General features: G+C 40.5%; 1 protein-coding gene across 2 annotated transcripts; it reads left to right on the plus strand.

Moving 5' to 3' along the window:
- The first annotated feature begins 1,711 nt into the window (after nt 1-1,711).
- LOC137131807 (homeobox protein Meis1-like) lies at nt 1,712-70,821 on the plus strand. 2 transcript variants are annotated; one of them, XR_010915040.1, is made up of 11 exons: nt 1,712-2,438; nt 4,110-4,330; nt 5,410-5,551; nt 5,858-5,908; nt 6,486-6,536; nt 7,801-7,947; nt 16,864-16,975; nt 37,406-37,551; nt 55,682-55,758; nt 68,286-69,847; nt 70,724-70,821. XR_010915040.1 is itself a non-coding variant. In XM_067513590.1 (10 exons), exons 1-10 carry the CDS (start codon nt 2,427-2,429, stop codon nt 68,506-68,508), a joined length of 1,182 nt encoding a protein of 393 aa, XP_067369691.1. In that variant the 5' UTR covers nt 1,712-2,426; the 3' UTR covers nt 68,509-69,848. The 2 variants fall into 2 exon arrangements, 1 of the variants encoding a protein (XP_067369691.1); XM_067513590.1 differs by lacking the exon at nt 70,724-70,821 and having other exon boundaries at nt 68,286-69,848.
- Nucleotides 70,822-144,179: the final 73,358 nt, after the last annotated feature.

The following is a 144,179-nucleotide window of genomic DNA, read 5'->3' on the forward strand; positions in this document are numbered from 1 at the left end:
CACTTCATGAACATAATCAGCGGATTATGTGGTTCTTGTACACGCTTTCTGTTCATGTGGGAAAAAAAAAACAGTTGGCTAAACTTTGAGTTGGTCATTGTGTGGAAAACAACCCCCAAAATAAACCCCAATCTAGAGGAATTTCTTGGAATCCCTTATGCGCGTTCAAACTAATCACATCTATATAACTTATTCCGTTTTATAGAGTAATATCTCAGTTAATGCAGCGTTTGAGGTAGTTTAACATATTTTTTAAATTAAAAAAACTCAATGGCACCTCTTTATGTCTCGGTGCGGAATCAAATACAATGAAAACGTCGTACTTTCAAACTCTTTTATTAATTTATATCCACACATTACTCAGATCGTTACTTTTATTTTTATAAACTTGTCCAATCTAAGTTTCCCTTTTTATAAATTACACCTCATAAATATTTGACCAAACTTTCACAATTTCTCCTCTGCAAACCGAGTGAACGCTGAAGTGAGAGACTCATTTAAAGTGGAATTAATATCATCTCGGAGAGAAAGTTAATCTGAGTCTTAATCTCCAAGTCTTAATGAGTGCGCAGTAGGACTGTGTTTTAAGTAGTAATACATGTTAAAAAATGGTGTGTGTGTAAGAGTGGGTGAGATCTTGGTCAAATATTCGGTGTTTGGTGGACCTACAGCCTGCAGAAGCTGTCGGGAAACACGGAGTACGTGTTTTCTATTCGCGGACGACGTTTTGTTTTGCGCCTCAGAGCAAATGTGGCCTAAACCCTGATCAATCAGCCCCGGATCGATCAAGTGGGGAGCCAATAGGGGGCTCCTATGTCTGTGCCTTTCTGCCATTGGACAGTCCGGGCAGAGTGGAGCGAGCCATTCAGCGCAGCTGTGGGGGGAGAGGGACGGACGACATGTGAACTGTTATTTAGAAATGAGGGATGCTTTGAAAATGCTTGAATGACTTATTTCAGGACTTAGTATTCGTGCCACGATCCGTGCCAATTTGCAAACTAATGAACTACACTGCTTTTACGTAGAAAGTAACCGACTCTTGACATTAAATAAGTTGGAAAAAAAGTTGCATATGTCGTCGTATTTATGTGGAGTTTACTCTTTGCAGTCCTTTTACGCCCTGTATTTCCAATATTCAGTGCAGACTGATGCAGCTGTGGAAAGCAAATAGGCTGCATCAAAGTTAATAATGAGCTGCAAGAGGCCCCAAACCTGCAGGACTGGATGTTTGGCTACAACGTACAATGTGGGTTTTCGTGCAGACATGATGTTGACAGTCGTCCAGAAACCAGACTTTTTAAATGAACTAGTTTTAGACATCATCAGGTTAAATCTTGTCTGACCTTTAATCTACAGCTCAGAGCAGATATGCTCTTCATACCAAACCTGACAATATCCCACGTTAAAGTTGAAAACCGGTTCAATACGTCGTCGGTAAACTATTTACAAGCAGAGAAGTTGCTGAAGGCGTCATCCTTGGCACTGAGACGTTTCACTGTTTTACAAACGTGTCCAAACTGAAGAATAAAGTCAGTTTATGAAGATGAGGCATGCAGTGGGAATCATTGGATATTCTCGGTTTATCCCTGTGTTGTTTCAGCTCGCAGTGCGGCTGGATGGGCTCGCAGGGTCCTCCCACCCCCCTTCTCTCCGCACGACTTGCTGCAGCCCGGTGCGTTGTGTAAGACGCGACCTGTTATGGCCACCACTACTTCCGGGTTTCAGCAGTCTGGTCCAGATCCTCCGCTCCTCCTCAGCTCAACACACACATCCATTGTACACAAACGGGCAGGCGGCTCACGCATACACGCGCACTCACACATACACACACACACACACGTATGCGCACACATGCACAGCATCGATCGTGGCTCCTTTAAGAAAGCCTAAGCCAGAATTATCACCCCACCTCCTCTTGATCTCCACTAGACGCTTTTGCATAAGAAAATCAAGCCGGGAGCCGAGAGTGATCAAAGAAAACGAGAGGAGAGCTGCTTCATTTTTTAACTGTGATTGTGACCATTAACATTTAGGTGGTGCCGATCCCGTGGAGACGCGCGTCGGACCATCATTCATCCGGTACTTTTGACAAGCCCTCGCGTTTTGACTGACAGGCGGAGTGGCAAAAAGCCATGAGAGTCGCCAGTTTTGTTTGAGGGACTATTTTATTTTCACCCTGGTTTTGGAAAAGGAGTCTGGCGCCGCTGCCCTGAGGACAGCCGAGGACCTAGTCGCAGCGCCTGGGCTAAACTTGTGCAGAAAGCGGGGTCTGGCTCCACCGTTCCGTGGGGGGAAAAAAGGCATACGGGATTTTGGCTGACACATCTTCCCATTTTACTTGGATTTTCTTTCTTCATTTCGTCTCCACCCTGGCCTCAGAGGAGATTTATCTAAACTGAAAGGACGACCAGGGAGTGAGGAGGGTTATGGCGCAACGGGTACGTAGGGCTATCCCCCTTGAAAAAAAGTTTCTCTAAGTCTTACCGTGCTTGAATGCAATCCTGCACTGTAACGTGGCTTAATGACACACATACCCGCACGGACACACATTCGCCGCCAAAGTTTCTGCCGTCTTCCTGACACATGGAGACACTATTTCATGTTTGGCGTCTTTTGGCACGGTATTACGCACAGCCGCTCTCGTTTGCTCCAAGAAGCCGGCCACTGAGGGACATTAGAAGCGTGATCATATCTCGCATCGGCTATGTTTTTTAGATTAGTTATGACAGGCCAGTTACTGGAAGCGAAATGGGGGAGGGCATAGAGGCAAAACAAATATCCACATTTCTCTTCAGACTGTTCCGTCAAGACATTCACTGGAGCATTTATGAGTAAAACAAAAATCCGAATTTCATCACAGTTCATCATACGTCGACTTTTCACTGTAAAGTGTGCTAAAACACCTATTAGTATAATGCAAGTGAGACCGTTTTTAGTAATGAGCTGGTGGCAAACGCTTTGATTCATACACTTAGGACTGCTTCAGAACAGCGGCTGGATCTTCACTCGGACAGTAACCAGTGTTAAAGCAGAGATGTTAAGAGACATAGCGGACAGATTTAGCTGCTCAGTTTGGCACAGGAGCTGCACCACGCTGGGGTTTGAAATGCTCAGCTACAACTGATAATGCTTTTTTTACTCTTCCCCCAGCACTTGTATGACAGTTTTAGAGAGAACAAAAAAATAATTCAGGCACATTTTTGAAAATCTGTTAAAGAGTCAAATAAACGTTTCATATCAGCTTTGAATCAACGTTTGTGCGTTTTAACTAACTAGTGTGTCCAATAACTGCCAAACCCCCATGTGAAGACAGGACTATATTATTTAACTCAGTACTGAAATGAAAAGTTTGCACATCCAGCTCCAACACGCATTCACTCGCTTTTAGTTGCTTGCACCAGTCGCTGTGTGGTTGGGATGCGTAAAAAGATGCTGCACAGTTATGAGCCTTTAAAATTAGAGAACACAAGTTAAGACGTTAGTTACTGTACAGTGTGTCCACTGGACACCGGGTACTGGCTGTTACAACCCCATTACTGCCTGGTTACTAGTATCTAAAATAAAAACTCGAGTCGAGTTGCTGTAGATTTACATTTTTTAATTCCAAGTAATTTTGAGGACATTGAATAATTAATATGCATTATTCCTCTGAACTACAAGAGGCAACATGAATAAGTGGAGTACAAGAACTATTGTTTGACCTTAGAAAAAATGCAGCAGTTTTCCTATGGTAAACAGTTTCCTGTTAAACGAGTTACTTCAGTCTTTAAAACGTAGAACATCCAAAACGATAAACGTTAAATAACTTGGTGGAATTTATTTCTCTTGTTCTGCAGGTTTTACAAGTGTCAGTAACGTGAGGGGGGGAAAGGAAGAAAAGCGGGGCAGCTTAGTGTGTGTGCATCAGGAAATCACTTTTAATTGGGAAAAATGTTTTGGAATATATAAGAACTAATTTTACTCTTAGTCTTAAAAACAAAGACCAAAGTTCAAGCTTCGCTTTAACAACTTCTGTCACATTTTCCTGACTTACAGAAAACTTATAAGTAGAGTCTGATATATTCTTATGCGTGTGTTTTCACTGTGGACCGCGTGTTTGTTGTGTGCAGTACGAAGACTTGCCCCACTACGCCATGGACGGGGTGGGCATCCCGACCACCATGTACGGAGACCCGCACGGCGCCCGGTCCATGCAGGCGGTGCACCTCAACCACGGGCCCCAGCTGCACTCTCACCAGTACCCGCACACCGCCCACACCAACACTATGCCTCCCAGCATGGGCTCCTCCGTTAACGACGCTCTCAAGAGAGATAAAGACGCTATATATGGGTAGGTGCAAGCCTCCGGTCCGCGGGGAAACTCACTCTGTTGCGAGCAGGCGTGTATCCAGGCCCGGAGGGGCCAGCCGGGGTGGGCTAGTGTGTGTGAAGACAGCTCCATAACAGGAAAAACACCGACTTAGTGCTTAGGACAGCTGTGTGTCCAGTTGAAGTCTTTCGGCAAAACACTGGCGCTCAAAGTGCTGCACGGGCGCTCAGAGAGAAAGGGGCTGCACGGATTTTTGTTGTTCCTTTGTTTGGCACAGTTTGGAATATTATGCTTCTAAAATCGGTCCTGATCAGCACATGTTTCTGCTGGGGCAGCTATTGAACGCACAGTGCAGGACCACAAAGAAATATAGTTATGAAGGCCACCTCACGCATACCCTGCTGTTTAATATTTCACTGAAAAATGTTTTGTGAAGCATAAGAATAATTATGAAACAGTCACATTTAATTAGAACATGTTTTTTTTTAATTAAACTTAAAAAAACTTTAATCTTTAATTCTAAACTAAATAATTATCCTCTCTTTCCTTTAACATCACAGACTTCAGCAAACTAAAAATATAATACATTTAAGGTTTATTCCAAATATATATGTAATTTATTAATTTACAGAAATTATTAAAAAAAAAGAACTTGTCACTATTTGTTCCCGGTGGACTTTAAGGCCATATTGGCACAACTTTAGGAGGCATATTTACCCCAAAGCATTACCAGGCTGCACACATTCACTAATTCCCTGAATATTAAATAATACATAATAGGTACGCACATTCATACGCCTTCAGCTTCACAGTTTTTTTCCCAAACGCACACGTCTGTCCGAACGGAGACCTGTGCAAGAAATTGTTTGACTGACTCTAAAGCTTTTATGCTATTAGGCGCGCCTAGATTTAATCACAGAAGTCTGCCCGCTGTTTGCAGCCTTTCTCCGAGCCTGTGCATAATATAATAGAATGGGCTGCAGCAGCAGTCCCCATGGGCGAGTTGTGGAAGAGTAGCTGGCTGGCTAAATGTAGCCCGCAGTAGTCCTGACCCCGGCGCTCTTCTCTCTGGTGACATTTGCTATTGTGTGTGTTTCCAGGCACCCCCTATTCCCTTTGCTTGCACTGATTTTTGAGAAATGTGAATTAGCGACTTGCACCCCCAGAGAGCCCGGGGTGGCGGGAGGAGACGTCTGTTCATCGGAATCTTTCAATGAAGACATAGCAGTGTTTGCAAAACAGGTCAGCAGAGTTTGACTTAATTTTTTTTATTTTGTTTTTAAGATCTGCATGCTTGGACTGGTGGGGCTCTTCTTACCTGTGTGCACAACGTGTGCAGGTCTCACCTTTGTGCGTAAAATTAAATCTGATTTGAAAGAAACTAAATGGTCCTTCACCAGTTTGACAAAGTGCAAAATGTATTTAGTGTTTGCAAAGTGGAAATGAATATTGCATTATTAAAATCATGGACGTTATAACTATTACTACATTACTAAACTTTAAAGTAGTTTGTAATCATGTATTTTATGAAAATGTTTTTGCTTTTAGATCCGTGCAGAAAAGCCTTTATTTTCATCGAATCCAGAATTGGACAATCTGGTAAGAAACAGATTTTATTTCCCTTAATCTTTCTCGCAGAGTTTTGAATGCACCAGCTGTTGTTTGCATGTATCTCGGCGGGCTGTACATATGTGTCAGAGAGCCATGTGGTGCTGAAATTTTAAAGCATGATTGGAGGTGATGTTCCTCTTTTTGGGCTGTTTGATATTATGATTGCCCCCGGTTGTATCTTTAGATGAAGGGCCGCTGTTAGACAGCTGTCACAAACCTTTGAACTCTGCCTGGAAACTTATTCTATTCATGCTTTTCACTTTGCACAGTCTGCTACGCGGAGTGTGATATGAGAGTAAGGTTTTCCTCACGACTAGTTGGTGCCTAATAGATCTCTGACTCTGAGGCTTATTGCAGCGCCAGCCTGCGTTCTCTGTGCCTGCTCTCCATATTGCAATAACATCCAAGTTTAATATCAGTTCCACATAAAATCCATTCATATGAATATTTTCCAGCTCTGCAGTTACTTGTATTGAGGAAAAACGTTGCAGTTTAATATCCAGAGATGTGAACAGTTCATTTTTTAATTTTTATTATTATTATTATTATTTTTTTAATTTTTCAGATGATTCAAGCCATTCAAGTTTTACGATTTCATCTTCTGGAGCTGGAGAAGGTAATATTCCGTCGCCATTTCTGTCCAGTGTGCCACTTCAGAACTATGGGTTGTATTTGCATAAATGTATTTTTGCTAGTCGGTTATAATTAGCGTCAAAATCAATCATGGGGCCGTTTCTCTTCCGCGTTTAATCACGACGCAAGCTGTTACAACTGGAACGGATATCTCTGTGCCCAAATCTCCCCGCATGTTTTAATGAAGTTTAATGCTGGCAGAAATTGCATGCAAGGTGAAACATATAGGCGAACTTTGCGGGTTTTAGAACTGATTCTTTGTGGAGGGCAAAAGGCCCCAGGCAGCCATCTGTGGATAGAGGGACTAGTGGGTGTAAAACTCTGATTTGTCACCGTATGAGATGGATTACAGTAGCATGTACAGTCAACTTTAATCTGAACTTTAACATTATGAAACGTGATCAAAGCTGTTCAAAGTTTTATCTGTGCGCATGCACTGTCTTCCTGCAGTCTGCAGGGCATGTCAATAAAAGATGTATATCGTGTAGCTCTTCAACAAACTCGGTAAAATAAGTTGAACATGGATTCTATATTTTCAGCCCATGCATTTTGCAGGATGCGCCGCATTGGCAGTGATAATGTAATAAGTAGGCACAATTAAACAGTTTACCTTAACTGTCAGTCAAGCGGGTCACTCTCCTCTAATGGCCACTACCCGGGGCACCGATGATGAATTTAACACGGGTGTTGAGTGCGTTGTAGCCCCTGAGCCCTCTTGTCACTGTCAATTTTCAACGATATCTCTATTTTGCTCGATGAAAAAAATAAAGTTACTAACACATGAACACATGGAGCGCACTGCCAACACGGCGCCGCATGGCACGGGAACAGGACACACCTTAGCCCCAAGGAGTCCAAACTAGTGATCAGATTTTAGCTTTTTTTGTGATTTTACCACCACGATTAAGTAATATGTAAACTTGTTTAGAAGCAAAATGCATAACTAAATTTTTGGTTACATTTAATAATTTATGATAAGGCCAAGGCAATAAGTTGTCATAGTGATCACTCTTTTGTTTAGTCTTTTAAAATATTTTAGATGCAACAACTGCGCTGTGATCTTCAAACTGCTCAAATTGCCTAAATATTCTTCGGGGCTCTTTTGCATTTCAAAGGCTGTCGTGAATGTGTGTGTGTGTGAGAGAGAAAGAGTGTTGGGGAGTTGTTGTGGTTGCACATGTCACTGTTTTGTGTTGATGTCCCTTTTGGGTGACTGTGTGTGACGCCTCTGCCTCCTCTCTGTGTAGGTACACGAGCTGTGTGATAATTTCTGTCACCGGTACATCAGCTGCTTGAAAGGCAAGATGCCCATCGACTTGGTCATAGACGACAGGGAGGGCGGGTCCAAATCAGACAGCGAGGAAATCACAAGATCGTCGGTGGCCCTTGATCAGGTACGTTTCTCTCTCTCAATTTCTTTCTCCCTTTGTGTGTGTGTGTGTGTGTGTGTGTGTGTGTCTACGTGCGTGCTCGCTCTCTCCCTCTCCCTGCTGGCTATTCAGCTATTCTGGGTCACTACTCTGCTGCGCTGTTATTTGCATATGATTAGGGCCGTTTTACATTCCATCCATCGGAATGAAAAAATTCTGAATAATGCTGCTATTATTGGCCCATTAAGACTTGAACCCGGAACCGACCTGGGAAGATTAGCTCGAAAAAGCATCGCCACAAACTTGACCTGTTTCATGTCGATTTTAATTTAGTGCCTCTCCTAATTTTTCTCTCCTGTCTGTGTCTTTTTGAACCAAAACGAAACGCTATCAACTCCTCTCTGCTGTGTAGCTCTGGAGAGAGCAGGAGCAGCAGCAGCAGCAGCAGCAGGAGGATGGGCTGCAGACTGGGTCTAGATGCCTTGGTTTTCTCAACTGTAGAGTTCACGGTTCATTACGCGTCTTGTCAGTATTTTTCCTTAGACATGAGTGCACATTGCTTATGGAGAGCCATCCACTCCTCCTCCTTTATTTTGCTCAGAGCGCACAGGTTCAGCGCCAATAAGGTGGCTTATTTTCGAAAGCTCGAAGCAGCGGGTATTAAAGGTAGATTAGGGAGTGTTTCCTTTTGTGCAGATATCAGAGATAACCACAGCCTTCATTATGTGCTCCACTGACTGTTGGCACTCCGGGGACATTGTACTGTGCGCACAGGCATGACCCTAATGGTCCATACACCGCCGCTAAATAACGATAACGGCAACCGATGATTAGAATTATGCAGATTTGCGTTTTCGGCGATTAATAGCTGGAGTCATATGTGGAGGAGACAGTTCCAGGCTATAAGACAACGTTTCAATAAGTTAAACTTTGCGGAGTTTAAGGATTATGTTATAGGAGTAGTGACAATATATACCGATGAGAGCGAAAAAACAATCAAGTGTCCAAATTAAAGGGATTAGTTGGATAGTCCGACATAAAAATTAATGAAGCGGTAAGGCTAAATAATTCAAATCCGCGGACTTCCATATGGTTGAGTGGCTGGTGTGAGTACAGAGGGACAGCCACCGCCTTTTATGTTCGGGGCTGAATGGCAGGACCAGGAGCGGGCTGGGGCCCGACTGGGAAGACCCCCACCCCGCCGGCGCTGCGCATGCACTCTGCTATCCCAGGCCCATGTGTCTGATTATGGAAATGAGAAAGATCACGCGGAAGATAATAGTTCATTTAATCCAGAAACAGAATTAAATAACACAGACGCCACTTGTGCATTTAAGTGTCTCTTTGAATCGCCTGTTGTATTCTCTAGGGGATTCAGCTGTCAAAAGTTTTTTTTTTTTTATACATAGGTCAGGGTGTGGAGTGGTATATAGATATGGAAATAGGGTGCGTTAAAACCCTTGGGTTTCTAGGTATATGAAGAAAATTATGTTGTGCTTGGGGCACTGATGCAAATCTTTAATTGACTGTAAGATGAAGTGGCCTATTTTAATGATTGTCGCCCCTTACCTTTAGTTAATTCAGGGGATTTTTTTACAAGTTTATGTTTATTCTGATAGAATACTATAAATGACCCACAGGCTCAAGTTGCTTTAAAATACAGGCAAAAGTTTTTGACAGAAGTGTAATATTGAGGGATGAGCTGACGTTCCAGTAGGATAACATAGACTCTCCACAGCAAGCAGGCTGTGTATAAATGGGCATATCCAAACAGGTTGAGGGTGCATGCTTCTCACTGCTGAATACTTATATTGTCAATCTAATGGCCCTGCACTCCATGACTTACATGCAGCTGAATATATATAGTTTTTGAATTTTGTGGGCTATTTCTGTGTGACATCTTATCTAAAGTTGTTAGGCAGTGACATCCCTAACGAATCTGCATTGTGTGTGCATTATCTCTTTCCATATGTATTTTTAATATATGCCCTCGGGCATAAAGTTGAAGTGGACTGGAAAAAAATGCTGGAAATTTGCACAAAAGAACAATGTTAACAAGACGGAGAAAGCAGGCTCATTTATTCATAAACCAATTTATTCTAGTAAGGCGACTGTAGCAAAGGAGAAAAAAATACTTTGAATTTATTAAACTCAACAATCCAACAATGCTGACTTTCTTGCTGCATTATACATCCTTGCGTCATACCAGTAATTGTCTGACTATTCTTTACATTGTTTTGTCAGCCTGCGTATGCAGGCGAGCATGGAGGGATGCAGAGCGCCCCTTTCAAACGCAAGCATAACATAGCTGAAAGGTGAAAAAGTCAGAAAGGCTCTGCACTGGCTTGTGAATGCAGCTCAGCCAGTTTGTGCTCCCCCTCCCGTGTTTCTGTGAGTTTTTCTGTGTTGCTGTGGTGTGTGCGTGTGCAAATGTGCATGCATCAGTCCACAAGTGGATGCAGATATGTGTGTATGTCTGCGTGTGTCTGTGTATGTTGCTTGTGTGTGTTCAGGCTGGCCTGATAAATGCAGCACCCCCTCAGGTGCTATGTGAGTGGAGTGACTGGTAAGCACCAGTTGGACTTTCTTAACCCTTCCTCTGCCGCTCCCTGGAGAGTTTCCCACCATGTTTGCCTCAGTTGTTCATTTGAGAAGCACTTTTCAGTTGCTCCATCAGACGTACGCATCCTGATTTTCTCAGCTGCAAATAAGTATTAATGAAATGCAGCTACTCCCAGTGAATTTTTCTGAGAAAGGGTTGTGTCCACACTCAATGGGGCTGCAACTGTCTGCGTCCTCTAGTTGTGGAGGAGCAGTCCCTCTCCCTATTTGCTGGGCACACACCCCATCCTAAAGAAGCAGGAGGTATTTCCACGCTGCTGTACGTCATTTGCACATTTGCTTTAATTGCACAGAGCGCATGGGGAGGGGGTGCAGCAATTTGCTAATGAACTCCAAGGGCCCGGGCTCTCCGCTGTAGAGCAGAACACTACTAATAGTGCTGAGGACTCACTCCAAGTCTCAAGAGCTCCTCTACTTGATTGAGCCATGCAGGCTGAAGTGGGGCTGGAAATAATTGAAATTTCCCTTAAAACTATTCTCCACCTGACTTTTTGTGGATGCGATGGTCTTAACTCATTATGAATGCTGAGCAGTTGATCTGTGGGATTTATTCAGTGGAGAGGTGTTTTTGTATTAGAGGGACTTTATCAAATTGTCATTCTCAAAACATTAGTTTGCAGTTGAAGTCATGGAAAAAGAATGTGATACAACTTACATTGTGAAATAACATCTATACATTAGGGCCCTGTAACTGTTCTTATGTTCTGTGCTATCTTTCTTAAACAAACCCAGCTTGTGTTAGCTTAGTGTTGTGGTCACTGTGTAGGAATTTACTCTTGATAGTGCTATCGCGGTATCTTTTCCCAACAATTGGCACTGTTATACCATACAAGTGCTGGTTTCCAGGTCAGTGAGACCCAGCAGTGTTAGTTTAGGTAACCCCGGCGGTCAAAGAGTGAGCCCTAAACCCCCACTCACCTACCCGACCCCTTTTCTAACTCAATGGAAACCATGACCGTTGGGGTCAGCCACTATTTTTCCTAATCAGAACACCGCTATCGCTAATCTATCCGCTTCTCAGTGAAGTATGGATCCAGTTACACCCGACTTGACAGGCACACACTTTTTTTCTTACTTTTTTTCATTCCTTCTACTTCCTACAGTGGCTTGCTGCTGTTCCTAATACAAACTTTTGAATCATCATGGTGTTTGTTGGTAATAGCAGCTTTTGTAGTTGAATAGAGGAGAGGTTTGACCCCCACTCACCCCCTCCCTTCTCGACACCCCCTCCTCCCTCCCCTCATCTGAACTCCCCCCTTTTTTTTTCCATTGACGAGTGAATGCGGGGCGGCTGTTAAGGATTCAACAAGTGATACAAAGAGGCGACCACGTGACTTGTGTGTTCCTTAGCCTCTTCATTATTGTGGTGGAATAGCAAGTAGGGGTGATTCTGATTAAGCAAATCAAGGCCAGAGTGACTTCAAAGTATATGAACACCAAGAGCTTCTTGTATGGCTTTATATATATTTTCTGTGGATGTCTACAGTGCATTTGATTTTTGTTTTTTTACACTGAGTTCTGGATTTTTTTTTCGTTTAATTATTAGTTGTTCTTAAATCATACATTATTTCTGCGAACTAGCATTTAGTGAAGCCGCACTGTGTCCCAGAGAGCCCTAAGATCCCAGTTGCAAATAAAGTTCTTGGCTAGTGTCTCATGTTACTTATGATGGGCGGCCATGTCTGTCCCCGAGGCCTGTTGTGGTTTCTTTGGCTAAGTAAACAATAACCTGGCTTAACACTTGTGTACATAGCTAATGGAAAGTTCCTCTCCCCTTAACCCCCTGTGAGCCCCCGACAATGGCCACCGTCACAAACAGCCTGTCTCCAAGGAGTCCACAGAGATCCTCCCAGCGCAGCGGGTGCAAGAAAAGCTAGGCTAGGCTAACGAAGAAACCACATTAAAACATGTCATTGAGAAATTACGCCTGTCTTTTCATTCACAACTGTAAAAAGGAATATGCTTTGTTTGGGGTTACATCGTGCGGAGGGGAGAGCACTCGAGTTAATGTTTTTGTTTGGGCTTCAGCTCACAGAGAGTAAACAAGAAGTCTGTAGCGAGAGCTGAAGTGGAAGAGGCCACAGAGAAAGAAAATGAGTTTGTCTGTTTCCACGAGTGTCATCTAAATGGACTTTGAAAGCTCTGTTAATTATCTTAAACATGTAATTATCCTTGGTTGTCTCTGTGAGGTTAACCCACCAGTTTGATAAAGCCGACTGAAGAGTACCTGACGGCTCTTCAAAGTAGCATACTTTACTTACTCAAGAGACCAACTCCAGTTTTCTCTCTCACCCCCTTCAGCAATTAAAAGGTTATTTCTTCCTCTTTCTTTGTCTATTGTGAAGAGTTAAGGAAGAAGGGGTGTGTAGAACAGAATAGGAGTTAGGGGAGGGGTCTTTTGCTCTCTATCCTTTTTTTTTGTTCTCTCCTTTTTTTTTGTTCACCATGCATACCATTGTCAGCCTTTCTTTTCATTTTGGACACACTAATATTCCAGCGAGGGGAGGAGAGGGGTGGAGAGAGCAGAGGTGGTTCGCCAAGCACTCACCCGGCCGGTTATCAGACAGGCAGATCCTGCTTTATCTGCTCACAGTGGAATGCAACGTAAACAAGAGTTTACAATAACTGGCCTTTCAGCCCCCTTTGACTAACAGCTTCCCCACCAGAATTCAGCTGAGAGGGAAAATGTGTCCGGAGTTATTGCAGGCCATCTCGCTGCTGCAACACATGGCATTCTCCCAGATTTCAACTTGAGGAAACAGCACCGCTTCAAAGGTCAAAAATGGTGTTAACGAAAACAACCACAGAGAACAGATGCACCAAAGCATTCTGGGGGATGGAGTAGCCCAACTGTCATCTTTGATTCAGATGTACCTCCACTGAAGAATGTATGTGTGTGGGGTTATTTGGATATTTATGTCTGTGCCATTAGGTATGCACATCTGATTATTCCTGCACGCTTGCTGGCACTGAGTGAAAAGTAAATTTCCACCTCACAAAAGATACTTCAGAGAGAGGGGAAAAAGTGAAGCTGGGGGTCCAAAGCACAACAACCTTAACCATTTTCTTTATTATTGCAAATGAATTGGCAAGGCAACATTTCTTGCATGAGCGCTTGTATGATATGGGGGCCTGGCACAGTCAGAAAGGGAAGCCCCCTCCTTGCATCTTATACACGACACAATGAAAATGCATTGGATTGGAATGCCTCGCTGATCATAGTGGAATCAGAATTTCCAGCAAGGAAAATCTTTTCATGGTGAATTAGAGTGGTGGAGAGAAGAAAAATGGTAATGAAAAAAGAAAAGGGGGGGTATGCATGGCTCACAAACAGGGTTCCCTCAGCCTGGTGCAGCAGATTTAAGAACTTTAGCTAAAGCTAGACAGAATAGAATGTGGAAAATTGAATTTACTAAACAATTAAGCATTGAATTAATCTACATCCTGCACAGGAGAGAGTGCAAGAATGAGAGAGGGAGAGAGATGGCGTAAGAGAGTGAGACTATGGCGGCTCATTAGGGGACAGAATAAATCAAGTGTGTAGCCGTGTATGCAGAGGGACAGCTTCCTCTTTCTCTTTTCCTCCAGGTTTGCGTTTATGCATCTGTTCAGTTTATAATTTACATATCCGACTTCTTGAAAGTGGACTTCTGTGTTGTGTTTTGTATTCTTGTTGGCACAAGGTGTGTGTATTTTTTTTGGCCATTGTATGACTTGTGGTCAAGGGGTGTGCTTTTGTTAAATGGGCACTATGAGTATGGTTGTTCAGTGATGTGTTTGCATATGGTAGTTTAAAAGTTTTTGTTTGCATGGGTGTGTGTGTGTATGTGTGCACAAGCCAAGGGAGCGAAAAAGCATCTTAATCTGTTTGTGCATGGGTGTGCATGCACGCTCCAAAACCTGTGTGTACCTGTATGTGTGTGGGTTTTGTGATCTATCAGCCGTGTGTGTATTAATTGCGTGTTAGATCAGTGCTGGGCCTGTTCGGTCCAAGGGCGGCCTGTGATTATAAATAAACTCCCTATCCCTGTGGAGATGCCACCGGGCTCGCTCTCAGCCCCGCCCCCTTTCCCATGGGGCCTCAGCGGCCACCTCCCAGAAGGCTAAACGCTCTTTTGTTCAATTATAGCTAATATGGTAGTTTGCCATTTCCCCCTCCATTTTTTAATTATATTTTCAAGTTGAATTTGTTACAAAATTAAAACAAAATTGGGGAAAAAAACTCTTCCAATTGTGCACTGAGGCCCAAGTTTTTTTTTTAAATACTTGTAGTACGACATCCCCAGAGTGCCGTGCTATTCTTTTTCACAGAGCTCTGAATAAACAAGTTCTGCTCATTTTTTAAAAGCTGCACTTTTGGAAGAGCTGGATAAGCCACTGTTAACTGTTTGCCTGCTGAGCATGTGGTCCGGATTACTTCACTTCTGATGTTCTCTGGAGTTACTCGGTCATGCACGGGTGTTTCATTTTTCAGTGCTCTACAGTCAGCAAAAAAGAATTTGTAAGAGGTGGAAAACAAGATCCTCTTGGTGTCTTATCACTGTAAAAATCAACATTTATCTACTCCATCACCATCCTAGTCATGCCTTTGTGTAGAGCAGAGTTTACTCTTTATTGTAAAGCCTCAAAGCCTAATTTGGAAAACAACGATTATATCGTCCATGTCAGCAGTGGATTATAATTTCATAGCCCAGGAACATCAAATGAGCTCTAATAAACCCCAAATGTGTTGAATTTGCTGACTTGTATGTTCTTTTCTGTTATTTTACTCCCTCTTCATTTTGTTTTAAACAAACCCTGGGTCATGAATCATGTCTCCTTTTTATTATAATGCTAAACTCAGCTCAAAATCCTCCTCATAGAGCTAATGCTGCTCGTAGTATACCAATTGAAACCAGTTATTCCCCAGTGGGTTTTTCTCCTCTCCCTCCTCTCTTCCTCAGTGTTGGTTTCTATCACTCATTTCGTCACGTAGCCCTAAAAGCGTGATGCAAACACCACATTGCCCCTTGATATCTCCTTCATTTGATTTGTCAGACCAAAGATAGGCTCACGCTGGCAGTAGAGAAGGTTCGAGCAAGTGTTTGTGTTTTTTGTTGCTTGTGTGTGATAGCTAGCTTTGTGTGATAAGACATTACATTCCATTTTCTTCTGTTTTGAAGTCTCTTTTCTCTCCTGTCCTCATCTGCTAATGTTGCTTTTCAGAGGCACTGAGAGATAAGAGGTAACATCTGTTTTAGTTTCAATAATATGTCGCAGCTTTGTATAGTGTGTGATTGGAGAGTGTTTTTTTTTAAGACAGTAATGCAGTGTGTTTACTGTATATGTGCATGAATATAGGCACTAAATATGTGCCTATCTTAATTTATATTTTTGTGTGTGCGTGTGTGGGCTTCTCTTTTGTATTTTTTTGTGAAAAGTACTTGATGTGTGTTTTTCCTTTATTCTCCTGTCTGGACCATTTGCTTCCTACCACACGGTGTGCAGCTGACAGTCATCTGGTCTAACACTGTCCACTATTTCACCCTCTCACGGGCACACACACACGCAAACTGTACTATATATAAACCCAGGTTTCTTGAGTCTAGTCAGCTACTTGTGTTTGATCACACAGAGCAAGAGGTTTAACATCAGGACAGTAATTGTTTTATAAACGTAAGGACAAAGGAATGGCCTCACAATCTGTGGTAATACTTCAACTTTTTTAAAAATTTGTTTGTTGGTCTTCAGTTTTGATGACACCTTACAATGTGTGTTTGAGAACAGAGCAGTTTTAGCAGGTTTCATTTTGTCTCAGCTTTGCAGAAGAAATTTCAATCTACATTACAAAACGGAGGATTTATACTTATGTAGCAATACTTTGAATTATTTACCTCTTTGTCCCCCTCTCTCTGGTCTGCTTAGATGACATCACTCCCTGGCGCTTGCTGCGGCCTATCTTAAGTTGTAGCTGTTTTGTATTTTCATCTGCTAGTGGTTTGAGCCAAATGGAGGCAGCAGTGGATTGCATGCCTCAGAAAGCTGGGAACTAATTCAACATGTTTGCTTGCTATTCATCGGGGCCTTTCTCTTCATCGAGACACAATAATCCTCATTTCATAAGACTGTTGTAGGGGTTCAGACACACTGTGGGACTGCGCAGATGAATATTGTTTACAGTGTGAGATTGTGGTTTTGTACATTGTGTGTGGGTTGCCTTTCATACAATGTACTGTATAGGTGGACATTTTTTTGCCAACAAGATAACTAAATTTGTAAAATCCACAAAAAGCTGAAACTGGATTAACTGACTGACCTCCTGTCCTCTCCCTCTTTTAGACATCCTGGAACAGAGACCATGACGACACAGCATCCACACGCTCGGGAGGAACACCAGGACCATCCAGCGGTGGACACACATCACACAGTGGAGACAACAGCAGCGAACAGGGTAGGATGTCTGCATCTTTTCTTTTTTTTTTACAACCAATTAGACCATATGAAGGTGAGGACAGGGACACAGTGTAAATGTAGTCCAAGTGGATTGTGGATTATTCTTCAGCTTTGGTGTCTGAGGAATTTGGTGCCCATTTTCATGTTTGAGGGATTAAATGCAATTTGCACTTTAGTTTTCTAGACAGTCATATTAACTAAATCTGCAAAATGTAAATTTTATTATAATTTTACTAGATATTCTAATGAACTGATTATGTGTTTTGCCTTAGATGTAAAGGTTGACCATACTGTACATCTCTGCTGAGGCTTGGTGTGTGTGTGTGTGTGTGTGTGTGTGTGTGTGTGTGTGTGTGTGTGTTAAACAAGAAGCAGCAGTGGGAGAATGGGTTGTTGGTGGTGGGGCAACACTACAAACAAACTGTAGGCAAAAAAGCAACTTCATATATTATTGAAGGCGATGTCAAGGCGAGCAGTTTGAGGGGTTGCCAGTGCCAGGAGGCAGAGTCTGGGTGGGAGCAAAGAGTGCCGCCATGGCTTCCACTCCAACAAGCAGCCATTTAAACAGTCAACACACACTCTCTCTGTCTCTCTTCTGTCTCACACTGAGTCTCATGCTCTCTCTTTCTGTCTTTCAAACACATTCTTTTTCTCTCTCACATACTGGTTTTCCTTCTTTCTCACTCTTCAATAATGCTCAGCAGAGGAGCTGAGGGACTGAGAGGTGAGACATGAGTTGAGATAAAAATAAAAGACATAGACAGATGGTATGGAAAAGGAGAGCAGACTGACAAAAAAAGTGGCATTACAGTGAAACAAGGGAAGACAAAGCAATGTTGTCTGTGTTCACGCTTCTGATTGGTCGCTTTAATGAGTGTGCTCTGTGCCGAGTTTGGGCTCCTGCTTCTGTGACCTTTGCCCTCTATTGACCAAACTGACACTTCATTTTTCACATCTTTCCAATTATAGGGCCACTCCATATGTTGGCCCAGCTCCTTTCACTGCCTCTGTCTCTTTTTCATCATCATCAGCTCTCTCTCTCTCCATCTCTTCATATCATCTCTCTGCACGTGTGTGTGTGTGTGCAATGAATAAGATGCTTTGATTCATGCATGTAGGTATGGGGGTATCTGCAGATCTTCGAACATGTTAGCTAAATGAAGTGAGTTTAAAACAGTAAAAAAACATGTATTTACCTAAAATTTGTCTTTAACATCTCCAATTTGATTTCTCAAGCTGATAGTTGTTGCATCATTATTTTACGTACAAAACGTCAGCATCTGTAAACACATTTATTGAAATGTTATTGATTTTCCCCCAATGTTATAATTTCACTATAAAGTTGCACAACCTTTCATTATGAGCTTTTGTTCCCACACATTATAGCTGTTATGGCTGAATGAGCAAATCCAAAATGTGGTGGAAAGCTTTCCTTGAGGAGTGGAGGCCCCTCTAGCTCTACCTGCATATTATTATTACAATGAAGTAAGACTTAACCATTACACTGATTTAATGTTCAGGTGTCCACATACTTTTGGCCATGTAATGTGTATTTTATATAATTTCTTTTAATGCAGGGTTTTAAATTTGTATTTAAATCCAAGTAGCATTAAACAGCTCTGTCAGTGTCTTTCTGAAGTCTGCAGATACATTGCTTTGTATATGTGGGTACACACTTACAAACAGTGGAAAGCATCAGAATGCAGTGAAAACAGTAAATACCGGGGGACATCTTGGACTGGTTTCAGGTTTATATGGGTTAACAGCTATCGCTGCCACGTCATATTGGCTCTGGCAAATTGTGTCAGTCACTTGGTAATCCCAGTAAGCTGGTTATTTATCTGTTTGGCATTTTGCTCACTCTCTCCAGACAGTTTCACCCCACTGTCTCTCCTCCCTCTCTATCTCTCTTTCTCTTTCATCTTCACCTCATCCTCTCTTCTCCAGTTATCCCTTGTCTCCCACCTACTCTCAATTCTCTCTCTTTCATTTTGCTTTCAGTCAGTTACTTTCTTCTCGTGTATCCTGGTGTTTTTCTCTCTCTCCTCCCCCTTTTTTCCACCATGCCTCCCACTCGTTCTAAAAAACTACCTTTGTTTATCCTCCTTCCTTGCTTTCTCTCACCTCTTTGTTCCCTACATGCTCTCCTTCTTCATTGTCTCTCTTCCATTTTTCACATCTCTACTTCTCCTGCTTTTTATCGTCATTTTTTGTATCTCTTTTCCACTTGTTTCATCCGACTCTTTTATTTCCACTTTTCCTTTAATCTCCCTTACTCTTTGTTTTCACTTCCTCCCCTTACGTCCCCTTCTTTGTTTCTTTCTTATACCACTTTCCTTATTTCCTTTTCTTTGCCTTTCTCTGTTATTTCTAATCTTATTTTCCCAGACCTCTTCCCCATTCCTACCTTTTACAGATTGCTTTCTCACTGACCTTTCATTCCCCCCCATTTTCCTTATTTTTTTCCTCTTCTGCCTATAGAGCTCCACACCTAACGGCCATCTTTCTGTCCATCCATCCTTCGATCTACAGTACCTCCTTCACTTATTCTCGCCTGTCTGTTTTTCTACACCACCTCTTGCACTCAATCTTTTTTACATTCCTCCCCATTTCAGTTGTATAGCTAACTCCAAATTTTCCCCCTTCACCCTCTCCCTCTAGCATAGCGAAACAGCTCTGAGTGAGGATGCTGGATGGTCAAGTGTCCTTAACTAGTGAACTCAATTCTCCTCTCTCTCTCTCAGCCTTTTTTCTGAGGCTATTCCTGACACAAACACATGCTCTTCTCTGCCCTCTTCTCTGAACAGTTCACTGCCCACTAGTATAAAAATTCACATGTCTACCTGTAAACATAGCATTCACACTCTTAAGAGGTGTAGGAATCGCAAGGAGGCCTTCATATTACGTAATATCAGATGTCTCTTTGTTGTGGAGCTCGACTGCAAGAGAAGACATGCTTTCCAAAGCAAAGTAATCGATGTCATATTTAATGATAACTTTTGGACTTTTTACTCATCAGCAGATGTTTTGCAGTGCTTTGTCAGGGTCCCAGTGACAATGTGAGCCATTAAAAAAAGATTACTTTTTTTATTTTTGCATGTGGTAACAGTGCTCACATGCTGAGCTTAGTTTATGGTGTTTATGCTTTGACCACAATGCCGATGGTATTTTTTAGCACTGAATTCCATTGGCAGTTGCAAAAATATGAAGGGAGGATCACATTTGCTTCACACATGTCATTAAAATCAGTCCTGGGTGTCTCCTCTCTCCCCAAAGAGCAGACAAAGAAGAAAGCCTCTTATTTTTCTCCTCCCTTTCTCTAGGATATCTTTGTAAACATCCAGCAAGCTTCGACATGGAGAGTCGGAGAACGGCCCTGTAGTTAATTAGTCCCGCTCTATTAGCCCATCTGTTTGCTAGCTAGTTCCTACCAACAAGTCCCATTGTTTAATACCCAGAAGTCCTTTGGTGAAGCCTCGTTGTAGCTGTTGTGCATTGGATCGTGTTTTTGTGTGAAGAGCAGTGCTCAAAAGGCAGAGGAAAAGCTAACAGATCATATAAGTCTGCGTTGGGGTGCGGTGTCCCTCACGGACATGAGCGGGCCTTCTCTTATTCTCCCACTATAAAGTACTTCTCTTTGCCTGTGTGAATTTGTAAGGACACCCCTTGGCTTCTCCGAGGGCCTGGCGAGTGAGGGAAACAGAATAACATTCAGGCAATGAATCGGGCAACTGCACCAATGTGGATGTGAGTCGAGCGTGTGTGTTTGCTATGTTTTGGAAAGCTACAGGGTTCCTGTCTCTCCCTGTCAGAAACATCCAGGGAGTGAGGCGATGACTGATGATATTAGATATGTATCACCAATTACCCCAGACCATGTGTAAAGAGTACAGTGTGCTGTGCCAAGGCAAATAGCTCCCCGTAAGGCTATGTGTTAGTGTCTGCATAAATTTCTAGTGTCTGAGTAGTGGCCTGAGATTTCGGGTTGGTTAGTCAGATTTCTAGCTCTGAGGGATTTTTTTTTCTGTTGGTGTAATTGGACAAAGGCTCAACATGAAATTTATGCTGATATTTGCTTGACCTAAGCTGTGCATATGTGTATGTCCAACATATGTATTCAATTTTTGCTGCATGTGAGGCACATGTTCCCGCCCGTACTGTGAAATTCCTGCATATTTATTTCTACTTGATGATTATAGTGATTGAATAGTTGAGTGAATTATTGAGCCCTGTTATTGCTAGAAGGAAAAGATAGGTGACACTGAAATGACAAGAGAAGGAAACATTTGCACAAATAGTTGCTAGTTAGTATCCCAGCTGGGATCATCATGGTGGAGGATGTGGCTTCTTCTTCAGGATGTGGCTCTAAAAAGATTTGGGTAGTCAGCTATCCTGGTTTCCTGGGTGTATTTGAATATGATTTTCTGACACAGCTTCAGACCATTCATTCACTATCAGTGTCCATTAACTTCAAATGGCTGTGAATCCCCATCGATCGGGCTGGAATATTCCTCTCGTTGTCCTCCATCCATTCATCCACACATCTACACTCCGACCTCTGTGCCCTCAAACAAGGTCAGGCCACAGAGAAGCTGTTGCTTTCTGTTGTCTCATTGGCCACTCTCCAGGGCCAAGGCGGACAAACAGGGACATGGACAGGGTTGCCAGGCAATCAGCAGCTAGATTGGGCTCGTCCAATCGGACTGCTTCACGTGGCCCCCTCAAAGTCACCGATTAATTGGTCTGATTGTCCAGTAGACTGGAAGAGAGAACTGTGTGTGTCTGTGTGGTATGTGTATTCCCTTCTCTGAGTTGCTTTCCTCTCTCACTGTTAAAATCTGTTACCATAATGAGTTAAAAGACTCATTATTGAGACAATTAGCACCACATGTAAGTACAGTATAGCTCGAACTGATCTTCTGCTTTGTCATTAGCAAAGTGTACTGGTCACAGTGGCACACAGTGACAATTCTGAGGATAGAAATGTAACAGGTTTCGACAGTGGTGTATTCTTTCATGGGGTGCACTCCCAGATAATTGGTAATCATAGAGTAACCAAAAACTAGTACAAAACAACAGTAAGAGATGTTCAAAAGCATTGATTTATAGACATATAAAAAGTATAAACATTTTTCAACAGACCTTAAAATTGCATAGATCTGCAAACAGAAATACAGAACATTAGAGGAGTACTTGTTATTATTTTACATTTTTTGTTGAGGTTGTGTAGATGTTCTCTAGACATTACTGTGAAAGATCCTTGGTCCTGTAATTGTCTTATTGGTGTCCAGCGTTCCCGGTAATCTGTTTATATGTGAGGCTCTGTGGGTAGATAAAAGGCATGTGGCTCCCTTGATTAGTCTGCAGTCTGTATTACTGGAGGTGTGTGTGTAAGTACAGTAGCTGGCAGACACAAACACGATTCTCGCTTTGATTTCCTCAGCCTGAACATGGAGAGAAAAAGAGAGAGGAGGGAGAAGTGGGGGGGGGGACAAAACATCAAAATGAGGGAGTACGATAAAGAGGAAGGGAGCAAATCTCTCCGTGAATGCTGTGAAAGCATTTTGATGCTGACTGGAGCCATGTGTATAAAACAGCACCTTGCAGAGCAGCTATCCCTTATGAGGGCGACTGAGTGTTGTTTGGGAGCCTTTAAAGGAACATGCACTGCTGCCAGCAAAAAGCAGAAATGTCTCATGCCAATTCAGAGGTGAAAGAGTTGTGGCCAGGTCACTTTCAGCTTGCTCCCTTTGGAGTTAAAGTGTGTTTAAGCATGTGTCCATGCATTTACAAAAACAGTTTAATACCTGCAGGGTCACAAGAGCGTAAACCTAACATTCTGTTCACATGCTGCATGCTCAGTACCGGATTGGCATAATTACATCTCAAAAAAGCCTGAGAAGTTCTTCAACAACTCGGCATTGGTGGTAGCAGTGTTTATTCAGTCTCAACTGGATTTACTGCATCTCAAACATTATTATCTGTCGTTACCTGGGAAAAGAGATGTTTGGGCTTTCAGTGTCCAATCACGACCTCCCTATTTATGACATCGCTGTACCGCACAGCCAACACGTTAACCAACATGTAGTGACTTGCCTCACAGAAAATGATAGTCCTTGATGACTTTTTATTGCCTCATGGGCAATAGGCAAACTCAGAGTGGCCTGAGTTTGCCCCTCTTAAAAAAAGAAAAAAAAAGAGGAAATTGTATCAGGTTCCCACAGTAAGGGGCCAGTTTACTTTTAGGATTAAGGCTGGTGTCTCGTGGCCACTGGGGTCGTGTGGTAGCTAGAGTCAGAAACAAAGTAAACAAAGTGACTTACACACCCTACACCCTCTTCTCTGCCTCCTTTCACACATGAACAGTTCTTCTGCTTTATCTAACTTTGATGTTTTATTGGCTCAGTGAACATCTCATCTGTGAGAATGTAATAGTCATAAAACTGTTTGATAAGGTGACAGAGGCTATTTGACTGTTTGACTATGGGATTTATGTGCTGTGTGGTGCTGAGTTTGTTTACATATCATCATAATGTGAGGTTCACATTTGTACATATTGTCTTGGTGTCTTTATTGTCTCTCATAGCTTCTGTTTCTATTTTCTCATTATTTTTCTCTCACTACATCGTTTTTTTTTTACTTTCTCTAATGAATGCCTTCCCATTTTGAATGTTTCCCCTGCTCTCTCTGTTACTTTAAATTTCCCCTGAATTCATTCACTCGGTCTCTCTCTATCTGTTGGTTACATGTGCGCATGTTTGCATGACCAAAGAAATGCAAAGTCTATCTCAGACCATTACAATATGCCTTGTGTGCACAATTTACATGAAATCCATATTCATTCATGACATGCGTGGACAGAAAATAGCTTCTCCATCCTTCCTTCCCCTGTTTCTCTTTTGCCTTCATTTGGCCTTTGTGCTGGCTTAGGATTTGCTATGTTCAGAAAGTCTTTCAAGTGAAAACACTGCAATCGTTTTTGTATTGTATATCGTACACAGCTGCCTGTTTTGCAGTTTGTTATTTTATTTTTTTTACCTATAAATCCACTTGAATCATACCATGAAGTTTGGTTTTGCTCCAAAACAGTACAACAGGCACTCAAATGAAAAGAGAAAAAAAAGGGTTTTACTTCATTTGCTCCAGTGAGGGAATGCAAGCGGGAGGGAAATGTATCTTTAGCTCCCATGTTATAATTGTGGCACACTAATGATGTAGACACATTCTCGCTGTCTGTTTACAGGAAGCGCTCTTCTTTAATTTGCGACTGGCGTGAATGCCAAATGCCTATATCTAATTACTGGTGTTTGCTAAAAGATACTATTTACACACACTTTTTGCCTTGTAGAGGTCTCTTGTGTGTCGGGGTGGAGAGATTATGAAAAGAAAACTTAGGTGTGTAAATGAGGTAATGCTTTTTTATTTTTTCCCAATTTTATTTTCAAAATTTTGCTATGTCTAGTAAACAAATACGAGAAAAATATTTCATTATCACTCAGTACTGTTAAATGAAAGATCTTGTTTGAAATGTGTTAACCAAGGAATTCAATCAGGTTTATTTTGGTATGAAGCACCATAATTAGCACCATTGTTGTGTACTCATGTCCTAAAAAAAGATGCTACTTTTGTCAAATTACTAGATATCTTCTTTTGGAACAAAATTCTGTAGCCTTGATTTTCAAATGTAAACACGTTGAAATGTAGTAATGCACTTGTCATGTAAATGAACAGGATAAAAAGTTGAGCATACCCATCTGGTGTGTGTGTGTGTGTGTGTGTGTGTGTGTGTGTGTGTGTGTGTGTGTGTGTGTGTGTGTGTGTGTGTGTGTGTGTGTGTGTGTGTGTGTGTGTGTGTGTGTGTGTGTGTGTACGCGCGTGTGTGTGTGGAAGGTTCTCTGTTCTTGCCATGGGAAATGGCAAAATGGTGACAAAGTTGGAATTTGTCACCATTTGTGCTCTTCTGTATTCAATTGAGCTCCAAATTGCCTGAAATCACAATGGGGCCCACATGTACAACACACACACTTGAGTACTGCAGACAGAAATTGCCCTGGTTCCTAATCGTGGCCAGTACAGGTTCATAGGGAATCTGACAGTGAAATCACAGCGGCTCATCACTGACGTGTCACAAAGCATTACATCTGGCTGATAAAACAACCTCAAACTCTCTCCTCTCTTTCTGTCTTATTTCTGTCGCTGCTGCTTGTGCCTCCCTCCGCCTCTTCGTCTCTTGAAGAGGAGCTGAGCTCAGGGCCCAGGAGGCCTCTGATCAGATAGATGTTAACTTCACAGGGAAAACAGTGATAGCACGCTGGAGAATTCAGACAATCGCTGCTGCCAGTGGATGACAGGAGTGAAGGACAATGTGAGCTTTTTCCTTCAGTTTACAGTATGTGGCTACAAAACACACCTTTTAAAAAAGGTAATATATTTAGATGGCTATGAAGGGGGTGTACTCTAGTTTGGCCGTTAAATGATATGTTGTAGGAATGTGAGTTATAAGAGAAGGAATAGGGGAGAGCAAAGAGACAGGGTATTAGCACTTAGTTTAGAAGAGAAGCATTGTTTAGCCCCTTGCCACACACAAGAACACACACACACAAATAGGCAACTCTCTCTGACACACACACAGAACACCAATGTTTATTTAAGCTTTTGATAAAGAGATTAGCCCCATCATCCTATGCTCTTAAGCTAGCCAAGGGGGTCCGTGTTTAGGAAATCCTGGCTTTCCTGACACATGGGCTTGTAGTAGAACCTGGCTCAAACAACACTTATATGATATTAATACAATTCCCAATGGTCAAATTAACAGGATTCGCTGGTGAAACGAGGCTCCCTTTGTATTTAAAAAGGTGAAAGGGGAAGAAATTAAGGTAGACATAAAGTTAAGGGTGGCAGAGAAAAAAAGATGGAAACAAAATGAGGTGGAAAAGCAGAGCAATTGTGCCAGCTGGGCTTTTTTCTTTATTATTATTAGCCCTATCACAGTGGTTGGAGTCCAGCTTAAAGCTACAAACAGTGAAGTGCTAATTTTAGCTTCCAAAGAGGATAAGGATAAATAGCTTGCTGCCATATGGTCCCCTGCTGATTATATTGTATCAGTAATATTTTCACCCCACCCCCATCCCCACTCCAAACATACACACATTTACACGTAAACACAGTCACATATGTGTTGCTTCGGCATTTGTGATGCAGGGAGATGGCTTTATCTCAACATGTAATGATGCAAGCTGTTGTTTTATAACTATATATATTAGATACATTTAAATGTTACATAATCAAAGTCTTTAAAAATGTTTATTACCCCTATGGAAGTTACACAAATTATTTGCCTGTAGTTTTCAGGCAATTGTTGTTGCAGCAATGGTGTCCTCAATCAGTGGTCTATTTTTATTCACTATAGCTTCCAGCTGCAAGATAACATTTGGCCTCTTCTGTAATCTCCTGCAACTTGGTTTATATTCTCACTTGTAAATGTGAGCCCTGTAGAAGAATAAAAATGAGTTTCTCGCTCTCGCTCGCCATCAACACACATGCACATGTTCACATGTAAATGCAACACACACTCACCACAGCCACTCTCTATTATTCCCTCTCTCTCTACCTCCCTCAAATTGAAATAATTCAATTTATGGACACAGTTCCAGACCTCCCTGGCTAAGACCATTATGCATGGAGCCCCCCTTTTCTAACAAAAGAATGGGAGAATTTACCAGCCGGCTCGCCAAACGACACCCACACAAAGCCAATTTCATGCGAGGAAAACACCAGCAGAAGCACAATTTTTGGTCAAAACCTTCATCCCAGAGGATTTTTGTGTTATTAAAAATGGGTTGATGCTACTTTAATTTTTATTATTTTATAACCTTGCAACTTCCTCTGCTTCTAACATTCAAACCTGACTTTGGCACACAGGTGTTCCCCTATCTAAACATAGGAGCAAATATTGTCAGATCTGTATCATCTAGCTGCAGATCCTTGTAGCAAAAATGATGTCAATTTAAAACAATTTATGGTGCTGTAGCAATGCTGAACATCTATTTCCCTGTGGGTAATGTCTGTAAAAAAGCTGAGGAATACCATGGTTGATGTGTTGAGTTGTGATCCGAGGTAACCTGGGATGCAGCAACTTGGAGGTGGAGTATGTTAACTGGGCCAAAGCTTGACCCAAGGCTGACCCAGACCAAACATGCTGCCCCCTGAGGCCCCCTTCCTTTGGTCCTTTTGTCATGGATACCTGCTTTAGGGATTCAACTGAAAGATAAAGACCTCAGCAGGTTTAGAGAAACAGTGAGGAGAGGTCGAGGTTGCAAATAAACATGCAGGTAAACACAAGAGCAGCAGGGTGGGCTGAGAGCATTATGGGCATTTACTTTGTGTGTTTGCCGAGTAACTAAAAGCATGCCACTTGCGGCGCACACACGTGTGAACGCGCACATTTGGATGTAACCCGATCGTGCATTCTCGCTCCGAGCCAGTGAAACTCTAAGAGATGAGCAGGGACTTGGCTGAGATTCTCAATAGTGATAACCTTTGGAGTAAAGGCCTGAGTGGCAGTGTTAAACACACACACAAACACACACACACACTGCTTTTATATATTGTACACACTAGCTCCCATGGGCTGTCCAAGGTCTTTGTTCCACTGAGATTCTCCTGAGCAGCAAAGAGGTCATTCTCTTACAGGAAGTCACCCCCAGAGAGACCTGTCTCTTTCAAAAACTGACTTGAGGGGGACTTGGTGGTGAGAGCAACGGCGACCATGGGGGGCATATCACTCCCATCCACATGCGTTCCATGCTCAACAGGAAGTAGGCCTGCTGTAAATTTACTTCCTCTTCCTCTGCCCCGTCCCAAAAACCTTATCAGGGCTGTTGCGCATGGAGAGGCTGATAGGACTACAAATCCCCCACATCCCCACTACACCACATCCTGTGCCTATCGAGGACACATTGACAAGCAGGGGAGGAAGTGGAGATACGGCATTATTTTGGACGAGAAACTTTAAAAGTGAATTTTATATATCAGCTTGTGAAGCAAAGTAGTTGTCACAACAGAGGTGTGTGCATATCTTGAATAAGGAGCAATACATTCAATGCCCTTTTAATGATTTACTTATGTGGAAAGCAGAAAATCGCCTCAAAATGTAAATGCAACAACTCAACAAACAAAAATATAAGAGTAGGTTGTTGCTCAGATAATGACATCCTGTTTTTCTATCCACCCCTTCAGTAATCAGAGCTTATGGGTGCAGACTATATTATACTCCCTCATACTACTAAACCCTTCTGTTAAAAAAAACACTCACTCGGAGCTAATGCGCTATTATTAGCTTGTGCCACCACAGGGTTAGCGTGCCAGTATTATCTAACTACATACTGCAGTTTGGCTGGCGCTGATAGGTAAGCATGAGTGGGAAATCCTTTTGTATTATAAGTGTTTATCAGAGGCTGTGTCATGCAGATAGTCACCATGTGGAAAAATGCACAAATGGGTGAAAGTTATACATGTTTGCTCTTTAAAATAAGCTGGAAGTTTGGTTAATGGAACCACACCCCAAACATGAAGAGATGATTACAGACAGAACAAACTGATTGTTGGTACTGAAATGATACACTTCCACTTTATTTCAGTTAATTAAACTGTTGGTTTTGATAGGTTGGAAAAAAACAGTAAAACAAATGCTGCAACATGTAATTTCACTAAATGTAGCCTATTGTAAAAGATGCAAAGATCATGTGAAAGGATGTATTTTCAGTAAATTCATGTTGGCTAAAAATGATACCTTCATACTTAGGGCTCTTTGAAGTCACGAATTATCTTCGTGTTAGGAAAGATGTGTTTACAGTGAGCTTGAGTTTACTGACAAAGGATACTGTATTTTGATGGCTTCTATAAGTACATCTAGTTTTCATCTAGTTACAAATATATATATTTGTGGTATATTTATATATATTTTACTCAACTTTAGTCCACATCAGTGTTTAAATAGGATGTTTTTTCCTTTAGGTTCCCTCTTTTTTTTTTTTTTGTCTGTCATCTGCACTGAAGGACTTTGGGACACCCTTCAGCACATCAGCTGGCTTTTGGAAAAGACCGCCGTGCCATTGTGCTGTTAAGTGCTCTTAGCTTTTGTTATAGTCCTTGTCCTCTCTACCATCCCCTCCCCCCTCTTCTTCCATAGTCCATTTGAGCCCCCCCCCTCCCCCAAACACACACACACACACACACACACACACACACACACACACTTCAGTGTTAGTTATGCGGCAAGTTTAACTGAAGCTCGATGAGTCGAAGGTGGCAAAATCTATCTGAGAACCAGTGAAACATTTGAGAGAGTGAGAAAGAGGCTGAAAAGTCACAATTTCAAGAATCTTACCATTTTTTGTGTGTGGGTTTGTGTGTAAGGACTTCCCTTCACTGAGGCAATGAATCTGTGGGCCCCCCTCACAAGTACTCCCATTTGAACTGAGTCTGGCCTTCTATCTTCAGGTTAAAAAAAGAAAACTGTAACACAAAGGCAAGAGGGGAAAAATCAATAGTTACACAGCAAAAGTGCTCAACATGAAAGGCTGAATTCATCGCCCTACACTTTCATTTTAGCTTGTACCATCAGTCTCTTTTCTCCTTCCTTCTTTCTCTCACGACTGATTTGGAAGTGGGAATAAAAGGCAGTCGCTGTGTGTGTGTGTGTGTGTGTCTGTGTGTGTTTCTGTGTGTGAAGACATACTGGAGTTGAATGTCGTGTCGGTGCCCTGTGCTTGAGGCAGTTTCCAGCGTGTCAGGCAGCCTGTGGTGATGACCCTTTACGGGAAAATGGCACAGAGAGAGCAGTCACATTTACACTGACATTTTTGCCATCACCTATGGCTATGTCAACAGGCCTGCCCCCCCCTTCACACACACACACACACACACACACACACACACACACACACACACACACACACACACACACACACACACACACACACACACACACACACACACACGCACAAACACAGCCAACAGGGAATGGGCCTAACACACAAATACACAGAAAGAATTTAACAGCCTGATATTTCATATGTTGTAAGAGATTAATCATGACGTCTTCAAAATGTGAGAAACATTCAGCACAGCTTCCCAAATTTCAGTGTGATGTCTTCAGATTGCTTTCTAATTGTCAGACATGAAAATGTAGCAACTTTACAACCACATAAAAGAAAATTTAAGTAGTTTGAGAAACATTTGTCATTAGTATACATTACCTGTCTAACTATTGCATAGGCAATATGCAATGATATATTACCTTCACATGTTTAAACACGCATGAATGCCTTCAATATGAATATAATATAATATAATATAATATAACGGTGCCCTTAAAACCCTCTGATAAAAGCCATGGAAACCCAATCAACCTGGGGCTTTGACACTTTTAATGAACTTTTAATGTAATAACTGGCCTGTGTTTGTTTTTGTTTGTTTTTTTAATTCAAACTGTTGTTAGTTAAACATATTCCCTGTGTCTGACTTCCTGCTCTCCTCCTCATCAGATCACCACAAATGAGATAATTGCTCCAAACTTGGCTCAGATTCTCAAAACAAGTAGTCTCCAGTGTCCTTTAATTACAAATAACCATTGTAAATGACTCATTTACTGTCATTATTGAATCTGTCAGCGCTGATCCACAAAACTGTCATCATTCAAAGTAACTGGCTTTGTTACTGCAAAGCACTTGTTATTTACTGTAATTACTTCAATAGAATTGTCTTTGATTACAGGAAGTAATTACTTAGCTCTCCCCGATTGTTTACCTGGCAAGCCCTGCGTTTTTCTTTTTCTTTTGTAATAATGACAACTTTCTAATGTAAAGTTGTCATAATGTATTTATTCATTATTCTGTAGCCAGTGAATGTTCAACAGATATTTGTCAGTGCTTCAGACTGATATAATCCAAAAGACTGGAATGGAGTTTTAAGAAAGATAAAAAAAAAATAAAAACTTGGAGCGTCTCACAGGCTAAAGCAGGAAGGGAAGTCTAGACTAGTCGTATTGTTTTGTCGACAGCGCATGTCATTATCTGCAGAATAGTTGAGGGTATTTCTCGCTGCCGCTCCTTCTCTTTAGGAAAAAAAAGGAAGCCGAGCAGCACTGGTCACAGAGAATGTGTTGTATTGAAGTAAATGTTTGCGTGTTGGTTTAAAATATATGGGTGTATCATTATTGGAATGTTGCCTCATGGAAGAACCTGGGAATAGGGTCACGGGAGTGTGTTCGTGTGTATTTGTTTTCAGTGCACTAAAGTGAGAGATACTTTTGAAAATGTGCCCACACTAGGGGCTTGGATTGCAAGGAATTCTTGCGTTTTCAGAATATTTGGAAGTAGGAGGGGCTTCAGAGCCATGCAAAAAGGAACCCCCCACTGCCTGCAAACCCTGTTAACTCCCCCTCCCCAAGTCTTGAGCTTATGAATGGCCTGAATACAATAAATGCCACTTTTTTCTTTTCTCCCACCCTCTTGTGAGCCTTTGTTTACCCCTCTGAGGATTTCTGGGAATGTAATGTATGTGTATGTGTGCAAGAGTCTGTGTGTGTTTGAGAGACAGTTAGCGAGAAGAAGAGCACTTCAGAGAATGTCCATCAGGATGTGTGTGTGTTTGCTGTATCATGTTTGGAGTGAATTTCTCGCCTCACCAATATAGGATGTGTGCGTCCCATGTGGACAGGGAAAGCAGGCCCCTAAGGCCTGGGCCTTGCCTCGGCAGCCAACCCAAAGTCATGTGAGCTTTCTGGGGTGTGAAACTCTAGGAGTGGCCCACAAGGGATCAGCTCCAGGTCACTCACACTCGCAGTGAAAGACACATTTGCTCTCTATTGCCACAAATGGCCCTTAGTCATAAACTCAAAAGGCCTATCTTCACCACTTTTCTCTCTCAGTCCATCCACGGCCTATAAAACATCTTACAGTATAGTTCAAGAAACGTTTGGCCATATGTGGATGATTTCTCTAACAGGATCCGATTCATGACATCTGGCATAAAGCTAGTACTCATAACCCCTATTCTTCGGTTGAACTATTAAGTAAAAAATATTATTAGAAAGCAAAATGTCATAATTCTGTGGCATTGTGCTGGAAGCAACATGTCTGACAAAATCGCAATTCACAGTCGACTGATTGTTGAATCTGTGGCTGTTAATTTTCCAGGCAGCAGAAAAATGGCTGACACCTCAGAAATGGTACGTGTGCCCATGCAGAGGGGGCAGGTGGTACCAATCTCTGTCTTATGCTGAGAGATGGTTTATAATCAGATCATAACAGATTAGCCTAGATACTGCTTGATAATGTCAGGGTATGCCTTGAGACAGATGTAGAGAAGTGATAAAGACAGGAGAGGGAGATGAAGGTGTCATTAGTACTCACTAGTTGAAAACCTAGATTGAACACATCCAAAGTGAAGATTTTGAGCAGCCCAGATCACCTTACAATTTAACCATGTTTAATCAGTGAAATATCATTTGCCTCTTTCTGTTTGATTTACAAAGAAGGAACACTTCCCACCTACAGTGGAGAAAGATAACAAACCTCATTCTTACATCCCCACCACTGTGCAAATATCCTCCAACCCCACACTCCAAAAGGCAAAGAGAAAGAGGATAGAAGAAAGTAATGAAGTAGGAAGGAGGGGAAGGCAAGAATGAAACATGAAGTGGCAGAAAGGCTTAAATAAAAGCCATCGAAGCTGAATGAGCATAGAAGTGCCTGTTTAGCAAATGCTAATGAAGGTAGTAGTGTTGCATGAAGAAAGCTAACCTACTTTTTACGTCATTATCTGTTTGCTCACAGTGTGTGTGTTTGTGTGCAAGTGTGTATTTGTGTATACAGCATGTGAGGGGACTGATAAAATATTCCTTCCCTTAGTTGGCCCCGGGGCATTTGAAATGCCCCTGGCTCCTTCCAGTCACTGGCCTGCTCACTAATTGCCACACACACACACACACACACACATATACACACACACACACACACACACATAATATTCTGCGGCTGGAAACATGCATTCAAAAAAAGACAGAGATAGACACACATACAGGCGAATGCACATCCATGCATGCAGTCTTCATACCCAAACATGCCTGCTATGCATTGATTCACCCCTCCTCATCCCAGCCCCTCCTCTCACTAGTTGCAAAGACGTTGTCATGGCCGATCAGTGGGCCAGGCCCAGAGTTGTGCCTGTGGCTTTTCCTCATAGGGAGGCTAGAGCTTGCTAGTCTAGCTGCTCCATGTTGTATGTATGCAGCCCAGGGTTACTGCCTGCTGATGCTCTTAATGAGCCTGGCTGTCTGTGTATAGAGGGTGACTGACTGATTCATTGGCTGACTGGCTTACTAGCTGCCTGGCTATCTTTCTGACTGACTGAATAAACGGCTGATTGACTGACTGACAAGGCTGCTTTTTGCATGACTGACTTGTTGTCAGTTGTCATTGTCACATATTCACTCTCCAAATTTTTACATCTCAGCTATTTTGGTCCATATCACAGTACTGGAAGAAGCACTCAGATTATTTACATAGGTAAAAGTAAAAATATTTTGTAGTCACATATTTTATTAAAGTGATGAAAACAGTGATGCATCAATGTTTTGTTTTCAGGTGCAAATGTTCTGTTGTGCTATTAAAAGATGTCAGCTTCAAACTCCAAAATGGAGAAATAATTATCTCCATTACAGTGGACATGCACTGACTGACTGTCCTGATAAGATTTTTTTTTTCAACTGATTAACTCTAGTTTTTCTCCAGTGGCTTGAGTTCAAGCTTTCACTTCTTTTTCTCTTTTCTGCTCTGACTGAATTTGAATTATTTCATCTCCCTCATTGTCCTCCTTTTACCCTTCTTCACCATCTCTCATATGCCTTCTTTCCCTGTTTTTCCCCCCTCTTTCTCTTTCACAAGCTGTGGTAAGATCGTTGACATTTCCCCAACATGGCTGCCAGACACAGCTTCAACACCTTTCTTGCCTTACCCTCGCTGCTCTCTCGTCTCTTTCCTCTTGCTCACCGAGCTTAAAGAAAAGCAGAAATTAGCCCCAGACCTTGCAGAGGTGATTGGTATCAAATTGCAGTGAAAATGGAAATGCCAATAAAATTGACAATCCTTTCCCAGCCCTCCTCCTTCCTTCTTCCCTTCTAGGTAAAGGAAGTGTCTATAGGTCAGACTTACTTAGAAGCATTTGGGAAGAGTGAGAAATGGAGGGAATATCGTTGGGGGTCGTTAGGGGTTCCCTCTCTATCCTAGGGCCTAAATTCTGTTATGTTAGGACTATAAGTTTTATTTTTTTGTCAGTTTACCAAATAGCATGTGCTTTCATTCAGTCATATAAAGTAGATATAACATGAGTAAAGATTTACTGCTGGCTGGGTTGTGATTAATTATCGATCAGCCAAACATCTTTGTTTAATACCCTGATTTGTAATGGGTAATGATTGTAAAGGCTGATTACATAACATTTACCACAAATCAATTAATGTCACTGCTTGAAAATGTAGCTGATGTGGTGCAGTTAATACTGAAGTCGGATGAAAACTTAATGGCAGTTGTGGGTCTGGTTTAGATTAATTATGTGGTAAAACATATGCGAAAGAGTTTTGGAAACACCTACAATCAGGCATCTTCTTATGACAGTTTTTCTCTGAGCATCTACACTTTCTCTAAATCCTTTGTGCTCTCCTTTCCTTGTTCCCCCTTCTCTCTATGCTTCTCACGATTTCTCACCTCTTCCTGAGCCTGCCTTCTCGCCCACTCTTTCCCACTTGCTCACTTGCATGCATACTCATTCACTCCTTCACTCACTCCTTCACTCAGTCAGTCAGTCAGTCACTCACTCACTCACTGAGCTGGTACTCAGGCCGTTTGCTTCCGTTTTCCTAACTCGCATGGGACAAACCCCTAGGTTTGTTATTGTAGGCTTTGCTGAACATGAGCCGGTCTTTACAACGGATTGAGAGCATTTGCTTCCAATGAAAATTTGGTCTAAGATTACAGGGCCTCGACTTGTCTCACCCCTCTTTTCCACCAGACAGAGAGACATAAAGGGAGCGAAAAAGAGAGCAAGAGACAGAGGGGTGGGTGTATTTTTGCCCTCAAACAGTAGGCAGAAAAAAAAAACTCACTTGTTAAACCCAGGCTGCATTTGTCCTGGGTTAATAATGTAACTGAAGCTTGCAATGTGAGTGTGCTCTCAGACAGAGTGGGATCTAGGAGCTGGGTGGACAGGGTACATTTTCTGTGTGTGTGTAGTACTGAAATGGTTAGCTAGTTAATCAATTCATGCATCAGTTATTTGACAGTGATAATTGATTAATTGTTGAGTAAAAATGTTTCTGGCTTAAGATTTAATATTTTGGGGTTTTCAACTGTGGAAGTGGAAATAATGAACTTGACAGCATCACCTAAGGCTCTGGGGAATTGTGATGGCAATTTTTCATTATTTTTTTATTTCACAGGCGTACTCTACAGCTGTAGGACGGCATGAGTCCATAGCTGAGTGTAGACATGAGACTGAAAGTGTGCTTCGGTTTGTATAATTAAAAGATTGTCCTGTACAATAACCAGACTTGATTGCAGATTTGGTTATAAGCCCTTCGGCCTGAATCCGATTTCTGACCTTTTGGTGATGTTACAGTAGCCCAAATCTACCACCAGCTTTACAGGCATCTGTGCATTATTAATGTGCATTTGGTGTTTGCATACATATCGCACCATCTATGAAAAGCAAGCTCTTGTTTTAGCCCTCCCCCACCAGCCATATCATCACCTCCACTTCCACACGAGGTTCATTAAAAAAAGGCTTCAATATGTGTGCATATGTATCTCCTTCTGCCAGAACAGTTGGGGAGAGAGAGAGAAAGACTGAGAGCCAGCCAAGAGTGTTGTTTCGTATGGATCGTTGAGAGCCTCTCTTTCCTAATGGTGTATATAATTCAGGTGCCCTCCAGGCATGCTTTCAGGAATTCTTTTGCCTGAGGTAATGGGGAGCAAAGGCCTCGGTTTTAGGCCCTTGATTATTCCATTGATGTGGCAGGCTGGAAAAAAGTCATCTCCAACCGGATTAGCACCAACATTCACATTAATTATCTATGAATCAGGGGTTTAGGGTTTAGCTAGGTGCTGGGTGTCACCCTCTGCAACTTAGCGGAGTGGAGGCCCACTTGAATGCAGTTATCTACTCCCGCCACAGTGAATAGACCTAGAAGCTTTAGAAGTGCTTTGTGTGTAATCAATAAATAACTGGATCCAATTCAGTGCAATGCTTCAGCGTTTTTATTTCTTCTTTTTCTTCCTCCCTCCCCTCACTTCTAGTCGACGAGAAGCAGTATGGGACAAAAATTTGTTATCAGCCAATGAAAATTTTAGCAGTGAGGGTGCTACTTGTTTACTTCGCCTCATGTTTCTTTTATGATTATCATCTTCATTGAGGGTGGCTCACATTTTTGAATAACGATAATAACAATTAGGCTTTTCACAACCACAGATGGAAAGAGCCTCTTTCTCTCCACTGAGCAGTATAGAATGCGTACAATAATTAGGTAGTTTCGAATATGTGGCGTGTGTGTGTGTGTGTGTGTGTGTGTGTGTGTGTGTGGGGGGGGGGGGGGGGGGTTCATGTTGCTGAGTCTGAATGCAAAGAATAGGCCTGCAGAGCATCTTCCTTTCACTTTTCCTCTGTGCTCAAATACTCTAAGCTGTCTCAGTGTTCCCCTTAGGTGAGGTTAACTGGCCTTAATAGAGCCTTATCGAAGCCCTACAGGTTGCTGTAAGCAGCCATGACGCCATTGTTATGAAAAGCAGCTAGCTTTGTTAGTGCTGTTTGTGCCTCTGACTTCTTTTTTCCACCTATTTTCCTTTTTATTTTCTGCCTCCCCCCTCCTCGCAACCTCCCCTTTTGTAGTGCCGTGTTACTCTTTCCACCTCAGGTAAAATGGCAGAATGCGCTGGGGCGACGCTTCAATAACTATTTTCCCCTCAGGATAATAAAGACTAAATCTCTCTGTCATTTTCAATTCTGCGAAGGCTTGGATGGGAGAGTGGGGAAATGCGACCTTACAAGTCCTTTGTGCTCCCCTTCTCCCTCTCTTTTTCGCAGAAAGATGCGAGCGCTTGCTGTGTTTTCAAGTGGCGGGGGAAGAAGAATGAAAGGCAGGGTTATTTATAAATGTATTAAAAATGAATGCATTTATGAGGTGCTGTTTTCCAGCCATTCTCTACTTGCCATTGTTGTCTCTATACCCCTCCATCTGTGCATACAAAGCCCTCCAGAATTCCTTCGAAATCGTATTTATTCCCTTTGAACGCAGAGGCACAACGAATGCAGGAAGTAAACAAACAGTGTGTCTGATCTCCGCTGTCTCTTCCTGTTTCTTGTCATGTGACAGGTGATGGCCTGGACAACAGCGTGGCTTCACCGAGCACAGGTGATGACGATGACCCGGATAAGGAAAAGAAACGCAACAAGAAGAGAGGGATCTTCCCTAAGGTGGCCACCAATATCATGAGAGCATGGCTCTTTCAGCACCTAACAGTGAGTTGATTGAAACAGCATTTGTGCTCAGTTTCATATCACATGTCAACACTAAACCTCATGCCACACCCACAGGCTTTTCTTACTGTTCTACACACAGACACACATTGATTCTTTTGCTCATTTCTTATTTGACGCAAATACACTTGCACTCAAAGGAACATACACACACACAAAGAGACGGGCACTCACATACACACCACCAAAACACCCCCCATGCCCCCATCCCAAGACGTATCCCGGTTTGTACGGTGAACACTTCAAAGTCAGAGGCTTGTGTAATCTGCTGGTGATCTTAGCAGCCTGCGCTCTCACTCCTCATCTGCTGAAACCGAATAAGGTTGAAGCCAAGGAGAGATGCCCCCGGCCACAACTGCTGCAGATACATAGATGAACCTTATTAAGAACAAATCTGTGATTATTTAACAGATGCCTGAGATGCTGCAAAGGCCTGTGCTTCTGCTTTATTTTTGCTCCATTATTGCAGAGAATACCAATGCAGTTATCACCAGCTGACAATCACAAATTGTCTGAGGGGGAAATGGTGTGGGAAACTTTTTATTTAGACGCTGGAAAATCCAAGAGTAAATTTTAAAATTGAGCCAATGATAAAAATCCTATTTAGCATTTATTCTAAACATGATCGGTTCACCAGCCAGACTCAGATTTGCTAGACATCCTCTGCTAACATTTATAATGGTTAACAAAGGTAGAAAGAAGGGAAAAAATACAACACTGTTCCAGTATTGGGTTAAATAAGGTATAAGGCAGTTTGTGTGGTCTCTTTGAGTGGTAAAGCAAACATTTCAGCAAATTCTGGTACTGAGTGAAATTCCAGATTAGAATTTGAGTCTTATGCGTTATGCTAAGCGTTATGTTAAGGAAACATGTTTCCAACTTCAGCTAGACTTTCGTCACACACATTCTGCCTTTGTCAGGAGTTTGTAGAGAACATGATCCAGTTTAGCTGAGTGGGTGTTGGTTTGAATTGCACAAGTCAACAGGGAGGATGCTAGGGAAAGTAATTTGGCTGTTGGGCCTTGGATACTGCATGGGCTCCACTATTTGTTCCATTATTTGTAACCTGTCCTCTAAAGTCTGGTGGTATGCATCCTACACTACCTCTGTCTGCTTTCAACTGTGTTGATGCCAAATCTTTTTCATTGCAAGTTTTTTTATTGCATTGACCGTAATGTGGGATGTAGGCATCAGTACTGTATTTTGTATATATGTGCACACAATATAATTACACAACCATCTCATAAGCTTGCTTAAACTTTTTCCTTCTCTTTGAGCACTCCCCTTTCTGTATGACCCTCACCACCTCCTTCAAAAAACCAAGAGCTCTCAATCACCCTGCATAAACACACACACACACATACACCTAGAAAGTAACTTCTCCACCAACTCCCTGACCTCGACCCATACACCCTCGAACCCTTCGGGCCCACAGAGGAAAGGTGTTTGAAAAATACATACATCCTGTCTGTGGAAACACAGTCCAGAACACTCATAGTAAAACACACACACACACAAAACTAGCAACACAACTACTGTGTCATATTACACTATAAGTTTGGCGTATGGGTGGCTTCTGCACTGTTAAATCTCAAAGAGGGTGAAAGTATATAAGTGAGTATCAAGGGAGCAAGAGAGAGGAGAAGGTGAGGAAAAGAAGGCAAGGCGATGAAGTGTGGGATAAGAAGGACCCATGATCCATCTTTTGACTGTGATCCTTCTCTTAGCAAAAAAGAGGAAAAAACATACAGTCACACAATGGGACATAGGGTAACTTGCTATATGACACAAACCAAGAATAAGCTCTTGTTTTTTAAGTGGAAACCTAAACCTAAAAGGTTGATGAAAAAATCACTTTCAATAAGTATATCCTAGTCAGTAAAGCCATACAAAAGCGAAAAGCAGGCAGAGAAGAACAACATTGTCTTTTTTTATTAGAAATGTGGTCTTAATTCTGAAAAATACTGGCATTAAAAATACCACTGATGTCAGATAAATACTTGCAGTGGTCTCACTTGTTTACCCTAATCATTCTTTGTTGTCATTATTAATTTAATCACCATATGTATGTGTATATAAGTGGTACACATAACACCTCTAATGTAAAAACATTTACAGTATCTCTTACACTAGTAGTATGTCTCACTGTCTATGCTGGTACAAACATAAGCACAGACAGATTATACATCATCGAGTAGCCTGTCTTTGTTTCACAGAGGAATGGAGAATGTGAATCTGGCCTTTTTTAGAAATAGACACAATGTCAACAAGGCACACATGGATGACAAGGCACTGTGGCACCAAACATGCTAGAATAAGGGAGCCAGAATCTGGTATTTCTCAAGTAAATAAAAATGCAGGAATCTGACACTGGTGCACAAGAAACCAGATACAGTAGAAAAAAGGAGACTATACTGTAAATTTGAATAGCTACTTTTGTGAATCTGAATGTGCCGGGTTGACATAGCCTGTACGGGGAAAAATAGAGTTCTGGTACTATAGGTACCAAAACACATAGTTTATCCATCAAGGATGCAAATTTCCAGTGACATTCTTACAGGAAAGAGGACAGATTTCGGAGCATTTTGGACAATGTTCTAATTACATAGATTAGAGGTATTATCAGAGCCACACTCAAAGCCAGAGTACTTTAAGTGTAATGAATCTTCCACAGCTTATGGTGGCGGTGTTAAATTAAAAGTAGGAGATAAAAATATGAGAATTGGTAGCAAATGGTAGAAAAGCTGTTGTGTGTTGTTCTGTTGTGTGATGTTAGGAGAGATATACCAGTGGTATCGAATTTGTGACAGTGACGACAGTCACAGTATGCTGAGTTCTCGCCAACACGCCCTATGAGCTCATATGTTGTTGACAGTGCTTGTGGGACAAGTTCATCTGAAGAATTTGGCTGCTCAGACTTGGAACGGCTACAAAACATTAGCATTTACCGCCTGTCACCAATAGCCGAACCACGCAACCCGCTGCCAGCTTGACATGCAGCTGTAAACTTGGTGGGAAACCAAAATAAAGGATGAGGGGGGTGGGCTTTTCCATTTTTGTCCTCATCGTATTTTGATGTTTCTTTTCCATTGACATTCTTAATTAAAATATGAATGGGACAACTGATAAGGAAAATCTGCAAAAATGCATTTCTCGCCTTGACAAACACCCTAATATCTCCTTGACATCAGCGAGCTTGTGTTCATACCTATAGATTGATCTGAAGTGTGTTTATGATTTTGAAATCAGACCTAAGAAAATATGTTTATTTGTTAAGATTGCAGAAGTGGCTGAACTGCCCCCCTGCTTTGTGTTACCACCAAAAGACAAGCTTTGAATTAAAGCAATAGCAGGTACCCAAATCTGTGTTTCCCCTTTCCTTGTTGTTGTGCAGTTGGAATCCACCCACCCCTGCACCCTCTTCTCCTCATGAATGGTATTTTCTTGTTTAATTTAACAAGAAATAAGTAGTAAATGAAAACTCAGGACTCCAATCCCCAATGCGCCCTGTGCTCTGCTCTCCACTCCCCTATGAAAAGGCAATTTGTGAAATTATGTGATAGAGTAATTAGATGGAATTCACCCTTGCCTCCCTGCTACACACAGCACCCGTATTCCCGTTTAGATTGCTGCTTTGCTAAAAAAAAAAGTGTGGGTGTGTATGAAAGGGAGTGGTGGGTTGGGGGTTGTGGTTGTTGGCATTCAGATTCTTAGCATCGGCATATTAGCCTGGCAGACTGGGATACACACTCTCATACACATTATCGCTAACACTCTCATTCTGGCTCTCCTCCCTTCCTATTTGTACACAGACTCAGTGTAACGAGGGGCAGCCGTGATCACAGCTCATAAAAGAAGCCAACCCACAAACCCTCAGTGAGCTGATTTTTTTCCCCCCTCATCTTTCCTCCCCTTAAAAGTATAAAATGCACAGAGAGAGAGTATAAAAAATCCAACTGGAAACCATAATCCCCCACTAATACAATTAGAGTCTAATTTAACCGCTCGCGTACGCAGATGTAGCAGAGCTGAGGGAGTGCTGTTCCCCCCACTGCAGCATGCAGCAGGACTTTTGAGCAGAAACAGGTGTGAAAAGTGATATAATTCATTTCTGCACTGGTAGAGGAGGCCAGGAGCCTTGCTGTCTTGGGCCCTCAGTGGTGGGGGAATCCAAACTGTGTGTGCAGGGTGAGAGGGGAGTTAGAGGAGGTGATGGATGTTGGGTGGATAGATAGATGCACTTATCATCGCATTAAGAGGCAAGATTTGTTTGAAATTGAATGGACACTAAACTTTATTACAAATAAATATAGAACATTATTTTTTGTTAGGTTGGAAGGATGTGTTACACAAAGTATTTAAACGTTTAAGTACATTTCTATTGATAGTAGTCATAAAAAACTGCAGCACTGTGTAAACTGATGTTTTATTCCTTAAACTCTCAGATATGTAAAGCCTCATCTAAACAAAAGAAGGGGGAGAAAAAGTTCACTACGGGTCAAAGTTCAACACTGCCTCAGATGCCATTTGTCTTCAGCTGTTTGTTGCTAGAACCTGGACATGTCAGCACCCTGGTCACCCACAGCAGCTTTGAATCGCCACAGCAACACAGGGCTGGGAAGGTGTTTGCCCAGTGGTCCTGTCTTCATATTTACAACAGATAGCTGAGCTTTATTAGTAAGTTATAGTGATAAGAAGGAAACAGGAAAGAGAAAGGGAAATAACACACAGTATGATAATGGTGCAGTGCTTGAATTGAATCCAGAACAGACAGATGTTTTGTTTTCTTCAATATTTGTAAATGTGTTTTTTCCTGGACTGTCATCTTAGTTATCCAATGCAAAAAAATACGTTTCTCATGAAAAATAATTTCAACGTACCATCCAAGCCACCAGGGCACCCTATTAATTGCTTTAAAAATACATCCGGAAGGGAGCTTAAAAGTAGAACATCAGCTGACTGTTTCTATCATATTTATTCATAAACATCAACAAAGGCACAATGTCCATCTTCATACTGTAAAGTAATATGGTGGCCTATGTGGCCTGGTGTCTCCGATTAGGTCTTAATTCAATCTAAGTGCTAGTCAGAATCTTAGGCGCCACTGCATTAGGATTTCAAAGAGGTCCTAAGAGACGACAGACGGACAGATCTGCCAAAGGCCTGGCGTGACGCTGTGATGAGACAGAGCGGCAGAGGAAAACAAGGGAACAAGTTTGTCCTATTCTCAGCATTTTTATTTAGTTTTAGATACTTTATCTCTGGGATTGGAATTAGCTTTGGGCTTGTGTGTTTGTGTGCATGCATCGGTCTGTGAGGGACTGGTGTTTGTGGAAGTGTGTGTGTGTGTGTGTGTGTTTGTACGAGAGCATTTGGAAGCAATGGCTTGTCCAGACCAATCACAGGAGTAGCTCCTGTCAATGAGGAGGCAGCTGAGTCAACCTGCCTACCCCCACTACACACATGCACACACCCTCATACTGTGACCCAACCCCCACATTACCCCACACCTTGTAATGAAAACATCATCAATTATCCCTCTTGACAGGCCCTGGGGACCAAAGGCAGACAGCTCTCTTTGGGGGCTTCTCTTTTGTGGACTGACCCTCAGATACACACAGACTTGTTACTCATACACTTTTGCATCAATTTCATGAAGTTGATAGGCTGATAACCTGTGTTTTTCAGGAAGCTAGTGAGATGTAGTAAGATCGGCTCCTCCAGTGGAGGTGTTGGTGCCAGGAGGTGTGTCTCTGGGTAAAGGTATGGCCAGGGGTGTGCATCAGTCCTGACATGGACTCCTGAAAGGCCATCTGTTACATGACTGATGGATGGATAAATAGATGAAGGGATACAGTAGATGTTGGCATTTCAGAATATGGGTAACACGCGTGGAAACTTGTGTGTAAAAATAGGTCAGAGGTGTTTTCCATCTATCCTGCATACTTAGATTTTTTTTATGCAAACATAAAATTCTAATATTTTGCGTATTGGAATAATTTCATCGAAAGCATTGTCTTTGTGGAAGTCATAGTGGTTACATCCTACATATAAATATTTCTTGTATCTTGTTTGCAATAGAACTTATCCAACTGAAATGTCAAATTGCTCAGTTTATTGTCTGAACACACAAGTTAAAAAATTTTTTTATACCTCAGTCCACTCAGATATATTATGTTGTGCATGCTTAGTTGAGTATTTTCTTTTTAAATTTACAGTCAAACAATGATTTCTGCCACTCTCACAGTCAAAACCAGCTGACGAATTAATTACAAATAAGAATATATATCGATTTCAGGTCTTTCACAAAGTCTCTTTACGAATTTGACAACCTTTTATTTCAGGGCGTTCTTCCACTTTCTCCTTGTTACCTTGTATCATTTTACCCCTCTATTTAAAAGCCCTTAAGGGCAGTTAACTTTCAATTCATGTCCCCTTTGAACTTTTCCAAAATGTCTGCCCTAGATCTAGACTAAAAGCGTTTTTGTGTGTGTGTGTGTGTGTGTGTGTGTGTGTGTGTTGATCGGGCCTTAGTGAGGGTGGGGGGGCTGGTGTTTCCTTGAGAACGTGAGAACTTTACAGACCCTCAAGGTCAGTCACTAGCACTGGAGGGGTTCAACAGTCATGAGATCTAATATGCCTCTCTCTCATACACACACACACAGGGTTCATGGGTGTTTGTACTATTTAGATGCTTCTTTTTGTTTCAGTTTGATATATTATTGGTTTCGGTTTAATGAGGCCTCAGTGGTTAGTTTTAAAATGCTTATGTTTCTAAGTCATACAGATTTAATATAAAGGTTGGGATATGTAATAACAATTTTGATTTCTCAATTACCTTGTCGCCATCCCCGTCATCTTTTTTCTTTCCAATTTTTCTTTCTCTCTCCTTCTCCCCTCCCCCCTGCCCTCATATAATTTCATAGTTGGGAAAGTATGAAACAGTTCAGTGTGTGGTTTCATTGTTGTACGTCAGGATGATTGATGGCTTCATGCTGAAGCTGTGTTTCACAGTAGTTCTATTTTTCATTATCAGCTGTATGTGATAAGAGTGTGTGTGTGTGTGTGTGTGTGTGTGTGTGTGTGTGTGTGTGTGTGTGTGTGTGTGTGTGTGTGTGTGTGTGTGTGCGCGCACAAACAAAGGCCCAATAGCTTAGATGTGAAAAATCACTCTTGGTTTCGTACCCACTAATCAGTTTATAATCATCTGCAAATCCGAAGAAGAGGCTTGCTCCCGGATACACACAAACACACACACAATTTAACATAAGCTCTTAGTGGTGACGTCAGTGGCTGGGTGGGGTGTGGAGTTCCCCACCATCACTGTGGTATTTATTGGAGAGTGAGTGGCAAGTTGACGTGTGGAAGAGTCAGGGAAAAATGTTGTCATAAGTCTGTGGTTAACTTGATGGAATGCTTCTATCCTGCACTTAGAGATTAGCAACTGTAGCCTCTCATTCTGACTGTAAGCAAATACACAACCTCAAAAATACTTGCCCTTTTGGTTTAAAACTTCTTAAACAAAGCTTTGGGAGTAAAATGACTAACTTTCAAGAAACTGAGTTTAGCATAGCTGTGTGTCACATGATTTTGTTCAGACAGTGATATATTAAACCTGCTAAGTGTGAAATCACATTAGCGCTAGCTGTTAGTCCTGATCCATTAGACTGTGTTTGGTGATCCAGAGGATTGTGGGATCTTTTCTGGCTGGAGTCAGCAGCTCAATACCTTTTACTTACAGCAACTGCAGCAGCCTGCCCTAGATACATTTGGTGCGTGCATCTGTGTGTGATTGCATATGCACTTGTGCTGTTATTTTTGTGTGTGTGTTTCAGCTTCATGCCTCTTTCTGTAAGTGCTGTGAATGTGTGCAGGATTTTGTGTCTCCTTGTGTGTGTGTGTGCTCGATGGATCCTGTGGCTTTGCCATCGTGGTAATCAGTTTGCGCGTTGGCTGAACTAATTTATCAATTCAGTTCCTCCCACTTGTATTCTCTCCCATGCGTGCAGCCTCTCTTCCCTACACTTTGTCTTTGTTTCCCTCTCAGACAAAAAACTCTTCTTTCTGGAAAAACACAAGGGTTTCCTATCGTTTATGCACGCCTTTTGCCTGTCTGACTTTTTGCTCCCACTGTCACTTTCTTCCATGATGTCCTTTACGTCCATTTTGCTATAATGCACAGCTGTGCTGCCTTACATTTTAATGGCCTTGAACCATGATATTATAGCAATATCGTGTACTTGTGCAGTTTCAAAGGCAATAGGGAGGAAACGATTTATAGATGAGATGTTTTGTGATATGTATCCATTACTCAACATTTTACACCTACTTTTCTAACATTATCTTTTTTTTTTTTTGTAAAAAAGCTTATGATGTGTTATAGGCAGGTGGCATAGCAGCTATGGCCATAGGCTGGTAGAGTGTTTACACTTGGCTAGCTAACCCAAGGTCCCCCTGTGGAGGGTGATGGTCAGGTGTGTGTTGTAAGTGCATCTGTGAGACACACACACACGCGTATGCATGTGGGCATGTGTGATTGTTTGTTTGTTTGTGTGTGTCTGTGTGTGTCCAGTGGAGTGAGAAAAATCCTACCTAGCGAACCAGGTAGAGAATGCAGACAGGCAATAACTCATGGTAGAGGAGTCAGACAGAGCTGAGGGCTTGGAGAAGAGATTTAGTAAGAAACCCCACACTTATAAACACACTTTTTTCTCTTTTTAAGTCTTACTTCTTCTGTCCTCATTTGTTTTTTCTTTATTCATTCCGTTCTTCCAAAATGCTCTTTCCTTTTAAAATGGAATATATCGCAGTGAATATTTTTTTAGCTTTCTCCTTCATCCCTCCCCTTTCCACTCTTTGAGGCACGCTGTTGTGGTGTTAGCAATGGCAAAGGGAAGTGAACAGGGCAGAGGGTGCTGCTCACTTATTTGTTACGACAGATTAAGTCATTGATTTGTAAAAGCGGTGCACTGATGGAGAAGGCCCTCCACTGCTGAAGAGGAGGGGAAAATTCAGCTGAGGAGTAACAGCGAAAGATATTAAAATTGTAGGAAAAAGATGAGCAGCAAAGGGAGGAGTTAAGCGGAGGTGGAAGAAAAGACGAGAGAAAAGGAGAAAGCATGAGACAGTTAAGCAAAATGCTAAATATAGAACAGAGTGATGAAGGGGTTGGAGATGGGTGAGAAAGATGGGGAGATAGAGGGATGCAAGGAAGGAGGGAGGGGTGTAGGTGTACTCTGAATGACAGAGATGTCAGAGAAAGACAAGAAGGAGGTAGAGTAAGAACCTTCATCTTTCTGTAGCACTGGCTGTATCCTCCTCCGTCTTCTTCTTGCTACTCCAAAAAGCATAAGGGAGCAATTGTGAAATACTTTTACCCAGTTTCAGCATTCCCCCAGCCCAGGTCCTTAACCCCCCCTAAGGGGCTAACGGTGAGTTTCTAATTAAAACGTCGGGGGCAAAAGGGTAATTATGATAATAACATAATAATATTGCCAGGGTTATTAGAATGTTCTGTGGTCCCCAAATTGCTTCCTCAGAGAGATCAGATTTCAGTGGCATTACATAAAGTCAAATTTCCTTTAACGTCAGGTGAAATGAAATTTATTCCCCATTGGTTGAGGTGCAATCTGAGAATATGATTCCCTCTTGTATGTCAAGGATATAGAGTCTAAAAAAAACACATACACCCCCTCGCTGACTTTAAAGCCCAATTTAGTCAAAAGGCTTTATGTGGTTAGAAGGCCTGCTTGTTTAATACGTTTTGTTGCTTTGAACTCACCTGTAATAGCAAACTGTCTCACTGCAGCTCTGTGTCACTAGCCCCACGTTTTGTAGTAACAAAAGAACAGTTGCTTTTACAATTAGAGATCACTGCGAGAATGCTAGCTCCAAGCACTGTAGCTTGAAGCTAGCATGCTGGTGCTCCGAGGTGCATCCTGCTGTTTTTGCTCAGCTTTCTATGGTACCTGACTGGGATGAGGCTTTGTGGATCCCTCCTACTCCCCATTTACACACCCCCTCCATCCCAGGCAGCCCTGAGGCAGCCCACCTCCAGCTGTGGCTGCCGTTCACTGCGCCGCTTGGTGCGAGTACCGATTGCTTTGGAGTGCCTCCCCTCGCTCAAATAGGCAGTAATTACGGGCTTAAAGAGGTTTAGTGGTCCAGCAAACTACATAATCACCCCCTGAATTAGCCCCAGCTCATCAGCCTCAGTCCAACGAGCAACGCTTACCTCTAGCACTAGCTAGCATACTGCACCCCCTTCCCTTTATTGCACGGAGCGAAGCACAGCAGCAGGTGTTGTGCAACATCAGCCCCCCTTAATAAATGTAGCCTCCCCTGAGCGGGAATGGGGAGGACTAATGAAAGCACGCCCTCACTCTTACTAAAAGCATCCAGAGTACTGACAGTACACATACAGCATAATATAAAAAGTTTTCCTTAGTATGGCCAAGCCTCACGCTCTACATACTGTGTTAAATGCAACAATACTTGAGACTTGGTCATGTGCATACTTGATATAAGCTTTAGTATACAAATGGGCTAGAGACCCACCCAACTGTAAGGCACATGGATCCCTGTTCACACCCTGTAGCACAGCAACAGTGCCTACAGTGGAAGCTGCTGCCTTGCATTATGTTATGTGCCCTCAGAGTTTTACAAAAGTGACGAACAATACTAATCATCACTTATCATACTAGAGAAGCTTGTAATGCTGTACATTGTCTAATCCACTTTGTACTACAGCTTTAATGACACATTTTTCACCCCTTTGCCACACCGGCTAACTAGATTTATCTCATTCCCATAGGCAAGAGCGCTGTGAGATTTCCCTAAACCAACAAAAGCTGTTTTTTTGAGAAGGAAAATGCTCATTAATGAATGAAAAGCCCAAGAACATCTGTTTTTTTCCTCCATTTTCTTTCTCTAGGAGAGATGGAGAGATCTGATGACAAAAACAGTTTGGAAGGGGGTTTCTTTGTCATTTCTGGTGCATGTATCGAGGTTTTTAAAAAAAAGCTGTGGTGAATTATTCATGCTACAAGCTTTGAGTTGGTTTACCAAAGTTCAATGCCATAAAAGAGGATGCTTCTGCTTTTTTTGCGCTTTACAGCTCTGAGATGGAGGGCGTTTATTTTGCGCAGACTTTGCTGAGGGCACTCTGAAACTCTCATCCTTTAGTTGGTTCATTTTGAGCCTCTCAAAAGATCTGTTTTTGCTCTGTTTTGTTATTTTGCATCGGAGCAGCCTGAATCAGAGGAAATTAGGTTAGGGGTACTTTTTTCTGTTGTTTTGTTTGCTCTCACTCCCTTTTCTTTTTTTCTTTAATCCCCCCTTTCTCCCAGAGCCAGCTTTGTTGCTGGGTCCCTGCTCCCTAATGAAGTCAAAGGGATGTCAGTCGATGCCACCTACACAGTGAGGAATTTGAAATGGTGTAGTGCAGCGTGAGCACACACACTGAATGAGCAAGAAATTTGGGAAATTGGAAGCCTGTTGTAGGAGATACCACAGGCTTACAGTTTGGAACACTTGTTTTAAAGTCCGTTCATGCACAGGGTTCTGGGCATGTGTTGTTAGCATAGCAATGTGTGTGCATCCCCAAATTTTTAAGGTAATCTCATTCACATTTGGCCGGAGCAAGTCTACACTTCCAGTAAACTGTGTGTTTGTGGGTATGTGTGTGTGCAAGACAGTTTGGTATGATACTCTGATGCCCTTCTAACTAAAAGGCCTCTGGATTAGCCATCAGGCATTCCTGATGGGCAGCTCGATTTCCTCAGAGATTTGATCTGGGAATAGTGAGGGTAACAGTTCTGGTCAAGTCGAGGCTGCTCACTTTTAGGTACAGCTGGAGTCCGTACAAGTCAATAAGCAAACGTAATGAATCACTGTGTTTGTTGTCATCTGCTTGGCAATTCGAGTTGGTGGGGTTTACAATATCAGGACTGTGTGTGTGTGTGTGTGTGTGTGTGTGTGTGTCAGAAAAGCTTATTTTATCAAAACCTATGTTAATAATAACAGAAAATTACACACTACCCCTTGCACTTTCTGGCATCCTTGTGCCTTGTGGCAAGCCCCAACCATTTGGTGGTAAAGTAAGCTAACTCAAAATACCATTGACCCCCGTCTGCTATCCACAGATTGTGCAGTGTCATGGCCTCTCTTTAAGGGACATCACATGACTGTGACAGCGTATTATTTTCCTCTCTGTCCTGTTTAATGGTTGCAGTTTTATAAAGCTAATGTGGCGTGTCAAGCCTTTTTAATGTGTTGCAAAGAGGCTTGGGAAGTACGGCTTTAAATAGAAATATATGCAACGATAACATTGTAACACATATGCTAAGGAAAGAAACAAGGCTGTGGGGCTGAAGCGAGAATCGTAGACATTGAGAGAGGTTTATCAGTTAAATGTAGGCTTTCATTTAAAATGCAGTTTCTGATTCACATTATGTATTTTTAAATATTTCCACACGATAACCTTGGATTTATTACTTAGTTAAATTAGGGGTGAGTATTCACAAGGCAAAACACACAAGTGAAAAAGTGAAACTATTTGTAGCAGTGTGGGGAGGAAAGATACACAGAGAGAGAGAATAGGAGGAGAACTGGTATTGCTGAGGAGGCGGGATGAAGAGATGGGAGAACAGCAGCAAGATAAAAGACATTTCTGAAATAGCCCTCCCCTCGCGGTGAAGTGGAGCATCCCCAACAAGAGTGACTCAGACTTGTTTTTTCGTCTGTCTTTTCCTTCCCCCTTCTTATTGATACTGACAGACTAAGGTGAGGGTTTATATGGATTATTAGTTGCAGAAATAAGAACTCAGAAGTCCTGACCCTGAACTCAAAATCGCTCACTGATGTCGCTGAAGTTGAGTCTTTGTTACGTCTGTAAAAGTTGTGTCCTGCAAATATGATTTTAATTGATTAGTGTGACCTGTAAACATCAATGGTTCTTTCAGCACAATGACAGCCATGGGAAATTGGAAACCACTGTAGATTCGGGTTTCTGAAACATAAATGATAAAAGCAGGACAGGAAATCAGAGTCATGATAGAGAATCAACTAGTGTGTGAAAATGTATTAAATATAAATTGTATTCAGAATAAACATTAAATAACCCAATGCTGTAATTGCACTAATTTCTCTAACATGTTCAAGGCATAATTAGTAACGGTAAGAGTAGATATTTTTTCTACTGCCCTGTTTTTAATAGTTTTCTCCTGGGTTAGGCATGGGACAGTGGGAGTAAAGAGGGGTCTTGTAGAATATTTATGCTCCTATCTCCTTGTTAAACCCCTGGGGTTCCAGATATTCATTTCCATGTCTCCTTCCCTGCCTCCTTCTTCTTTGTGCCTCTTTCCTTCTTATCCTGCTCTTGTTCTTGTCTGAGGGGGTCAGAGAGGAAGACAGTCAGACAGGGAGGAGATGTTACTGATGCTCTCTTACTCACTCACCCACATACACATACATGTACTCTATATCAATGCAGTGGCTTAATTCTGATCCAGCACACACACACACACACTCTTAACACAAATGAACTCCTTAATTTAATCTCACACACAAAGCAAACTCTTTGAGCCTAATGGACTCACAAAGCTACGCATGTGCACACACGCAGGGATTGATAAGGAGTGAGCGAGTGAAAACACACATCCCTCCTGGCACACACACATGCTCACAGCCCAGCAGAGGTTGGAAATTCTCATGAAAGGAGTTGTATATTTGGAGAAGACATATCATTAAGATAGGCGGAGGAAAGAGGGAGGGGAGGGAAGGATGCACAGAAACTTTCCATCTGCTCTTTTACAGAACATGTTATTGCTTTTCTCACTGAGGGCCTTTCTCTCTCTCAAGCCACTGAACCACAGCCAAAGGCCGTTAAGAGACACCAGAATCACTCTCAAACAATATTAAAACTGGCCGACTTGTTGCTATGCGAGAAGCTAAATCACAGTGTTTTGACAGATAGGAGCTAATTTGGTGGTTTAGAAAAAGAGGAGGACAAAAACAGTTTTAATGTACTGGCTTTCTGACCGTCTTTCCTGGTAGTTCTTGCATTACATTGAAACTGAATTGGTACTGATGCATTTGTATGTAACAGCATTTTCATGTCATAGCTGGTATTAAAGTGTAACATTATATAGTGCTTGATAGCTTAGGCCGTCTGATTAATCACATGGCCCTTTACTTTTGGTTACTTTCCATTACTGGTAGGCTGTGTGTTATAGACAGAGAGCAGTCGTGCCACCAAGCTTATTTTTCTACTAGAACTGCTCCTGAGACTGAGATTTTGCGTGTGTCTGTTTGTGTGTAACTAGCTGTATAAATCTGTCTGCCAGATTGTGCTTCCTGGGAAGTTTGAAGGAGGAAATCTTTGAAAAAGGGTGTATTTGTGCTGTATTGTGGCCCCTGGCATAGCCATAGCCCCCTGATATCACGAGGCAGACACTCTTGCTTCCACAGATCTGCAACATGTAGAATAGACGCGTTGATTTTTTTCCTTGGGTCAGTCAGATTTTTTTAAGATGAAAGACCTAAAACACGTTGATCACATGAGTAGCTTTACTATGTCAGCAGATAGCGTGTCTGAAAGTAAAATGTTGACATAAACCCAAAATAATTCTAGTTAAAATTATGGTTTTCCCACTTTCAACACACACGGCAGGCGAGTGGCGCCCCAGATCTGCAGTTATTTTAATTCTGTTATCATCTGATCAGTCTGACACTATGACACGCACACACACGCACGCACACACACACACACACACGCACGCACACACACAACAAATGGATGGACAGTTCGCATTCATGTATGCCCCCCCCAGCCCACACACACAAAAGGCACAAAAAAGGGGTTGTAGAAAAGAAGTGGACATGAATTTGGCCGGAGGCGACAATGCAATTATAACTTAGCGCATGAAATTAGCCTCCTTGTGTTCCCATTCCCCCACAACCAATCACATGGACCAGGGAAGGCTGGGGAAAAAGAAATCTGTCTCCTTGTTTTGTGTGCTGGGTTGCCCCAGCATTAAACACAATCCTGTTCATTATGCACTGAAAAAACTGTAATGAAAAAATGAAAACACTGGCGCCGCACTGATTTTGCATGTCTGATTGACTATTAAGTGTGTGAGTGTTTGCGCGCAGGTTTGTGTTAAACTGTATATTTTATAGAGCCGCCATATGTGTGGTGCCTATTGTTGGTCATAATAATGTGGAATGATACTGTAACTAAATAAATGTCAGGGTCCTGTTAGCTTGTTTCTATTCTTAATAAAAATGTAAATTCAATATTTGTTGTTGGTGCTAAACACATGCAGCCACTCCCTCATTTGAGTTTTATGTAAAAGAATAAAATTATATAGGGGAATGTTTGGTATAACTGGGTATAGCTACTGCTGCACTGCACTTATGTTGTGCTCTTTTATTTTCCTTAAAATATGCAAAGTAAAAGGACGTTTTAATGTGTTGTAATGATACAGAATACTGGTGCTGGTCATTTAATTAGAATATCTTCACAAAGTTAATGTATTTAACTAATTCCATTCAAGAAGTGAAACTTATATAATGTATACATTCATTCCACACAGACTGATATATTTCAAGTGTTTATTTCTTTTAATTTTGATGATTATAACTGACCAAGTTACAATAATCTGCCAAGTCCTGTTGGAAAATTAAATCTGCATCTCCATAAAGTTGGTCAGCAGCAGGAAGCATGAACTGCTCTAAAACATCCTGGTATACAGCTGCATGGACTTTGGACTTCAGAAAACACAGTGGAGCAACACTAGCAGATGACATGGCACCAAACCATCACTGACTGTGGAAACTTTACACTGGACCTCAAGCAACGTGGATTTTGTGCCTCTCCTCTCTTCCTCCAGACTCTGGGACCCTGATTTCCAAAGGAAATGCAAAATTGACTTCCATCAGAGAACATAACTTTGGATCACTCAGCAGCAGTCCAGTCCTTTTTGTCTTTAGCCCAGGCGAGATGCTTCTGACACTGTCTGTTGTTCGAGAGTGGCTTGACACAAGGAATGCAATAGCTGAAACCCTTGTCTTGCATTTGTCTGTGCGTAGTGGTTCTTGAAGAACTGACTCCAGCTGCAGTCCACTCTTTGTGAATCTCCCCCACATTTTTGAATGGGTTTTGTTTCACAATTCTCTCCAGGGTGTGATTATCCCTATTGCTTGTACACTTTTTTCTACCTTCTACCATCTTTTGCTTCCCTTCGCCTTCTATTAATGTGCTTGGACACAGAGCTCTGTGAACAGCCAGCCTCTTTTGCAATGACCTTTTGTGTCTTGCCCTCCTTGTGCTAGGTGTCAATGGTCGTCTTCCCCATGATTGTCTAGCCTACAGAACTAGACTGAGAGACCATTTAAAGGCCTTTTGCAGGTTTTTTTGAGTTCATTAGCTGATTATAGTGTGGAAAAATCCTTTCTTTGTATTGGTCTTAAGTAATATTCAAATTTTCTGAGATACTGAATTCGGGGTTTTAATTAGTTGCCAGTTGTAATCATCAAAATTAAAAGAAATAAACACTTGAAATATATCAGTCTGTGTGGAATGAATGTATACATTATACAAGTTTCACTTTTTGAATGGAATTAGTGAAATAAATTTACTTTGTGAAGATATTTTAATTATATGACCAGCACCTGTATATGGGATTAGCTCACATTTTATGTTTTACTTTAGTGTGAAAGAAATCACTGCATACTAGGTTATTCATACCCTGATATGTAAAATGAAAACACTCCTGCAGGATAGATCATCAAGCAATATTTTGTGCTCCTTTTTAGTTATTTACGGATATTTCCTTTCTTTTCTAAATGTATACATGGCATTTTGGAAGATGCATAGTTCTCCAGTTTGTGCTATCCCTTCAACATGCTTCCTCCATCCACTACTCCTCCCTCGTCTCCTCCTCTTTTATGGCCTGCCTATGGTTTTCAGCACAGTCCATGTCTTGTCTTAGTCATGAACAGCACTTTGTCCTCTGCGAACAAGGCTCTGTGCAACTGTGATACCACCCCACTCTAACATAAATCAACACAATCCCCAAGTTCACATTTATCCAATTTATTCATTCTATATATTTAAACAGGTGGCCCAACGTTAACTGTTTTCAGCTGGCTGGCTGCTGGAGTAGGGAGAGGAGTCAATAGTTTATATTTAAATGCTGGGGTTGAAGTCAATTTGGGTTATCTTTCCAATGACTTAACCACTTGTTTATCCATTTGTGTGTCATTTAGGAGCCTTTAATTCAATGAAAAAATAGTATCAGAGGAAGGCAATTTATCTTGTGTCAGTGCAAATCATCATTTGCCGTAATCATGTCCAATCTCTTAAAAAAAACAATGTGACTGGGCTTGAGAGTTAAAGATAAAAACAAGATGTAGTGGTACATATTATGTTTAAGATTAGAAGACTTACAATTGGATTAAAGGACTTGCTGAGGTGGCATTGTGTAATTTGAGGAAAATTCTTAATGTTTCTTCTAATCTAAGTTATCTCAGCAAAGTGGCAAACTTAACAAAGCCACATGCAGTAATGATAAAAGCAACCAGCAGCAATAAAGACTAGATTTTACATTCTCTTTTCTGTATTCCACTGGGTTAACCTTACATATTCCCAGCTCACTGATTACATATGCAGTGGGGCTGAAAGGGGGGCCGTTGACGCGAATATATTTGTGTAAGAGGCTGCCTAATTACCAGAGCTGGTTCTTCACTTCACTTAACTTTCTAATTGGCTTGCCTTTTTGGCTGCCATTAATTACAAGATTTCATATTCCATTAATGATCGGGGGGTGGGGGTGGGGGGTGGAGGCATTAATGTGCTCACACACTCACACATGCTCGTAGTCTATATCCAGATAGACATACACAGGCACATACTGACACCTACGCACCAGTGATCATGAGCACACGTCTCATTTTCTATCTTTCATTATGCAGTGTGTGTGTGTGTAACCTGTGCCCTGCAACATCTCTTTCTCTACTAAAAGGCATATCAAACCCTTTTTCAACAACAAGAAGCTTCATTAAACAATTTGTGGTCAGCCTTTTTCTTATACATGTTTCTCTCCTGCAGCATCCCTACCCGTCAGAAGAACAGAAGAAACAGCTGGCGCAAGACACAGGCCTCACCATCCTACAAGTGAACAACTGGTAAGTCATTTTAGAGTTTACATGTAGTCAATTTTAGGGATTTGACCCCCCAGGCTATTCTAGTTCTTAATGATCGGAATAAATGCCTACACTCCACCTCTATTTTCACCCTGCACACACACACAGCAACATACACACCATTTACCGAATCATCCTCACCTAGATCAATTCATAAAGAGATATAGCCTGGAGTGATATATATTTTTCCCCCCCTAAACCAAACTCCCTAACTCAGCCCAAACACGATCATCCACGTTAATTAGGAGTCCAAGTATCATCTGAAAACATCCAATAAAATCATCCAACTTGCACAAGTTATACAAGACCGATCACTAGAAAAGTGGTAGCTTTGAGACTAATTACAGGGGTTTACTCTGGCTGACTTATTTTGGGGTTTGTGGCTTTTCGTAGCTGCCTTTACCCGTGATTAACATTTCTTTTAATCAGTCAGGGAACATGTTGCTTACCATCCGTTCTCTCTTTTAAAACTTTAGGATTTATTCCCAGTTTAAGTTCCGTCAATTTTCCTTTAAAAGATAATTAAACATGTGATTTATTGGCAATATTTACAATAACATTACTGCAACAAGTATGGTTAGTTACTTTTTAGCACATTATACCATGGACTGCTTGTTTTCCTTTGATCATTGTTGTGTTGAAGGTAATTTTATTGAGTGTTCTCTGACCATAAATCATTTTACACATCAATATTTAGTACTATTCAACATGCATATGGCATTTTGAAGTTGTCCTTGTTAACAAGGAGCCTAGCTTAGAAATGCTAGGCCTGATAGCTAACCTGCCTTTACACATTAGTGCTCTGTAAGTGCCAAAATGCCTGTTAATTAGGCACAAGTGTGACTGGCCAGGGCCATAAAATAAGGTTGCTAACTAGCTGTTTTAACCTTAGGTAGCACAGTAAAAGGTAGAAAGGGGCCCTATGTCCTTGTACAGCTAGTTTTATCAGAGACATGGCTATCAGCACATGCTTAGTGTTATTAGCCATGTCTAATTAAAGGGGCTGGAGTCTGGGTAACTGAGGCAGGGCCCAGGCAGAGGGCGTTTGATCTGAGTGGCCCTTAAAATAATCCTTGAAAGTATCAGTCAGTTGCTGAGTATGAGCATGAAAGTGGAGACTCCAGAAAGGCAAAGAGCAGCAGAAGGAGAGAGAGAGTTAAAGAGTCAGATGGAGTGAAAAATAGATGAAGGGGGAGAGAAAAATAAGGGGAGAGGGAGAGAAAGAGATGAGACATGATAAATCCCCCATTACCAGCAGTCTAATGATGTTAACAATATTCCCAGCCATTGTTCAATCTGAGACCTCGGAGACAGAGTGACGTTAGATTAGGGTATGGTGTATCAGTCTATGGAGAATTCATTTTATACTGGGTCGAAAACAACACACACACACAAAGGCAGAAAAAAAGCCTCCTGACCAGAGGGAACCCTGTAGAGGTTATCAAATCACGTGACTTCTCTGAAATCCGCAGGGGATCAATTCTTACAGCTGAGATAAAGCAAAGATGTGTGTGTGTATGATTCAGATAGTCACATGAACAGTAGCTTGGTCACTTAAGGCTGACTGTGTGCACTCCTTCTGTTTTATTTTTATTGGTGGGGGGATAGCAACACACCCCGAAGGTGTGTGTGCATATTTGTGCAAGACTAACATACACTATGTAAATCGTGGGAGGTTAATCTTAGTTTGTGGAAGGTGTGTGTGTGTGTGTGTGTGTGTGTGTGTGTGTGTGTGTGTGTGTGTGTGTGTGTGTGAAAGAGAGAGAGATGAGAACCGGGGGTGGTTAATCTAAGGGGTATTAGCTGTTAAACCCTGCATGCTGGGATCCTACTGCCCCCTCATTTTGTTGTATACCAGTGTATGTGTGTCTGTGTTTGTGTATGTACAGTCTTGTCCACGGGCATATTTCCATGCATGGTTGTTTGAGTGAGCAGGAGTACATTGTAGCATGGAAGAGTGATCAAGGGGGGAAATAATAAAGTGAAAAGAAGAGGTGATGGAGAGATAAAGGCAAAGAAATAGAGAAAAGGAGAGAATGAGGGGCAATAACGGAGGAGACAGAGGTAGAGGAAAAAGAAACAAGATGAGACCATCATAGAGAGAGCGAAAAAGAAAGAGGTTATGTTAGGGAAACTGCCATTTCACAGGCGTGTTGTGCTGGTTGGGAAGCCCCGTCATTGGGTGTCTCCATAGCAACCCCCGGTGATGTTACCTCCTGACCCACTGATTTAGTGAAGTCAATTTCCCTAGCTGTGATTCCGCTTGTCACTGCTGTTAAAGAACACACACACACACACACACGCAAACATGCATGCATGTCTAAATTCTCCAAGTTACACACACACCCTCATGCCAAATCAGATCTGCCACTGTGAAATCAAGCCAAAGAAGACTTCAAAAAGCATAAAACACTAAGTGGAAGTGTGTTTCATGGTTGCATGCAGGCCATCAGTGTTGAACTTATGTTTTATGGCTACAGATGAACTGTGGGCCATTCATGTTTGTTGCTGTCCCAAGGGAAAGACCTAACGAAGAAAAACATGTACATCAGAAATAAAATACATAGTGCAATCTTGTCACATGTTCCAGCACAGAATATTATAAACTTATACAGTCTTCTATCTCTGTCTCTCTCTCGCTGACCCCCCCCCCCACACACACACACACACACATACACACATACACACAGACACACAGACACAATCTCTTAATTGACACATGTACAATGTGCTTTTATTTGCATATACTGTACAATCTCTCATGCACACATGGTCTTTCTCTCTTATCTCTTTCTCACTTTCAAACACACACACACACAGACAAACACACCATAGATGTGTTAACACACATGTTGGTGTGTATTATTGATGAGCGAGCATGCAATAGGGCTCAGCAGATTAAATAAAAATGCTAAAGGCCGGCAAGGGGCACAGATCGCTCATGAATTATTGGCAGAAATACCCTGCACTAGGGAATCTCAATTTGAATAGAGAAAGTGTGTGTGTGTGTGTGTGTGTGTGAGTGTGTGAGAGAGAGAGAGACTGAGAGAGAGTACATGTCTTTATGTAATTGCATAAACAAATTTTAGTTTGAATAGTTGTGAGGGCATTTTGTCCAGTACTTGAATCATGAACATTTTAGGCTTCTGGCTAGAATAAGGTTAGGGTTCGAGTAAGGGTCAGCATTCAGGTTAAGGTAAGAGGTTAGGAAATGCATTATTTCAAAATGTGTCCTCACAAGCATGTACGTGTGGTAATGCATGCTCACATTTACACAACAGAATCGTATGTAGAGAATATACTCATGCTTTACACACCCAAAGCCAAATACTTGACACATTGTTACTTAAAAGTCTTTGGAGTGTAGGTGTATAAACACACACACATAATTGCAAAGTGACGCACACAGTTTCTGGACAGGTATGGAATGTGTACGTAGCATTTAAATGTATTGTTTCTCCACACCCATACAGAAATAAGTCTGAACACAAATGAACACACTTACTCAAATACTTGAGGTACCCTCTCTTTAACATTTTTAACATCTTTTTACATTTTTGATGGCGATCAATTTGAAACTTTTATGCAACCAAAACAGCTGAAACTTAAGAAAATATTCCACAGCAATTTTGGAACAACGACAAATATTCAGATCTGTGTATGTTAGACAAACTAAAGTTCTTTACACAGTATGTAAATATATGAATCTGTAAAAGAAAATAGTCAGTAATCACACCAGAAAAGCACTTGGCAACAACACTGTGCACAAGTGTCCAGTTCAACCCTTCACCTGCTGAAACCATTCTGAACACTAACAGCAGCTAAAAGCTCAAAGCATGTAAAATAAAATGTCTTTTGCTACTTTCTTCTTCCCTGGCTTCAGTTAGTTTCTCTCTGCTAAGTTCTTCTAACGCTTCAGTGATGTAAAAATCAATGGCGAGGTCATCAGGTTTTCCTTGTTGGCTGCCCCTCCCTTTCCTGCCTGCAATTTAATAATGCCCCTTTAAAGGCAGTGTTTAAGCCCCGTCGAGCGATTGTTTTGTCAATAAGACCTCCTTTTACGAACGTCTTAAAAGCATGGACAGGGAGAGAACGAGAGAGAGAGAAAGAGAGAGAGGTAGTATTTAACAGGGCAGAGTGGATGGATGGTGAGGATACTTAGGAAGGAGCTGCGTGGCATGTGCATATACGTTGCTTATCAGGTTTCTAAAAAGAGGGGAGGGAGAGATATGGGGGGGCAAATAAGTGAGGGGCTGAGAGTACGAAGAAGATGGAAAAAAATGGATGGAGAAGAAATACAGATTTCTTTTTTTTTTTTTTTTTTTGTACATGCAATTCTGATGCATGCCCAAATTGAAATGAAACAATAATTCTGCTTTAGTAACCATTTGGATCATTTTTGTTTTTGACTTGTAAGCTATGTTAACATTGTTAGGAATGCTCTGACAAACAGGAAGGAAAGAGAGAGAGATGATCAGAAAGGTTTTAAAAAAAAGTTTAAAGACCAAAATCTTAGTTCAACTTTGACCTGTTGCTACAATAGTGCATGTGCAGTTTTCATCTGCTAGAGGATTTTTGTATTTTCAGCCAATTAAAGTAGTTTAAAATCTGGCTAAAGTATTTGTTATCAACCTGTTTGATCTTCTGATAGATCTGGTAAAGCTTTGGAGTGCACACCAATAAAAACGATTGTCCAAAACTACATAAATATAACCCAAGGCTTATCCTTTAAATAATATGAGAGAGTGTGGTAGAGTGAGATGAGTCCTATGATTCAGTGTGTTGACAAGCCAGAGAGAAAGAGAGAGAGATGCTGGAACTTGTTCACAGAAAGCCTACTGAGGTGTGTGTTTTGGAATTAGCTGCCCAGTTTCAGTCCATGCCCTAAAGCCTGTTTCATACACTGCAGCTCTGTTAGTGTGCTTCAGCCTAAAACTCCCTGACATTACAGCAAATTACACACACAAATAATTGAACACACACGTTTTCACTCAATATGACCTCAGCCTCAGATTTCAACGCTAATTTAAAATGTGAAAATAATTTTTAAAAAAGTGTTTTTGAAAAGTGCTGCTACTGATAGCTTTATACAGCAACCTTTAGCCTGTGCGGACATGATCCTGTATTTACTGTATCATGTCAACAGAAATGTTTGTAGACGTGGGTGTGCTCGCACACATATAGGTGTCCATGTGCAAAGACACTCTGAAGCAAACAGTAACCCCCCACCTCTCCCACCCTTTTTAACAGTATGCTGCCGGAGGCCAAACCTGAATTTCTCTTCGTTCGCTTCTCTGCGTCTTCTTTACTCCCTCCTATTTTCTCCAAGCTCTTCTTTGCTTCCCAGCCTCCCTTTGTAGTAGAGAAGCGGTTGTCAAAAATGTGAAAAGCGCATAAGAACATAAATGTATGGGTCTGTGTTGTAGCACACATGGTCACTGACTTACTTGCCGCCATTAGTCAGTTGTTGTTCTCATGCTCATCCTTACTTGTGTTAATCGAAACACTGATGTGAAGTGATTCAGTGGGGACGCAGAGCAAGTGTTTTGTGCCAATTTAAATATCTAGGAAAAATAGGACACTTACTTCATTGATTTCATGCAATTAAATAAGTGATGTTTCTATGTAAAGAAATGACAGACAAAGCATGGCATTAAGAAACTAACAGACATGCTGGCATCTCCCTTGTAATTCTTGAAAAATTGATTTCATATTTAAATATATAAATCAAGCATGTAAATTGCATCTAAATTCCTGAGAGCACATCCATTTTTTCTCTTTCGTGTTCCTCTTTCCCATACTTCCAATCCACTATGGTTTTTGCTGACTGTGGATGTTGACTACTTAAAAGTGCCTTTAGTAGTTTCTGGGCAGTCTGAGGGATCCCCATTGCGATGGCTGCTGTGAGCCAGCGGGGGGAAATGACATGCACACAGACAGGATGTGATACGGGCAGTATGGGAAGGATTTAGGTCAACCAATGTGTTTGCAGCAGTCCTCAATGCAAGCCCTGTCAGCAGCACTCGCTCTGTTTAGACACTGTGGTCATCTGTGTGTGTGTAAAGTAAGCTTTTTGGGGGGTTGCTAAGCTTTTGTGTACGCCGTGTACAAAAACACAATGTCTGTATTTACGTGTAAAATACATATGTAGTCACTCCCCTTCAGATTACCTAAGAAACTGCACGCACGCACACACATACAGAGCAAGTACTGCTGACTGAGCATCAGCATGCACACAGAACAACACATTGTCACTCGATCACACACAGAGACACATAGATGCACATACATTTCGATCCAAGCCCTAAGGCTAAAGGACACAAACTCCGTCCAATGTTGTGTTTGTGGAGTGGGCAGCACAGGACAGCCATGTTGTTTCTGGGTAAAGCCAGGCTTCCAGCCATACCATCTCTCTGGCATTGATGGATGACTGGCTAACAGAGTCCAAGACTGACTGAATGAATGTGAAGGGAACCAGGACCAAAGATAAAGAAAGTGAAGGAGAGCACGTGTGACAGCTACATTCCGATGTCTTATTCTGCGTCTCTATTTCTTTGTGCTTTCTTCTTCTTTGTTTTGTATTGTACAGTTTGTTTCCACTTGTCTCTGTTTCTCAACCATTTCTGGCCCCTTTTGTCTCCCACCCCTCTGTTTATATTTTGCCTTTTGGCAAGTCCTATTTAGAAGACAGCAAGTGTTGCAATACCAGCCCAGTCAGAGCCAATAAGTTCATGTAGGGTTTTCAAGAGGCCAGCATTTTTTCTCTAACTCTGTGAGGCACCTGGTTGTCATGGACACACACACATATACACAAAACACACACACTCTGAGCTCTTATCCAGAGTGTGTGTGTGTGTGTGTGTCTGCACGTCTTCTTACCCAGCCTGTTGCTCTACTCTGTAAAACCAGCTTTAGTGGTAGATTCATGTCTCACTTAATGGACATGCTCTTGTGTAGTAGAGCAACAGGGAGTGTGTGTGTACATACTTATATTTTATGTGTGTGCAGTAATGGGGATTAAGTGACCCCATGGTTGCTCTCAGTCTAAAGCTCCTTTTTAAATTTCACACTGTTTTCTTATGTTTCTCTCCATATGTGGCACTGAATCCAACTAATCCACCTCATGTTAGTAGCTGGATCAGCAAACCCGCATGTACTAAATGTGCATTTGTGTCAGTGGGTGTGTCTTTTCATAGCTATGCATGGTTCAGGAAGTGTTTGCCTGCCAGTAAAGACTTCTATGTATTGCTAAATAAAAACACAGGACTCCTATCTTATGGCCTAGCTGAAGCCAAATACTACTTCGACTTTTAACTCTACGTGACCTCACTGCAACCTCTCCTGTCAAATGTGTCCAATTTTTCTGTATATTTTTTTAATGCATCCGTGCATGTAAGAACATGCATCCATGTTTATGTCTGTCTCAGTGCCTTAATGCAAGGGTAATATCAATGGAACCACACCTTCTACATAGGCCTAATCTCTTTCTATAGAAGGGGACTGAGATGCAAAAAGGATAATGGGAATAAACTGGTTCCATGCTTTGTGTGTAGAAGACTTATGGACCTACAACATGTAGCTTTGTGTAGCCATTTGATTGGTCGGAGCAGTTTTGGGAAAAACTGTGGTAATCATGCTATTTGTAAACAAGTGAGCGCATGTAGCAGAATGTGTACCGCGGAGTACATTCTTAACTGCATGTGTGCATTTAGGTTTGTACGTGTTGAAAGCTGCACAAACCAACACAGTCTCTTTGCACAACATTAGACATGGCTTATTTCTTTTTTTTTGCACGATTGACATGTCAAAGCTTAACATTCCTGACAATCATTGGTTCCCAGCCTGGGTTCAGGACTCACCCAAATAGCCCCAAGGCACATCTGAGGTGGTCAGAGGATGATGGAAGGCGTAAGAAGGAAAACCTATACTCTCTTACACACCATTATGTTAATTTCTCTGATTTTTATTTTCCTTTTGTCTTCTGGTTAAAATGCTGAGTCCACAAACTCAGATGAGAGGTCAAGCGTCATTTTAAAAGCCTAAAATATTGAGAACTACTGTTCATGTCCAAAGTTGTTGTGGATTTGTGTACAAATAGAGTTCAGCAAGCAACCATGTTAGATTATTTAAACTAATCTGAAGCATCTAATCAAAGCATCTAACCTGAGAATCACACCAAGGAAGAGAGAAAGAGAGTGAGGGAGGGATGTGGGAAAAACCAAAGGAGGTGATTTATGAGTTAACTCATCAACGGAAGGAACAAGGGGAGAAAGTCATAACTTTAATTCCCTCACACACACCCACATATACATGTACGAGTGCACTGCTACCCCCTGCTGTGCATAAGAGAATAAGTGAGCGCTATAATAAAATAACTAATTACTTAAGAAGATGGAGATGTACTGGGACACAGGATGAGGTAATAAAGTTCTGCAGGGATACAATAGGTGACAAAGGAATGGGAAAGGGGTTTCTGCATTAGCTCTAACTTGTGCAGCTCCACTGCTTTGCTGTAATATTTGGTATTCAATAATTTTCCTTTTAAGAACTGCAGGAAAAATAATTCAGGTAAAATAAAATTTTAGATTGCATAAGAGTGTGTGTTCACCAGTAAGTAGGAAGGATATATGGGCAAGGCGTTAATTGTGGTTGAGCAGCAGACAATCGATGCTAGCCGCGCAGTGACAAGATGATGATAAGCTACATGATTCTACCCGTCAGAGCTTGCTTTCTTTTTAGTGCTTTTAAATCACATTGATTGGCAGGAGGGAAAAGTGTGTGGTTACAGTTATTTTAAGCAGCTCTTAGATTTGAATATGCATGTAAACCTCTGTCAGCATACACTGCAATCTAATGCCCAGGTCCTTGGGTGAGCATGTGCACGTGTGTGTGCATGTGCATGTGTCTAAGTAATGCTGGAATAACCAGCTGTGTTTAAATCTTAAGTGTTTGCGAGACTGGGCATGTGTGTGCACATTCTCTCAAATTACTAATATAATATTGGTAGTGAGTGTAGAGGATTTGTGTATATACAGTATGTGTGTTTCAGGGGGTCTTATATTACTAATATAATATTGGTAGTAGGCTCAGGAGATGTGCGTGTGTGAGTATGTGTGCCACAGAAATTGAGAACTCCACCTGAATTTAAATCAACGAGCTCGCAGGGTAACCTTTTGTATATCCAATCTGCATCTTTCCACTGCTCGTTATTAAATTATCCCCTAATTGGTCACGCAACAAAGGCAGCTGATGAAAAAGACAATTTCTTGCTTTTAATTGGGCATTTCACGTGTGCTTCGTGTACACCTGTGTGCTGCTGCCGCAACTCGATCTGTGTGTGTGCGTGCGTTTTGGGTGTAATGAGAATGGGACATTGGCAAGGGCTTGGCAGACGCCGTCGTAATCAGTTCCACTCCTTCCAGAGCAGAAGGGAGAAGGGCGGGTGGATTAATCCAGACATTAGCAATCTCAGAAGGAGAAATAGATTGGAGGTAAAACAACAAAGAATAAAATCCCCCGTCTCCTTACATGAGTCCTGAAGAGCCGAGTTCAGGCCGAACACATGGCAAACATGGTTTGTGATCCACTCTAGTATGGGTGCATGCATGTGTCAAGCAACCTTTGACAAAGTTTGCACAATATTGGATCCTGTCTTGAACTAAAGAAAGCTACATTTCATTTAATCCTTTTCTTCTTCCCTGTCTTTTGTCTTTTGATGTTTTTTGACCAACCTTAGGTGTACCACCAGTGGTGTGTCACTGCAAAATAGCCCGGCTATTGTTGCACTGAGCGGAGCTGAATAGTGCAGTTCATTGTGTTGTGATGGGAGGCAGGGGAATGAACAGGCTATAAACACTGGCCCTATAACACCCAGGGGTCGTGCAAAGGTGAAGCCTCACTCCCTCTAATAGAGGAGCTCCACTTCTCTCTCTCTCTCTCTCTCTCTCTCTCTCTCTCTCTCTGTCACTTTTTATCTCTCTGTGTCTTCTCTCTCTTATTTCCTCTCTCGATTCCCCTCCTTTCTCTCCCTCACTCAGTCTCTCTCTCTGTCAGCTTATTAATGGTCACAGTAAGAGTGTCTGGTTTGCAGACCAGAGCCCCTTGCCTTATTTTCCCACTCTCTCACTCCTCCTTCCCTCCCATTCTCCCACTCTCCATCGCTCTGTTCCCTTGGCTGCTATTATGAGAGGCATTTTATCCTTTGTTCCAGCCCCCATGGTGCATCTGGCCTCAGATATGGGGACGACGGGGACAGGAAACCGGCAAGAGTTTTTGTGAGGAGGAGGGGGTTTGGTGGGTTTGTGGGTTCGTTGCTGGGAGGCGGACTGCCAGTTTCCACCATACAGGGAAGGAATGATAAGGAGGGAGTGAGCAGGAGAAGGAAACAGATACAGAGAGGAACAGGGAGGGAGTTATGATAGGCAGCATCACTGTAGTTGTACTTTTAGGAATAGTATTGATAGCAGCCATTGTAGGTCTAGTAAAAGTGTTTTAGAATTGTCATTTTGTCAATTTTGTCCTCAGACTAAATAAACACTAATGTTTATATATATATTTTAGGGTCACTTCAAATTTCAAGTCCACTGAATTCTTCCCTGACCCAGTTGTACCAGAAACAAATGCTGGACTTTCTAAGAATTGCACCCCTATTGCCAAAACAACCTCCTTTGTTGCATCAGTGTGTTGTGGTGGGAGGAACGAGGACCCAGGTTTTGGAGGAGATAAATTTAAAAAAGAAGGAAAAAGTGAGAGAAAAAGGGAGAACACACGTGAGGAGAAACAATTAAAGGCAAAGGGATGGAAGTGAAGAGAAGGAGAGGTCAACAGTTAGCTAGCGCTGGCCTCAAGCTGACCTCATCCTTCTATAAAGGGTCTGGAGAGCAGAGCAGAGGAGACCTAGGAATGCTCAGGCCTCCTCATCCTTGCCCTTTCTCTCTCTTGCTCCTCCTCCCATATCTCCCCCAGCAAAACAGGGTAGCGAGGGAGGAAAGGAGGGAAGGGGCGTTGGTGATAAAACTCCAGACATTCCCTCATTTGATGGTGCTGTGCCATGTCAGTAAATTCTTGCATTCCTCCTCGGCTCTTTTTGTTTTTCTCCCCCCCCAAATTCCATTCAAAATACTAATTAATATAATAAATTATATATAATAAATAGGAGACAAAATTGCTTTGAGTTCAAAGGCTGACAAGATTCCCATCTTGTTCAATTCCCCCTGTCAACAGCTAATAATTGTTCTAAAGCAGCTTACAAGATATACAGAACAGTTATATAAATCAATACAGGGAAAACTGCAAGGCTGCTAATCATTCCCACTTTATCTTGCTATCTGTCTCTGCCACTCTGTCTTCATTTCCCTGCAGCTCTGTCTTTTGAAGGTGATACAGGAGAGATAGCAGGCGGAAAAACAGGAGGAGCACCATAAAGCAGTTAGAGAGGATATATTAAAGATATATAAAACAAGATGGTGTTGATGCACTAACGTTTCGTTCTGTTCATTCTCCTCTTATCGAGACTCAAATGCTTATTTTCCAACTACAGGATTGTAGACTATTACTACAGACTATGGTTTCCTTAAAGTTCAGCTAGTGCCCCACAGTTAGAGATTAAATAGAAGGGTCCACTGGGGCAACAGCAGGAACACATAAATCAAGTCAGAAGCCCCAAGAGCCCTCTCTTCTAAGGGTCATTACAGGTCAAAGGGTCATTATCCAAGGGTTAGACTGAGCAAGGCCAGAGCACTGGCTGTGTGTGTGTGTGCGCGTGTGAACAATAAATAGTCTAACAGTGTGCTTTTATTGGAGGTCACAGGGTAAAGGGGTTACTCCAAAACTACTGTATATATCACAAATGTGCACACACACACACAAAGATCTTGCTGCTACACATGGGCACCTGTCTTAACAGCGTATCAACCAAAACAATGCCTCTCACCAGTGGGCGACGTGGCATGTTTCTGTCAGCAACACTTCCCACACTGCCAAGCTCGAATCCAAGCGTGTTAAACAGTCAGCAATCTCAGCTCGTTGTGAGGTGGAACGTCTCCAACAAAACGAGATGGGTCGACATGTTTCAAACAGGCAGAGAGAAATCATGGTTAAGCCCTGCCCCACAAAGACCCCAGTGTTTAGGCCGATGTGACTGTGTATACGCTGGGCCTGTGCAAGTTTGTACAAGTCGTGGAGTTCTGCATTTTGAAAGACAGCTGCTTCGGTTGTTAAGATGTGACTTTTGCCTGGGGTCTATTAGAGCTTTACCGGGGCTCAGGCTTGCTTAGGAGAGAATAATTTCTCCATATCACTGTTATGGTTGGCTAAGAGAAAGAGGTTGGTTTGGCAATGTGTTTGTTTTCGTACTGTGTGCCAAGATTTTCAAGGTCTTAGTCAGCAATTTTTGCCTGATCTTGTTTCGAGAAATACATTAACTTCTGTTTTTTGTGTCTTTGTCCCTTATCCTTCCTCTTCCTCCCTTTTACCATCAATCCATTCCCCCATCTCTTCATCTTCTTCAGGTTCATTAACGCGAGGAGGAGAATAGTCCAACCCATGATCGACCAGTCAAATCGTGCAGGCAAGTCTCCTATAGTTTCTGTTTTCAAGTCGTGCAGGCGAAAGCCATCCACACTCCATGCACCCAGAGGCCCCTCAGCTGGTAAATACAGGACTGACCCCCACCCCCCCCATCCTGGAATGTTCAAAACCTCCAGGGGATTTCCCCTTCGTTGTTGTGACTGACCACTAAAATTAAGAACCAAAATGCTACAACATTAACGGCAACTATTAGTCAACGTTGATGTGCCATTTGGGGTGAGAAACTATTAATGATAAAATATATTAATTTGGCTGCAAATGCATTAACGATGAGTGGATTTATTTTTCTTGGCCCATAAACAAAACTAGCTGTGTTCTCTGTAAAGTTTGCTCTTAACCCCATCCTCCCCCCTTTGCCAACAAGGGAAAAAAAAAGCACTCAACCCTTCCTCCTTGGCTCAAACCAAAGTATAATAAGAACTACACCCATTTCTTTTTTTGGGTGACCGTTGTTTGGCTTTTTGGCTCCAGCCCCTTTTTTACCCATCGCCCCCCTCACGCTTTTAAACTCCACACCTCAACCCTATTTGCGGCTGTTTCAGGGAGCGAGGAGTCCCCCTGGTGCTTGGCTTGGTTTGGACTGCCATAAACTTTATTACCTGTAATAGGGGTCAGAGGTCAGGGTGGCATTAGGGGCGCAGTAAAGTTCAAAGGCATTCAGTGGGGCTGAGTTCTTGCTCTTGCTTGACTGACCCCCACACAGCCTAAACTGAGGGGATTTCTATGTGAGCAGAACAATGGAGACGAGCAAAAATGGGAACACTATCAAGTTTCACTTTTCGTTCCTGCTAAGTTTTAGGTAGTATTTACTGGAAAAAGCATTTAGGTAGGAGTAGGCCAATTAGCAAAAATGACTTATTGTGTTCACAATGTGTTTCTACATATTTAGCCACAATGAGTTATTAAATATAAGGAAGTTTGGTTCAGACATTTTCAAACAAGTCAATAGTTTGCGTCAAATAGCAACTAAATAGGAACTATATGTTTGGAGGTCAAATATAATTTTATAATTTTATCCCTACAAATACTCCAGTCATACTATTGGACTGGTTTGCTATCAGTTATCCACTAAAAACTGTTGTCACCTCACCCAGATGCTTCAAATCTAATTTCTAAACAAAATACATTGTGTGTCCTAAGTCTTCTCTCTTGGACTGATCCTTATTAGAGCACTTAGACACATTAAAGTCTACCAGGGGCTTAAAGTATAGAGGCGGCCTTGAAGACACAGAGCAGAATGACGTTGACAGACAACGGCGGCTCCCTGTGCGTGCACCGGCCAACAGTTGATCTTGCTTCGGCCATCGAGTCTTAATTAAAAGCACTAATTGACCACTCTATCCCCTCCCTCCATTCCCTCTATCCCTCCCTCTGTTTTCTCCTCCATCCACAGTAAGTCAAGGAGCTCCCTACAATCCAGATGGCCAGCCGATGGGGGGCTTTGTCATGGATGGCCAGCAGCACATGGGAATCAGACCACCTGGTAAGGCTGTCTCTGCGTGTCTGTGCCTATCTTTCCTCCCTCGCTGTTGTTAGCCCTTTTTCATGCCTCCTTCCCTCTCTCTCTTACTTCTTAAGTCTTTCCCTCATCAGTTCTCCTTTATATATTAATTACTTCTCATCTAGTCTTTCTCAGTCCTTTGGCTTGTTTCTTAATGTGCATCCTTATCTCTAGGTGCCACTGTGTTTCATATGGTGTGTGCCATGTTTATGGTTTATTCTACCAGCATGCTGCTTGTCTTTTCTCATACACAAGCTCATGGTATTGCTGCGTGGTGATTTCACTGTACGCTGTGCAATTTGTGCACCCTCCAACACAATACAGACACACACACACACACACACACACACACACACACACACACACACACCATTCCCCTCCCTTAACACACAAACCAGAACAGGTGTGGTCAATCACATTACACAACCATCTCCTTCCTCACGCTGACTCCCTCGCTCTCAGTCCCTCTCTCTCACGCCATCAGGTCTAATCCCAGAGTTTGCCCTTAAGCTTCTCTCCTCCTCCTCTATCCCCTGTTTTCTGGGATTCTCTCAAGTCTCTAACCCTATCTCACCCTCCACTCAAAGTCAGCAGGTTTGGATAAACTGCCAGGCTACTTAACCTTCCTCCTCACCCCCTTCACTAGACCTAGTTCTGCCAGTTTTAAGCTTGTGTGCTCCTTTGCTATGTTGTCTGTCAAGATAGTTTGACAGTCAAACCATCTCTACTATTTAGTACCTCAGTGTTTTCTCTTTTACTTTTCATAACTTTGATAAAAGCATTTCTCCTGTTTTCACGTAACATGAACCCTATTGCCATGTTTTTGCATTTAAAATTTACTTACTGTTCGTTTGTCAGGAACAATGGGTGGAATGGGCATGAACATGGGCATGGAAGGTCAGTGGCACTACATGTAGCCCCACCCCGGTCAGACCAATCGCAACACAAAGGGGGATGTGAGTATACACTGACACACACTCACAAATGTATTTAATTTGCATTTCTGCAGAGTCTGTAACATTTTGAATCGCAGGAATTTAGAACTTTATTCATATGTACATTTGCTGCAGATAGGGAGGTGTGGAATTGCTTTTAGTCTGCAATTTATAGTGCTCATTTAAAAATGTGATCCTTGACATTTTCTATCAGCTTCCTTTTCTAAATTATCTATAAAAATACAAAAGCTGTGCAATATTACATGGTGTAGCTCTTGGTTTGGCAAATGGTTATTCTCCAAACAGATTTTTCATTTGTACATGTCATTTTTATTTTCTTTTAGGTTAAACTCTCTTGTTTTTGAAAGGATGGCATTTCTCTGTCTCTCTTTTCCTATCCCACCAGTCTGGTGATAAGAGCCTTTGATCACAACCTTGTAATTCCTTGTGTGTACTGTATGTACAGTACACACAAGGTACAGTGTACAGTAGCTCTCTCTCAAACTAGCTACAGGACTAAACATCCCTCATATCAGGGATGTCAGGTTCTTTAGGATATAAAATAGTAAGAGCGGAAAAAAGGCAGAGAAGGTATACATGTCTATATACAATATGAAATATATTATTAAAGAAATTAAATTTAAATGTTTTATAGTAAGTATTTTGTCCACTGGTTTCATACAAGTATTATTTGTAGTGTGAAACAGAAAGGAGGTAAAATAAGACAAATAGGGCAAAGAGTGATGAAAAAAAAAGAAGGCGGGTTTGGTTTGGGACAGGGGTGGAGAAACTGGGGAATGGGAGGGGGGCAGGTAGGACGTTGCCATGGTAACAGACTGATTGGCAAAAATGTAAGCAGTCATAGCTGGTGCAAGAAGAGGGAAAGAGAGAAGTCAGCGCCCCTTAAGTGTCATAAATCTGCCGGGTTGCTTTTGATGCATGAGCCACATTAATACACACACTAACCAGCTAAAGGAGACCCCCCCCCCCCCCACACACACACACACACACACACACACACACACACACCCCACCCTATCTCTGTCTAATGCATGCACTGTCTTATTCCCTCTTTGTGGTTTCTCTCACTCTCAATTTTCTTCTTCTATCTCCTTCACACAAACACCTTTTTCTGCTTCTATTTAATTCTCTGTCTCTCTCTCTCTCTCTCTCACCTCCTCTCCCCATTTCTCCCTCCCTCCCCCTCTCGCCCTAGGGCCAAATAGACTCCCACATAATTCTGGATGTATACAGGCTTGGTGTTGTCACAGTGCACAGTGTGTATAAAGTGGCTACGGGTCCAATCATTCTGAAACATTATTGCTTCATGTGTGTACCTGTGTGGGTGTGTGTAACAATCACAATGTGTAGGTGCGCACACATTGAAACATGTGTCTTTATAACTATGTATGTGTGCTTATGCATGTGCATATGTGTGTATGGTAATAGGATTACTCCTGGCACAGGGAGGGGACACAAACTAGTGCAAAATGGAGGAGTTAGCCAGCAGGGTATGGAGCTTAGCTGGGCCTAATTGACTAGATCCAAATTAAATATGCCATCACCAGAGGTGTGACCAATGGATTTGACTTATTCAGTTTACAAAAATAGAGACCATTAACCCTCCACAGAATGCGCGTGCATGTGAGCGTATGCCATCATGAAAATATGTCGCCCTTGTTTCCATCACAAATGTCCACGACCAAAACAAAGACAGAGAATCTCACATCGATTGGCATCTCTAAGGTTGGAAATGGAAGGAGACGTGGTAATAGAAAGGCTGTGCTTCAGAATGAGACGTGTCTGTGTGTGTGTGTGTCTGTGTTATGTGTGCAAGTGTGTAAACATGAGGGGCTGGTTTTCGGTGTCCAAGCAGCCTCTTTCCAGCAGCTGCTAGCCTTCCCAGCAGACCTTGCTTTAAACAGCCTCAATTTGCCTGCTGAATCTCGTAATTGGGCCACCAGAGGAATCCTCTGCGAGACGGGCAAAGCACAGAGAACGCGAGTAGACAGTGGAGGGAGAAGAACAGACTGAAAGAGGGAGGGGCAGATAAAGAGATGGCGAGCGAGAGGAGAGTAAACGACAAGAGGGAAGGATAAAGGGAACAAAAAGAGGAAGGAAGAAGTAGGAGGGAGAGACAAATAGAGAAGCTGGGAGAGAGAGCGAGACACACACCTACTCTGTCTTACAACTAGTTTCTTTAGAGCAGTATCCGGTAGCCGTTGCTAGCTGTTGCTAGCTATTAGCTTGCTTCCGCCAACCCCTGCTACTTTCATTTCTAGGTCAATTAAATGTAAGTGATGTGTTATATTCTTTCATGACCAATTAAATTAATAGGTTATTATAGGGGGGAGTTCTGTGTGTGTGGGGTGGGGGGCTGGGGGGTGGTATCTTATTTGATTAAGAGAGCACAGGTTCATTATATTTTATAAGCAATTTTCATTAGCAGCGTTGAGGTTTTGATACCGCAGGGCTAAATTGAGCGGTTATTGTGCTGGAGAGTGCTGAGCCTTGATACAGTAGGTGTGCCTAGCAGTCACATTGCAACATTAGTTAAAACTAAAGCCAATTAGTCCTGCTTAGTGAAGAGCGTTATGCTTTCCACCCAATGATGATTGCAGAGCTTATATCCCCTTGCGAAACAATACACCTGTCAGCAGAGATGAAGCCCAGCAAGTGAAGCAGAAGTGAGCTGAGCCTTTGATAGTGACGAGAATGACTCTCTGATGACCCTTACCCCCTTTCCCTACTTCCTCTTCCCTGCTTTCCTTCTTCCACGAAATTAGCCAGGGGTGGCCCCTGAAAAATGTAATTTTCAGTTTCAGGACAATAGTTATCACACTGTGGAAGACTTAATTATTGTGCACAGTGTAAAGAATTTTTTTCTGCACCCCTCCCCGCTTTTTCCAAAAATGTCCTCCAGAATGCTTGAGCAAACGCTGCCTGTAACCCCTTTTCTGCCGGTCTCGGCTGGAGACCTTTTGTCCCAGGATTCATAGCTGCAATCATTAAGCACAAATTTGTTAACCTTCTGCTGAGGCCATGCACCCTCCCACCATTAACCCCCGCTCTCAACTGTTCTTTCTGGTGGGTGAACTTCTACTATTAACAAACATCAGAAAAAATCTGTTCTCGATGGGGATTTTGTGCCCCCTAGTATTGTCCGTGTGAATGTGTGTCCCTGTTGTTTTGGCCCCTTTGGGTATCCCCCTTGGAGTCTAAGAAGGAACGAGGCCTATAGCTGAATGTATAAAACCTTATTGGCAACTTGTGCTCTACCAAACACACAGTGTGGTTTTTGGAACCGTGACATGGATGTGCTCCAGTCGTTAGGATGGTCTCGTTAATTAGAGGGGCAACAAAACTTAAGTAACTTTGCTTCTTGGAACTTGGCTGAAGTTATGTTAAACTGTCTTTCAGATACCATAGCTAGTGGCTCTGATTAGGTGGAAGAAGATAATATGACCCTTACTATGGCTTATAATACTGCACTTTCCTCTTGTACAAGTCACAACTGTCCGCTTTAGCAGCCCAGGTGAAAACCTAGGGAGGAGGGGAATAACAAATGAGGGCACTCCTCCATTGTCATCCTCCTTCCGCACCTTCTTGTCCTTTTCCCTGCCTGCCTGCCTTTGTGTCCACCGTCGTGGCCCTCTTGTGTGCGGCGAACACGTGGACGGGGCCTGGGCACTCTCAGGTGACGTGCGGTTGTGAGCCTCACCTTTCTTCTTTGGTTGTGACAACAATAGATGTGTTTTCTCAGCTGTGACTTTACAGCTGTAGAGATGGATGGCCACTTTTGTTGCCATTAGGGGAGGAAGGTGCGGAGAGTAGAGGGTGAAGACGGATTTCTTTACTTTTCATTGTATGAGGAGGGATGATAGCATGCACAAGCTCAGTTTAAGGGGCTTTGGCTGATGTATGTGAGATATGTTACAGACAAGTTATTGCAATACATAAGTTTTAGATTTTGTGATTCAAGCATTTTTAATGAATAATATCCTTTAATATCCTTTAAAAATGTTTAATACTAATTTAAATGATCTTTATGTTGTCATGTTCTTTTGAAATGCTGACTGCAATTAATCAAATGCACAGTCAGAGGCTAATTTTTAGTTTCCTTGTTGAACAAATGTATCCAGGAAATGTTAAGTACTGGACCTGGGAATCACAAGAAGTCGATCATGTGTGTTTAGTCTTTAAGTCCTCTTCTACTGTTAAAGTAGCATTACTGGGGGTGTAGGATTAACTCACTGAATCCTCCAATGCTCTCTCTCTCTCTCTCATATACAGCCACGTAGTCTTAGTAAACTGCAAGCTTAGGACTGTATTCTGACTGAGATTAACACTATGTTATGTTCGCAGCAGTTGCCACACACTATATTGCTCTTCCAGGGACTTGCCATCAAGTTCTGTCATGTTCATGTGCTACCAGCCTGATATTGTAACATGAGACTCTGCTTTCTGAAGTCTAGTGTGATCTATTGTCTTGTTTAATGAATGATTAATGACCTCTAACTCATTCAGTAGTCCTCTTTCATAGTTAAATCCTTTCTGTCTTAGTGAAAAAATGCCAGCTTCCTCAGAACTTGAGAATATTAGCATGAGTTTGCACTGGGCTGACACTGGCTCAAACCCTGGAGTTTTGAATTTCAGCTTCATATATTGCCGATGACAGAGTTTCTTGTCAGACAGTATGGCTGTATTCATGTGAAAACCTTCAAAGAATTACAAAGATTAACAATCTCTCTGCTTAGCAATTGACAACAAATGCCATATGCAAACTTTCATTTTGAAAAAACAATAACTTATTAATCATTTTGATTATTTTCCTCAGAACTGCAGGGCAACGCAGGGGATCAACTGTCTCACAGAGACCTACGGAGCATGGGAACGGGTCTCCCTGAACTCCTGACATCCAACAGAAACCCCTATGTCCACCTCCAGGACCCAACAACAATTTTTCTTTAGCTGATATCTGCAACATGGAACCCAACAGTGACGCACAGCAGATCAAACCTCACCTATCGCCGGTGATCCCGCTGCCCCAAAAGACCCCTGCTTCTTTGGTGGGCACTACACATCGCCCCCTTTCCACTGCCCACTAGGTTCACATGGGTTCCTCCATTGAAAGTGTTTGCGATTGCAAGCATAGATGAAACACGAGAGACACACTGGGTCCTTTGCCTGTAACTTCAGCGAATGTGGCACCTGGTGATATATTCTAGAGTCTTTGGCTAAAAAAAGAGACTTCCTTTGAAGAGCACTCCAATCTTTGGGACGATGGAATTGGACCAAGGAGAAGCCAATGTCTGTATCTGACAGAACACTAACAAAGCAAAAGAGGTGCCATTTAAAAATATAGTGGATTGAAACACAGAAGGAGGGGAAGCAAGAGAAAAATTAAAAGTATAACTATATCAACCCCTTGTTTGGGAAGTCAGTGGAAAAAGAAAATATACTGTATACAGTTGTAAAATTACGCTGGACTCTCACAAGAACTGGGAATTTAAGTATTGTAAATGCTATTGTATTGTTCTGCATATTATGTTGTTTCTAATAGATTTTTTTAAAAAAAAAAGGATGTGAACTTTTTTTTGTTTTTCTTTCCACACTATGTGTGTGCTGTCTCTCCTTCAAAATTTGACCTCCTGCCCCCTCCCTTCCGCCATTAAATCACAGTGCATTTTTAAAAGGAAAAACGTGAATAAACAATTTGATCCGTTCGTCATTTCTCGCACACCTTTATTTTTAAGGGCAAGAGAGAGAGAGTGCGATGGCAATTGAGATGTCCTATTTTGTTTTTTTACACACACATGGCCCATCCACGTACATGTACGGCGCAACTAACTTTCTGTTACTGTGCCTCATCTTGTGATTTATTTTAAATGTTTCCTTTTAATATGTGAATATTCCTTAACTGCTGGAATACTGTTATTGAATCTTATTTTGACAATATTGGGGTCGTTAAACACATTTTAACTCAATGGATTAACTCCAAATACGGTGTCATCAAGCTAAACGGTTTCTGACACACTAACATTATGGATGTACAAGTTTTTCAGTTGTCATTCCCCAGTTTTTCCATCTTATCTACTGTGTCTACTTGAGGGCAGGCACAACGTATGTACCTATATGGCTGACATGACAGGCTAAATAGCTTCAGTTAATGGTCACAAACAAATTTTTTTTTAAAATCACTATGGATGAGAAACAAGAAGTGTGTGTGTCCCACTAACATGTTGTTTCATGTTTTTCTCTGTCTAAAATTGAGGGCCTCTCAAAGTTTATTCCAGTGTTCTATTGAAGTGATTAACGTCACAAGGCCAGGCACTTGCATGGCGAATGGCTTCTCTTGCCCTCAGTGTTGGTTCGGCCTGAAAACAGGGAGAGGCAGAGGCTATGGTAGAACATCATTCGTTTTGATTTACAGAAACCAGGGGATTTAATGCTGATCAACAGACAGGAGAGAATGTAAACGTCACACAATGTGTATGCAGCAGTACGTATGCCTGTATGAGTCTGTATGTGCATACATGCTTGTGTGGGTTATCAATACATCAATTATCCATTGCTTCAACATGTATAACGCACATCTTTAAGATTCCTTTGAAGACAAGTCATGGTTTTTATGCTTTTACTTTGAAGGGTATATATGTACATCTGTGTTGTAAATAAATACTTTTTGTTCAAGTAACGATCTCAGGACTAGTCTTACATTATCTTCCTACATGCAGATACAACCTGTAAACACACACACTACTCTACTTGGTATTAAATAATTTTAACAAAAAGCCAATTACCACACGTGTAGTGAAGCTAAATTAGGCACAAACCTGTTTACATGTCAACAAATGCCCACTGAAGGAAGGAGAGCTACATTTATACTTAAGGGAACAGCCACTTAACCCCTCCACCCCCCCACTGCTGTGGATAATGTGCAGCAAATGCATGCGCTATGCTGTAATTCTCTCACACACGCAGAGGAGAGGCAAGCAACGAGGGGCTCGGCAAGAAAGCGAATTATCCTTCATTTAGCATTAAAATTCATTTAGGTAAAATTGCTACAAACATGTAAATGGGAAGATTAGTTCTCCCTCACGCCTTGTTGCCCGCAGTCAAAGGGCTGCGCTTAAAGATCAGCGCCCCGCCGCCGATGTTGTCTCCTGGATTCACTGCTCCTTCAGGAGGGGGAGGCTGAACCGGCTGAGGAGAGAAGTGCCGAGCGAGTTTTGTCTAATTGATACATTTCGGGGAGCAGCCCTGAATCCCAAAGTCGGTGTCTTGTGTTTTTGAAAACAAGGAGCGAACAAGAGAGAGTCTGTTTTATCCAATACAATATGCATGTATAAATCAATACTCTCTCCTCCGCGCAACTATTGTCTTTTTGTTGCCTTTGCCGATGTGAACGCTATTTACACTAAAGAAGAAGACTTGGGGGGCGGCGGGGGAGGGGGTGTGTGAAAAAAAAGACACTATTAAAAAAAAAACCCAGGCGACGTTTTAATTGCTTCGCCTCTCCACCATAGCTGGAAAATCCGGGGCTGTGAAATGTGAATTCCTGAGCCCGTGGCCGCTGGGAGCTGTGGAGACAAGAGGAGAAAGCCCATGCTTGACTGCCCTCTTTAGGGAGGCCTGGTAACTGTCGGGGGCAGGGATGTTTGGAGGTGGCAAACGGCACCCACCCTCACTTTACACACGGGCGCGCAAAAACAAACGAAACGGCGCTTAAAAACGCGTTTGGACGTTTGATAAAAGAGGAGAAGCTCTGGGGAGCTGCAACCAAAGAGGACACAGCAAAAATAACTAATGAACTTATTTTGTCTGTCTCTTCAGGTCCTACATTGAAAATTAATATTTTCCTTTAACTATTTTCAAATATGTACCGGTCAGGTAAAATACTTGCTGTTTTCTGATGGTTAAATACATTTTTTTCTGTTTTTTCCAAGTATCAGAGTCTTAAAACAAAATATAATTCACTTGATTCATTTTTAAAATAACTTTTTAATTTCTTCTAAATCCAATTAGAGTTTAAACGTTTTTAAAATCTCTTCTAACACTAAACACTTGGTTAAATAATAACAGCTGATTGTGTAAAAATATCAATAGGCGAAGACCGTTGTTGTTAAGAGCACTAGTGCAACTTGTCTCATATTTTATCACATGTAAAAACTCTTATACGACTGTGACTTTGCATGTTCAGGAACATTTTGCCACAGTTGACCTACATTTCAAACCGCAGAGATGTGATTATAAGTTGCCTTTTGACAGTTTCCGTGTTTAGTGTAGTTTAAAAAACAATGTTATGCACCAAACTATATGAAGTTTGACTTGTGGTCGTTTCAAAAACTGAAAGTCAAAACGTAATTTGAAGTCAATGATGATGGTGGGCCCACGCACACTCTCTTCGCACACACACACGCATACACACACAAACACTGAGTGAGCGGTCAGAGTAATGAATGGAGCAGAAATGTGTTCCAGAGCAGTGGAGGTGCCCGGACAGGCCTGTCTTCCTCCCATAACAACGCAGATATTTATGCGCCTGAAACAGGGAACACGTTAGATATTTGACCTGTAACAGATTTTATCTTTATTTCATTTTTTTTCTTTTGCAGCCTGTTATTCAAGTTGGTATTTCATTTTAAAAAACGCATGCACAAATGGATGATTTAGTTCAGAGTTATTAAGATTTTAAAATAGTCAAATCAAATCCGCAGGTTAAATCAAAACTGTCTGACCACAAATCGAATAGCTGTAAATTATTATTTTTTCTTTATCCTTCTCCAGAGAGCCAGCAGTTAAATGTTGGCTATAAACGTAGAGATTAGGTGAATTAACTGCGCTGGCCTTGAAGATTTGGCGCGTGCGCGCACCAAAGCAATCCACATCCAACCAAATGTTCATAGTTTCCAAAGATCATTACACAGGAAATTCGCATATGGCATAGATGACATTTCAATATTTGAGTTACTTCATGAAATCAATAGACACACACACAAATTAAACTGCAGCGCCCAAGAGCTTTGCATGACAAACTTTCCAAACCCCCAAAAATCCACCTTCAAAAGGTCGCGCGGCAGCTGGTTTAGAAACAAAAGGAGGAGGAAAAAAGGGAGGGAGGAAAAAGGAAAAAAAATCTGTTGGTGGGAGAAGAGAGAGATAGAGAAGAGAACAGGACTGTTGAGCGGGGGCCATTTTGGATGTCATCTGTCTCCTTGGCGACGGGGCCCCGGCCCTCAAAAGCCCCTTGGGCGCACGGATTGTTTGAGAGGAGCCCGCTATTTTCTGCAGCATCATTTATCACTGTCACCACATAATGATTCCCCTCGCAGCTCCTTATTGATGTTTGTAATTGCATTATCTCATAAGGGGGGATGATCAATGGAACCGAGAGGAGCATCAAGGGGTCAGGAGATGCCGGATTGCTGTTTGTCCATTTAATGCAACCAGGCTCTCATTATCTGCAGCCTCTCTGCGTTCAGGCTAAATAACGTTTGGTCTGCTCTCCTCTGAGGTTTCATAGAGAGGAGACGAAGAGGAGGAGGAGGAGGAGGAGGGGAACAGTTTGTTACATTTGTTTAACCCCAAGCCAGTGCAGATCAAAAAGAAAATCTGAAATGCAAAGGAGACAGAGGGGGGAGTGGAAGTAACGTGATTAAGTGTTTTGTTATTAGTTCCATTAAGTTTGAAAAAGGAGATTCTGAATTGAAGCGCGCAGCTACAAGCTCTCGGGCATCCGTCCTGCTATGGCCACATAACTTCTGAAGATTAAACATATTTATAAAAACGCGTCCACACTGCACTCATGCACTAAAGAGAAAAGGGAATCTACCGAGAAAATATTCCAAACATTCAGGGTTTTTTTTTCCTCTCTGGAAAGAAATAGTGAGCGTATGCTGCCAGCGACCAGAAGGGAAACCATCATTTCTGTGACACGAGTAGCCTCATTTCAAATGCCCCCCAACTTTAAACAGACACACAAACCAAAACTTATCCGTCTTCCTCTGTTAGGTACACAAAAGAATGAGACAGATAGAGAAAATTTATATTAAAAATCCCGTGGAACATACAGTAAATGCAGCACAAATGGAAAAACTTTGACTCGCTTATATTACTAAAATACAACAACATTTAAAAAGGGTGTTGGTCAGAGGCACCGGTTTTAAAACCTTTTTTTAAAATATATTTAACTAATGTCCTTGCAGCATTAATATCTGAATTAAAAAATAAAATTAAAAAATCAGCCTCGGTGTAAACCTTCCTGGTGAGTCTCTGTGGTATAGGCTGAGTACTCTTGCAGTGGACGCGCTGCGCGTCATGGTGCACAAGGGGAGCCTGTCAGCAGGTAAGAGTGTAGAGATGTGGATCAGAGACTGGAGACATGCGCACTAGTGTGTGTCAGACACGGCCAGTGACAGAAAGCCTGGCACACACTGATACAAACAGGTAAACATTGCTGTGCTGCTGCTATGTGGCGAAATTACGCACAGCTCACCCAGAGCATGACTCTCTGGTTCTGCACGTTGTGTGGGCACGGGATGTGTTTCTCCACTCTCCACCTTGTGACCAGAGACATCCGGTGCTTTGGATAACAGCATTTGGCCTGGGTGCTTTCCCTGCTGTGGGGAGGGAGACGCTGCTGGCAGCGCACCTTTCCAGCGGGGAGAAACAAACCGCGGCTCGTTCATAAGCAGAGATGTTTCTGTCAGCACCTTCCTGAATATCCACCCCCCCCCCTCCTCCTCCTCCCCTCTCTACCTCTATGGAAGGTCACCTTGGCATAGCAGCAGAGCCACAGGAGCAGAGGGATGCCGGCTCCTGAGCTCACCTGGTGATATCCAATAATAGCGACCACCCCCCATCCTAAACACACACTCACACGCACCACAATCTGCCCCTTCCAAACCCCACCTGCTAATGGATATTAAAATGAAAGCTTTGGCATAAAGTAGGTCTCGCAGTTTCGCAGTGTTACGTTTTTTAAACGCATGTTTACAGCCTCTTTGGCCGCGTCCCATTTTCTTTTCAAAAGGACCGAATCGATTCATTCACAATTGTAGCGTTTGTTCCTCGTTGAAACTTGAAACTGGGACTCAGCTTTTCAAAGTCGAGGGGCTGAGTTTAAGAAGAGGAGCTCTGGATACAGATATAAAATAAAAATAAACAACTTTGGTGTTGTTGTCCAGATATGGGGGATCACAATATAATGGTGCTACTGTTTGCGCACAACACTAACATCAAGTATTTTATTTAAAATATTGAATTTATTATAATATTTATTTTAAATGGGAAACATGATAAAAATTAAGAATATCAGGTTGTGCGCCAAAGTAATTTGCGTCCCGGTTTTGTTGGACTGCACTTTGTCTCTGTGTGCCGTCTTTCGCTCTCTGCACAGTCTCTCCAATGAGCGGCCTCGGGAACTGACTGCTTGGCCTCCAAAAGTAAACAGTATGGAAGCAAGTCGAGACAGGACAGAGGGGCTGAATACTGATAAACCACTGGCCCCGAGCCACGTCTTTCATTAGTTTATTTATATGTTGAGGCTACTTCACTATTCATCTTAGGTCCAATCTTTGCTCTCATCTTAAAACGTGTTTGGGGTGTTGGTGATGGTTAGGAGTGTTTTTTAGGGACTTAGTGAGCTATAGAAAAGTAAGTCAATGACCTCAAACTGGCTCAGCATATGGTTAAAGTTATTGCTGCAGCTGCATGAATGTTGCATGTTACATTTCTTACTTTCATATCACAAAATAAGTTCAAAGTGCGATGAAGACAGTTTCCACAACAACACATTTGTCACAACTCCAACTGATTATTTTTAATATTGGAGTCATATCTTTATAGACAGAACTGTATTGGAATCTGGGATGTGGTTGGACTGAAAATGGAGTAGTTTGTGAAAAATCTCCCTCCACCACTGAGACTGTAAATGTGTTACACCCATCTCGCATATTCGTCAGCCTCACAACAGTGATGGGTAAAGAAAAATGTCACCTCCACGTGCTCAAGCGGTTTCCACTCTCCAACCGTCACAATCTCCATCTCTGCTGTTGTGTCTGTGTTGCTCTATGCAAGAAATGGGTATGTGTGTCTCTACATGTGTACATGTGTGTGTGTGTGCAGGAGCATCTGTGACAATGAAAGCAGCTTTGACCTTGTTGTTTAGCTGTAACCTACAGTAACTTCAGAGGTGTGGAGGTGGACACAGTGATACAGGCTGATTCTTGTCGGTCCCTTGTGATTACATTTTTATTTTGTGTTTCTCAAAAAAGCCTTACTACCAGGCTGGTTTTGCACAGTTGAGATGTAATTGTGATCAGTCTACGTTGAATCTTTTGCATCACACATAGCAGTTTCCCCAATTCAGTCTCTCTATTGATGTTTGGGAATAATTTAGATTCCTTCCTGCAACTCAGCCACTTACTGTTCAGCATAACACAGGTGTTATTTTGTTATCAGATTAGTTATTTGATGTTGTGTTTAGATTTTCACTTTTAAACTGACTTTTGGCCAAATCATTTTGGGGGTCATGACAGTTTAAAACACTATACTAATCCTTCATCTAAAATAATAGCGCTGATTGAAATTCAATACTAGAATGGACTATGCATGTCATGCCAACAATCTGTTTCTTTAAAATATTTCACTGAAAAATAGCAAATTAAAAATTGACACAACCGTGGTGATGATTAGTGCATAATGTTCACTCCCATTTCCATTTTCATTCTCAGTGTCCTAAATTCCTTCATGTGTCCGTAACTAATCATTTAATGCCTTTTATTCCACACTGTCAGGATTTGAAGGAATAAATCTACAGATATGTTGCAATTGAACTTAAGCCAAATTAATACAATAGCATTTGACAAAATATTTAGAGTATATGCAAAGTGCTGTACAGTGCAGTACAATAAGCACACTCACTGACTCACAGAAATGGCACAGTCAAAACTTTCTGCACCAATTTTTCCCTGTCTTGTCTCTAAACCCCAGGATCTCATCGCACAATTTACTAAGCAAATCTCAGTGAGGGGAGAGAGAAGAGGTGGGGGCCCTAAATGTGCATGTCCCTGCAGGCCGACACTGTGCAGCGTTATGCTTGGCGTTGCACAATTTATGGACCATGGACAGTTTATAAGAAGCAATGTAGTCTATCAGAGAGGCAGGCGAATTGAGGACAGGGGGATGTTTCCAAGCAGGAAGCTGTGTTTTGGAATAACATATACCGTGATAAAGATGTTTCCCCTGTGACGTAAAACAGCAGGGAGCACCAACGGCCACTTACTACTATTCCAACCAAATATGAAGCAGAGTCTTTGAGCTGCCATGTTTTGTTTTTTCTCTCCTGTGCCTTGTGTGAAATGTTGAGACTGTGGTGGTTGTGGCTGCTTCATCCCGCAGTTCAGTTTTCAGAAGTGATTTTAGTGTTTTTTTGAGTCATGAGGTAACACATATTCTTTGAAAAGAGCATGATGTCTAAAGCTTATTCATCACACAAAACTTGTCATCCGTGGACATCGGTTTAATGCAAATTTAGTCATCAAATATGACCACAATTATTGCCTGCCACTATTAAGTACCATGGCTGTACTCCATCTAATTGCAAAATCAGTTCTTAGAAATTAATGTATTTTAAATTGTAGTAAGTTTGATGCTGCTAATAACAAATGTCAACATCTCATCCAGATTTAATTGACAAGACTTATAGTGCTTAGTAGTACACAAGATTAGAGCCAAATTTACCTAGACACTTAGTAAAACAAAAATGGCACAGCTCTTAAAGTTTGAGCTGATTTTTTTTAGATTGATATGTTTTATCTTATCTTATCTTATTATTTATTATTTTAAGTTAACAACCTAAGTCATTAGTTAATAAAAAAAATTGGAATGCAGAATCTGAATCTGCAGGGAGTAACTAGTAACTAAAGCTCAAAGAACATAATTTTCTCCTGAATCATTATGGACTAACAGTAAAAGTGGAAAGAGTACACGTACTGCAAAATTGTACTTGTATACAGTACTTATGTAGATATTCCTAGTTATTTACCACCTCAAAATTAATGTGGGATGCTCCTTTCCTTTTACGGCAATCTGTCTTATTATTTCTTGTTTTGAGATTAACACTTAAAGAAGTTTATTTCTACTGGACTCAAGTTAGATACTTTTACTGCACCAGCAGACTTTTGTCAGAAATGACTTGCAAAGATGGAGATTGTCGCTGTACCAATAAAAGTAGTCTAAGCTTGTTTCCTTGTGATAAAAACTTCATTTGTTCCCTCTGAAAAATTATCCACTTATGTCCTTGCATGATGTTTTACGACTGCCAAGAGACTCCTCAAAGCCCAGATGAGACGTGACTCACCTCAAAAGAAGAGAAGGAAACAGCAAACAGCGACAGAAGCTTAGAAGTGATTGGAAGACGTGGACATCTTCCCTCACAAGCCTGACATCTGTCGAGGCATTGCTGTCATGCAGATGACTTGTTATGCAAATGGACGCTTCAGCCCCATGAGACCCTGAATGGCCAAACTGCTGGCTATCTTGACATCAATGAAGACGTCACTTGTCTAGTTGGGTGGAGCGCTGCTGTTCACCAGCTCCCCCATTCAACAATCACGTGGCTTTTAAATTAACCAGCACTGGTGTCAAGAAGAGAAAAATTGAACATGAAGCCATTTTTCATCAACCAAGTGAACGTTGTTTAATGTAGCTTAGGGGAAAGATTGAACTAGAAAGTGAGTGCTACAAGAGCACTGAAATACAACTCCTAAACATGTAAGAGTTTTAACCACGTGGGTCCAGCGCTGCAACCTGCTAGCGGTTCAGGGATTTTTTTGTGTATATGTGGGAAATCCTTGGCAGCAGAGTTATCAAACACATCCATCTGATAAGGGTTTAAAAAAAAAGAGCTGCAGGCTTTAGGATACACAAACTGTACATATACGCTGAAGCTTCAACACATACACACACACACACACACACACACAGACAAACCTATGCATGCACACCCCCACCATCGCCACACACTCAGCAGATCTGCAGGTTTCGCATGAAAAGCTTTTAGCAGAGCAGAAGCAGCTGAAGACATGGCTATTGTTAAAGCTCCATGATGGATGGAGCAGAGGTATGTTAGTGTTAGCCGACTAGAACGCAGCTGAATCTATTAGGCTCTGGATAAGCAGGGTCGCCACCTCCAAATGGAATACCAATGAGCCAAATAACATTTCAAGGTAAATAGGAAGCACTTGTGTGAGAACTGTAGGTAGCATGAACATTATCTGTATGTATTTACATGTGTTGCTGAGTGAGAAAACACGTGAAACTGAAGGCTGAACTCAAGCACATGTTTGAATATGAGCTTACAAATTTAATTGCTATTGGCTAAAAAAGTCCAATAACTGTTGAAGTACAATATTAATGGAATATAAAGAGAGGAAAAATAAAATTATGAGGCAATTATGTTGTGCTTATGCAGAAGATAAACATATTTATGTTGTAAAAATACAGGGGTGGAGTAAACTGTTTAAATAATGTTTTCTCTGAAATGTGTTTCCTTGTTAATAACATGGAGGAAACCAGCACTCTTTAGAATACAAAACCAAATTTTTGTAGATAAAACACAAAACAAGCTATGACGGGAAAGGGCATCTCTGCCCATCCTTCCTCATCATTATGAGACTTAACTGCCAACACGATTGCATTTCTGTGAGGAAGGATGGAGGGCGGGCAGGACTGTCACATCACAGAGCTGAGTTTGTTGCCCATGTGAAGGTTAAGGCAACAACAGAATTTTGATTAAGAGAATAGAAATGTGGGGGTTTTGTTTAAAAGCACGAAAACATACAAACAAAAAAGGTGTATGTGTGAATTATCACTCTCTCACATTAACCAATTGCTGTGAGAGTTTAAACAACTTTAAAAAGATAATACATGCAAACTCCACACAGAAAGGCTCCATCAGATGGATGATGGATTCCAACCGGGGACCTTGTTACTGTGAGACAGCAGCGGTAACCACTCCAACATCATCCAATATGTAACAAAGACAATAAGTATTAACAACCAAATGTTCACTACTGTAAGCTTGTGCTTGTATTTACAAGACATCAGGAGCTCACCAAAGCATTAACCCCACCTTATTTTGTTCATAAACTCATTCTAATAGATGCAACAACCCATTAACTGTCCACTGACAACATGGCTGCTTTTGAGTCATGTGTTCATGATGAACTACTTCACATATCCAGAGTTGCACCAGCACTACGGTATGATTTTCCGTCATATTAACCCTAACTGTGATACAGTAACCATGAGTGCTAATGTACAAAGCTTTACTTATGTCGCACACAAACTGAAGTTTTCAACGGACGGTATTTGGAACGGCAACATGCCCTGATGTTCCTCTTAGTGTCTAACAATACACACTGGAATAAATCAGGTATTTTAGGTACCATTACCTGAAAGTCCTCTTTACTTTTTTGTCTTTTTTCCCCTCATTTCACTCATCCATCTGTCTGCAGGTGTGTTTTATTCGTCTCTCATCTTCCTCCATGGTCCTGAGTGGGCAGGGATCGACCTTGGCTTCAGTCCGATATGCCTGCGGGCCTGTTAACAGCGAACGTGAGTTGTGGCCTGGTGTTAAACTGTGCTCCAGCCACAGTCAATGTTTATGTCTACCAATCAAAAGCAATGTGTTTATGTTATATGGCATTATGGACAAGGAGACTCCTTAAAACACACAGGCTGGGAGGAGTGTGGTCCAAAGACTAGGCTTTTATTCTCCATTAAGAAAGACCAAGGGCCAGTTGGAATCAGAGGGTTGAACAGAAACCCTTGAACAGAGGCCAAATTAAATGACCAGTAAATATTATCATGCTGTAGTATAAGCTGTAGCAATTGTACTTAACAGCAGTTTGAGGACAGGAGGTCTGGCTTTAGGTCATTTAAAAATCCAAGAACACTGTGTCCATTTGTGTGTATACCCAGATTAGCCCAGGAGCTTAGCCATCTCCTCCCTGTTTGGGTTTAAACATGAGTGTCTTTGTGAGGACGCGTGGACTCAAGCTGTTGAGTCCTCAGCACCATGTGTGAACGCAAAGCAAACACACACTTAATCCTCCTGGATACAGAGACTTGACATCAATTTGTCCCTGTAGGGGAGAGGCCACAGGCCAAGTTTCCTAAACCCTCTCCGTCTCCCTCACTCCTTTTCCTCACTAAAACGTTTGCATTTTTTTCCCCTCTCAAAACATCTGGACCTGACAACATACTCTCTTCTTACGTCAGTGCTACTTTTGATGAGTCTTTGAGCAAGGCACTTGATGCTCCAAATATCTACTAACCAGTAAATAAAGGCTTGTGGTAGTAAAAAGCCACATCTGCATGCCCTGGAAATATCTCAGTCACACTATTGCTGTAAATGAGGTTACATATGTTTCCCTTTTAAATGCCTGATGAACTCCTTTGCAACAATCGGGGAAAAAAATGGGTTTATGCCATTAAGATCCACGGTGATGATAGGTCATGCATTATTTTTGCACATCTACCAGTTATATTCAGGGTCTTAGGAAAAAACATGAGAATAGCACAAATTCAACTCTGGATTGTTTGTATGAGAGAATGGGAGAGCTTGTGTTTAGTTTAGGCAAAAGAAACTTATTTTGTTGAAGCTCTCAGCCTTTTCTCCAGCTGTTCTGTCAGATCCTCACCACTCGAGAAAATGACAGGGCACTTCCCAACACATTTTGAAAAACATCTGGTAGCTAGGGCCATATCTTTTTTCACTGTTAAAGTTCGTAAAGAAATGGAATAAAGGCCACATCAAAGTAGACTGATGTTATTTAGAGAGATATCTAAAATTCCTACCTTTACATTAAATACAGTGGATTGACTACAGAGGGACATACATTGCTAAAACCAACTTCATTACTGTGAAAAACATTGTTCTGTGCTGACAATTCTACCAAATAGTCCTCAGGACTCAGAAGCCTGAAGGAACAAAACTAATGGTTTAATCTGCTTTCAGATGCCTGCTTGTTCTGCATTACAGAAGACATTAAGCTTAGATAAATAAAAGCTTTTTAAGATGCTACTTTTCCCATGTTACAAAAGTAAAACAAAGTTAAATCCACCAAGGTTAAATTCACCTCCAGAGCTTTAATATAGATCGTAGTTCCAATGAGTGCTCTCAGCAGCAGACTCAAACCCTGTTTTTGACAACTACAAAACAGAAACCCTTAGCACGAAAACCCTACAGCTCCTGGGAAATAGTAAGTATAACACGGGAAACAAGAACTACAGACCAAGAACCAAAATGTGCATCTTGATTGCACTTGTTATAATGCAGGTAAAACTTCCAGCTTCCCTAAAAGGTGAGATTACATTTTTAGTTTTCTGTAGGTACTACTTGTTGCTGTCTATCACAGTGCTTGTTTCGATATTGCAGAAAGTTTTTTTCTCAGAATAAAACTACAGACCATCTGTGGTGGTTTGAAGAGCAGATGCAAAAACTTGCATGAACCATTTTGGCGTAATCACTGTTGTTTTGAATCAGATGGGCATAGAAAGTAGAAAAGTAGTGAAAGGCACACATCATGTTAAAAGATGAGGGGACTTTTTCTGCCTGGCTCTTTGCTCATCGTTCACCATCTGTAAAGTGGAAGAGATAAAACAAAGCCAATCACTTTTCCAGGGCTCCCTCCTAAAACCTCCTGTTTACCAAAAAAAAAAAAAAAAAAAAAAAAAAAAAAAAACATTTGAAAACATCTGTTTTGGAAAAAAATCCCAAATTTATCAGTCAATGTCTGAAGGACAGAGGATTGGTGCCAATAAAGTTTTATCATTTTGTCAATGCCACACACCCAGCTATTTATTATCATTTTGTTAGCTATCCCTTTGTGGTACGTGTCACCTTTATCAAATTGTGAATCTCTCATTTTGGACAAAGACCATACACGCTCAATTTCTTTTCTTTGCCACAATCTGTCCTTCATCCAAATGCTTGTGTCTCAACCCAAAGCAAAATGGATCAATTTTTCAGCTACTCCCCCCCTCCCCCCTCTAGTCTCCCCCTCTCTTCCAAATATTCCTTCATTCAGAGTTGTATGCCACAGTAATAAATCCTCACAAGGTGATTTCAGACAGAGTGCCATAACTCATGTCACCACTGGAGCTAAATCTGAGCACAGCAGACAGCGTGATGCAAGCATGCTGGAGATATACGCAGGGGGATTTATTGTGGAGTATTTCATCTGAGGCAATGCTAGGCCTGTACTGATGTCTGTTTTGCACTTGTGAACCAGGATGTCTTGCAGAGAGGCACATGGACGACAATGTTTACTGTCAGTGCAATGATAAACAGTACGAACAAGGTATAGAGTAAGAAAATCCCCTCAGTGTCTAACTTTAAATTTATTTTGCTGTAATAATGTCACTCTGTTGTCTCAACATAGCTACTATTGTTAGTAGACAGTGTATAGTCAGAATAAATGCACAATAGATACAATGTGCACCACCACATGCCAGTGTGCTGAGGAAAAATAAATAGTCACAGGTGTGCTGCATGCCAATTAAAATGCTCTTTGAGTCAAAAATATGAGCAAAATTAAAACTCACCTACATAGTGACTCTTGCTTTGCTTTTTTACAAACCTTGAGAAATCACATTATTGTGAAATCCCGCTCAGAGTTACAGTTGTAACATGTTTTTTTTGTTGTTGTTTAAAATTTATCATTTTTATATCTTTTACTTCAAAAGAAGCCTATCTTTGGTATCTGTTATTCATGTTCAGTGATGTTATGTTGTTTACAGTAATAGATTTGTGAGGCATTACTGGAAGGCAGGAAACTGTTTTCTTTATATCATGATTGGTTTCCTTAAATATAAAAGAACAGCTTTCCATTAAGTATAAAGTGCATTTTGATCCTAATATTTCCTCAGATGTTGCTCTTTCCCAGTTAAATGATGTAAAAAAAAAAAAAAAAAGTCTGTTGCATAAACCATGATTTGGAGTTTTATGCTTTTACTGGTCACTGAAACACATGTGGGTGATGTTGCAGGGATGAGGGAAGAGAAAGAGGTCATGGGGAGGCTAAGAACACTGTTACACGGGGAAAAGAAAAACAGTTATTAAGAAAAGTTCAAGTTAAAACAGCTGCCAACATGTGGGATACTACGTTCCCTACTAATATGTTGGTTGGTGTTTAGATCTGAATGCAGATTGCCAATTTTGATGGTAGACAAATGTAAACATCCTTTTTATGTTTATCTGCTTATAACGATAAGCATACCAGCTGTTATTAGCCAATCTCTCTGCTATTTACATTATTAAAAAGGATTAGCACTGCTACATTTGCAATGCAAACAGGTGAGAAAAGACACTTGCATTGCTATGAATTCATTACACCCTACAAGGACTTAAATCGGACACGCAGATCCTTAAAAGACTTGGAGAAAATCCTTCTCTGGTTTACCTTCCCCCCATTTATGCGTTTTACTTTTCTTCCCTTCTTTCTTTAGAAGACAAAAAAAATTGAACCCAAGGGGTGAGGCAGAGGACATGGTGTCTTGTAGAACATATGCACTTAATATTAGGGCCATAAAACTTGTAAAATTAAAAGCTATTTTGGAAAATAGAAAAGAAATATTTATGTATCTGGCTCTGGAGAGAGCTCGTTTTATCTGGGGGCAGCAAGGGCTCACTGGGGCACAGGTAACGACTGTCAACAGGCATGGGGTGGGTTGGGGTTAAATGCTGTGGGGCTGCATGAGCTTCACAACCAACCAGATGTGTAACTGGGGTTCCCCTTCTCAGTTGGCCGGAGTGGCCAAAGTCGAGGGTTTGAAAGACTGAGAGAAACAGAAGGAGAGAAAGAAACGTCTGCTACTAATTACACACACACACACACACACAAAAAGGGGGTGGGAATCTTTAAAACTTTTGCTTACATTCAGATTCGAGTCACAGCTATGCAACGGTTGCTACTAACACACAGAGCAGCCGGACTGATGACAAGGGGGAAAAAAATAAGAGGTGAAAAAAATAGAAAAACACTGTCCACCAAGTCAGTTTGATTGAAAAGCTGCAAAAAGCAATTATGATTATGAGAATGTGCAGACCCCTTGTCTTAGCAGCCAGCAAACATCGTAAATTGTGCAGGGGTCTCTGTTTAGACTGTGTTGACCGCTTTATGCCCTCTGGTCCTGGCTGGGCTCTCCATGCCCTTAGCACAATTGACATACACACGAAGGCTACTTCATTCACACAATGTGGAGATGTGGGTTTAAAAAAAAAGTCTGCATAAAGTTTCTATTCAGGTTCCGTTGCCAAATTGACCTTGCAATGTTAAAAATTTCTCCTTTGAGGACATGTAGTACACATGTAAGGCCTACTCTCTAATTATGCTTGTATGTGAGGCCTCATCAACATTTTTACAATGATAGTAACATGACTACTAACTGACAACTGAGACAACTACAGAAAGGTTTGGGACGTAGGAGCCTCAGCATCAAACCCCCACATTTAAAACACTACTCTTCCTTTAGTCTCGATTAGACCAGGTCATCGCTGGAATCTGAGAGAGCCAAACACCTCTGTGTGTAGACTTTTGCTCATGCTGTCAACACTTTGTATGAACTTGTAAGTTTCAAGCATCTCCTGGCCTGAAACACTAAGGTCTTCCCAGCAGCACAGATAGTCCTGTTTTTAATGTGTGCACCAATGAATACACATGCATTGTACCTGTGTTTTGGGTTGAATGCCCATGTGACAGGTAATATGGATCTCTCCGCGTTCTTAGCGTCAATGATTTCAATAGGGGAATGGAGTAAAAGGGCCAAGGTCAATGGTAACAATCTGCTACAAACCTGCTTTCAGGCATTACATTGATGTTTGAGGGACAAAAGTGCAATCTGTCTGTGCTGATGAGCTGACTGCCCATGATGTTTAACATTTACAAACAAAAACTACTTATGAAAAGTGAAGCACAGGAGGCTGCATGATCGTATACCTGACTCTGCTCAAGAATGACAGTCAACCTAAAATATGGGATAAGCACAGAGTTTTGATTTGCTTTAGATGTAGCTGAGGTTACCTTGTATTCACACACTGAATAGTAATTATGGTCAAGAACTGAAAGGGAAGGTCGGCTGGCTACAAAGTCGCAGACCTGTCTCCATAAAAGGACATTCCTATGCAACTAAACCACAAACGCAATGACGGTTTTGCAGAGAATGTAGCGATTATGCTCCGATACGACATATTTTTTTAATGAATGAAGTAACTAAATATAGTAACAGAAAGTGAGTTGGCAGGTGTTAAAAAAAGGCATTTCATAGACCTGACTCCAGATTCCTGTGTGTGGATATGTTTAGACAATAAAAGCACTTTGGGTAGGGTTGGAGAAAGCCTGTGGTTGTGTTTAAAAGGAAACACACTGTGAATAAAGTGGCTGTTAAGTTGTTCTCTAACCTTAACAGAGTGCGGTCCGGCTTAAAACACCCACAAACATGGATGTTGTATTGTACTGCATGATTGTATATTTTTGCAGACAAAAATAAATAGTCATCTTCATATCAAAATATTTGCAACCTGCCATTCATGCTGTCAGCATATCTTTATTATGTTAGTCGAAATCACAATCTAGTAACTATTACCTACTATTTCCCACAAAAGTGTATTTTAGGAAACAGGGTTGCATTTTAAGTATTTTCTTGTTGCTTGATTAGTTCCAGCCTAACACAACAGAAAGACTACTTCACCTGAAGAGAATTGTGGCAGTAACGTCACAATTTCTCCACTTGTTGCTAGTCGGGGACATAAACATTTTAATGTAGCTTATCATGAGAAGAGATGAGAACGCACAGTTAATTTTTCAACATTTGTAACAAATCATGGTGCATTCTTAAAAACAGAGCACTGGTTGTGTGCAATAGAGCTGGAATAGTTGAAATATTTTAGCAGTGTCAGGTAGCTGTGCACTCCCTTTTCAAAGCTTCACTAACCACCTCCGCTCATGGCTTTAGAAGATATTCACATTTAATGATCTCCTTTGATTCTTTTGACAATTCAAAGTCTTTCTGGTCGCTGTGTAAGACTTTGCAGTATAAGTTGTATGTATGTGTAAACAAATACTCTGTATGCATCTACACTGCCCCTTGCATATATACTGAACATGCATTTGTGCTCGTGTCCTACCACCTTGACATAACTCTGGATAATCATTACATTTTTCAAGTAACACACAGAGCCTGTGTGAATTTCAGAACAGATGGGAGCACACCAGTGGACATGTTCTTAACGTACACCTCTGCACACCTCAGCACGGCCAAAACGCACTCAAAATTTATGACCTTAACATTCCTGCAGGGTCAAGCAATTTATCAAATCCTGCACATTCTGGTTTCAATTACACAGCCGATTGTGGAGAATGGTTATTTTAGCAGGTTCATTTGGCCCAGTAGGGGAGGTCGAGTCTTTTGCTTAACACCCCATCCCCTTAACGCGACTGGGCATTACTTTCTGGACAGACGCTCGCCTCTCCTGCTGCCACAGATGGCAAGAGAGAAATTGTCGGAACAGTAGAAACTGAGCCGTGGGTGTCATCACAGGCACGTAGTAGTTTCCCCTTTCTAATTTCACTTGTCTTTTGGCTTTGTTCTCCTTATAGGCCTATTTTAAGTGGCAAACTCCGTCCATCACCCTGCATGTTCCCTCTTCAAACAGCCTCATCTGTTTGAAGCTTCACAGTGATGAAGAGTCTTCCATCATGTTGCCACTGCTGGTCTCTCTTACAGGTCCTCTCTGTCCTTTTCTCTCCCACGCCACCCTTCTCTGTCTGACTTTCTTGATCTCTTCGTCCCATTCCCTGCCTCACATCCTCTCCCTCCATCTCTCTCTGTGGTAGAGTGGTGATAAATCCCTATTTTATTGCTGGAGAATTCCTCTCTCCCTGCAGGGTTGACAGCTCCCCACGTTCTAAGACACTGCTAGGACCAAACCCAAACCTCCCTCCTTCCATCACTCCATCGCTGCCTCCATCTGGCCCCGATTACCAAGAGAGTGGAAGGGTGGCGGTGCAGGGTGGGGGAGAGGCTGGAGGGAGGCATCACACCATTACACCCAAGGAGAGGAAAGGGAGAGAAGAAGAAGGGATGGAGGAGTGGTGATATACAAAAGGAGGAAAAAGAAGGGTGAGGAAAAACATTCAGCAGAGGGGAAAATGTGCAGAATAAGGATGCATATAAAATAAGGAGGCAGCAGGAAGACAGGAGCAGTCTTAGTGGTCTGGATGAATAAGTGGAAACCAATAAGATCAGATGAATTTAAAGAAAATTTACTTTCTTTCAGTACAAATGCTTTATAGGGACCCATGGCACATGTTTGCTCCAGTACAAGTGAAAACCAGCTCAACAGCTGTAGGCAAGATTTATTTGCAATCTTTTAAAGGGATGCTGCTATTGGTTTCTGCAAAATAAAGACAAAAGACAACCTGAGGGTTGCTGGCATGGGAGGAACAAATTATTCAAAGTGATAAAAAAGACTATCATGTTCTCACTGTAACTGTAAAGCAAAGCAAAAGTTAGCAGAATTATTCCTTCAAGCAAGACAAATTAAAAAAAAATTGTTTCCTGTTGCAAAAGACAGACAGATAAAAACGAAGGTGGATAAAAAGGAAAATTAAGAGAAAAGGAACATCAGGTGACGGCCTCAATGTTCATCTCAAATATACAACCCATGAGAGATGCAACAGAATGATGATACTGTGGAGCATTTTTGGTGCTTTTCTGGGTTGACAGATTTAAATTACAGGTTTAAAAACACCTCATTAAGGACTGTCAAACAAATGTGTTAGAAACATACAATAAAATATGTCTATTGATTAAACCTTTCCAGGTATAAAAGGTGATGATGTGAATTTAAATCAAATGAGGATAGGTTCATAGTGTTTGGTTGCATACTTCCTAGTTTCCCAATACATTGTGGCACATCACTGAAACAGCAGCTGAGTCCTGCAAATGTAACTGGAAAGTGTTCATAGCCATCATTTGGGTGGAAAGTGGCTAAATGGAGAAGAGAATTGGTAAGAGTGTGTATGTGTGTGTGCACGTGTGCGTGTATGGGCTGTTGCTGGCAGGCCCATTCACTGCAGCAGGTGCCAGAAGAGTGTGTAATAAACACAACTGCCTTGGACAAGCTGGCCTCTCACATCAAATAATGTGTTTTGGCAATGTCCACCTCAGCTGTTCCATTGATCAACACTCAGCAGTGGTGAATGCTCTCAAGAAAACACAACTAATTAATAACGAGGCAGCCATAGCATGAAAATCTAGATTTTCTTATTTTTCTGCAAGTATCAGACGTTTTAACCAGTACGTCAGTTCTGGTAAGACTTATTCTAAAATAAGACACTGAAACACACACACACACTGCAGACAACTGTTATGTGTAAGAAATGTATACAATGCTAACAAAGTGTTATACCTATTCTTGTTTTATGAAAACCACAAAAACTTTGGTGTTTTGTGGTCATCCTTCTTCATTTAACTTTATATCAAGGGGATACATTTGCAATTTATTGAAAACATGCATTTTAAGCCTGTAACATTAAGGTTTTTTCACTACAAAGGAACTTGGTAAACATTGAAGAAATCCACAGCACACTGTTGAATAAGCTTTAAAGCTTCATTTTAGATTATGAATCACCCCCTCCTCGCTTGCTCTCAGACCACCTCCACCAAAATAATCAGGATAATTTCTATTCATTATTACACCTCCATTTATCTGCGAGACGAGATGTGGGGAGGACGGGGTATAACTCTGAGGAATAACAATACCATTAAAAAGGCTGTGCGGCAAATATCAATCATTGTTGCCGTTAATGTCCCTCCAGCCTATTCAGATGGCCTCACTCTTTTCCTAATGTCCACCCATCTGTGTGTGTGCGTGTGTGTGTGTGTCTGTTATATTCAAAGCCCTTTAATCAACAATCACTGCATCTGGGCCAGATAATGAATGGCATTGTTTATAACTTCACTCCTGTATCGGGTGATAAATGCATATGCGCCTAATGCTGTCATTTGAATAAGAAATGAGATTGTGCTTTATTTTAATATCGTTGAGCAATTGTGTTAAAATAAATTTCTTGGTAAAGTTGGGATAATGATTATGGTTGTGATGATGATGATGATGATGATGATGATGGTCCATGTCGTCAGCCAGCCTAAGAAATAAGACAGGGCAATAAAACTGAAGATGCTAAATTAAGTTATAAAGCAACTGTTTGTAATTCAAAGGCTCTAACAATAAGATAACCAGGAGTGGTTAAAAGCAAAGGAAGCTGCATTCAAGTGGAAAGTGAATTTAACGAAACATATTTCTCTAAATCCACTTAAGAGGAATTCCTCCATCACACATATGGGCTGATATATGCGAAAAAGCTCATATTTATTTTCCATTCTAATCCATTTTCAGTGTTCAGTGTCACTCACCTTGAATTAATTTAAATGACCAGAAATCTTTTTTTTTTTTATCAACAGCTTTCAGAAGAATTGCCCAGCAGATCTAACAACTGTTACACTACTAAGTTACTACAGTACAGTCAGATTAGTTAAAGCTGAAATATTTAATTAAATGATATTAGATTTTATTTCAGTAGTTATGATATACAGCTGAGGTGGTGCAAAGTTTCACACTGCAGCAGTGTACAGTGCCTGGAAACTTTTCGTTTATTTTATTAGATTTTGAAAGGTGGAAACATCTGTGCATTTTGTTACTAACAGGTAAAATTTAAACAGTACATAGGAAGAAAAACGCTCCTGGAAAATGGTTTCTATCACATAAAGAAAAGGAGGAATACAGTACAGACAATTCCCTGGCACTATTTCCTCAGTGACATTATCCCACTGGAATAGCAGTAGCGCAGTGTTACAACCCCGCGTGTTGCCACAGTGGAATACAGATAGAGAACAGCTCAGCGTTTGCTACCCGGGGACTTTAGCTGTCCAAATCTTTGGCAGTTTCTTAGCAGCTCTCGACCCTTAAACTGTGAAAGATTCCAGCGACAGATAGGACCCTGCCCCCCTCCCCAAGTCCTCCATAAGGCCTCTCTCCATTTCAGGCAGAATCATTGATAAAGACAGCCTTTCAGGGATGACACTGATAGCTGCTCCAAAACCATTCGAAAAGTGATTTGCCTGCCATTTTAGCTGATGCTGCCGCCCTCTTTATGATGCACACGTGTCCAGGAAGACAACGAGATTGCTTATAGAGGAGAAATTAGATGGGACCTTAAAAGGCCACCAATAGGTATTCAAGTTTTCTCCAATTTATGTACATGAAATTTTAAATGCAACTGATTTTTACATTATAGCACTTTTAATTTGAGCTTCAGTTTAAAGGAAATTAATTAAAAAACAATAGTATTATATGTCGCCAATTTGGGTTATCTCAAGAATTACTTCAATATGAGTTGGCAGAAATTCTTTAGTCAGTGTTTTGTTCTATTTTAAAAAGGAACTGCTATGAATTGTAAATAAATCAAGTCTCAGTTCTTTGTGTGTTCATTAAAAAATATGGATATTAAATGTATTTGTAAAGCAATCATAATTCTCAAAGCCTGTGAAAACCAGAAAAATGTTTGACATATTTTAGAATTACAACAAACCTAGAGTGGAAGTTACAAGTGTAAAATACTGATGCACAGACACTATAAGGCCTAATAGAGTGTCTGGCACAACATCTCTTTATATATTTACCACAGAAAGAAACTACTAATCAATGAAAGTCAATGCCTCTTATAAAATAAGACCTACAGTATAATAGGTAGAAGTAATAATGATCGCGGGTGTAAAGCTGACAAATGAACAGCAATGGTTTTTTTGAGGAAGTGGCTCTGGAGGAACCACCACCCTTTTTAAAGGAAGATCTCTACAGTGCAAAATGTTGTACAATAGCTTCTAATTGACTGTATCTGAAGGCCAACTCTGACATGATGAAGATAGAGAAACAAAGTCTCTACTCCCAACCTCCTTCTGCTCCTGCATCCCTGCAACCCCCTGCAACCGCCCCCCCCAAACCCCATCCTCATCTTTGGTCCAAACGAATGACGCCAGCTGGGGTCGGCTGGCTGATGCTGGGCCTTGCTAGGTGGCACTGACAGCTGAATTATCCCACAGGCCACAGCAGCTGATTATCCGTCGAGAAGTCATCAGGGCATCCCACCCTCTCCCCCCCACCCTTCCAATGCCCAATCTCTCTACCCCCCCCCCCCCCGTCCTCATCTTCGTCCCCCTGTCACCCCTTGTCAAGAGAGAGACGGCTTCTCCAAGCTCGCCGCCCGGGTCCTCTTGACAGGTAATCTCAACAATAACAATTACCGCCATTACTGGTGTCATAAACAAGTAGCCGACCCCAAGCCAGGGCTGCAACAAAGCCTTTATAATTCACCATGCAAGGCCATATAAATACATGCCAACAGGTAACAACTAATCTAACAGAGACGATGAGGACTGATGCTCTCACACACTGGACTGAATCTCTGTGTGTGTCCTCTGCAAAGAGCCAAGTAAAGAGTAAGGCAGGTAGCACTTTAAAGTTGAGGCTGTAGACACACATTTGAATATAAATTAAAATTCCAAAAAGAAAAATCAAACAGGATTTTAGTGTGTGAGTATAGTTGATTGTGTGCAAGTCACATTTGCTTGATGTTTGAATCCAGCTCTCATGCAATGAAGCAGTTTTGTCAGCCCGTTGATGACACCAATTTCATCTGAGAATCCTATTGATTTTGAGCATGTTATAGACTTATAAGCAGGGACAATACTTGACTGTAAATATCTGAATGTCAGAGAGAAATAGATGACAAATGCTTCAAATGATTATCTTCCTCTCTTGAATATTAACAGGGGAGCATGAACCCTAATTGTAAATGAAACAGAGGCATTATCATTTATAATTAATAAAACTCTTTTAACAAGGAACTGTTTTTAAATTAATTTCACTGCATCATAAATAGCCAATAAAACAGACAAAAACGGGTATATTTCTGATGTCCAATGTTTAATATTTTATTAATTATAATATTTAAAAATCATGCTTGCTTCTGTAATAATTTCACGCACATTTGTTATAATATTTTACGCCTAATAATTGTGCCTGAGCGCTTTGTGCCTTACCATTTCAAGTTTGGGCCAGATTGCTTCCTCTGCTCAGCAAAGCAAACAAGGCGTTGTGGCCCGGAGCGCTAAAATAATTTGAGACTCCCTAATGAGGAGAGCTGAGCAGCAATTAACACGTGTCAAAGTCGACATCATCAGGTGCCACTCTCATTTTCTTCCCAAGACTCAATAGATTTTTTCCCCCCGTCTCCACCCGTTTCCTCTTGTTTATTCCCACCCGAAGGCGACGGTGGGAAAAGACGCTTCCATAATGCGCTCGGACTGTGGCGCATTTAACAATCACTAGTTAACGCCATCGAGGCTGTCGGGCTGACGTCTCGCCTCATTCTTTATTCGTTTTCCTTTCTTTCCTGTTGTTGAAGCGGCACTCAGATCAGACAGGCCAGTTAACGGTGCATAATTCCTGCAGAAGCGATGCTCCGGGAAAAGAAAAAGGCGATGGGCAAAGGAGAGAAGGAGCTGCGGCCAAAAAAACTGATGCTGCACGGTGGCTTGGAAAAACAGATCCCGACAGGTTAATTTGTTGTTTCAAACTAGCAAAAACTGAACTATATAATTATTTAAAAAATTAGGACCAAAGAAATTTTTGTAAATGTGCATAACAGGAGTAAGATAATTTATTACCCTTGCATAAGAAAATAATTGGGAACAACTGTGATCAATAACAGCTATTATGTAAACTAAAATGAACCATATAAAAACATTTACCAAGTAAAAATAAATTCGAAAAAAAATTGGTGTAAAAACTATTTTTATTTAGATTACTTGTGGGTTAATAATGACTTTACAAAAAAAAAAAAAAAAGTTTAATTCACAAAACTAATAAATTATAGCATTTGAAAATATAGGTGGTATGGGTATGTAAATGTATAAATAAGAAAATATTACAACACCTGAAAATACTAAAAGAAGTCACATTTAGCATCAAATGTGTATTTATCTTCCAGTCACAATTGTCTTTGGTAATTGCTGACAAAATGTGTTTTATTACAGAATTAAACAGGTCACCTCACGTGCATCTTGGACTATTACAAACACATTAGCAATGTTGTGGGTTTGAATTACCAGTGTCAAAAAGAAACTGTCAAATTTCTTTTAACCAAACAAAAATATAAAAAATAAAAAATAAGGATATTTAGAAGACACATTTTGAATTCTGTGCTGAGCTTAATTTAATTTTTATACTCCATTTCTGGCAAATAAATGTCTGGAAAGTCAGGATGTAAAACACAGATGTGTTTAATCCTCTGCTATTTAATCCCACAAATGTCTGTGTGCTTAGAGAGATGAAAACAGGAAGGGGAAAAAAATCTACCTAGCAACTGCAGTAAAACAAATCAACGCCAACAATCTGTAGCAGCACTACAAGCTCATTTATCAGCTTATGTGTCAACCACTTTGCATCTTTCCACTCACAGATGCAGGATGAAGAAAAAGTAAGAAAACGAGTAGGAGGTGTTTTGTTGCCATTCTTCTGACCTGAGCCGCTCATCTTTCCTCAGAGCTCAGCGGGAGCTCGGCCGGCGCCTGCCTCGCCTACCCAGGGTCCTTTTGGTGTGTGCATATAATTTGCATACATTTCTCGCCGGCTGACGAGGCCTTGCACTCATTAAAGCCTCGTCTCACAAATTCCCTCCCAGAATCCTGCTGGTCCTCGCTGCCATGAATCTGTACCTGTGTTGGTGGACTGCTGATGATGGCATGCTGTTGTCCAAAAGCAAGGAGAGAAGATGGAGGGGAAGGAGGGGGGAAAAAAAGATGCAATGGAGGAAAGGGCAACAGTTTCTGTGCAGTGAAAACAAATGAGAAAAGCAAAGGAGGGGAGGAAAAACTGCAGGAGAGAGAGGATAAATGAGTCCTCTGTATGTGTGGTGGAGTTCTCTCTCCCCCGCTCTGTCTATGTTTCTCTCCCTCTCTCTATCTGACTCTTGAACCAGGCTCCATTTTGTGTTAAGCAGCTCCCTCTCATGACAGATCTCTGGTAGGGTCAGGGGTCAAAGTTGAAGATAGGGTCAGCTGTAACAACATGCAAGGGATCTCGTTCTCCTCCTCCTAAATTTCTCTTCCATCACTCCCACTCCCTCAGCCAAAAAGTGCTTCCAGGGGGTGAAGTACTGCATTTTTAAAATTTAAAAACTATGCTTACTGTCAACAAATCCAGAAATGGCTCCATTGGGTATAGGCATGTTGCTTCAGGTAAGACTCAGGAAGTCTACTTTGATTTGTAGATCCACACATCCGATGGACTGTCAGATGCTAAAGCCATGAATAGATAAGGTTTGAAACTGTGTGAAGGGATGCTGCGACAATCATTTTCATAATTACGATCTACTAGAAATGTATGCTTTAAAGTGTGGTATGTTGCATCGCAAGGTAGAAAATGTTTAGCTGTACATTTTTGTGTTTGTTACAACTGCGGTTTTAAGGTGCATTTAGGACCTGTACATTTAGCACTGTGTTACTCAAACAGAATTAAATAGTCCATTTCTATACATTTTCTAATTTGGATAAGTACTGTGCATTTGGTGAGTATTTTCAGAAGAAAGACAGCGAAGATTGAGTTCTTCAGTAAAGATAAAAATATGATAATTTAGGCTTAAACAATACAATAATGACAGACCTAGTATGTAAAAGTTAGATATGCCATCATGAAATAGAAGCAAGAGATGATTGAGACAAAAATATAATATACAAAAGGAATTTAAAGACATATTGCATGTGTGTAATACTATCACATGTCATGGACTCTCACTCACATGCAAACTGAATCAACACATGTAGTACAAGCATGCAGATGAACCACATCACTGAAACCTCCATACCCCTGAAGGCGAGTGGACGGCAGAGAGGGAGGGGGAAATTGATGATGTCGGACTCGAACATCAAACAATAAACAGTCCATCAAGTTTGTGCGTGGAAGGGTTTGGGGGGTATGTAGGCCTATATTGGGGAGGGTGGTGGGGTAGAGGAATGATGGGAGTTTATTTAAAGCATAGTGACCCTGTGGCCGAAGGCTGCCTCGGTGCAGGGATGAATAAAACTTTAATGGCTCATAAAACACAGCGACCCCTTCTCTGAGTCTGGTTTTCACAGCATTTGTTCCTGATGGCCCAATCAGATTGCTTGAATCTCCAAACACATAGAAGGAAAGAAAGAGCTAGAGAAAGTAGAAACAGTTAAAAGAAATAGTTCAACTTTTTTGTTTTTATCGCCCTTTTTTCCAAGAGCAACATTGAGAGGATCCCTATCAATCTCACGCCAGTGTGTTAGGTACAGGGTTAGAGTCTGACTAAAACACATCTCTCATCGGTTTAACCTGTGCAGTAAAAGAAAAGCAAAATAATGTAAAAGCCATTTCAGGTTTTTCATTTTGTGCATCTCTAACCATCATGATGGTTTCCAAAAATAGTTTTGGTTTGGGTGCACAGGTTTGAGGGAAAGTTAATATAGTTCCAGCAATAAACTCTAACTAATACTGTAGGTTTATTTGTGTTTGTTATGAGTTTAAACAAATAAGCTACAACAAATTGGGTGGGTTTTGGTGCTGTTAAATTATAGAAAGATCCAGAAACGAGAATGATGGAAATGCACAAGAGACTGCAGATCATGCCATGGTATTTGTCGTGGTGGAGTTTCACACAGACATGTAACTCACTCACACACACCCTTTTTAGCATAACACTGTGAAGGTACAAACTATCTCCATTGGTTTATTCAAACTAATGTGAACTGTACTTTTTGCCAAACACCATTTGCCTCTCTGGAAATGGACTGAAGCTAAGGTATCAATCCCCAATAACCGCGGGATGCTGGCATATGCAAAACACACAGCTGTCATCTTATTTAGTGCTCGGGCATTTTCTTACCAAACACTACAACCCAAGCTGCAATGTTCAAATTCCAGGATTCATTTTGGTGATGTGTTGACATTTGCATTTGTGCCACATATCCCACAGCTGCTTTATTTACTTGAATACTTCATCAGATAAGAAACAAAGAGGTCTTTAACTTCTTATTCAAAGAAGAAGTTATGTTAATACCACAACAGTATATACATCATCATTTGCTCCAGTTTGAACATGTAAAACAGGCATATATTCTGCTGTCACAAGATAATTTCCTACTAAAGTAACTGATAAGTGACTTAGAAACATTTGTTCACACTTTGCGTCTATGGACTGATTTAATTTTGACAATTAAAAAAAGGTTATAAAAAAGTTATAACACGCAATCTCCGTGTATTTTTGTGTCAAGGAATAAATGAGCATTCCGTTTTGTGACCGTTAATGTTGCATGTGTGTGTGTGTGTGTGTGTGTGTGTGTGCGCGCGTGCTGCAGTCTCTGACCCCCCCTGCTCCTCTCTTCCCTTCTTTTTCAACCCAGTGGGTGTCATTCTCAGGTCATGAGACTGTAAATATACACAGTTAGACCCCAGAGCCATAAATCAGAGTCAACAGCCTGAACTCCTACATAGACCGATAACATGAGACTGACATGACATGACTGTTGGAATAAATAATAGCACTCAGCCAGGCTAAAGTAAGATAGAAGAAACAAAAAGTCCTGGTAAGAGGTGCAAAACATTACTTTGCTATACTTTACTATAACAGCAATACACTGTAAATGCTGTGCTTAATAATAAAAAAAAAAAACAACTTAATCCCAATTCATTCAGATTATTTGAAAATGGAAGGGTGCATCATTTAAATGAAAGCTGCATGTAAAACTGATCTAAAATCAATTTCCCTGTATTGCTTTTTCAGAACTGCATCTCTGTTAATACAGTGCTGTTCTGGGCCTAAACATTTCTGTGGATGGAAGGATTAGTTTGGCTGAGACCAATATTCTGTATATGGAATATGTAAGACTCTGTGGGACACTGAACTTTTTCTGGACCCCTTATAGCTCAAACTGAACCAACAGACAGAAACAAAACGGACAGTTTCCTAAACTACAGAATGAAATGCTTCTAAACCAGTGTTGTGCTGAAATTGTTTGATTTCTCTAGGCACTGTTTTATTTAGGTTTTAATGTGTTTCAGAAAAAATAAAAAAACTAATTTTAAAAACAATTTATCAAATGGTGTGTTACCAATTGAAGTAATACAATGAGGTTGTTCCAGTTATTCTTTTTTCGATAGATAGATAGATAGATAGTAGTAGTATTATAGTATTTCTACTATAGGAGTACATATTCAAACATCCTTACTACCACTGTGTGCCACCACTGCCTCTACTACTACTGTTACTATTAACGTCACTTCTGCTTGTATGACATCGATCACAAACAAAGGTTGGATCGCGAGTAAAAGTTGTGTGTAGTTGTGCTGATTTTATCATTGTTCGGCTTTGTTACGATTAGAAATCTCCATAACACACATGTTGATTTATGACACTGCAATGTGTGGAAAGTGTTGCTTATGCAATAACAATAAGAATGAACAGTGACACCATGATAAGGTCCATTTAACATTTATGTTGTCATTCATTTATTCAGAGAGGGTGTGATCAGATCAAACAAACTGATAAGACAATTTCACAAAAGAAAGGAAAATACACTGTTATTGAAAATCATGTCAACACAAAATCTTAAATTAAAAGTCATTTGCCAAAACTTGTCATTAATGCCAGGTGTCAAGCTTTAAGTATTTAGTTTATGAAAGTACAACTCCCTAATTCCTCACACTTTTCAAAGAGGTTTTATGAGCCAGGAGGTTCTCCTGGAGGCAACCCACCTCTTTAAAATACTTTTATCCTTCTTGTAAAAGACATTGTTTTCACTTTTGTCCTGCTTGCCAGGCAGGGGCAAAATGTAGAAACATGACGAAGTGTCAACAATAAAAATGTATTGACTTGGACAATTTTTAGAGTCATCAAGTCGCATACGAGTGCAAAACTGTTGTTACTAAGCCTTTTGTTGATTTATATTAGAAAAGTGTTATGTTCAGACAGTAATTTTAAAAGGCAGTGGTACATAATGGCTTGAACCTTCTTTAATTGAGTTCATCATGTTCCTTTGCAAATCCTTTTGCGTAAGCATAGAAATGTATGCAGAGTGTAAATAAATATTCTAATTTCTTAACTTGTATAATATTTTTTGTCAAAATGTTACAAAGACACATTTCAGAATGTATAATACTAATCAGCTGTCTTATGCAATGAGTGCCACTGCATGCGCTTCAAGAAATTTCACCAATAAATAAAAATGTAATAATTCTCTGGCTAAAATATGGTCAATATAATCTCAATCGCTGTTGACTGAGAACATTGTCCACAGCATCTCAGTCTCCGGAGACTGACTGACCATTGAAAACACCTGTGGCTCTGATGTGCTCACCTCTCCTGCATCCTCCGCTCCAACACCCGACAACATCCACAGGTATAAACAGTCCGAGATATTTATAGAATCTGACGTTACCAACAGACAAAATGCAGCTGTTATGGACTCTAATTTTTCACACAGGGAATATTATTATTTTGCTGAATGTTATGATCTTAACCACACTGCTATTTGCCCTATAGAGACTATGTCTGCTCCACGACCAATTAAACTTTTTAAACCAAAAATGAACACAAGGGGAGTTAATCATAAAAATCTAATACAAGTTAAGACTAATGCTCATACTGAACCAAAACCCAAAACTATTAAATGTGGATTATTAAATATTAGATCTCTCTCTTCTAAATCTCTGTTAGTAAATGACTTAATAAATGATCATCAAATTGATTTACTTTGTCTCACTGAAACCTGGTTGCAGCAGGAAGAATATGTCAGTTTAAATGAGTCAACCCCCCCAAGTCATATTAATTATCATGTTCCTAGATGCACAGGCCGAGGTGGAGGAGTAGCAGCAATATTTCACTCTAGCTTATCAATAATTCCTAGACCTAAACATAGTTATAACTCATTTGAGAGTCTTACTCTTAGCCTTTCACACGCAAACTGGAAAACTCAAAAACCACTATTATTTGTTATCGTGTACCGTCCTCCAGTCCCTTATTCAGAGTTTTTGATTGAATTTTCTGATTTTCTATCTGATTTAGTGCTTAGTACAGATAAAGTCATTATAGTGGGTGACTTTAACATTCATGTAGATGCTGACAGTAACTGCCTGAGCACTGCGTTTAATTCATTACTAGATTCAATTGGTTTTTCCCAAAATGTAAATAAACCCACTCACTGTTTTAGTCACACATTAGACCTTGTACTTACATATGGCATTGAAACTGATAATTTAATAGTATTTCCTCATAACTCTCTTTTGTCTGACCATTTTCTAATAACATTTGAATTTACAATAACGGACTATACAGCAGTTAGGAAAAAATTCCACTACAGCAGATGTTTATCTGAAAATGCTGTGAATACATTTAAAGAAATTATTTCTTCATCTTTTTCACCACCATGTGTCAATGCTATGGTGAGTAGCCATCTTACTCCTGTACAAATTGATTACTTAGTTGACGATTCTGCAGCCTCATTGCGTATGATACTAGATACAGTTGCCCCTCTGAAAAAGAAGGCAGTGAATCAGAGGAGGCGACCTCCATGGTACAATTCACAAATGCACAGCTTAAAGCAGGCGTCACGAAAATTAGAGAGGAAGTGGCGTTCCACTAATTTAGAAGAATCCCGGTTAGCCTGGAAAAACAGTTTAAAAGTGTACAAAAAAGCTCTCCGTGATGCCAGAACAGCATATTATTCCGCACTAATAGAGGAAAACAAGAACAACCCCCGGTTTCTGTTCAGCACTGTAGCCAGGCTGACTAAGAGCCATAGTTCTGTTGAGCCTAGTATACCCTTAACTTTGAGCAGCAATGACTTTATGACTTTCTTTACTGATAAAATTGCAGCCATTAGGGAAAAGGTTCACCAGATCCTCCCTACAAATATTACAGATAGATCTTCATGTACAACAGCTCTAGAATCCTCAATAAGGCCCCAATCCATCTTAGACTGTTTTTCACCCATAGATCTCACTGAGCTAAGTTCAACTATCGCCTCCTCAAAACTAACAACATGTCTTTTAGACCCTGTTCCAACCAAATTGCTTAAAGATGTTCTACCTTTAATAGACACATTCATATTAGATTTGATTAACTTATCTTTAGAAACTGGCTATGTACCAAAGGCTTATAAAGTTGCTGTAATCAAACCATTACTTAAAAAACCCTGTCTTGATCCAGGTGATTTAGCCAACTATAGACCAATATCAAATCTCCCGTTTATTTCTAAAATCCTGGAAAAAGTAGTTGCAAAAAAATTATGTGATCACCTTTACAGGAATAATTTGTATGAAGACTTTCAGTCAGGATTTAGAGTTCATCACAGTACAGAAACAGCACTAGTAAAAGTCTCCAATGATCTTCTCCTCGCTTCAGATAATGGACTTGTGTCCGTACTCGTCTTACTAGACCTTAGTGCCGCATTTGACACCATTGACCACAACATTTTATTACAGAGACTAGAACATAGATTTGGGATTAAAGGAACCACATTACATTGGTTTAAATCTTATCTGTCAGACAGATTCCAACTTGTTCATGTTAATGATGACTCTTCTTTATGCACCAAAGTTAGCTATGGAGTTCCACAGGGCTCTGTGTTAGGACCAATACTTTTTAATCTGTACATGTCACCTTTAGGCAAAATTATTAGGAAACATTCCATAAACTTCCACTGCTATGCAGATGATACCCAGCTCTATTTATCTGTGAAACCAGAAGATACTAACCAATTAGTCAAACTTGAAGCATGTCTAAAAGACATAAAGACCTGGATGTCCTACAATTTCCTACTTCTAAATTCAGACAAAACTGAAATCATCCTCTTTGGGCCTAAAAACATGAGAAATATGCTGTCTAACAATATAGTTACTTTAGATGACATAACTTTGGCCTCCAGTACTGCGGTGAGGAACCTTGGAGTTATTTTTGACCAGGATTTGGCATTTACGTCACATATAAGACAAATCTCTAGAACAGCCTTCTTCCACCTACGGAACATTGCTAAAATTAGAAGCATCCTGTCTCAAAGTGATGCCGAAAAACTGGTCCATGCATTTGTTACTTCTAGGTTGGACTACTGTAATTCCCTACTTCTGGGGTGTCCTAATAACTCTCTAAAAAGCCTTCAATTAATCCAAAATGCTGCAGCAAGAGTGCTGACTGGATTAGGAAAGAGAGATCATATTTCACCTTCACTAGCTTCTCTTCATTGGCTTCCCATAAAATCTAGAATAGAGTTCAAAACCCTCCTCCTTACATACAAAGCTCTTAATGGTCAAGCTCCATCATATTTAAAAGATCTCATAGTTCTGTATCGCCCGATTAGACCACTTCGATCCCAAAATACAGGCCTACTTGTGGTTCCCAGAGTTTGCAAAAGTAGAATGGGAGGCAGAGCCTTTAGCTATCAAGCTCCTCTCCTGTGGAACCAGCTTCCAATCCAAATTCGGGGAGCAGACACCCTCTCTACTTTTAAGACTAGGCTTAAAACCTTCCTTTTTGATAAAGCTTATAGTTAAACTGCTCACTCAACCTGAACTAGCTTTTCTCTATACATTTACTTGTCACTACTGTATACCATTAATTCTATATCCTACAACCTGCACGATGCTTTGTTGTTGCTTTTTTGTTGTTTTGTTGTTGCTTTTCTTGTTGTTTTGTTGTTGCTTTTTGTTGTTGCTTTTTGTTGTTTTGTTGTTGCTTTTTTGTTGTTTTGTTGTTGCTTTTCGTTGTTGCTTTTCGTTGCTCTTTTCTTTTCTTTCTCCACTTTCCACTCACCCCAACCGGTCAAGGCAGATGGCCGCCCACCCTGAGCCTGGTTCTGCTGGAGGTTTCTCCCATTAAAGGGAGTTTTTCCTCTCCACTGTTGCCTAGGGCTTGCTCAAGGGGGATTTGTTGGGTTGCTTCTACATACTTGTGTAGTCTGGACTTTATTCTGTAAAGTGCCTTGAGATGACTTTGTTGTAAATTGGCGCTATATAAATAAAGTTGAATTGAATTGAATTGAATTGTTGCATTAATGTCAGCTACTGTCCAGAAAAATCAACTTAAACTTCAACCTTCCAGCTTTTAATGATAATGACAGAGTTCTACTTGACCTCAGCTGTCGCTATACACCAAGTTCCCATTACCAAATTGAAAAAAATATGATTCATTGTGAGATTTATAATGGCGATGCTCTTGATCAAAGGTGTGAAAGTGGAATACAATATCAATGCATGTTTTAACACCCTGGCAACAGTTAAGACAAAATATCTTGAAAAATAAACCTAACCTTTACATCATCTCCTAATATCAGGGGGTCGTTAACTTGAACTGCATTTCATTTACATCATTCCATCTGTGATCTGAGGCGGCAAATGATTTTCGAGGCATTAACGCGTCATCAAAGTGTCCGAAATCCTAGAAGGTTTGATCCTCCGGATCTCTGGAGGTTCTGTGGACATAAAGTCTACAATTATCTCTCTGTTATGTCAAGTGCGCTTGAGCCAAAAATTGCTCGCCTTGGATTGTTCAGAGCTATCAGGTTCCCATGTGAAAACATAACTATGACATCACTGCATCACTTAGCTAGCTACCTAAATAACACACACACACACACACACACACACACACACACACACACACACACACACAGACACACACACAAAATCCCTGGTCTTAAGCATGTGAGGCCAACACAGACCGTCTGCCTCTCCATTACAGAACTTTCACTCACTATTGTGGCACTGAAAAATTGAAAAGACTAGATACTTGGATTTTCTTGAGAAAAGCATTTTGGATATCCTAAAACCAGAGGTATAGCTTCTTTTGAGACAAAGTTATGTGAAATTACTTGAAAACTCTGTTTTGTTATTACAGATTCTACAAGATGAAGCACAGTAAGAAGGTGGCTTACTTCGTCACGCACTACAGTGGCATCCATTAATGTAAGTTATGGTCCCTGAAATAACATTTAAGAGACATAACAGCGCGGCAAATAAAACCTTATATTTTGTCTTCAAATCTGACCATTCATAAAGCCAAATAAATTACATCTACTCAGAATTTCCCCTTTAACTGTAAGCACCAGACTGTGACAGTTAGTGCTTTCTTCAAGCAGATTTCTTCCCCGTCACATAAACGAGAAAGTGATTTCTGTAATCAGCGTAGCGGATTAAAGAAACCTGGTTTTCCTAAGTGGATCTCTCTTGGTTAAAGGCCAATGTCTCTGCCATGTGTGTGCACCTTTATTTTATTCAGCTTCTTACAAGAGTGCATGTGCATGACAAAAGGCTGGAGACAGGGAAGGAGAGTGCTTGATCATGACACAGAACAATGCATCCTCACTTTTATCAAACAACCTAAAGTTGAACTAAAACAATCAACATCCTCCGAAAAGGTCCAGATAACTTTCACCTTTTTCACGTTTTTAAAATTCAGTTTGCACGGTTAAAGGAACTCGCAGGAAGGTGCACCCACCAAAAGAAAACCAGAAAAAAGTACAAGGCCAGTTACCATTTGTGATTTCTTTTCAATTGAGAAGATTGAACCTAACACTAGTTGAAACAGAAGTTCTGAATGATTTTCAGCCAGTTTCACGGCAAACAGCAGAAGAGAAAACAGAAACCCCATGAAAGCCCCACAGTGGTAAACTGAAATTCCTGTTTCTTCTTATTTTCATTTGAAATAAATCAAATAAAAATAATTTCGCTTAGTAAAGAATTCAAACCAATTTGTTTTCAGTGGAATCTTAAATGAGAAACTGTGATTTTCATTGTTCTCTAAATTGCAAATGGGGTGTTTTTTCCTCATGTAGGTCTCACCTATCAGTCTGCTGTTACAAGTGTCAGCTACAATCATGGATTTCCATACTACTTGCAATTAGCAAGGCTGCCACTTATGTACTGAACACAGGTGAAAACAGGAAAGAATTAGGTGAGGTGAGAAGGAGACATAGAGAGAAAGAGTTACAGTCATCATATCAGAGGGAAGCCTCTGTAAATGAGAAAGCAGTTGACATGTTGCATTTTTGTTGTATTATTTAAAGTCTCCCTCATCGTGCAGGCAAATTTGATTAGGGCACTATAAATTAATATAATTTTTTCCAGCTTCTTTACTGCAGTGGTCTATTTCTAGGAATGTCGTAAATTTACAATAAAACTGACATGACCTGGTGTGAAACCAAAGAGGAAGCTAAACCAATGTTTTATCAAACCATAATTTATAATCTCACAAAGGTCATTATTCATTCACTCTTCATCTTAACACTGACAGTTTCCCTACTCTTTAACTGCCACCATCAACCACAGGGTAATAACGCACATTCATAAAAAGCACACACAGTAATAAATTACAACGCAAATGCAAATAAGACATCAAACTATACCGTGTGACCTTTACTACTATGATTGGTCATGTGCACCAGATACTGCAGTCAGTTAAGGGGTTTCTTGAAACCTCTCTCTTTGATTGTGATGCACACGTTAAGCACAAAATTAGATTTCCATTTGGAATTGAAGGCTTTATCCCGCACCATTTCAGAGTGACACTTTAAAAGTATAATAAGTTAAGGTGGACTTTGAATAGGCTAAGCTTTCTAAATGAAAGGTGGCTATGGTTGATGATCACAGTTAAGATTCAGTAGGGGACTGAGGGCTGGTCATAGCTCATTTTCACCTCATGGCCCAGCAACTTGAAAGTCTGAATGTGAGCTTTTCACTCACACACACGCTCCTTGTCTTTGTATTGGATTTAATGAAAAGGACTAGGGGGTAGGGAAGAGGGTAGTGGAGTGTGTCAGCTTCTGGAGTAGGCTTACTGTGCTAGGAGATGCACTGGGCCATTACACATGACCTCTGACCTTAGCAGGCACCCTAAGGTGAAATGACGCGGGTCTGGTCTTACTCAGCTGGAACAAGGAAGAGGAGGGAGGCACATAAGAACTGTGTGCACATTGTAGGTGCATGTGTGTTTGTGTGTGTATATATGCATGTGTTTACATGTGTTCATACATGCACTTCATGAACAGCTCATTCCCAGACACTGAGAGCTAAGGGCCTGTCCTTTGACTCTGTTGATGTGATTGTTCTGACTTGTAGTGTCACACTTCTTCCATAAATTTTAATACCCTCATTCTCAGAAAATTTTAAACTGTAATATAGTTTAATGTCAACTTGCCAAACATGCACACAGTAGCAGCAGCTGGAGTGGAGCTTAATTGGTTTAATCGCAGCAAAATAACACATCAACATTAAAGCGCTGACTTCTTCTGTCAAGTCTCCCAAAACTGAAGAGCGAGGACTTAAGTTTGTTCATTTTGAACACAAGTTCAATTACAAAAGAGATGAGAGCCTTGTACTTATGCCAAAATATTTTAACCACAACACAAAAAGGGTTTTGTGTTGCTATTAATATTTTTCTTTCTATTGACAATGATTTGAATGAGAAAAGTTCATGCGCATCCCCTCCAGGATGGTACACTGAAAGAGACTATCAGGCTTTCATTGCAATGCCAACTATTTTGATGCATATTTTGTGTATTGTCATAGAATATTCAAAATTCAAATGCTTGTCTTCACCAGACAGGTTTACTGGATCTGCAGATTGATACCACAAACTGATATTTTACAGATTAAGATGCAAGAATGATCTCTCATTGCAGCTCACTGCATACCCCTCTGCAGCTCTGCGCGCACACACACACACACACACACACACACACACACACACACACACACACACACACACACACACACACACACACACACACCAGCACATTTAAATAAACTTACGCTGAGAAAACACATAATATTAAGGATTCTTAATTAGCGAGTAGTGTCTCTGTCCTCTGGGTCCACATGGCAGTCACCCACGGTTGTGACGAATCTGCACGTATTAGCATGTCCCTCCTCCTCCTTCCTCCTCACTGTCCACTTCACTGATCAACACACACCCAGTCAAGTAGGGACACTCTGGTAATTATGGCTTAGTGCGTGCACTCACACCAATCAAAGGTACATGACTTGATGGCTGACACTAACCGTCTGCTAAGAAAGAAAAAAAAAAAAACACGCCATGTGCATATGTTCTCAATCTATTACTGTCCTCTGGTCTGGTCTTTGCAGCAATTAGGAAGAAAGAACTAAAGTGTAGAATTGCTGTCTTCAAACAATTTTTTTTTTAATGAGTAAGTACATACTTTAAGTGACCAATTCAGACCTTTTTTAGTATATCAAATAATTTATTGCCTATTCTATTTGTAACTATTGGAATATGCATAGTTATAACTTTAACAACTGTAGATGTTATGAGTTCTATATGGAATATTGTTTGAACCTGGGCTTCTCCAAATAGACCACTTTGATCACAGAATGCAGGCCTACTTGTGGTTCCTAGAATTTTTAAAGGTAGAATAGGAGGCAGAACTTTTAGCTATTAAGCTTCTCTCCTGTGGAACCAACTCCCAGTTCAGATTCTGGAACCAGACGTCCTCTATACTTTTAAGTCTAGGCTTAACTTCCTCTTTGATAAAGCTTATAATAATAGTCACGCTGCTATAGACTTAGACTGCTGGGGAACCATATATGAATCATATTTCGTGCAATAAGTAATGGGAAAAAAGTAGGTCATCTTAATTTACTGAATGCATATTTTCTACAAAACAAATATTCATCAACTGAGAAAGTATTGGCTTAAAACTGCATTTGAATCACTTTCTTGTGAATTATTGAAGCCCAAAAGTTCACTTGCCAACTCATTATCTGCTCACACACATGCAAATAATGCACATTTATAAATCTACACACTCATCATCACTGTTGAAAGTTGTGTATAGGAGACAAGTTACAAAATAGGTGTTGACATGTCATATATAAACACAAATCTGTGTCCGCAGGCACCCACTCGTTCCTTTGTTCATATTCTTACTCAACCCCTTTGAGATGAAGGTTTCTTGGCATGAAGTTGAATCTTCTCTATGGCAGCTTTTGTTATTTACATGCAACTAAAAACTGGAAAGATGCTGTCCCAGTAACCCTTTTACACAGATGCGGGGCTTCCTGGCATGGAAGAAGTAATTTCCACCGACATTTACTGCAAACTAGCAAAAGCATGCATAGATGGATGCATTTAAACACAAATACAATGCATATCAGTCATGTACCTTGACATGTATTGGGTAAGACAAGAACATGAATGAATATCGTCAGATTCAGTTTCCTGAGAGATCATGATTACGTCATGTTTAGATTAAGATTATTATCAAATTAAGCACAACACGTGACTGGTTTGGCTATTAAATGAATAACTCGTCACTTTCTACTGTTGTTTTTATCCAGCTGCTGGCACATTGAAGTGGAACTTTTTAGTTTCCCTGTTTCTTCTCAACCATTGTGTGATCTTTCAAATATGCTGCTCAAATGAAACCGAATGTGACCATAATGATTAACATGCTGATGCACAACAAATCATGCTGTTCGTCCTTTGGTTTACATGGATGACTTTCCCAGGTAAGCAACTGTGGTGCCTGATCTTATATTAAAAAGTCATCAAATATTTACACCCCTTTGCCTAAAACTCCAATTGTCTTCTATACAAACGCACTGTCACTACCTTTAATGGTGCCATAAAGCAGGTTAATCAATGCCAGAATTGTACTTTTACATATAATTGGTGCAGTAATATTGCGTTGAATGGGCAGTCTAAAAGGAGTTTCAGATAGCGTTCCCCAAAAAACAATAAGGAGAGGGGGTATGAGAACAATGCCAAGCCACCTTCCTGCCAAAGGGAAGAGAGTCAAAAGACAGTGGAAAAGTGAAGGAATAGCAGCACAAGAGTGTTTGTGTGTATGTGGTTCTAACTATTGTTTCCTTCCAGTGTATGTGTGGTTGCCATTACTTCATGCTTTAAGAGATCCCATAAGTATCTTTTAAAAAGGCCAATAAAATTACCAAGAATCAAAATTAAATTAGCTAAATAGTGTTGCCCTAACTTAACTCTTACATTTATCTACTGAGGAAATTATACACTTAGGAAAATCCAAGGGGAAATAGCAAGAGAACTACAGATGTGAAACCAAATGCAACATACAATAGCTTTTCTGTCTTCTTCAATCGATGTAAAGGTGGGTTCAAGGGAGTAAGAATTTTCTCACATGGTCTAAATGGCCACGTTACTGCATAGTTATGACAGTCATTTGGAGAGGCTCTAAACATATCGGGGCAATTTAGAAAATACCCAAGGACACGTGAGGTAATCGCTGCAGGGTGCCAGCTGGCTTCAACATGACAGTTGCGATTAAAAAGATTTCTATATGCCACATGTGCATGAACACACAGAAAATATACACCTCCTGCACATATATATGTACAGATTCATGCAAATAAACCCACATGTGCATATGACACATTTATACACAACTTGTCTCACATCACAGACATGATCTGACCTCCCCTGTTCTGCACACACACACACACCAACTCACGCTTGGGCCAACTCCGCTCACATGTCCACACAGCCATTATAACCAGCATAAACAAGTATGACAAGTTGAGATTATTGAATGGCCCAGCAGTGACAGACCAATTTAATTGTCAACCATGATGGTTGTTGAACTCCACCAGTTTACTTTTACAAGGTTATTGTAGTGGCTTAAAATGTTGGTAATTGATCCTGACCAATAAGTAATTAAAAAAACTGATAATGTCCCCCCTCCACATGTGTCACATTGTCAAAGGGGGCACCAAGGATGGGCCAGGCAGCCTGGAAGCAATGAGTCAAAAAGATCGTGTGACATTTATTGCTAGTCATGTGTGTTTAGAGTCACTGGCTGCAGATAACGCTGTGGTGGCCATTTTACTTTCCAATAAGTTTGAGTTTTAACTGGATAAAAGATGCGTTTTTATGCAACGCCAAATATTATTTCGGCTGCAAGCAACATAAAAATAAATATTAATAAAGAAGAATATAATTCTAAGGATGTGGCTCATTTACAAAAAACTGTTCAAAAGAGGCAACAGGTTCCATGAAACACGGTTATTATGCTCCGGCACAAAAATAATACTTCTGTACTTTCCTATTTATGTTTATGTTTCTATGCTTTCTAAGCATAGTTTTTTTAAGTACTAGAGGTTGGGTGAGCACATACTAGACATACAAATAAAATAATCATGTGCTGAATCATAAAGACATTTTACTAGACTTTACTATTATTCAGGGTGATGAGAGACAGTAGTTTAATGCAACCTAATGTACACTTATTACACTCAACACAACAAACTTATAATAACATCTGATTAATGGAGTAAAGTTCTGACAAATGCAAGAATGGAAAAATATGTATGTTATGTAAGAGGTAAATCCGCCTAAAACGTAAAAGTCAAATATAATCTGCAGGAAAACAGAAGTAAATGGCTGAGTGCACGGGCTTTGCAGTAGAGTAAAAAGAAAAATACTACACTACACTTTTAGTTTTAGACACTGACAAATACCTGAAGCCTTGGAGATTTGATTTTTATGGACACTTTTTTTGATTTTCAAATATGTTATTGATCCTCATGGGAAAGTGTTTGACAGATGTACATGTTTGATGGTGCTACTAGGGGTTTTAGTGTCTTTTCCAAAGATGAGACCAGGAGGAACCAGGAACTGAACCACCAACCATGGGACTGAGGGACAATTGCTCTACCTACTTGGTCACAGTTGCCCAAGTTATACTATACATATTCAGACTGGGCTCACCTACTCTTTCAACTTTAAATCTTCATCTACCGTCTTACCTCTCACTCTGATTCCTTGACAGCGCTGGTTCCCAGGAGGTTTTACTGGGTTATTCTAACCACTGAGAGCTGACAGTGGCCTTGGCTCCTTGGCTTGACTTCACTTCAAGTCCTTTGCTGGCAGTCTGAGGCCTGGCTCACTGGGAAGGAATGTGTGAGAGAAAGACAGTGTAAATAAATACTGTAGGGTTGAACGGTGACACTACAGCCAGAGGAGACCCAAGTGTTTAAAAGAAAATCTAGAAAAAAAAAAGATCTTGGCTAGAGAGCAGGCTGAAAACCATTTTAGCCACCTGTTTTATTTGAACAATGGATGATAAGCACCATTTGGGCCATATATTAAATTTTAAAATAAAAATCCCTCTTTCTTGCTACACTATGCAGGCAGGAACAGATCAGAGTAATGCACAAGTGTACATGAAAACCTAAACTTTAATTATACAGTACAGCAACAATATAATACTTGATGAAAAGTTTAACTTCACATCCTACCGCATGTTTGGTTCACAAAGGGGCCTCATATGACAAATTATGGCCCTTATTTTAGAAACGATCCATGAAAAGTAAAACGTTTGCAGTGAATTTCAAGAACTCCGGAGTTTGTGACAAATTTGACTAATAATAGGTAAAAAGAAGAACATTGCTTTCGTTAAGAGAAATAATTTATGCAAAATGACAGAATGCTGTTGTGTGAAGGTGATGATCTGTTTAATATTATTTTCCTGATTATACAGCCTTAAATCAATTGGCACAAACAGCAAATTCAAACTATTATTTCTCATGCTCCTATTTTCTTTTTGTTGTCTTCAGAGCAATGGAAGCTTGCATAGTGAACATAACTGTACTGAACGTCATCAATATTATTACGAAATACATTATTCAAACTTAAAATATTATTGATAATAGAGGCCACTAGAAATTTTGTGCAGCCTAGTGAATGTTGTTTATAAGTTGTAGCAGACATAAGGCTTTTGTCTGATCACTTAGTGACATGCAGCACTGCACATAACACAATTAACACAGGAAGCAATTTGTAAAATAGTTCAAATCCACTAAAATAAAGCAACTTACGAGCTAAAAAGGGTCCAGGAAAACTGCCACTAAGTACTAATGACTAAAACCATGACAGAATATTTTCTAACCTTTGACCTGAGATTGATATGCAAGTGCAAAGGTCAAAGTTTCACCATCCTGTTCTGTGTTTGAAAAGGACAAAACGAAGGCGTTAAAATACTGATGCACTGCTTACACATGAAGGCATTTTAGGTATCTGTACGGTAAACAGTAATGTTCATTCCAGCACTGTAAATGCAAACAAAAGCACCAAAAACATAATTATGGGTAGAATTTTGTGGCAACAAAACACAAGACAATCACTTAAATTTTCTTCGGCCTTGAATGAACAGTTATTGCTAAACCAAAGGAAGAGAACAGTTATTCAGTAGTCAAATACCAAAACCTTTTGCCAGTGGACTAATCTACTGTATCTGCAGATGGGTGATGTTTGGCTTCTTGTACAGTGTATCATGCTGTGGGTGTGTGTATTGAATGAGATCTACTTCTATCAAGATATGGATAATTATACTGGACATTACAGACTGACAAGTCTGCAAAGCCAGTGCTCTTGTGCCCATATTAGGTCATGAATGATACAGCCGCCATGTGCATGGACTTATTCAAATAGACCTTTCTTTTACTTTGTTTGGATTTTACACATCAATTCTCAGTGAAGCCGCAACTGAGATCATAGATAAATATAAAAGGTGTTACAACAGGAACGTGTAAGAATAGATCACAAAAAATTAGTAAATAATCCCCTAGGTTTTATTGTAGCACTTTTTTGAGAAATTTGAAACAGGCTTAAATAGCAGAGAAACACAAACAGCTAAATACAGTGCACTGGCATGTATGGTTCTCTTCCTGGTGAACTTTCCTGATCAAACCAAAAATCACTGCAATCACAGGTGTGATTCCACGCATAGATGTTATGAATACTGATTAATTATAATAGCAACACATTCAGACACATTCAGATCTAAGCAGCTGATACATATCACCTAAATGTATCACCCTATAAACGTCTTTGCCAGTAGGAATCATCTCTGTTGGCATCTGAACGTCCTTGATCTCTCTAATATCCCAGCAGCAAATGCACAATACTTAGATTTGCATGCACTGCTAAAAACATGTGAGCAATAATTGCTCATGATCCTCCCCATTTTCCCGAGTTGTCTTGGGGCCTGCTGTTACTGTAAAGGCTAATGATATTGAGGGAGCTGGGTGTGTGTGGAGGGGTAAAAGGTGTTCACCCTATCACTTGCTGAGCTGATGCAAACCTCTGCAGACACCTAGTCTGAGTATGGAGGGTGTGACCTCACCCCTGACATAGGGGTTGGCACCTGTCACACACATTGACACTCACACATGCAAACACACAAAGACATGCATGGATAAATTACTATTGCACAAAAGTACCATCCAAAACACTTGCATCTGCAGACTCGGAATAACACACACAAACACATCCTCACCAACCTTGTCTGCCACATTCAGCTCACCTGCTGGCAGCCGGCTGGCAAGCACAGTGGGCAGTGTCAGATGAGAGGATATACACAGGCTATGTTTCAAGGTAAGGTGTGTAACAACAGAGGAAATCAGGGAGCTGATTAAAGTCTCGTCAGGTAAATAAAACATTAGGACATGCATTATGAGAGACCCAGGTAATTAGTGCGTGTCTTAGGTTTAAGTAGAGGAATGTGTAGTATCAACAGCTGCAAAAGAATCCTTTAAAGGCAAACGCACACTAGAGAAAAGTCTAAGTAAGGAAGGAAGATTCAATCAATCGTTGTGTACGTCTCAGGTTTGTGCAGTTGAATGAGACTTAAAGAGCAAAAAATGTGAGACGTTGCCCAGAAATACATATTTAATGGCATGACATTTTGTACTGAGAACACATAATAAATTTTTTTTAAATAATCAGTTTCCCTTCTATGTTGCCAATCACAACTGGTTGTATCACTGGCCGCATACAGCTGAGGAAAAGTAAAAGAAGTGAAAAGTGAAAGAGATGAGCCAAAACCAATTCAGTCTCTGTAGCTCTCTTGATGATCCAAAATAAGCACTTGACCAAAGCTAACATCATACACCGGAGGTATATTTATGGTGCAGATAAAATATTTATATAGTGAGTCATAAAGTCTAGTCCTGGAAAACAGCTGCAAGGGCATTACACACTGCAAGATTTTGGCAATTAAAATACTTAATTTCTCTAGCAGGATATCACATGTGCTCTGCTATTTAAATATACAGCTTGTACAAACAGATCCATGCAACATCCAAGAAATAATCTTAAGAAAATTCTTATTTTTATTATTTGTGTTTTTTCCTGTTTTTTTAAATTATCTATTAGAAGCGATAAAAGCCGAAAGTAAGAGCAAATAAAATACCAAATTAAAATGATTAAAATCATAGTTTTTTATTTATGATCTGTATTTGAGCAAAAAGAAGGAAAGCATCATATAAAGTAGTATTCGTCCTTAAAACCCAACATATAGGAACACTGTTAACTAGTTCCAATGAATGATTCAATAAAATACTAAAAATAAAAATTATTTCTGATAAAACAAGTTCCACATGAGGAAGCATTCAGGAGTACCTTCTTTCTGCTGCAAAACTAAGGAATACAAAGAAAAAAGTTGATTCTGAAATCCACAGATCAAATTCCTTTAAACCAGTCGTTGGACTGATTGACAGGCAAAAAAAATAAAAAAATCTTAGAAAACTTTGTGTTCCTTAGTTCATTAGAACTGCACAACAGCTCTGTTTTAAAACTTGATCTTCAGTAAATAATGAATTGTGGCACTATCAGATACAGAGAGGTGGATCAACCCCCGCATCCCAGACTAAACACTGGCCTAGATACAGGAATGTCTTATATCTATTCGGGTCTATAGTTTCATGTTTTTTGAATGAAAAGCAGCTAATTAGAGATAAATAAATAATGTTGGGCTATCAGTGGCTGTAGGATCGGTGTTGGATGGTAGATCCAACGAACAGCAAGATCCAGATTAAAGTTAATAATAGATTAAAGTGAGAAAAGTACTGGTGCAAGTGGTCATAGTACACGCAGCAGATATCTAGCTACATTGCTAACAACCGGTAGAGTCTGATCCACTCTCTAGAATGACAGAGTTACATGAATCTAATGGTACTGTTGGCATTTTGTCAGTTTTAATACACTACTGCAGATGTACAAAAGTATGTAGACACACTACAGGGTTTTCAATTGGTTTTAGGTGATATCTGTCCTTACACACTGATTTGCAGACAGCTGTTTTCTGACAAAACACTTTACCTATTTTGTAATGCCTCTGATTGCAGCTCGCTTGCAAAAAACAACAGAAATTCGCGACTTTTGATAGATGCAGACACAACGAGGTGTTACTTAAATGTAAAGCCTAAAAACCAGCACCCAAAGGCAAAAGTACAATTACAAGAGAGAAAATATGCATCTCAACTACCATCCAGAGATTTAATGTACTGTAGAGAGAAATATCCAGTCAGCGGTTTAATTAGCTTGGCAATTAGAATCTCTTAGAGAAACATTGCTCTAAAACACTGATTATTGATTAGCAGGTTAATTGGCAGGTCATTCCTTTCACCTGCTTAACTTTCCATTTAATAATATGGCCGTTTTAGAAGTGGACAACATATTTACACTCCTAAATAGTACATTTATGTTGCCATGGTTATTACATCTGTGTTAAAAAAAACTTTGAAGAACGCATCTGCACTGTATCCCAGCTTCTGTAGCAATAATTTATATGCAGGCTAAATTTAACAATGCCCCCTGCTTTAAAATACAGGAAAAATGAGACAAAATACCAACAAGATCCAGAGGGGAGTTATGGAAATGGAAGAAACAGGTCATGTTTGATAATATGCAAACTACTGTATGTACAGAAGGACAGGGTACAAAAACAGCATTAATACAACTACTAAGGCACTCTTAGACCAGGTCTTATTCAATAAGGTTCCCAGTGAATTACCAGATAAAATTCGAATGCAATATTACAGGAAGTGGAATAACAGGCCTTTCATGCCATGAAGCCAGGCCAGGCAGGTGGACATGTTTTTAGTATGTAGCTAAACAAAGATGCAAACAGCAAACACAGCTCAGATTGTTTTCTAAGTTAGTTTGTATGAACAGGGGCTGAAACGGAAGCTTTAATAATGAGTGGGGATCAGATCTTGAGAAGCACTAATGCTTCATTAAGCAGAGACAGAAATGAGGATGACACAATTCACCTTACCAGACACCATAAAGCTATAAGTGCACACATTTTGTCTTAATACTACTCTTCAACAAAAACATAATGTAGCATTGTTGTTACATGATTTAAAAAAATATATCATTTAGGTCTTAGGTTTAAATTACTCAGTGAGTGTCTGAGTGTGGAGATGAACATATATAAACCAATTTAAGCCACTGACTCTCATCACCTTTGGAGTGAAAGGCTTATCTTCTCTTATCTCCTACTCTCATTCAAAGTAGTCAATTACATAGTAAATAAAAACAAATACTGTGTGGGTATATGAAACAGCATCCAAATACCGTAACTCCAAAATTGTTGCTTTCAGTGTTGGTTTATTTATTAAAATATCTGATTATACCAAGGTATCCCATGAGAAGCACAGTGCATAGAGACTTTAGCCAAAGCAAGCAGAAGCTTTAACAGCTTGAAACAAAACATAAAGTTGCAGTAGTTTGGAGATTATAATAAATATGAAAGGTGTCACGACTAAAAAGCAAAGTTGGTGAAGACCCAAAGAGCCCCAAAATATTTGACCTACATTTGGTCTGCCAGCCAGAGGCACAAATCAAAATTAATGCATTTGCCATATTAACTTTATTTTGTGCTACTTTGTCAGTGAAGTATTTATAGATTTCCCCATGTGGGCTAAAAAGCTCAAGTACTGCAAACTTAAAATAAAATATTCTTATCTATCTCATTATTGTGTGAATTAATGTCACAATTCTCCTTATTATTTTTTTGTAACTACTTTATTGTTGCCCATGAACAATGATGGCACTACTTTGATGTCTTATCCAAAGGCACTTCAATGCGCAGAAAGAAGGCAACAAGAATCGAACTACAAGCTCAGGGGTTATTGGACAACTGCTTTACCAACTGAGCTTAGCACAGATCAGTATGCTGCTACGAAAATAAATTGGAACTATGTAAAAAATTGTTTCAAGATTTAAAGTGTCTAGCTAGCATTTAGACATGTTTACATTGTCGTGCAGGCAAAACAATTTTTGGCTTCCTGTTAAATCTTTTTCTGCCTCTTTGATTTGGTTCTTTTTAACCATCTTTCCTGCCACTCCTCACTCACAATAAAAGCCTTCCTGAAATTTTCTTTTCTCACTGCATATTGTGTCTATGTCATCTCCATTGCTACACACCTGTTCTTCCTGTCTAACGACTTTCTTAACACTGTGTTAAGACTGCAGTTTCCAAGACAAGTTTGGTGGCCTGAAGTTAGACAGTGACACTAAATATATAGTTGTGCATTAACTGAACTTTTTATTTGGTGTTGCACTAAGCTTCACCTCACCAAGCAGAAGAAACACTGACCCAGATACAAAGATAAGGAATAGACATGAGCTTCTCTCCTGGTCCACTGAACCAGTCGGCATCTTGGAGCCTGGTAGTGGAATCACTGACCATCTCAAAGTGTAATACTGACAGCCAAATGTCAGCCAGCTCTACTGCAAACCCTTCTTCCACTGCTTTATTTATAACGTGTAGATTAAATCCAGTGAAATTCAATATTTTAATTGAATGTTTAGAGCCTGAGTGTTCAGTGATAAATTTCCAATGGTGCCATGCGCTGCACTATCATGTTTCCCGGCCTAATTACATTTGCATAAATGATGTTCGTCATTATTATCACAGCTTGGGCAGGCACTAGAGGGTTGAAAGAAAGAACCGTGTAGTATGAATTGGCAAGGACATGCTAAAAGGACACTGGCATTAATGATATTGTTTCTTCTTAAGATAACCCACAAAAGTGCTGTAAGAATACATGGCCCTTCAGTGTGAAGAGAGTGAGAGTGATAGGTTTCCATCCAAATTAAGTTTCCAAGAAGCAAGCATTAGCAATATCAAGTCTCAGTCTGTAAACAACCACTGATGTGTATTTCTAAATGGTAATAGTTCACCTCAGAAGCACAGAGTCTGTTGAGGCAGTTCATGACCTATTGTCGGAGATCAATGAAAAATAAATGTATCTCATCTTGATAAAGTCAGATAAACGGTACAGTTTATTATGTGTTGACCTTTACCTGTTGTTCATTTATTATCATTACAGGCAGGAGATGAAGGGAGGCTACACATTCCTACATGAGGGGCAAGGCTCAAAGTTGTGAAGGCTATACCTGCCCTGATCAATATCTAATATTAATATCTAATATAATATTCATTTAATATCTTGCTTCTACAGTGCGGTGGTAACTATTTCACATATCCGTTCTTAAAATTTAAACCTTATTCTCAGGAAGAAGCCAACAGAGATTTCTGGCTTTCATGGCCTTTCACCCTCTCAATCTCACGCTCTCCCTTTGCTTTGTTGATTGCAGCAAATGTTCTTCACTCATTAATGTACTTGTTCACATTTTCCACATAATCGTGATTTATTTATACAAATAGTTTAGTAATTAGATAATTTATTTTCACTTTTGTTTAAGCCACATGTCTGCACTCGCTCCATTTGCTCTAAACCTTGAGCCAGTTCATGACAGGCACCAAACAACAGAAAGACAAAACTATTAAGAGAACATAAGGCACCATTTAACAGCAAGAGACATAAAGAAGCTGAAAGAAGAATAATTATTCAACTCTCATTTTACAACAACATTTATCAGGTGGACAGAAACACAACTCCAGATCGAAGCTAAAGTTGCTTAGTATCTGCTGGATGTTTGCTTACACATTGCAATGATGAATGACAGGGTGGTTAGATCTTATACACATCTTCATCTTTGCTCCTAAACCAACCCTTGTATACACACCTTGTATACCTTCCCAGGAAATAACAAAATTGGATTAGACCACCACTTGGTGAGCTCACTCTGTACATTGGCAAAAACAAATAAAAAAATAGACTTGTCTAACAAAAAATTTAGTGACAAATAATGCAATTAACACAAAATATCCACAGATATGCTCAGCAGAGATTTCAGTCAAAGTGACTTTGCATGAAAATCACAACCTGCAGACGCATTAACTCTCATACTTTAGCCAAAATAACTTTAGCTGATGACATAGTGTCTCTTCTTTTTTTTTTTGGTGTTTTTCTGTCTTTCACTTGCCAAAGTGGATCAAAACATATTAAAATGAAGCTCTTACAAAGCTAGCAAAAGCTAGAACAATAACACAGGTAGAAAATCTTCAAAATGTTTCTTACAGGTGTCAGTTTATTTCAAGTGTTCAAAAGAACAGGCAGACAAAGGATAATGTCATGCAGCTGCCATTAGCCCAAACAGGTCTCTGTCAGACTTATAACTGATGGCAGTCGGTAAGTCAATCCCTGGTAACAGTAACACCACTTGTGGTCATATGTACACAGTGCTTTAGAGTTCTCAAGTGGATGTCAACCACTGTTGCAAGGAGGGTGTGGAAACAGTATGTTCCCAAGGAGAAAAGTGTGATGGGAAAAGATGAGCACAGAGTTGAGAGATATGGGTGTTGGCACAGGGTGTGAGGGTTTAAACATATGGGTAGTTAGTTGGCCACAGCGGGTCTGAAGTAGCGCTAGGGATTACACGTCAATCATTTAATTGATTAACACAACCTGCTCAATTATTCACAGCTCCCTTTAAATTCTGCTCAACTCCTGCCGCCCTCCTAAAATGTTTAGAATAAGCTTCTTCTTTCTTTTAAAATTCCAAATGTTTTTCATAAGCAAACATTTGCAGACAATGAATAAAACGTGTTTGTAATCAGGTTTTAGTAGATGAATCCAGCAAACAAACTGCCAAGTCACTAACACTGACACCAAATGTGTCAGCAAAACATTCACTGACCACACTTTTCCATTTGTTTTTCCAATAATATCAGCTCATAGCACTTAAGCATGGTTTATGGTTCATGGATCTGTTCAGCACTTGGTTATGGTTAGCTGAAGGTTGTGGTCTTGACAGGATGACAAGACAGGATGTGTATACTTTTTTAACATCTACTCCAAACCACAGTCTTCCTCTAACCTCAACCATTTTTTTTGCCTAAACCTAACAATGCAAGACTCAGGATGCAAACCCGTGTATCTGGCATCAAAGTACTATGCTACATCCAAATTTTCCTGTACTGGAAAAAATGTCTCTGAACATAATCCAGGTAGCAATCGTTTCTCATTGAAAACAAATTTAAAAAAAGAGTAGTATAAAAATGTAAACATAGGATACAAGATTGACCAAACTACAGGGAATTATGACAACAGGACATACTATACACTTCAACAGATTAGCCTTAGGCACCTGATAACTTGAAAGTTTATTAAAGCTCTTTTTCAGTTTGGTTTGGTATTTTATGCCAGAGACAACAGGGCTAATGTGTTTTTCTTCCCTTGTAAGGCTTCTGCGTGATATTCTAGTCGCGCTCGATATACAGTAATACGGTACAGTATTACAATGAAAGTAATACAATGAAAGGTATTCTTTCTGTGTCCAGTTTGGGGAATTTTTTGGGTGCCACAAACCCACAAGAATACTCTGTGTAAGATATGATCTGGCAAGTATAACATGCAGTGAGGAAAAAAAAAAAAAACCTGAATCTAAATAATGGAGTAGTGGTCTGAGTTTTAAAGAGAGATTTTTCAGGATGACATCAGCTCACAGCAATTGTTTGTATAACGTTCGTTGCCTCTTGATTAAAAGCCTGCTCAGATTTTCACCCGGAGGACTTCTCAAGAGGAGTAGCTTGGCCTCAGCTTCAGCGACCAGATCCTATTAAGAACTGCCTTGTAAGAGGTTTTCTCCTCTCTGCTGCGGAAATGACTGCCGTAATTTCTCCCCTTCTTCACCACTTTGGAATGCTCCTCTCTGCCCCCCCCCCCAAAACCATCGCAGTTCATCTCAGCTTCCCTTTCTTTCTTATGTTCTATTTGCTCCCATGCTGAGAAAAGTAAGTGAGAAAAATGATTAAAACATTTTTTGTGACGGTGGGAGCTGGGCAGGACAGACGGGGGCTCTTAAAACAACACTAGGTACATCGTCAAAAAGCAATTTCGGCGCTTAGGTTACAGTCACTGATGGGCCGTTACATAGCGCCCCATGGCGTTGGGCTGGTGGTTAAAATATGAGTGGGGCTGAGTGGACCTCCTTATAGTGATTGAGGAGAATTCCCCATTGTTGAAGGCAAGCCAGAGGTTAGAGCCCAGAAAGATTCACTGCACACTAATCTGCTGGACAGGATAAGGCAGATTCTCCAAAAACAATCCCAGTGATAGAGTATTATGAGCTAAGATTAAAAGTGATTATCCCCTTTACACAGAAAGGATGTACAGTAAGTTAATTTATGTGCTCACGGGAGACTAAATTGTGCTTGCAAATTCAGGTCAACTTTGATGTGATTGACTTCAAACACATTTCCAGATGGGGAACGTCTTCCAGTTTAAAGGGAAGCTGGGTATTCTCATTCTCCAACAAGAGTGGGGAAATCGATAGCATAATTTGTCCGCTTAGGGAAGCCCTTTGTCGCCACTAAACCTTTGTTGGAATTAAAGCCCATAGAGGGTGGAAATTCCCAGGGGATCCTAATGTTGTGTAAAAAGTCGAGAGTAGGGTTACTAGAAAATCCCATCCCCTGAGTCCGACCCCCACTTTGACCCCTTCCCACCCCAGAGATAGTCCAGTGTAGGCCCATACAGGTAGGGAATGAACACAGCACTTCATGACAGCGAGACAGTAGGTTGTGCCACTGACAAAAGGGCCATCCAGCAGGGTATCAGGAGGTTAAATGTTCTGCAAAAAGGTCCTATTCTTCCAGCTCTATCTAAACTGCCATCCCACCACTTAGTAGATCTGCAGCCCGACTTCTCTTTCTGAATACACCACACACACAGAAACCATACCACCTTCACTAAGTCCTGAAGATGCAGCTTTAACATGCCTCCATAATTTGATTAAATTATGTTTTTTCTTTTTTCTTTTCCATTGCTGCCAACTTAAAAACTCCTTAAAAATGCCTGAAACAACTTCAAACAGTGCCACACTAATGCCACATTGTCATAACTAGCTACATGGGCCCCTTTTATGATGTGACGATGATATGTCCCCACTGATGTCTAACTGCACTATTATGGGTTTTTCTGGTTTTCGTGTTCCAGGCTTTTGATGTAAGATAAAGATGTAGGTTATTTAACTGAATATATTCACAATGTAAACACTTTTCATATTTTTTGGTAGTCGGTTTGAATATGTTTCATATTTCACATTTGCATACATAAAACATTTATACAAAATACAAAACATCATCCTTAATTATCTAAATTTCATCATTAATAAACATTTTATTTGACCTTGTAGATTCAAAGTGGTGTATGTGGAACTGTTACATTTTAATTATATCCAAATGTTTCTGCTGTGCTTCAGCTTGCACAGATCTAGCTACTGTATTTAACTGCCTTTTAATTACTATTTCTGAGATTGCAGTTGTCCGTCACATGGTTGTTCTGAATCACTTTGAGACAGGAAACCTCACTTTTTACTTGTGCTATTTCTTAATACAGCTGCTCTCATTATCAAAAAAGCTTTCTGGGAATGCAAAGGCACTGTCTTATTTCAGCACTAACAATTACTAATGACAGCCTCTCTCTCTTCAGGTCATTCACATCATCCTGGAAGTCACTCAGGGCCCAATGAAGACGCACATGTGGACATTTCTCACAACTATTACTTCCATTATTGTCACCATCCTGTCTCTCCCTCACCATCTCTCTCTAACTCCTTCTCCTCAATGCAACTTTCCCCTGTCACGGCATATTAAAAGTGGTTTACATGTGCATGTCCAATGCGATGAATATGGATGTGACCTCTTTCTTTGGCGCCTGGCTGCCTGCCTGCCCTCTCGCCGGCACCCCCCCAGGCACAAGACACCACTTCTCAATGAGCACAGCGTGCAAAGGAGACAGAGCTTCACCCCCACTGAAAACACACATGGTCCCTCACACACACACACACACACACTAAAGAATTACACTCATAATCATAGGCACACACGCACGCCCGACTATCACTTCTTCTCTGCTGCCTCTATCCACTGACCTTTCACAATGTGTTTTACATAAAAATAAAAGAAGAAGGGGGAGGTAAAATCTTGAAATCTGACGTGAAGGAGGATGCTGATTTATAATTCACCCTTGTGATGTATCTAATGAAACAGAGGCCTCTGGTCTATGGCTTTATTTATGTGGAATTTGCATGTATTTCTACACATGGTAGCCAGTGTCTGAGCATATACTGGTCTATAAACTTAAGATATCTGTATGTTTGTGTTCTTTCTTATGTAACTTATGTTCTTAAAAATACATAACCATAACCTAACTAGGGTGTTTAATTGCTAGCTTTGATTTTTTTTCTTTCACTGTTTTATTGTCTTTATCTAATAATTATCTAATAATTATTTAATAATCATCACTGAGACTATGAAAGGTACTTATTTAAATTATTAATCTAATTTCTTCACAACAAAGCCAAAAACAAGAATCTTGTTTGAGGCTACCTTGCAGCACTCTGTTATGCGTCCGTGACAACACAAAAAAAAAGAGGTTACTTATTTGGTACTTGAAGCAGGCAACAGTAATCTTTGCACATTTTTATCAAAGCTCTGATTCGTTCATTTTAATTGGTTTTTGTCATCTTGTTAGGACTAATTATACAGTAGCAAAGGTGATGCTGGGTTTGGCAATTAGCGCACAGAAGACAAGCGTAGGCTAATCATTTCAAGCACCTTAGTGGCACGTAAGTTGTGATGCTGGTACATAGTGGTACACTCATCAAACTGAAGGGGAGAGGGTGGTTAAACATTTGCTTTATGACGAAAGAAATGCTTGGGGGTGTACATACAGTATGTAGATAGAAATGTGTGTTGGTGTAAGTCTAGGAATGTACAGTAAGGAGAGGTCATTACTGCTCTTCTTTATTAGTTCGACTCAAATGAGAGAAACATACATCTGTGGACAGAAGCATAAACACACACAGTTGTAGAGTTAGTTTGGAAAATGAACAACTACCAGCTGATTTCTCTCAAGCAGACAAAGAGAATAAGACATTACAATTGCCTGCAAGTTTAACAAATCTACAGTAAAATGTAAAGTTTAGTAGGAAGAACAAAATAAACATGTTTATTCTGGGTCAGGTTTTATGGCGACAGCCTGTCTTTATTACAGGGTAAAATGTGCGCACTTTACCAAACATTAAATTCACAATGACTGTTTTTTTTTGTTTTTTTTTAACAGCTTAAAGGCATGTTCATTTAGCATCTAATCTGTTGATTTCCAAATGGTAAAGAATCAGAAATACAAACCTCTGCATTTAAATACTTTTGTATTTAATAGCTGCTTTTTAGCAACACAGTCAAGTTTTGTCAGTGGTACTTTCCCATAGATGAAACATCCACATTTCCAAAACCCAAATTTCCTAAAAGTTGAATGAGTAGGTTGTGAATCAGTGGGGAGGAGAGAAATTACACATTGTAGCTATTAATGTCCTTGAACTCTGGTCTTTCCCAAGCTTGATGAACAATATACCCTCTATTTGAGATCGTGACACGGCAGGGACAGAGGGAGGACGCTTCAAGTTCTGTGGCACCACTAGACCAACAAAGTGGCATTGGCAAGCATCTGGGGTTGAATCATGAGTTGAGCATGTCTTGCAAATCTATGACTGTGTGTATACATAAAGAAGGGGGCGTACTATTGTACAGTTACTCATGTGAGTTTGGGGAGTGTGATTTTGTGGCAGGATGTGGTTCAAATGGACAAGGGCAAATGATCTTGGTTCTTTCTTTATCTCTTAGACCCAGATACACACACAAACACACACACCAGCTATATATTTATGCAATGATATATCTATCTATCTATCTATCTATCTATATAAACCTATATTTGCCAAGGTTGCAGAAGAATCGCAAAACGGTTAGAAAATGTATGTAGAAAATACTCACACACACAAAGTCATCAATACAATCATTTGTCAAATGCTGGTTTCCCTTGCTGGCACTGTTATGAACAGAGTGGGGAAAGTTCAAAACCCAAATTCTTTTGGCCACGATTTGTTTTCTTTCCCATTGATCACCAAGCAGCTGCTGACTGATTCTCAGCATAGCCAACATAGCCACAATGTTTTCTTAGCATTTCAGACATGCAGGCAGACAGGGTGAGAAAAGAAAGGAGGTAAGAAGAGGGAAGGAGACAGCAAAATGGAAAGGAACAGATAGGAAAGGAGTGTGTGGGAGGGGGAAACCTTTTCTTTATAATCTGGTATCCAGAAACAGTGGGGCAACTGGAGTTTGACAATTTGTGAGGCCGATATCGGATCTGACAAGGGTATCGGTCTGAAATAATATGAAAATCCCAAATTCCTAAAGCCATTATTCTATACATCATATTTTCCAAAGCAAATTACAGCATAAAAGCCACATTCATGGTTATGGTCTGTTTACTTTTAGCAAATAAAGCTACTTTGGTAAACAGAGAGAATGATATCATGCATGGTTAAAAGAAGCTATAACTGACTTCATGTGAGATGAGGTTCAAACTGCAATCCATGGAGTCAAAGTCAATTAATATGTGTTTGCCTGCTGAGAGCTGTTAACCCGGGGAAAAAAAGTCACTTGTTGGGAGAATATATGAAGTATTTAAATGAAATGGATAAGAATAGAGTGGAGAATAGTTGGTTACAAGTGCAGCAAGTGCAGCAGAAAACTAACATTGTGTAAATAACCGTTCGTAAAGGGTAAGCCAAAAATCAATATGTTAAGTGAAAGTTTTTGTGAATGTTTTTGCGAATCCAAGTAATATTGGTAGCTACTATGTTTTGTCTCATCGTCTGGTATTTTCCTCTCTCCAAACCATGTCACTAAACTGTAATTTAACAAAGCCTCAGTTGATGTTGACATGTAACTGCTTCAACTCAGTAGTGCTAATAGTTGGTCGTATTTTATGGGTTTTTTTCAATCCTAAATGAATGTGTTTATCACAAGACACTGACAGACAGCTGTAAGCAAACAAGCTAAATTGCCCTAAACTCAAAATCAATAAGCTGTATTTCGGGGCTTGCACCTGTCCCTCAACAACAACAGCAAAGAAATCAACCATTATTTAGCAACACACAACCACTAAAACCCATCAGCAGATTACCCTAATAAGACAACATCTCTGTTTTGAAGGAGATAAAATAAACATTTGCGGAAGAACATTTTCAATGAATAATATGGAATAAATGTAGTATTTCCTGCATTTGTTTCTTGTGTAATTTCCTCCACACATTCATCCTCTGTTCCCTCAGCACCAGAGCTACCATCCTCCTTCCTACATCTCTCTATCCCCTCTATAATAAACGAGCGCTGGTGGTAATTGCCCAGTCTGGGACGACGTCATTACTCATTCAGATGTCCAATAATGCTGCAGCAACCCCACATGCCAACTCATATACACACACACATTCGATGGAGGCACAGTCTACACACAAAGATCCATATCATTGATCTCTCACCCACCCTCCCATACTCCATTTTTCATATTCAATGAGTGACTTGTAGATTTGGCTGCTCGATAACGATACGTCTCAATTAAGAACAGGCAAGGGTGTGTATTGACATGTATGTGGAGTGGCCGAGCAGCCAAGCTTCACCGAGGGCAATGGTCAAAAACTACAACCTGACAAAAAGTAGCTCCAGAATGAACTTTTAATGCAGATGGGATGTTTTCATAAAATATATTAACTTGCAAATGATGTCTGCATCTGAAAGGGTTTTGCAAATAATTTAATTCTTTGCAATGCATCATTTAACTCCTCAAAAAAGTCAATTTAAAAACATGTGCATATATAAATTTTCTTTTCTTTTTTCTTTACACAAAATTCCTCAGTTTTCCCTAATTCAAAAATGAACTTTATGCTGCAGCCCATCACTTTCCTCTCAGCCCATAACCACTGCTTTCTATGCCTGTTCATGTCGAATGTCGAGATTCGGGCAACCTCACAAGCACCCAGTGGTGAGGAGTTCAAGGGCCAGAGTCACAACTTCCTGACAAAAATACATAGCCGTACTAATCCTTGGGGGGGTAACCCTATGCAGCCCACTGAATCCAAGCAGCTGATGAGATGTGGTTTCCCCAGTCTCTACTGTCAAACTCTCCACAGCACCTGAGGGAAAACAGAGCAGCCTGGGAAAAGAGAAAGTGGGCCAGCGATTGTGTCTACACTGTAGAGTGAGTGTGAATGGAATATTGTTCACCGCCTGTGAACAAGTTTGTTTTAAGGCATTCGCTCGCAATCATTTGTTTACAATGCAATGTTAAAATTGAACTAAAGAATAATAGAATTTAATTTATTATCTATATTCTTTGCATGTTGAAATTGGAGTATTTGCCGCAATAAGTGGCTCCTGCTACAGCATAAGAAGGCAACATCCACTGCTGTCTGGATAAACATAAAAGGTCATCGAGTGATTGATATCACAATGAAATGTCTCTAGACAAAAGCCAGTTTTTACATTTATTATTTGACATGCAGACAAATGATCAACTGTGGTGACCCTGAAATCACAGGATAAGCCGAAAGGACAAAAAAAAAGTTGCTTTCCGCGTATTGCAGAAATGTCACATCTTTATTGGACTTGATTAAATTCTCTATTAATATTTTAATAACTCAAGCAACATTTTTACCATTGATGAGTTTCTTCGTGTAAAGCCATTACAATGTTGTATATGTTGTATTATATTAAAACTCAAGAGTTCAAGAAAAACTGAACAAACTCAAACACTGATTACAGAGGCTTACATGGTTAGAAACCACCAATAGCATTATCCCAAGTACATACACATGGATCCATCCAGTACTACCTATTTTCTGTGTCTTCCTTGGATATGGATGTAACTGGACTTTAATAGTGAAATGCCACAAAATGCCACAAATCCTTGAGCTGCACAGGAAAATAAGGGCAGTGTAAATGAAAGAGTTAAGTTTTGCATGGCATCACAAATTACCAAGTCATCGTTCTGGATAAATAGTTTTTGTGTGATACTTGTACACAGAAGTCAGACCAGGTTGGACCGGAACAGACAAGACTAGTCATTCTTCACCCATACCCTCGAGTGTAATATAAAGAGCCACTGGTTGAGTAAAATGTAGGAATGTGCCATCTTTTATGAGGGGGTGAGAGTAAAACCACTCTTCTTCATAAAAAGCATGTATATACATATATTGGATAACACTTCACGTTGCTGCTGTAACTCATAAATCTGCAAGCTGGGACTGTAAAACGGGCCAGGACGAAAGCCCTGATCGGCTTATTTTGACTGATCTCTGGTGGAGGAGTTATGTTTGCCTGTGAACAGACATTTCTGGCAGACTCGGGGGAATTCTCTGTCAGCCGAGTGTTAATATTAACTGTCCATAACAAAAGAGTGTTAGTCTGAAGAGAAAGGCTGACACTGAGCAGGCACCTGTACGATATCACAGCTGAAGGAGAGTACACTGTGTCTGTCTATGGTTGTTGGTTATGCAGTATATGGTTTGTCTTCCACTTAGTCTATACAGCATAGACCATGTAAAGAATGTTAAGTTGATTTACAATTAAATCCTGTATGGGCTAACTGGGTTTTTGGCTCAGACTTGACTCCCGCTTGCACCTTAATTGAGAGAGGCCACACACACCCACACATACACACACACATTAAAAGTAAATAATCCTCTGATCTTGCAACCAAACAACAAACACATCGGAATATGAAACAATGACACGACAACGGCTGCAGTCTTTATTCTGACAAACTCTCCACACCTCTCCACCTCAGTCCCCCTTTCCTGTTCTTCCTCTCTTTCCAAATCGTCCTCTCTTCTCTCTATCTTTTTTTTCACAGGCTTCAGGAATGTGAGGTCTCCTTAGTGATTTATAAACATACACATAATAAATGGGTGGCTGTAGTTTAAGCGGTGATGAAGCATTCTCTCTCTGGGACACAGCACTGGCCTGTGTGTGATTTAAAGGGCTGACATTTATGGCTTGCAGGCCTATTATTCAGAGTGACTGTCTGTGTACAGACCAGCGTTTTACAGGGGCTACGCAGAAGTGAGCCCAGAACTAAGCTAGGATCTGACACAGCTAAACATCCAGTAGGAATATGACACTCACATATCGCATGGTACAGTGTCTGTCTGACAAGAATATGTGGTCATGGCTTCAATTAATCTTTCAACAACCTAATCTCATGGCACTAGACATGAATTTATGTATCAGATTTCACACAATTTTTTTCTACTTCCTCAAAATAATGGCAAACTATTCCAGCTCCAATGCTTGCCTAAACCAAGAATATGGTTTAATGTACTTATACTTACAGCAGTTCAGCATCAGCTGCCTATTTAATCATGACCTGAAAGCTCAGTTGTGCCGTTCCGGTGTACTGTCTTGTGTCCTGCATTAATTATGAATGTTTTGTGTTTGATTGCAGTGCAAAGTACACCCAAATTATCCCTTTTCACAGTTAACTATGCTACTTTGTTTTCACATAACCCATAACCTGTCTTGCTTGCCACCAACGTGCCGTGGATTGCAATCGACGACTCAGCGACCGACATCACTATCTGTCTAAGATAATAGATGACAATAATGGGAAACTGTCCCTAAGCACTCGTTTGGAGTCTTCCTGCCCATTTACTGATAACCTTCATATTTAATTCCCCTCCTATAGCCAGGAAAACAGACACTTTAAGTCCATCTAGAGGGAGAGCATTTACAATAAAAGGCCAGCTGAATCCTCGGCTCATGTTTCCGCCTAACTGTGGCCGAACATAAACCTTCGAGCCAGACCTCATTTTCTCGGCGCCATCTCCCGGACACTGCTACAAAAAATCAATAAGGCTGCACACAATCCTCTTAACTTTAGAAGCCATTGTGAAAATGTCTTTGTCGAAAGAATATGGGGAATATTTTTCTTCTTCTTGCTTTTTTCTTCCATTCTAATAGCAGAGGACCGTCCTCACTCATTGGTAAATTAGCATCTAGTTTGAAACCTTAAAAGTTTGTAAACCCTTTAGAATTTTCGACATTTCTGCAAATGTGTGACCTGAAAACTACATTAATGGAATATAATTACAAATTGACACATACAAACATATCAACTAATTTATTTGTTGTTATCATGAGTTACTTTGAAGGAAAAATATCAGTCAGCTGTTCCATTAAATGAGATGAAAAGTAAGTCTGGTAGGCCCTATCTTATTTAAAGAAAAGAAATCCAGGGCTTACATGTCGAAGTCTGATCATGAAAACACCAGTTTGATATTTGTGAAGACCTTAGAAGAACAGTTGAAGAACAGTTGTTGATATAATCCCCATAAAATGAAATAATTTCTACAGAGTTGGGACTTCTTTTTGGGGACATTTAACAGAAATGTTGCCCTCCAAAGGTGTGGTCCACCAACAACATTCACACAAAGAGCAAGCTTTGTAAAATTGGTCACAAGGACCCCCCGGGTAACATCTAGGAAACTAAAGGCCTCTTTTGCAGTGGCTAATAGGAGTGTTCGTGAGTCCACCATCAGTAGAACATTGAAAAATGGCTTGCAGGGCAGAGTTGCAAGGAGGAAGCCACTGCTCTTCAAAAAGAGTATTGCTCCCCGTCTACAGTGTCATCAAGAACACATGGAAATCCAGAGAGCTGTTGGAAGAACGTTCTATGGACAGATGAGACCAAAGCACAAATATTTTGAGTGGATAATATCCCACAATAAATGAACAAATAGGTGATGTTTTTATCTTGTTTATTTAATTGGGTTCTCTTTATGTAGTTTGGGGAAAATATTTATGCAGGAATATATTAATGCTAAAGGGTTGTTTAAAAAAACCTCAATGGTCTCTGTATGTGACTGTATTTTCTTGACACGTTTGTGACATAAGCAGTCTGTTGTTGTGCATTATGGTCACTGTAACCCAATTCCTCCAGCTGAGAAAAGAGAAATAATTCAATTGAGCTGCAAAGATAAAGATCCCTGGAGCAGAGTGGGGAGATCTACTCGGCTTGTATAAAGTTATACCCTGGAGATTAGTGACTAGCATGTAGCATTTAGCTTGTAGCTACACTACACCAAGGCTGAGTGTGATTCACATAGTCAATAAAGCAGGGCTTATTGGATCATAGTGTTTACGCAGGTTCAACTGTCACAACATAACAAAAACTGCTTTTATAAAGAATGCCTTCCAGGCTGGGATAGCTAAGCAAGTCTGTGTGATGAAGTCTGAAACATCTAGCATCACAACCCACAATAATACCTGAATACAGCAAGCAACAGCAAATAACAAAATAATAACAATAAATAAAATAAAAAAGGAAAGATGAAATGGGGCCAACAAGATTATAACAATAAAGATCTCTGGGACAATGCTTTAATTTAACATAGATAAAGTTCTGTTGTGCTATTCTTTATTCTCATGTACAGACAAAAGAAATGAAACCTATAGAAACACTTTACTTTAAAGTCATACTATTGCACCTAGAAGCACATATATACGTAGGGACAGTGTGTAAGTTGTTGAGTGCTACTATCGTTCACTTTATTTTCTGAAAAAGTGGACATTCACAAAAACAATACTGCATTTTTACACGGGGATTAAGTAGGGTCATATTAGAATCTAATCAGCCCCTTGTGTATACATATTTTTTCATCTACGTAATCATAATGTACACAAGTACAATTATACAAAGTTTTTATAATATATACAGTGGAACAAGATTTTTTAAACGGGTGTATGTTAATTGGTATCAATAACTCTTAGTAATAATTCTTAGCTTTTGCAAGTGAAAGACCTGTATTTAAAGCAAATTCAGTGGAAAACCTGCTAAAATACCTATCCACCGGCCTAAATATATTTCAAGCAGCCAATGACTATGAAAATAACCTTGCATGGAATGTTTAAGATGTTGAAAGGGCAACTATGTACCGTATGTGTGTGCATGTACCCCTTCACATGTGTATGTGTTTGTGCGTTTGCATTTTCCCCCAACAGACTCCACTGAATCTGTTGCACTCTCAGCATCCATTGCCTTCTGCTGTACATCACTCTGACAGCAGAGACTTACACAGAGGCGCTGGGTAGAAGAGGCCATCCAGGCTGCCTTATGTGATGGACATTTTTGTAATCCAAAAACGGAACAAACCTCACACTGACCTCTGCCAGTTGTGACTTACTTGACCCCTCAACTTATAACCTTTGAACTCTTATGCCTGATTCAGCAGCACATACATGCATGAGGTCAAAATTCTAACAAAACAGCTGCATGGGTCTTCAGGTAGCTTTGATCTGGTTTAAGGTGTTTCCTGAATAAGCAAAATACATCATAAACTTTGCTTGAATTACAGTCCTATGTAGAACGTTTGCTATGTCTTTTTTGCATACTGTAATGATTCTGCCTTTGGAAACAAAGTTAAATTATTTATTTCTGCAACCACCCTTTCTGGAGCCAGACTCAAGAGGCGAGTTTTTGGCTGGGACAATGGGGCCCAGTTGCAGCACAGCCTGGAAAAAATAACATAGAGCTAATACCCTGTGGACTCGAATTTAGAGGGATAGGGACAGAGGACGGATGGGGTGTAAGCCGATTAGGCGGCATGGTCAAGACCGAGATGGGCAGATTCCTGACTTCACAAGGTGGCTCTAGGGACATGGAATGTCACCTCTCTGGCAGAGAAAGTGCCAAAGTAGGTCTGGACTCTCTTCTTTTCTATAGTAAGAGGAGCTGGACTTCATGAGCCCCTGGCTTAGAGCTGCTGTGTTGAAGTTCTCCCCAGGGATCAAGTGGGTCACTTCCCTAGAACCTTAAGTTAGCGGGAGGAAGGCTGCAACTCTGTGCTTATGCAACCTTGGGAGGAGTCCTGTAAAGGGCACCACATGGGGACTCCATAGTCATACTGGGGGAATTTATTGTACTCGTGAGCAACGATGGAAAAACCTGGAGGATAAATATTTGTAATCATGTTGTGCATAATTTCTTTGATTTTAGAATAAACTACTTAATTTTAACTTAATAGACATCTATGGATAGTCCTTTTTTATGTTTCCTAAGCATATCTACAGAAAATATATCACATTACCTTTCAGCTGCCGTTAATCTCTCTTAGCTCGTGAAGGGTTAAAAAGCAATATATACGCTGCAAGCAGAAGCCACTTTTCCCCAGAGCTGTGCAAGGGTGAAATTCTTCCCCCAAAAATAAACGCCACCAGAAGTGGCACATAAATTAAAGTGGCAGTGTGATTGATGACTTATGAAACAGCAAACAGAGTGTTTGAATAGCTTTTTGGTGGAGCTAACAAATATGCATGCACACAAAAACGCATGTACATATTACCTTGCACATGTATATAAACACAATCACACAGATGACACAAAAACAATCATCTACACACATATACACACACGCACAAGCTCAGACACCACTTGCCAAGTGTAACCACATCAATCCAAAATGCTTTACAACATCCTAAATACACCCTTGAGAGCTAGTGAGAGGTAAAATTACAACAGATAAAGTGTGTGAATGCTTAGGTGTGAGTCCATGTCTGTATATTGTGCCTCAACCTCTAAATGAGCTCCATGCAATATTAAAGGATGCAAAATTAGTCTGCGAGCAAGGACATGCTTGGAGCGACACTGGTGACTGACCCACCAAAGGTACCATGGGAAATAAGTGAACTGGGTGTGCAATTGCAACGCAGATCCGTGGATATTGTTTCCCATATTCCACCTATCTATCACTTACTCTACAGCCTGTTAATTCTCTTCTAGACTATGAAGCGGACACAAGGGATAGCAACACATAGGGGGACAGTGGAACTATTGACCATATTACTATGGTGACCATTTACAAAAAACAGTATGTCAAACAGTGCATTTTCAATAGTCACTATTTGCAACACAATTCTGAAAGCTATCTGCAAGCATCTTGAGTTGACATTGGTTCTGATTATTCCCTACATATTTTTCTCTAGCTTAACTACATAAAATGCCAAATATTCTTGGATTGATCTCAGAGTTCATGTTGCAATAATAGGGAGAATAATAACAAAAAAAACTCCCAAGAATGATGATACCGGTTAGCATAAGACCTGGTTTTTAGGAGCAATTCCATGTTATGTGTAAAGTTTGTGAGAGAAACAAATTATTGACTTAGTGTGGATCCTACAAAAGAAATAATAATTCTATTTCACACTGCACAGCTGCACTGTTCCAGAAATCTAGTCATGTACATGTAAGTCAGGTCACAATTAAATTTCAGTTTTAAAACCCTATTTGTGTGACTTCAATCAGACTTAAGTCCAGAGTCTACCAATACCAGAACAGGTATAGTTCTACAGATTTGGTAGTGACTCAAAAGAGAACAGAAAACGTGGATAATGTGAATACAAATGAAAACAAATACAAGAAAGTGCCTGAAAAGATTAGACTTGGAAGGAATTTAAAAAAGTGAGAAGGTGAAGAAGAGGCACAGAGCAAGTTTATTGCTGTCTTTTATAAATTTCTAGTGGATGAGCAGCATCAATCTCAAACTCACCACATGCACACAGACAGTTTATGCACGAAAGCAAAGCTAGCATTTCATAGTAGGACAGTCAAGGTACTACTAGTATGCTCTTGTACCAAAAGCAAGCACAGGACAATACACAAGGAGTTGTCTCAAGGCCTACAGACAGTCAGGGTTAGACACTAAAAGTACTAAGTAGCTTTAAAGCAAGATTGGTTTTAGGTAGATAGTAATATGATAACTAAGTAAGTGCACTGCTTCAGGTGCCGAGAAAACTAAACTAAGTTAAAGCACAATAGACATGCTTTGGTGCCTCAGTTCTATTATACAATGTAGCATATGGCAAGTAAAACATGCTAAAATTGTTTATTAAATTATTTAGTAAACATGTTTGCTAATGGTAATATACTTGTGATTTCCGACATGGATACATTCCCTTGTAATTGTATTTTCTGTCACACTTTTAGGATATTTACAGTATGTGAAGATATTTTCTATAAATTTATAGGGATTTTCCATAACAATATAAGTCTGCAAATGGAATTGCAAAATAAGAAATTGGTAAATACACATGAACGCACGTAATGGACAAATGAGCTTCTGGAAGAGAAAATTCAAATTTCATGAACAATCTATCACTAAGCATCTTTAGTAAAAAACATACAATGACTCATGTCCCACTTTGCCTTAAGATACTTTTGTGTAACTACTGTATAGCAAATGTATGAAGCAAGAGGAGAACTGTGTGTGTGTGTGTGTGTGTGTGTGTGTGTGTGTGGGGGGGGGGGGGGGGGGTTGCAACTCGTAGCAAAATAGAAAATGTTTTGAATTATACATTCCTGCCATCAGTGAAAAATTGAGAGAGGGATTCATCATAAATCATAAGTATGCCTGTGCTGCCTAGCAAGAGAATTGCTTGGTGGGCAGCAGCCTGAGATTTAAGAGTGTGTTGATGCCTAGCCTGGAGCTGCAGGCTGCAGCCACACCTACAGTTAGGTTAGGTTATATGATAGGTTAGGTAGGTTTCTGGTTAGGAGATAGGTTATATGTTATTTTCAACACATGTGAGCTATAAGTGCAGAGAGAAACATCTTTATTTTTGCTTGTTTCTGTTTTGCCAACAAAGCGGTGTACATACCCATATTTCAATGTCATAAACATTTACATTTTACTACTGTATAGTAACCATACTATATACTGTAGACGTATTTAAAAACGTACAAACATCTTCTGTTTTTACACATTGCCACTAGTTCTGCACACAACTATTTATTTACTATCCACAAAGCACATTTTAATTGTCGTACTGTATCATGTTGTTGCACTTTATTAGATTAAAGCTGTCTTATTAAAGCTAAAGTTGTTTTATTTACAACCACCTGTAAACGGAAATAAACTCGACGCACTATCACAATGTTTTTCAGAAAATCTAAATTTCTGCAATGTGGTAGTATATTAAGACATAAGCCTTTAAAAATAATAACTCAGTAGAATGAATGATTTAGTATTTTCTTGGTGTAACCCACAGAGTGACACCTCCTCTCATCACACATATGTTTAACCTTCAGTACACAGCACCATCAGTCACAAATCCTAGAAGCTGTATATGTATATGTACCACAGCAGCCAATTTATTCTGTTCAGGTTTTTGTAAAGTGGTTTCTTTTTCCCTGCGGTTTTGCCATGGTCATGTTTTGGGGTCACTGAAGCAATTCTGGAGAGTATCTCCTGTCTAGAGCATATTCTGTAGGCGAGACACACACAGATTAGACAAAAAAACTCTCAAAGAGGTGGCCAAAAACATAGTAGAAAAGGCAATTTCCGAGGAAATTAGGTAGGAGAGCTGTTAAGCCGCAGGAGAGACCCTCAGAAGCTGCCTAGAGTTGACAAGTTTGCACGTTCAAAACTGCAAACGTGGGCGCAAACAGGAACGTGTTGAGCAAAATGTCAAAAAGTATTAGTTGAATCGAAAAAAATGTAAAACTGTGAGAGGCAGAAGGCCTCACTGAAAACGGTAATATACTTTATCTGAAGATAGTCATGGTGGCGATTTTACCATAGCCCCCATTTGTGAAAAAGTTGATTAAAGTGGAAGCTGAGAAGTTAGTGCGTGTGATGTCACAAACTACCTGTGCCAACATACCACACTAATAGAGAAGTTCAAAAATCACCAAAAAGTGCCTCAAACTAAAACTGCCGTCATTCAAAAAGGATGAAAATGCAAAGAAGCGTATCAACAGACAAAAAGTTGAAAGTGTCTAGACTTGTTGAAAGTTTAAATTAAGTTTCTACGCCAGACTATGACAGGAAGCTGATCAAAAGCGGCAAGTTGAAGGGAAGTTTCAGGTGCCTCTCATCATTTTCTATGGAAAGAAAAAGGGATTAAAAGTGAAAAGTACACAAGTGACCAAAGAGAAATGTAATAGCACTTATGTCCTAAAAGTGACCTACATTTAGGAAGTTGAAGGTAGTTTCTACGACAAACCGTCAGGAAGATAGAAAAAAAAGGATAACATTAGTGGGAGAGCTGTGTGTCACACCTCTCCCACTAATAAAAACAGACTCCATTCATCATGGCAGCTATACAAACAGCAGCAATGAGAAGAAATGGGGCGAAACAGAGAGAAGAGA

Source organism: Channa argus, chromosome 1 (genome assembly GCF_033026475.1).
Source record: "Channa argus isolate prfri chromosome 1, Channa argus male v1.0, whole genome shotgun sequence".
Taxonomy (NCBI): Eukaryota; Metazoa; Chordata; class Actinopteri; order Anabantiformes; family Channidae; genus Channa; species Channa argus.

Coding starts and splice junctions, on each gene's coding strand:
- LOC137131807 (XM_067513590.1), top strand. Junction 5,909..6,485: donor ATCCAGAATTGGACAATCTG/GTAAGAAACAGA, acceptor TTAATTTTTCAG/ATGATTCAAGCCATTCAAGT. Junction 16,976..37,405: donor AGACAACAGCAGCGAACAGG/GTAGGATGTCTG, acceptor GTCATGTGACAG/GTGATGGCCTGGACAACAGC.